We start from the raw sequence: 144179 nt of genomic DNA, 5'->3' as shown, positions 1-144179 counted from the left end.
CCCATTTCCATGCCGTCGAAATCGCGGCACCAATCAGAAACGTTGAGGCGGGCTTTATACACGATGATGATCGCTCTGATTGGTTTTAGGTCTAGCGGCGGTTTCTTCATTAGGGCGATTGGGCGACGCACCACCAAAGTGTGAAAGGGACTTCACAATCACAATCTCATTCAACAACAGAGTTACGCTAGCAGTCACTCACTGTTGTTCTGCCTCTGGATATAGTCCAATCAGCGCCAAGTCACGTTCTGTGGAGTACCGCCTCTTTTTGGGCGATGTCACTATGGCCGAAAATCGCCCAGACTGTTCCCATAGACTTACATTCAAAGATTTTTTTTTTCGAACTGTAGGCACTGCAATGCATTCTCTATGGGTTCCGGGAGGGCTCGCACTAACGTGCTTTCGTCATCACACGTAAACTTCACTTGTGCAGCGATTGGTTGAAACAAATTATACCTCTAATAATATTTAGCCATAAGCTGAAGTGACATCCAATAATTTCCTCAGTGCATAACTTACATTTCACGGACATATTCTCCATCTGTAAATGTTAGAAAGTCAATATTTCCAGCTTGTTGTCATGAGCTAAACTTCCGTGAACGAGCGCCGCCGCGTGCATGCGCGCCGAACAGACTAGCAATAGAATAGGAGCGCAATTATTCTGACTAAAATATACATTAGCACTAAATTATATTTAGCTAAAATATTTGTTGTTGAATATTTGTTGTTGTTGGTGAACATAAATGTGCTAGAAAATTTCAAACCTACATGTGTATTTTTATGATATTAGCTTTGATTTAATTTAATTTTTTTTTTTAAGTTTAGTAAATTGAACTACTTCTTTAAAAAGCATTATTTTGTTTTTAGATTGTAATGTTGCAATGTTAGAATGTAATGTGATTTGACCCCTTTTTTGGATAGACTGCAGATAGACAGCAAGGTTTCACTATGTTTGTTTTTATAACCTTCAATATGAACATTGTTTGTAGGACAATATTGATCAGGATATTAAATATAAAAAAAAAAAAAATTAAATACAGTTTTTTTTTTATTTTTTATTCAAATAGAAAAATAATAATTAAATACTCAGATTATACCATACATCGCCATTTAGCCCAAAAATTCTGATTTATTTGGCAATTGGCTATTTCCCAACCCTACCGGCTGAAGTTTTAGCTAAACTTTAGGCTAATGATAGCTACATTATCACTGTTAAATTGCTATTTAACAATTAGCCTACATTCAGTCCTGAATTAATAATTCAGTTTGTTGCGCCCCCCACAAATTTTTTTAGCACCAGCCGCCACTGGGTCTATCCAATTGCGCCCAGAGGCATTTGAGCGACGTCCGTTGGTGAAGCACACCAACTTTTAAATGCATTATTATATTCAAATTGCAAACACATGAGGACAGTCTCCATGAAAGACCCACTGGCAGATGAACGCGCTACTACATTTCTCTCCGAAACGGTAGGAAATTAAATTAGATTTAATAGAGGATTTTAACTGTGACAAGATGATTGACGGGGCAGTTTAAGTGACAGGATGCACGCGACAGATCCGTCCTATAAAGATGATGAAGTAGTATGTCCCAATACAAAGCTTGCCTACTTTTTTGCTACACATTCAAAAGTAAATACATTTTCTGCACAAAAAGAGTACATACTTTTATGGCGTAGTGTAACTTAAAGGGGACATATCATGCTAAATGCACTTTTTTAGCCCTTAAAAGCATTTTGTTGTATATTTGGAGTGTTTAGAAGTACAGAAAAGATGAAATTATTCTCTTCAGGTGCTTCGTTGATATCTTTATATTCTGTTTTGGTCATATTTTTCAACCGGTTCAGATTTTTCTGTTATCTATGACGTTTTGTGAACTAATACATCACAGTATTTGCAGTGGAACTGCCAAATAAGGACATTGACTTCCGGTGTGGTATAGTATCCAGTAACCGTATAGTATTCGGTAACCCTGAGGACCCAATTAGTATGCCAGTAGTATGCCTGATCTAAATCTGTTCTCGCGATAACTTGTAGCTAACGTGAGCTGTTTTAGTGTTATTATGTGGTAGCTTTATGTAGAATGCTAAATCCCGCTGCTATATGCAAGGTAAGATTAAATTAAATTGTATATTGTATATGTAAACTGTGTATATTCTATAGCTAATATTTAAAATCTCAAGTTGCGTCAATAGCAGGAGAAAGACCGCGAAATTTAAAAATACTACTGTTAATGTGTCACGAAATGTAGTTTTAAGAGTTTTTCAGTCGATAATGTAGTTGTTTCAATCTCAAATATGTTGTTTGTTTATACAGATAGCGCCTATTTAAAAATTTGATCTGACGTTTTCGGAGATGTGAGATCGAAGGGATCACCGGGTGCTCAGCGCTCATGTATCCCGCTTGGAACAACCATACCTCGGCTGATGAGATGCTGAAGTCTGCCGCTGGTCTTGTGTATCGATCGTGTACGATCTTTGATATCATTAATCTATAATTTGTTCCCTGGCAAATCGTTTTGGCTGAGGGCAAAGTTTTAGTTTCATAATTTTATATAACGTTAAATTATTTAGGCTATTTATCTTTACCGTTGTAGCCTGCTGACTTATGTTTGACTGAATCGTTTTACTTAATTAATTTCTTGACTTGTATAGCTTCTTATACCTTTTAGGCTGCTTTTATAATGGCTATTATTGATCAATAAAACTGAAATTATAGGCTGCAACTAATGCAACCACACATACACACAAGTTCACACATAACTATGAAAACAATCTACAACATAGCGACACTTTATAGTTAACTTAATGAATTACTAACGTAATGATAGCAGTAGCACCAAAACATACTTTGCAAGATTAAGCGCTGTTTTATATGGATTAACCCTTTCATGCATAGTGGTCACTACAGTGGACAGCTATTAAAAAAACATTTGCTTACATTTGCACGGGTTTTGATGGCATAGTTGCACATCAGCCTCTTTATTGGACCCGGGTGCATCATCCTATACATTGCAACCAAGTGGCAAGCCGTTGTGTTTCGATTTTTTTCCCCTCCAAACCAAGATGGTCAATGGTCAGTCAGAAATGCCAAGTTGCTCCGGAATATTCAACCATTCCTTCTTTCCTAGGAGACTCTTGTAGTTAAAAAATTTTTTGCAGCATCAAACAATATCTAATGAGTCATATCACAGTTAAAATTTTCAAGTTTTGATTTTAGATTGGGAGAAAAATCTGATCAATTATCTGTCCACTGTCGTGGACCTCATACATCAATGGCTATATTTCAGCTACAATTCATACTTATACTGTGAATAGTGTTTTTGAAAATACTTAATCTGCAGTGACATTCATGTAAATAAATGTATTTGTATTATTAGAATGTAACGTGCTTACATAATGTATGTGATTTTATTGCATTTATTTACTCATAACATCAAAAAGTGATCTGATTATGTAATGCATGTTACTTGTAATGTATTACTTTGCTTGTAAATGAGTTATAAATGAGAAGAGTTGTAAATGAGAGAAAACTTCTTAATGAGTTTGTCTTAAAAGCCCTTAAAGTGATGAAAAAAAAAGAATGCAATAAATATTGTTTGCATTAAAGAAGAATATGATTTACAAAACAAAAACACAACCAGCCCCTTTAACCTTTCAATCTTTTTTGTTTAATACTATGATAATTATTTTTCTTGTTTTATTTGTATTTCTTTTATGCACCTGTTCTGTATATTCTAATGCAAAAAGTAATGATATTGCCATTCCGGTTGTACATGACAGAAAAAAAGAAAAAAAAAACGTATTAGAGATAACGTTTTTCACCAATACAATATTTTTGCACACATCGAAAGGGCAATTTATAATATATATATATGTTACACAGGTTTAAAAAAACAAAACAATGTAACGCAATTCATCAATAAAATATTGTCATTTTTAAAGACACTTGAAAATGACCAATGAGAATGTCTCATCACTTTTTTTTTTTTAAATGCGGGACTATATATACGATTGCCATGTTTCACAGGTCCCTTTCGTCAGAAATTCTACAAAGTATCTCTGCGAAAATTTCATCTTTGGACATCTGTGCATCTCTCTGGACAGTTTCATCTCTGTGACCAAATATCTCTGGACAATTTCATCTCTGCGACCAATACATTTACCTTACTTAATTCAAAAATATAATTTAATTATCAATTTAACTTTACATTAATTATTGTGTTTTTTTTTCTCATCATCCAACATTTCAGTAAGTATATCCATCACCCGGTGTATTTTAATAATGTTTAATTGTAGTTATATTTTAATAAAAACGAAATTATCGGCCTGTAATAATTTTTACCGTTATAGATACTTAAGACACAGTTCAACATTATTGCATGAGCATGCTTTTCTTTCGAAAAAAAAAAAATATTTGCAATGTTATAGGCCTAATACAATTTGGACGAAAGTCTTTTTTGCCGAATGAACAATTAAAAATTAAAGGCCTCAGCTCGTGCAGGCACTTGCATAAATACATCAAAGCGAGTTTGAGCACCTTGGCACAGTAACATTGAATATATTAATAACTCGTGCTATCAAAGTTAACGCATGCGATTATTTTAGTCCAGTTTAACGCGATAAAAATAACGCAGCATTCGTTTTTTTTTTCTGTCATTCTTTAGCTAGCTTTACATTTAACATGCACTTAAAGCAAATGGTTTAAAAACATTCGAGCGCGAAAAGACACACACATGTCCTGACAGTCACTGGTGCGCACTGCGCAGCAGTAATTGGCAGTCGGCAACTGCAGGTCTTAAAGGGACAGCACCCAATATAGTTGTCTCACACGAGGTCAATCAAATAACAATGGGAACAGAGAAAATTACTCACTGCTCCTAACTAAAGAACTTTTGTAGCTTTAATAAGGATTCATTTATATCTAATTTATAAATTATGCAGTGCAGAGTGTTTTACGTTTTATTCAATTTCTTTTTATTTCCCATATTTATCAAGACATCAGTAGCTGTATAATATCAGTGATACTGGCCTTCATTTATATATATATAAGTTATTAAACAAGTATTTAAAATATAATGTCTTTATTTAGTTATTTTATGTTTTTCTACATTAATCTGAAGATTAAATGTGAAATGATTAAATTATAAAATATAGTAAAAACGTATAGAGACTTGGGTAACACTTCATAATAACGTTCAGTTGTAGGTCATTAATAAGTGCTTAGTTAATGATGAACTAATCATTTACAAAACATGCATAAATGATTAGCATGTGATATACTAACATTTTATGTATGCTTTGTAATTTTTTTTTTTTGAGTGATTAGTAAATGAGTAACTAATTATTTATGAAACATGACTATGCGTTCATAAATGATTAATAAGTAATATACTAACATTTTATGTATGTTTTGTACATTTCGTTACAAGTAATTTACAAATGATTAGTTAATGATTAACTAATCATTTATAAAATATGACTATGCGTTTCATAAATGTTCATTATGTAAAATTTTTCTGTATGTTTTGCTCACATCAGGTGCACAGTGGTTAAAGACTCCATGTGTTTCAGAGAAGACAGCTGTCTATACCCTCACCAGTCAGCACTTACACTGCAGTGCACACTACACTACACACGACACTACACACTACAGTGTTCAACACCTGTTATAGATGTGTAAACGCATGAATAAATCATTTACAACACTTTTTGCATCCCCTAATCTAAAGTGTAAAATATTCATTACTTGTAAATGTGTTACACTTACCTGTTACAAATGATACTTACCTGTTACACATGATCTGTATGTGTATTCAAGCCATTTACAACACTTTCTGAACCCTCTAATTACTACATACATACAGAAAAAATAACATTATTTATTAAACATGTATGAAACGCATATTCATGTTTAGTAAATGATTAGTTAATCATTTACTAATCATTTGTAAATGACTTGTAACGGAATTTACAAAACATACATAAAATGTTAGTATATCACTTGCTAATAATTTATGAATGTTCTGTAAATGATTAGTTCATCATTAACTAACCACTTACAAATGAGTTACATCTGAACGTTATTATACAGTGTTACTGAAACTTGAGTGTTTACACAGCAAAAACTCCAGTGTTAAATTAACACTCCTGGGAGTGTATATGAGTCCACACTCAAAAGTGTAAAGTGTTAAAATATGAGTGTTAAATTAACACTCAAGAGTGTTAAAGTTAATGAGATAGGTAAGTGATTAATTTAGTGATGATTGAACATTATTGAAGACACCTGATGTTAACAAGCAGAATCACTAAAGGAGGAAATCACTAATTGTAAGTTACCATTAAGGTGATGGGTGTTTGCTTTAGTTGGGCTCTTGACCCTTATATGTTTACTTTAAGTTTTACTTGTCTGCTGTTATTGATTTATAACAGTCAGATGAACAAAGAAACAATGTGATCTGATGGTGTTGGTTATGTTTTGACATAATCATGTTGTGATCCGTAAAACAAAACTTATTGAGATGGCTTAACTTGTTAGTTACAGCAGCTCTGTGATTCTACAGCACATGATTTTCAGTATTTTTCATATAGTCCAAAAATATTTCATAATCATTGTTCTGATCAAAAGACTTTTAAATGAATTTATTTAGAAACACAGACATCAATAATCAGCCTGTGAATCTCAACAATGGTGACAATAATAAAGCATGTTGCAGTGTCTGCCACCAATCACAACTCATTAATGGCTCCCATCATGCATTGCGGTATGAATAAATTATGATCTGAATTGTCTATGTAATTTACTTTTCCTAATTGAATATTCTGCTCGTCACCATTGTTGAGATGCATAGACTGAATCTTGACATCTGTGTGTGCCTAAAAGAAAGGTTTTTTTTTTCAAAACAACTTTTAAGAAATCCTTTGTATTATATCTAAAATTCTGGATATTTATGCAGATTCACAGTTATGCTGTAATCAACAACATAAATCTAAGTCAGAAATAAGGATCTTAATGAGTTCAGTGATCATTTTCAAATGATGATTGTCATAATATAACCAACATCATCAGATCACTTTTTTTCTTTGTTCATCTGGCAGTTATAAGATACAACAGCCAAACAAAATTTAAAGTAAATGTATAAGGGTCAAGAGCCCGACTAAAGCAAACACTGATCACCATAATGGTAACTTACAATTTGTGATTTTCTCCTTCAGTGATTCTGCTAGTTAACATCAGGTGTCTTCAATAATGATCAATCATCACTAAACTAATCACTTAATTAGCTCATTAACTTTAACACTCTTGAGTGTTAATTTAACACTCATATTTTAACACTTTACACTCTTGAGTGTGGACTCATATACACTCCCAGGAGTGTTAATTTAACACTGGAGTTTTTGCTGTGTATGATTGTGATCAATCACGCTTAATCAGAAAAAAAGTGTATTTAATCGAGTTAATTTTTTGGATCGATTGACTGCACAATTAATACGTTTAATCAACCTAATATCATTACTTTTGCTTTGCATTAAAGTTATGTTACAGTTTGCGTTGCATGCTGAGGTGAAGGAGTACCTGGAGCGTGGAATTTACCAAGGGAACGCCGACGCCGGACGGAAGGGAATTGTCAGGCGTTCTACTAAGAAGTTCATTGTGCAGGGGAAGTAGAAAAAATATAATTGCCTTTTAATGTGTTATGTCTATTATGTAATTTACAGTATCCGCTACGTTTGCTTATGATAAAACAACAAATTTTACGTAATATTTTCTTCAATAAATAACATGATTTACTGTGTCAAGTCAAGTCAAGTCAAGTATATTTGTATAGCGCTTTTCACAATACAGATTGTATCAAAGCAGCTTCACAGTATTAAATTAAAATAATACAACAAGGTTTGTTTCGGAATTTATTGATAAAATCAAATTAGATATCCCCAGAATATCCCCAACTGAGCAAGCCAAAGGCAACAGTGGCAAGGAACCGAAAAACTCCATCAAGTGACCTAATAGTGTCCTAAAACTCCATCAGGTGACCCAATGGAGAAAAAAAAACCTTGGGAGAACCCAGGCTCAGTCGGGGGCCAGTTCTCCTCTGGCGTTTATTAACTAGAGGCCGGATTGTAATTTGAACTGTAAGATTAAAAATATTATATGAATGCCTGGCTGAAGAGATGCGACTTTAATCTAGTTTTAAACTGGGAGAGCGAGTCTGAGCAACGAACAGTATCAGGAAGACTATTCCAGAGTTTTGGGGCTAAATGTGAAAATGCTCTCCCTCCTTTGGTGGTTCTGGATATCCTAGGTATGACCAAAAGCCTTGAATTTAGTGATCTTAAAGAGCGCGATGGATTATAGGGCGATAGAAGATCCGTTAAATAGACTGGAGCTAAGCCGTTTAGGGCTTTATAAGTCAGTAGCAATACCTTGTAATTAATACGGAACTTTATAGGTAACCAATGCAGTGATGATAAAATCGGTGTTATATGATCATATTTTCTTGATCTAGTAAGAACTCTAGCGGCGGCATTTTGGACTAACTGTAGCTTGTTAATTGAGGATGCAGGACAACCGGCTAATAAAGCATTACAGTAATCTAGTCTCGAGGTCATGAATGCATGAACTAACTTTTCTGCATCAGAAACTGATAGCATATTACGTAGCTTAGCAATGTTTCTAAGGTGGCAAAAGGCGGTTTTCTGTAACATATGAAATATGATTTTTGAAAGACAGGTTGCAATCGAGTATAACACCCAGGTCTTTTACTGTAGAGGATAAAGTAACAGGACATCCTACTATATTAAAGTTGTATTGCGAGAGGTTTTGTGGGCGGTTTTTTGAACCGATAAGTAGTACCTCTGTTTTGTCTGGATTTAATAAAAGAAAATTACGCGTCATCCAATCTTTTATATCTTTAACACACTCTGTCAATTTGGATAATTTAGCGTTTTCATCTGGCCGTGATGAAATATATATTTGAGTGTCATCAGCATAACAATGGAAACTAATTCCATGTTTCCTTATAATATTTCCAAGTGGCATCATATATACTGAGAATAATAGAGGGCCTAACACAGATCCCTGCGGCACTCCATAGTTTACTGGAGTTATGATCGATTTTTCTCCATTTAAATAGACAAAATGGTAGCGGTCAGATAAGTATGATCTAAACCAGCTTAATGCTTGTCCTTGAACACCAGTATAATTTTGTAGTCGATCTAAGAGTATTGTGTGATCTATAGTATCGAACGCAGCACTAAGATCAAGTAAAACTAGTATTGAGATACAGCCTTGGTCAGAAGCTAAAAGTAAATCATTTGTGATTTTAACGAGCGCAGTTTCAGTGCTATGGTGCGGCCTGAAACCAGACTGAAACTTCTCATAGATATCATTTTCTTGCAAGAAAGAACACAATTGAGCGGACACCACTTTTTCTAATATTTTAGACATAAATGGAAGATTTGAAATGGGTCTATAATTTGCTAGGTTATTATGATCTAATTGTGGTTTCTTAATGAGAGGTTTTATAACTGCCAGTTTAAATGTTCTTGGAACATGACCTAAAGATAAAGACGAGTTAATAATATTAAGGAGAGGCTCTTCCACTACAGGTAACACTTCTTTCAGTAGTTTAGTTGGTATCGGATCTAATAAACATGTTGTTGTTTTAGAGGAAGTGATAAGTTTATTTAACTCTATTTGTTCTATAGTTGTAAAGCACTGTAATTGTTCTTGCGGGGTGATAATTAAGGCTGAATTATAAGGCGCAACTGAAGATTGAACGTTTACAATTGTGGTTCTGATGCTTTCTATTTTCTCAGTGAAGAACTTCATAAAATCATTACTACTAAACTGTAACGGGATATTTTGTTCGGGTGATGTCTGTTTATTTGTTAGTCTAGCCACGGTGTTAAATAAAAACCTTGGATTATTTTGGTTATTTTCTATTAGTTTGCGGAGGTGCTCAGCCCTGGCTGCTTTTAGGGCCTTTTTATAACGTGACATACTGTCTTTCCACGCGATTCTAAAGACCTCTAAATTAGTTTGTTTCCATTTACGCTCTAAAATACGGGTTTCTCTCTTTAGAACATGCGTAGTATTGTTGTACCACGGTGCTTTAATTTTCTCTCTGACCTTTTTTAATTTAATAGGTGCAACAACATCCAATGTTCTAGAGAGAATAGTGCTCATAGTGCTAGTTAGTTCTTCTAGTTCATCTGTTTGTTTGGGTTCAGGCAGCAGCTGAGACAGATCAGATAAGCAATTTGAGAAATTATCTATGGTGGATGGAAGGATTGTTCTGCCTGGTTGATAACGCGGCGCCGCATGACATATTACAGCAGTACGTAATATGCAAGTTACCATGTAATGGTCAGTGACTTCATCACTTTGCGGTATAATATCTATATCGGTTGGATCGGTTCCATGTGATATAATTAAATCGAGTGTATGATTAAGACGATGAGTTGGTCCGGTGACGTTTTGCTTGACCCCAAATGAATTTAATAAATCTGTAAACGCAGCCCCTAACGCATCATTTGGATTATCTACGTGTATGTTAAAATCTCCAACAATTAATGCTTTATCGACATTGACTAATAGGTCTGAGAGAAAATCTGCAAACTCTTTTAGGAAATCAGCGTAAGGCCCAGGCGGTCTATATACGGTAGCCAAGGCTAGAGATAATACACAGCAAAAACTCCAGTGTTAAATTAACACTCCTGGGAGTGTATATGAGTCCACACTCAAGAGTGTAAAGTGTTAAAATATGAGTGTTAAATTAACACTCAAGAGTGTTAAAGTTAATGAGCTAATTAAGTGATTAGTTTAGTGATGATTGATCATTATTGAAGACACCTGATGTTAACTAGCAGAATCACTGAAGGAGAAAATCACAAATTGTAAGTTACCATTATGGTGATCAGTGTTTGCTTTAGTCGGGCTCTTGACCCTTACACATTTACTTTAAATTTTGTTTGGCTGTTGTATCTTATAACTGCCAGATGAACAAAGAAAAAAAGTGATCTGATGATGTTGGTTATATTATGACAATCATCATTTGAAAATGATCACTGAACTCATTAAGATCCTTATTTCTGACTTAGATTTATGTTGTTGATTACAGCATAACTGTGAATCTGCATAAATATCCAGAATTTCAGATACAATACAAAGGATTTCTTTTGGATTTCTCAAAGTTGTTTTGAAAAAAAAAAAAACTTTCTTTTAGGCACACACAGATGTCAAGATTCAGTCTATGCATCTCAACAATGGTGACGAGCAGAATATTCAATTAGGAAAAGTAAATTACATAGACAATTCAGATGATAATTTATTCATACCGCAATGCATGATGGGAGCCATTAATGAGTTGTGATTGGTGGCAGACACTGCAACATGCTTTATTATTGTCACCATTGTTGAGATTCACAGGCTGATTATTGATGTCTGTGTTTCTAAATAAATTCATTTGAAAGTCTTTTGATCAGAACAATGATTATGAAATATTTTTGGACTATATGAAAAATACTGAAAATCATGTGCTGTAGAATCACAGAGCTGCTGTAACTAACAAGTTAAGCCATCTCAATAAGTTTTGTTTTACGGATCACAACATGATTATGTCAAAACATAACCAACACCATCAGATCACATTGTTTCTTTGTTCATCTGACTGTTATAAATCAATAACAGCAGACAAGTAAAACTTAAAGTAAACATATAAGGGTCAAGAGCCCAACTAAAGCAAACACCCATCACCTTAATGGTAACTTACAATTAGTGATTTCCTCCTTTAATGATTCTGCTTGTTAACATCAGGTGTCTTCAATAATGTTCAATCATCACTAAATTAATCACTTACCTATCTCATTAACTTTAACACTCTTGAGTGTTAATTTAACACTCATATTTTAACACTTTACACTTTTGAGTGTGGACTCATATACACTCCCAGGAGTGTTAATTTAACACTGGAGTTTTTGCTGTGTAGGGATGTTTTTCTAACATCTAAGAGCGTAACATTTAGTACAAGTACTTCAAACGAAATAAACTTATAACCCGCTTTCTGAGTAACATTGAGAATATCTCTATAAATTGTCGCAACACCACCGCCACGACCAATCAGACGGGGCTCATGCTTATAGGAGTATCCAGGAGGAGCAGACTCATTTAGACCGAAATAATCATTTGGTTTAAGCCAGGTTTCAGTTAGGCAAAGTACATCGAAGCTATTATCTGTGACTATTTCATTTACAATAACTGCCTTAGGTGTGAGCGATCTAATGTTTAGAAGACCTAGCTTTAGAAATTGTTTTTGTTTACTAATAGCAACATTTTCTGTTTTAATAACAATTAGATTTTTCCTAGATCCTGCAGTAGATTTGTTATTTGATCTCACTAAACGAGGAATAGACACGGTTTCTATGCAATATTCTACACTAGTATTTATATCAGTTAAATTGGTGCAGCAGAGACTATGATTTGGACTTTTGGTTACTAGTCAAAAGGTATTTAACATTTTGGAGATGTTATCCGACAGAAGATCTGCTCCGAATCTGCTTGGGTGTAAGCCATCGGCACGGAAAAGCCTAGGACGCTCCCAAAACAGATTCCAATTATTTACAAAGAGCAGTTTCTGCTCATTGCACCATGACATTAACCATTCATTTAGCGCAAATAATCTGCTAAACTTTTCATGTCCTAGTCGGTACGTGGGAAGCGGTCCTGACACTATGATCGTTGTTTCAGGCGATGTGCTGCGTACCGTATCGATCAGATTCCTGAAGTCTTTCTTCAGAATCTCTGTCTGGCGCATCCTGATGTCGTTCACTCCCGCGTGCAGGACAACAGTTCCGACGCGCTCGTCACCGTTCAGAATCTCGGGAACGTGAGTAGCGATTTCAGAAACACGAGCACCAGGAAAGCAGTGACTGTGCACCTTACTTTTACCTAACGTTGCGCGTACGTGCCGAATGATGGAATCGCCGATGATCACAGCATCGCGTTCTGTTTCGCGAAGAGGGGAGAAGCGGTTTTGTGTGGATAACTCGAAAACCGGGAGGGTCGGAGAGAGTCTTGGTCTAGACCTGACTCGCGTCTTCCGCTGCGGACCTATGTTGAGAAACGCACGGAGTAGACGAAGTCGAAGTCAGCGGGTTAGTAACGTTAATCTCTGATTTGTGTGCATCGGCGCGTGATGTTTCAAGAGCTAACCGCCGGTCTATCAGCTCGGCTTGTCTCAATAAAAGGTCGTGGATCTGTTTCTCAACAGCTTCCAGCTCAGACTGCAGTGCGTGCAGCTCAAATGTGTCCTCACCTGCACCAAAAGGTAGACTACTTTCATCTGATATATTCGCCATTTTAACAGATGGACAGTAAGTTAGCAACGAAGCTACCAGTGATGCTATCAATATTTATACTAATTTATGACTGAAGTTTTAGATATAATCCATCTTTTTAGTGGTACGGGTGTAGAGTAGACGCACGATAGGCGAAAAATGTTTGTAAGTGAGTGTTGAGAAGACGCGTTCAGCCGTGATCCACGGGAGTAACCTATAGGAGTATCAGGGTTCGAATTACAAAGTGGCTTTCGGGGGAGCCTTATTTTCCGATCCTCCCTGACTGACTTTAACGCTTTTGGTGCATGTTCGGGTATTTAAAACAATAGGTTTACAGTAAACAGTACAGAACGTACTTGGTTACTTACGTAACCTCGGTTACCTTAGACTAGAGATAAGGGAACGAGTACTGCGTTGCCTTTCCGTGCTATTTCTCTCACGTCAGGTGTTTTCGCTTCAGTCGATTAGATCTGATATGGCGAGTTTTCTCTGTATTTATACTCTTCTATTTGGCGCGCAGAGTCTGGCAGGGTGTCAAGCGCTCCTATTGGATCGCGCGCTTCTGCTTTCTCGCCATTGGTTTGTGCAGTTGCCTCAGCACAGCCTATCAGCGCGCTCGCGCGAGCTCTGATGCTCTCGCTTGTGCTGCTGCAATGCGTTTTAAAATAAAGGCTTCAATATTCTCGAGAAAAGGAGTTTTCCCTTGTACAGAAAATCAAAATCTATATGCGACACAAAAAATGGACAGTGTTTTAGAGCTCCCCCTAAATGTCTCAAAGTAGGCTTTCAGGGGAGCCCAGGTCCTTTTCAGGGGAGCCGAGCTCCCCTTAGCTCCCCCGTAATTCGAACCCTGAGGAGTATCCAGCGTTGGATCACTAATAGGCTTGAGACGCGTCTGCTCAACAGTCCGCGTTGTAACTATGAGGGTTGAGCAGTAGTGCTTCTCAGTGAGGTAAAGTAGAAAATGTTTGTTGTAAGTTTAAAGAATAAAATCAAGATTTATAAATCAAATCGATGGAGCTCCAAAGACAACAACGCGTTCAGACGCGACGCATGCGCATTCGAAAACAGGAAGAGTCAGGAACATGGCGTGTGTTGCGTTCCCTCACATTACCTCTTTATGTCTCTAACACAGGTGGACATCTTTATTACAAGACTGCAGACGGATCAAACCGTCTAGTTGTCATGGATGAGCAACAGAAGGAACGAGTCCTTCGGGACTGCCATGACAGCCCAGCTACAGGTGGGCATCAGGGGATAACAAGGACATTTAATAAGATTGCAAGCGCATACTACTGGCAAGGCATCTTTCCGGACGTCACGAAGTGGGTAAGATAATTGTAGACTCAAATTCTTGACCCACGAGATGGTTTCATACAGCCCCTCAAGTGTAAATAATTAACTCATTGGTACGTTATGTAGAGGCCACGACATATTATATTGAGGCCACAAGATCATATTCTATTAAATACTTAATGGTGTTAAGTCGTGTCCTCAAAATCCTATGTTGAGTTTGAGACCCCTGATGTAGTTGTACAAAGTAATGTGTTTCTGTTGTTTGTAATGGTACAAACACCTAACATTTTTTTTTTAGATTGCCCAATGTCCACAGTGTCAGCGTAATGATACTATTAAAACAGTGGCTCCAGTGTTGCACCCTATCAAGGTCACTAAAGCCTGGAATGTAATAGGAATGGATTTGATGGGACCATTTCCAACCAGTCCTCAGGGGAACATTTATGTCCTCACAATGACTGACCTCTTCACCAAATGGGTTTTCGCCAAATCCCTGAAGTGTAAGACCGCAGTTGAGGTGGTTACAGGGGTCTTACAAGCATTTAATGCATATGGACTGGTTGAAAGAATAATCACAGACCAGGGGAGGAAGTTTGTGAACCAGGTTATTATTATTTAGTTAAGAAGATTTTATTATACAATTTTTGGGCTATATGTTATAATAATCTACCATGTCTTTGATACCTTTTTGATAACAGCTAAATGCGAACATATTTAAGGAATTGGGTGTGAAGCAGTGTGTCACGTCAGCTTACCACCCTCAGTCAAATGGACAGGATGAGAGGACAAATCAGACTATAAAGAGGTCATTGTCAAAGTACTGCAATGACATGCAGAATGACTGGGACGAAAAACTGGAGGATGTGGTGCATGCCATCAACACCTCAAAGCAGGTGATTGGAACTGCTTTAACCCCCTGAGGTCGGCGGTATCGCCGGCGATACCAGCTCGCTTTTTTTTATCAGTGTAAAAGAAACTCAGAAATACTCTGTTGACTTTGATTTTCCATAGGAGTTTCATACATCAATCGATTCTGTTAAATGTGTATTATTTTTGTGTATACTCACAATAAAAACAAAGTGTGGTGCTTTTTGCCAAATAAAGAAAAATAAACACGAAGCTAGGTTCTGCCTTCTCTCTGTCCGTGTAGTCCATTCTGAAACGCGTCCGAAAATGAATCATAACTCAGCGAATACTTCTCACACAGGCATGTGAGTTATGTCTTTATGAAGCTTGAAATCTCTTCTTTTAAATGAAGTAATTTATATAAAACACAAATGTTTTCAACTCATGTAATCCGCTTGAAAGCAAGGAGAGGTACCGTTTTTCCTTCTCCCTTCATTATCTCTAAATGAGCTGCGGCCGCCCCGCCCCCGGCGCGATTCACATGTAAATAGTTTAGGTGATCTAGTATGCATCGCATACGCCCCCCGATCAATGCCATAAAAACACCGTTTCTTCATCAGACTCACTGATAGTTCATCGCGTTTTGAGTATGGCACGCTTCTCCGGTAATAAAGACGCCCTTCAGATGATTCTGGACAGCGCCGGGTTGTTTCCTCAGAGGAAGATTGTAACAGACGACGAACGGCAGCATATTGAAGAGCGAATTCCGCCGAGGACACAATTTCGGAGTAAGTTTTACTTTAAAGTCTTTTGTCTTTTATTTTTCGTGTTCGCATTTATGAGGAAAAAAACAATATTACGTGACAGTTCTCCATTATGGACGCGAGCGCTCTAAGCACTAAAAGACTTTCAAACATTCACAGAGACCTCAAAACAGAAAGTACAAATCCTTTCTTTAAAACGAATTTCGTTTTGTATCAATTGTATCTTAATTTTAATAATTTTTTCATTAACAAATTTACTGGATTTAAAGTAAATATAGGCTAGCAATCACAACAACACACACAAAAAAAAAAAAACTATGTAGCCTAATAAATGTGCATTTCTCCGGTGCGTTCACTAGCCTACTGCGAAGATCGCGAGTCAATCATCAACTTCATCTTTGCCAGAGGTTAAATTTAAATCGCGTGTGTGAATGAATTATGTTGTTTTAGCAAACTGTATTGCTATACTGAGATGAGTAAAAATCAACTGAAATATGTTTAAATAAAATGTAGGCTATTTGTATAAGCAACATATTAAACGGAAAATTAACAATATGCACTAATATTTCATGAAAACAACGTTACAGTCAGGCGAAATATGAAAGACAACATTTTGTTTAGATTTGGGTACAGTTTTTACTGTAGAATATACTGCCACATCAAATAAGCTTTTGTTTAGCAATTTCTATATATAAAATAGCCTACTATTTTTGTCAAAAATAAAGTCATCAACTAAGATGTTAGCTGTTCCAATGTTGGCTATATTCAAAGTAATGAATACATAGATAAAATGTAGGCCTATAATCTTTTTTTTTTTACAAAGAAAGAGTACACTTGAAATATTGTTGAAATTGTAATTATTGTTGTTGTAACCTTTTTAACTTTGAAATATGTATGATAAAATGTATACTTTAGTTTTTACAAAGAAAGATTACACTTGAATTGTTGTTGTAATTGTAACCTTTTTAATAAAAAAATATATTTACAAGGTAGATGTAAACAAACTATTAAAAGGTAAATATAAGCCTTTTCTTTAAATAATTTTTATTGTGTTTTATTAGTGACAAATTTGGGGAGAGGATAAATATTCCAAAACTGAAAATACAGTATGAGAATTAACTGCACAATTACTAGACATGTTTTCCTTGGCTATTATAGGCCAAATTGCAAGCACAATATGTGGAAAAATAAAAAAGAATTGAGATGCTTCCAACTGTTGCTCTTGCATTCTTGTGGCTCAGTGACTCACCTGAATGAATGGCTAATTAAGTATGCGGGCCCCATTGTCTCCTGAGGTGTGAACCACTGCATATGCATTATCTGTGACGCCCACTCCGCATATGGCCTTTCCAAACAGAAAGTGCTTTGCAAAATTCAAATCAATGTATTGTGTTATGTGAATGATTAGGCAGGGTGATTTTCACATCATTTTGAAGAAAAAACACTAGGCAATGACATCTATTAGACAAAAGTCTTATTGGCACATATTTAGTGTGTGTTTTATGGCCTTATTTCAGAAACTTTAGTTTTTAGTTTTTTCAATAACCACGCATAAACATTATTCTCTCAAAAATGCAGACATGTACATTCTTGTTGCTCACATATTATGGTAGCCCTGTTTGTGCTAAATAGTGTGTAATTTTTTTTTGCCATTAATATGTTTATAAGCAACTGAAAAAAGCACAAATGTCAGGGCATGTCAGAACATCTCAAGGACCCCAAAAACACCTCAGACCCCAGAGGGTTAAACCCCATCAGAACATTAAACACTACCAGATCTCTCAGGATCTCAGCATCTTCACTTATTACAATCCAGACTTTAACATACTAACATTCTTATTGAGAATTAACAGAGATTTAGAAGTTGAAGCTTTATGTTTTGTAAAGATTATAAAGACTCACTCAGACATCAAGAATCAACATATGAATCACAACAATGGTGACAATGAAAAATAAATCTGAACTACTATAAAGTCACAAAAAGGCTTTGTTGGTTGTCACCATTGTTGAGATTCATATGTTGATTCTTGATGTCTCTATATTCCAAAAAAAGAAAAAAATAACCAGCTCAAAACTTTTTCTGTATAATATATATTTTTTTTTAAATTACAGATTGTTATAATACTGATGCCACAATATTTCAAGGGCCATGTGAAAATTTTTGACATTAATTAAAGACTTTGTATAAAGCTAAAATCCATCTACATATTGTGTAATCTAAGCTATTATATTCAGAGATTTGACGGACATATCAGTGAATCTGATCATCAATGAATGACTAGGATCATCTGACATTTTCTCCTGCTTTTATTGCTATAATAAATGAGTATCAAATGCACAGTTAAAGCAGCCAGAGAAAAACAAACCTCAAAAACTCAAGGGTCATGAGCCCAACTAAAGCAGACACTGATCTCAATCATGGTGACAACAAATTTATTTTAAAGTTTTCTACACTTTATTTAAATTAGCATATTTTACTTTAATTTTATGGTTTTTGTTTGGCAGCCGCAGCTGCCAGTCATTTGACCCTTTTTTTACGATTTTTTACAATGAAGGTATTTGATCATAATAATGCAGGAAATACCTGTGAAATAACTGTGCTTTTCAGTTTATTTAAATTAGAATATTTTACTTTAATTTTATGGTTTTTGTTTGGCAGCCGCAGCTGACAGTCATTTGACCATTTTATCATTTAACTGTTCTGTTACTGTTTAATTACAGATTATATATGTAATTTTACATACATTTCTATGTTATTTAAGAAAACAGAAAAAATACTGTAAGAAAAATACAATACATTTTCTCTATAAAAAATGTGAATTACTGGAATTTGTCATTAATGTCACAATACCTAAAATAACAGCTGAATTTTTATTTTACAGATATTATTTGTAATTTTACTGTGTTTTGAGTACAATTTAAAATGAAAGAAAATGATCGTCAAAAAATCACAGTTATTTTCTGTAAAATTAGGATTTTGTTTTTACAGTGTGGTCTAATAACATAAGAAAAAACATTTCAATATATTTCAAAAAAAATTCAGAAGCAATATTTCAGCATTTCTGTGACTTTGGCTACTTATTGTTTGTAAAAACAAACAAAAAAACAAACAAACAGATTAACTAGTCATAAGACAACACTTTTTAATTTCATTCAATCATTAGAAATACATGAAGTGCTACAAATATTTTCTAAACTTAAAGCCCATGTTGCAGGTTTTTTTTTATTTTTTTTTATTAATATAACCTTGTATGAAAATACCATATGAAAAGTAAATGCAGGATTAAAAATTGTTTTGCAAGACATAAGGGCACAAATTTAATAGAAAACGTGACCGTTTCCTTGACCGTGTTGAAAAAGCGCTTTTTTTCACCAACGCGTCATATGACGTCACATGAGGTAGTCGTTTGGCTCTGCGTTCGCTCAGTGCAGAGATAGGTTGGTATTCAGTTGGAGCGGTCATGATTCAGTGTGTTTTCTGTGCTTATTGTATTTCAATTAATCATCGTCGTGGTAAATGATTGTGAATTATGGCCTGTCAAGACATCGAGTCCACAGGTTTCCGAATAAGAAAAAGGACGGTGCAATCTTCCGTGCCAGTGTGCGTTTTGTGCCGGGTAAGAGACGGGACTTCACTTCTGCTTCTGCTTTGAAAAACGCGGTAGTGTGTAGCGTTCACTATAGACCGAATGATTATAACTTAATCCCGGCGATATGTGCACACTGTCCCAGCTCCTTCATCGGGTCGCCCGGTGACGGTCCGCCGTCAGCATGTGGTTCGGCCGCCAGCGGGAAACATGACGCTCACGGATCCGTCAGAGATCACTTATTGTACATCTGTTTTACAAAATGTGCCTTGTCTTAATTTAATTCATTAACATATCCTACATAAACTTGTAATGTAATGCATTTACGTGTTTGTTATTAGTCTGCAGCCGACACTATTATTATTATTATTAATATAAATATAATATATTATGTTCTATAATTCATTTTCAATCTGTACAAACCGACTTTAATGTTTGTGTTGGCTGTTTCTACATATAAAGTTTTTATACAGTAAGACAGTTGTGATTGTGATCATTTTTTTATTCATCGTCACCAAATGGGTCAATTCAAAGCCTTTATAAAGTCCCTCTTCCTCTGGAAACTGTCTCCTAATGGCTGACACACACAACACATGCAGGTAAGGGTCTAAGTACTAGCTTTGCTATTGCCTGATACATGATGATAATAATCTGTACAGTATTGTGATCTGAGCATAGTGTTATACATATCGTCGGCTAACGTGAATACATCTATAAGCTAACACTGTTCTCTCGCCCTGTTCTCCTCACACCACAACTCACCGTTGTTCTGTCTAACCCTGGCCTGTCCTGCTCACTTGGCTTCATATCAGGCTCATAATTATATGATATCATCATATAATATATATCAATTATATATGAATTATATATATATCATACGAGTAAACATTTAGGCTACAATTCCCCCAGCTTTCCGAGCTGTCATTGCGATCCATTGCTTTCCTATTCGCTAGTCGATTTTCTTTGACCGCTCTACCTCATGTTACGTCACTTCAGGTTCGGCGGTTTAAGCGATTTTCAAATGCGGAAGTAAAAATGTCTCACAAAAACGACTCCAGAGGTGCGTTCCATTCGACAGGGTCCATACGCAGTGTTCACTGCTCCCCTACTCCCTGAGCACGGTATATCAGTTGAAGTGGACTTCACGGACAATAACCGCTCATTTGAAACGCCCTGCAAATGTTGCACCCTTAAAACAGACTCCGTCTTCTCTTTTGCAACTTTATTTTGCCAGTTCTGTTGGAATTATTCTTTTACACAAAGCAACACAAAATCTTCATGCATCAGTGATATTTTAGACGATCACTTCACTCGTCTCTGTTTCTCCCCCTTCTGCGCGTGCGCTGGCTGATGACATCATCGTAACTGAACTTTCACCTCTCAGTAACATATACCCGAATAATATCCAGAATATTTATCAAATGAAATTACAATGAAATTATAATGCTTTCCCTTACAGAATTCTAAACATATACCCATTATGAAATTATAAAATTATAAAACAATACGTCTATACTTCTAGGTCGCAACACCCTCCCCCACTAACAAAAAAAAATGTCTCCAAACATTTTCTTTCCTATCTTCACATTATTAATCAACAATGTCTCTATAACAGAACACATAGTGGAAGGTAAGTAAACAGTTAAGTATTTCTGCACGCATCATACATTACAGGCTGATCAACATATTATCTCTCAGTAATTTTTTTTTTTTTTCTCAAGTCTCTCATGGCAGCAATACTAGACTAAGTATCCATAGTCCATTAGTATGAAAGGGTGAATAATCCATTGAAGTATTGGTGGGCCCCCCAATCTTCACAAAAGGGACAAGGAAAATACCATGTACACCCAGACTTATGTGTCTACATATTCAAAAGCCATGCATTTAGTAATCTATACCGTAAGTGTACACACAACTACTGTTCCTGTAACTACTGTTCGTATATTACACTACTGTCTTAATTCCAATATACTAGGATAATAACTCATTTCTGTACTTATTACTTAAATAACTATCCAGATTTCCTGTTCTGTATTACGTGTTAGCTATTACCATGAACTGTAACTTGTGATTGATAAACATTAACTATAAACTAACATACTAAGATTATCTCTGAGTGTTTTATATCTTTGCATGATAGAAAGGATACACAAATGATGATCTGGCAGAGGAGTCACAGGCAGTTCCTGCAGATGTCTTCACACCAACATGGTAAGTCTTCCAAGATCCAAGATGGCGGCGCGAGTACATCGCGAGGCTCGCGGTCTCTCCAGATTCTGTAATTTAGCAGTATTTTTCTTGCTCATTTCGGGTCTGTTCGTCCAGAACAGTTGTGCCTTAACATCGTACACCCAAGGTGAGCTTTTGGATATTGGTTTGCGAATTTCCGACAGTTTTATGGACAACCTTCGACTCCTTCCTGAGATCGCCAGATCACCCGAGGCTATGCACTCTGCCCGGCCGGGCGGAAGTGCTCGCAGGCGCCGGCGAGATCGTAAACAAAGGCGGGGGAAGCGCGGAGGACTAAGAGCTAAGCTAAAGCTAACACCACACCGGCTCTCTTTACCCAGCATTTTCCTTGCCAATGTACGGTCGCTGTTGAACAAAATGGAGGAGATTCGACTCAACATCACATACAGCAAGAGACTTTTGAACTGTAATGTTCTAATTTTCACGGAAACATGGTTAAACAGCGGAATACCGGACAACGCTATTGAGCTAGCGGGACGCCATACATTCCGGGCGGATAGAACATTACATGGCTCCGGTAAGACCAGAGGTGGTGGATTGTGCATTTACATTAACAAAGCTTGGTGCACAAACTCTGCTATTGTTGGGAGACATTGTTCAGCTAACCTTGAGTTTCTCATGGTTAAATGTAGACCGTTTTATCTACCGCGGGAGTTCACTTCCACTATTATAACTGCAGCCTATATTCCCCCGGATGCTGATGCCAAGTTTGCTATGAAAGAACTTCACGCAGCCATCAGTAAACAACAGACCGTTCACCCGGAAGCTGCGTTTATTGTTGCGGGTGATTTTAATCATTCAAACTTAAAGTCAGTGCTACCGAAATTTCACCAGCATGTTTCCTGTCACACCAGAGGAAACAAAACCTTAGACCATGTTTACACAAACATGGCTGAAGCTTACGTCGCGACACCCCTCCCCCACTTGGGACAGTCAGATCACCTTTCTTTGTTCCTCACCCCCAAATATGCACCTCTGATCAATCGCGTGAAGCCATCAGTGAAGACCATCAAGGTGTGGCCTGCGGGGGCAGATTTCTCACTCCAGGAAAGGTTTCTACACACAGACTGGAGTATGTTTGCTTCTCAAGCCACCAGTGGCTCTCACACGGACATTGACTGCTACACCTCCTCTGTACTGGATTATATTAATACCACCATTGACAGTGTTACAACCCAGAAGCAGATCACCACATACCCAAATCAGAAGCCATGGATGAACAGGGAAGTGCGACTCCTATTGAAGACACGCAATACTGCCTTCAGATCAGGAGATGCACAAGCCTATAGCACATCCAGAGCAAATCTGAAAAGGGGCATCAAAGAGGCCAAGCACTGCTACAAGCTTAAGATAGAGGGACACTTTTCCAACGCTGACCCTCGGCGCATGTGGCAGGGCATTCAGGCCATCAGTGACTACAAACCCTCTCACTCCACCCCCGCAGCCACTGATGTCAACTTCCTGAACGAGCTAAATGACTTTTATGCTCGCTTTGAAAGAGACAACAGAGAAACTGCCACCAAGCTCAAATCCTCAGCTGACCACCCACCGATCACACTCTCCTCCACAGATGTCTGCAATGCACTGAGCAGGATCAGCGCGCACAAGGCTGCTGGACCAGACAACATCCCTGGACGCGTACTCAGGGCATGTGCGGAGCAGCTCGCTGGGGTTTTTACAGACATTTTCAACCTGTCTCTTGCCCAAGCAACTGTACCAACATGCTTTAAATGCACTTCCATTGTGCCAGTGCCAAAACACTCCAGCCCGAAGTGCCTTAATGACTACCGCCCTGTAGCACTCACACCCATCGTAATGAAGTGCTTTGAGCGGCTGGTCCTGGCACACCTAAAAGACTCTCTACCATCCACATTGGACTCACACCAGTTTGCCTACCGTAGCAATAGGAGCACAGAGGATGCAGTCTCCATGGCACTGCACTCTGTGCTCACACATCTGGACAATAAGAACACTTATGCACGCATGCTGTTTGTTGACTTCAGCTCAGCATTCAACACTGTCATCCCAACTAAGTTAATAGCCAAACTTGGAGACCTGGGCTTCAACACCTCCATGTGCAACTGGATTTTGGACTTCTTGACCAACAGACCCCAGAATGTTCGATCAGGCTCCAACTGCTCCACATCCATCACACTCAACACTGGTGTACCACAGGGCTGTGTGCTAAGCCCGTTCCTCTACTCCCTCTTCACCTCCGACTGCAAGCCTGTGTACGGATCTAATTCCATCGTCAAGTTTGCGGACGACACTACAGTGATTGGTCTCATCAGCAACAACGATGAGACTGCCTATAGGGAGGAGATCAAGCACCTGGCCTCATGGTGCACCGAAAATAACCAGCTCCTCAACACCACCAAAACGAAGGAGCTCATCGTGGACTTCAGGAAAGTGTCAAGAGGCACACACGACACCATCCACATCAATGGAATGGCTGTTGAGCGTGTCTCCAGTTTCAAGTTCCTGGGGACCCACATCTCGGCGGACATGACCTGGACAACCAACACCTCCAGCCTGGTCAAGAAGGCTCACCAGCGCCTCTTCTTCCTGAGGACACTGAGGAAGAATCAGCTTTCCTCCACTATCCTGGTGAACTTCTATCGCTGTGCAATAGAAAGCATCCTGACCAACTGTGCTACAGTGTGGTATGGGAGCTGTTCTGTTGCAGAGCGCAAGGCACTGCAGCGGGTGGTGAAAACCGCCCAGCGCATCACTGGGACTCCACTACCTGCCATCGAGCACATCCAGAGGAAACGCTGTCTGCATCGAGCTCGCAGCATCCTTAAGGACTCCTCTCACCCAGCCCACAGACTGTTTTCTCTCCTGCCCTCCGGCAGGCGTTTCAGGTGCCTCCGGACCAGGACCAGCAGACTAAAGAACAGTTTTTTCCCCAGAGCTGTCTCTTTATTAAACTCTAACCCTCATTGATCCCACTCCCCTTATATACTGATTGACTCTCCTCTCCCTCCTCACACCTGCCTCCATTTTGTTATTTGCAATACTATAATGTTCATTTGCACTGCTGACTGTTATTACAGTAACAACTGTTTACATATGCATCTTGCACTACTACCTTGACTGGAATATGCTCATTTGCACTGCCGACTGTTTATTTACAGTACCGACTGTTACATATACATTGCAATATCGTACCTTAACTGTAATATGCAATTACTTTCCACTGCACTCACTCGGATAGCTTCTGTCCAAACTTTATTTGCACTACTTTAAATCCATTGTTATACTGCTCATTAGCCTAACTTATACATATATCTATTTGTAAAATTCTGTTTATAGTAATATCCATCTGTATATTATGCTCACATTCTGTTTATAGTAACAGCCATCTGTATATATATCCATAGTACATATCTATCTGTAAAATTATGTTTATAGTAACAGCCATCTGTATATTATATTCAGTACATATCTATCTGTAAACATTCTGTTTATAGTAATAGCCATCTGTATATTATTATATTCAGTACATATCTAGCTGTAAATTCTGTTCACAGTAATAGTTATCTGTATATTATATTCATAGGACAATCTATCTGTAAATTTTTGTTTATAATAGTATTCAACTCTATATTTATTCAGTACATATCCATGTTCTGCACTTATGAACCACTGTATATCCTGCACTTGCTGCTATTGCACTTCTGGTTAGACCTAAACTGCATTTCGTTGCCTTGTACCTGTACTTGTGTAATGACAATAAAGTTGAATCTAATCTAATCTAATCTAATTCAGCTGTTGAAAGGTTGGCTGGCCTAGCTGGTCATAGGTGTAGATACGCCTGGGCTGCCTAGCTCTCCTTGGCCTGTTCCTCCACATCTCAGTATCACTTTGCTCATCCTCTGATTCAACAGCTGGCACATCAATCTCTCTCTCAGAGCTATGTCTCTCCTCAATAGGCTCTTTTTCAGGCTGTAACTCTGGTACAAGCACCCTCTCAGGCCTGTCTCTGAGTATCTCTGTTCCTGGACAGAACTCTTCTGCTTCAGCATTCAGAGGTGTCTTAGCATGTCTCTCTGCTGTCCAGAGACAATACTCCTCCTCACTGGAACTGTCGGTGTCTGTTCGGTAAGTATCATGTCTGGCTGTATGATCCTTTCTTGTTGTCTGTTTTGCTTTTCTTCTTTTGCTTTTCTCTCCAAGGTCGGGTTCATGACTTTCTGGCTCGTCAACCAGATAAGGGCATGGTAGAAGTAAGTTACGATGTAACACTCGTCTTCTCCCTGTTCCTTGGGATGGTTCAATCACGTATACTGGACTATCAGGGCCTTTTCTTCCCTTGACAACATGAATCATATCTTCCCAGTGGCTACGTAGCTTTCCAGTACCGCCTCTGGGTGTGAGATTTCTCACCAGAACATGATCACCTGGCTCCAGAACAGAACTCCATGTGCGCTGATTGTAATGTTTCTGTCCTCTCCTTGCACTTTTCTTCATGTTTTGCCTCGCAATAGCATAGGCTTCATGCATGACCTCTCTCCACTTCTCTGCATAGTCAGTCTGTGACTGGTTCCTTTCTCCTCCTTTCTTGGGGAACATTAGATCGACTGGTAAAGTTGGCTCACGACCAAAGAGAAGGAAGAATGGAGAGAATCCCGTCGCTTCATGAACAGTTGAGTTATAAGCATGGACCACTTTGTTTAGGTGTTCTTTCCACCTTGACTTCTGAGACTCTTCAAGCGTGCGCAACATACCCAGCAACGTTCTGTTGAAGCGCTCTGCAGGATTAGCTTGAGGGTGATATGGTGAAGTGCGTGAATGGCGGATACCAGAGTAGTCTTGTAGCTTACGAAAGAGAGTATTTTCAAACTCTTTTCCCTGATCATGATGTATCTTGGATGGGAAACCAAAACGCATAATAAAATCATCAAAGAGTTTTCTGGCTGCGGTCTTCCCAGACTTGTCCTTTGTTGCGTAGGCCTGTGCGTATTTGGTAAAATGATCCACAACTACAAGTATATACTCCTCACCCCCTTTACACTTGTCCAAGTGTACGTAGTCAATGGATATCATTTCAAACGGTGCAGAAGTCTCAATGCTTTGGATAGGTGTCCTGATTATTCTGTTTGGTTTTTTCCTTTTTATGCAGCGACACATCTGGGTAACATAGTGTTCCATTGCCTGTCTCATTTTTGGCCAGAAGAACCGTTCTCTTGCGAGTGCCATCATTCGATCAGCACCCAAGTGTCCCATTTCCACGTGGAGATGTTTGTACACAATAGGCTTCAGGGACTCAGGAACAACTAACTGCTTTCTTGCCGCAGTCTCTCTTTTGAGGATGCCATCTCCATCAATCCTTAGACGGGGCCACTCTCTGAGAAGTTGTCTCACTGCGTCACTTTCTGCCAGCTTGTCTTTATGTTTCAAGGATGCATGTGTTTTTTTCAAAGCCAGAACTCTGCTAATGGCTAAGTCTGCATTTTGAGCAACTCTGATGTCTTCCACTGCAAGGGGCTGGATTGGCTCTAAGATGTTACACCCATCTGGCAGTGCATCAATGTTACATGTGACAGCAGAGATCCAATCAACATCCTCGGTTTTATCTTTTTCTACAGCGTTTCCGATGCATTTGATAGCTTCCTGAGGGCATTCCTCTGTGCACTCTCGCATGATCTCTTCAATGGGCTTTTGTCTTCGTGACAGGAAATCTGCATCCCTGTTTGCTGTTCCGGGTCTGTACTTTAATGTGAATCTATAATCCGCCAGCTCTGCCACCCAGCGATGTCCTGCTGCGTTGAGTTTAGCTGACCTTGTGACATAAGTCAAGGGATTATTGTCACTATATACAACAAAGTCAGGTGCATGGAACAGATAGTCACGAAAACGTTCCGTGATGGCCCATTTTAGTGCCAAGAATTCTAATTTGCCAGAATGTAGCTTGTAATTCTTTTCTGCCGGTGACAGTGTCTGTGAGCCATAGGCAATGACCCTAAGAACACCCTCTTGACGCTGGTACAAAACTGCACCTAAGCCCTCTTCTGAGGCATCCACGTGAAGAACAAAGGGTTTCTCCAGGTCTGGATATGCCATCACTGGTGGATTTGTCAGCTGGTCCACCATTCTGTTCAGTATGTCTTGGTGAATTATTGTCCACTGGACAGGATAGGACGGTGGCAACTGAGCAGACTTACGGCTTACATTCCTTCTCTTTTGGCTTTGCGTCTGTTCAGACTTGGGCTTTGCTAACAGTTCGTAAAGAGGCTTGGCTATCCTGGAGAAGTCTGGTATATAGGATCTATAGTAACTGAGGAAACCCATCAGCTTTCTCACCTCTCGCACAGTGGTTGGTGTCTCATGTTTCAGTGCTTGAACTGCTTCCCCCTCTTTGGGATTCATCTTGTATCCCTCTGCAGAGATTACTCGACCCACATAACAGACCTCACTTTTGAAAAAGTCACATTTCTTTGGCCTCAGTTTTATACCACTCTCTCTTTGCCGCTGAAGTACCTGTCTCACGTTTTGGATGTGTTGTTCAAAGCTGGAGCTAAACACTAACACATCATCTAAATAAGGGACACACACCTCATCTCTCAGATCTCCCAGGCATCCCTCCATGTAGCGCTGAAAAGCTGCAGGCGCATTAGTGAGTCCAAACGGGATCCTCACCCATTCATACAGTCCCCATGGTGTTATGAATGCGGTGCAGGGTCTGCTTTTCTCACTCATGAAGCCCTGGTGGTAAGCCTTGCCCTGGTCCAACACTGTGAACCAGGAGTTGCCCCCCAGGTTTTCCAGGATCTCCTGTATTCTCGGGATTGGATGACGATCCGGCTGTGTTTTCCCATTCAGCAGTCTGTAGTCTATGCACAGGCGTAGACCTCCGTCTTTCTTCCTGACACATACCACTGGTGAAGAATATGACGAACAAGACTTCTGGATCCAGCCTCGACTGAGTAAGTCCTGTATGTGAGTTTTCACTTCTTGGTAGAGGTGTCTAGGAATTGCATTGTATGTTCTCTGCACAGGCACATTATCTTTTAATTGTATGTCCATTTGCAAATCTTTGACACACCCTGTGTCCCAATCATCCTTTGCAAAAACATCACATTCCTCTCTGAGCATTTGTTGTACCTGTTGCCGTCGGTCATCTGACAGATGGCTCAGGTCTACAGGTGGATCCCAGGGCTCAGCTTGTGGTATCTGGCTGGGTTGCTGTGCAAATGAGGTGACACTACTGCTATCTCGTGCCTCAGGTCTCTGATCAATCGTAGACATCGTCTGTGACGGGTAAATGGCACCAACACTGTGCAGCCATCCAAGTGTTGTGCGACTACTCAGTATAATGTCATTGTCAGTCAGGTTTTCAACAGTAACATCTATTTTACTGTTATCTTCTGAAGGGAGCTGGATTAACTGCTCTCTAATGACTAAACCTGTTGGCCATGGTGTCTCATGGTTCGGCTCCAACACTACATGTGACGAACTAAACACTCTCTTATTTAGCCGGCCACATGGCACTGCTACCACTTTGTTTTTTGGGATTGTCACTGGTTGTCGGCCTACTCTGGCTATGTGGGGTTGGTTCTCAAGCTTTTGTTTTTTTAAAACAGACAAGACAGCTCTCGCCGTTTTGCGCCCTACCTCCAGAGCTGAGCACAGCTTTTCCACCATGTGACCAGAAGGAGTACAGTCTCCACAGGTGTCGTTTGTCAATGCTAGTTCTTCAATCACATTAAAGCCAATGATGGGGCGTTCAATGTCACTGCTGGCAACCAGGATTGGGACTACAACAGGTTTGTCACTCATCCCGGCCACAGCATTCTTAGACAAGGTGAATTCAACTTCCATCCATCCATCATAAGGAATGTCCGTTCCGTTCGCAGCTGAAAGCTCCAATGCTCCCTCCTCAAGCAGCTCCTCCACTGGTCTCACCTTGACATCTGGTAGGTATTTTCTTTTCCAGTTAGTTCCCACTATTGATACTTGTGAACCAGTGTCCCACAGTATTGAAGTGTCAACTCCCCCTAGGGAGGCTCGAACCAGGCATCTTTTCCCTACTAGTTTGGCTGTTTGTCGTTGTTTGCCAGTGAGTGGTGCTCTTAAGCTGAACAGCTCCACGTTTTCAGCGTTTTCGGCAGGATGAGAGTGAATTTCAATTTTGCTTGTATTGACTGAGGTATCTCTCATTCTACAACCTGATGCCCAGTGTTCTGCGCTGCCACACTTATAACAGTGATTACATCTTCCATCCGGATTTGACAATTGACACTGCTGGCACTGTTTCCTGTTTACAGTCTTTGGTTGTGGTCGATATTTTCGGTTTGGTTGTTCACTCACTCTCATTGGTTGGGGCTTAGAGGCCTGGTGAAGACTAGCAATTTGAGTGGTGAGGTCCTGAATAGCTTCACATATAGCTTTATTACCTTGGTCAACCTTTTCCATCAGTGTATCACGTTTGTTTGTCTCACAGTGTTTATTCTTATTGTTTGGTTTGTGAATGTAGCTTTCCTTTCCACATTCCTCGCTTTCCTCACCAACCGCTGCTATTTTTATTGTCTTTGTTTTTGATGTAGTTGACAACTTATTCTTTCTTTCCATTTCCAGAGTGTATGCAGCTGTCATTTTCTCCAAAAGAACTTCATCTTTAACTTTTGAATCCTGTAAGTATGGCTTTATGTCTGCACGGATGGCATCATCATGGAGGCCAGTGAGTACTGTTTGGAGAAACTGATTTTGGATTAGCTCTGTACTGTACTTCAAACCAGATTTAGCTCTTTCTGAAGCAAAGACAATTTGTTGTCTCAGATCCATTGCTCGCACTAGAAACTGAATGGGTGTTTCTTTTGAATCTTGAACAGCACGCGTGAGAGAGTGGTACAAGTCTGTAGCATCCCTCTCAATGTAATGAGTCCGTAATATCTGTCTGAGCGCTTGCAATGACAGATCAACTCTACTTTCAAGATAACTTTTCAGTTTTGTTCCTGGAGCTATAGCTTGAATGACAGCTTCTACGACTTCTCCCTCATCATATCCTTTTTTTAGTGCTCTTTGGATTTGTCTTTCTAAACTAGTGTATGCTAATTTATCCTTTTGATTTGGTTCTCCAATTTGTCCAATTATTTTTAATTCTCTTCTGTACAGTGGATGGACAAAGGAAACATTTTGAGAAGCTGCTCCTGTTGCATTTGGGCCAGAAACATTTTCTCCTTGTTCATTTGGACTGTCGGGTGCAATAACATTTTCGACCACCGGGCGGCGCTCTTCCGCGATTTGTTGCGGCTGGAATACTGTATTAGCGTCACTTTTCCCTTTGATTTCCTCGATTTTGTCATTTACTTGCAGCAATAGAGACATTCCTTCATCCTCTTGTGAAATAACATCTTCGCCTTCCAAATACTGGAGGATATTTCTCCGTAGCTTACGAGGTAGGTCTTTTTCACTTGTTTCCACTGTTAGACTGAGTGCCCAGCATATATCGATCAAATTTGATGCTGTCAGTGTCAGTAACTTTTCTTCTATCTCAGCTACAAGCGTTTCCCACTCAGACGACATCTGTTGCACTTTTGACATGATAGAAAACTTTTACCTTCACTGTTTCGTCTGGAGCACTGCAGTTTTTGACGATGTTGAATCACTCGTGGCTCATCTTGCTTGCTTCGTGATTAACTCCAACCGAGCAGAAACACCAAATTCATGTTGCACCCTTAAAACAGACTCCGTCTTCTCTTTTGCAACTTTATTTTGCCAGTTCTGTTGGAATTATTCTTTTACACAAAGCAACACAAAATCTTCATGCATCAGTGATATTTTAGACGATCACTTCACTCGTCTCTGTTTCTCCCCCTTCTGCGCGTGCGCTGGCTGATGACATCATCGTAACTGAACTTTCACCTCTCAGTAACATATACCCGAATAATATCCAGAATATTTATCAAATGAAATTACAATGAAATTATAATGCTTTCCCTTACAGAATTCTAAACATATACCCATTATGAAATTATAAAATTATAAAACAATACGTCTATACTTCTAGGTCGCAACACCAACGTCATCAAAGAAAGTCAACGACGGGGTCGCGCAGATTATGATATAACATAAATATATATAGGACTATATTCATATTTTAATTTTTATTATTATATTATATATTTACAATTATATTGCACTATTTTACAACTACCTAAAATAAAATAACTTTACTTCACAAACTAGCTAAGCTGGCTGCATTCACTGAGGTAAATTATAATCATCAAAAATAGTATATGTAGCCTAATATTCACAACAATAACCGTTAAAAATACTGTCATTTGTATAACAATGGCGAAATGTATGAACTTACACACATAGGTAAACTCCTCCATCGTTAGTTATGACCGTTCTGACTGGTGATGACGTGCGCGAAATGACAGTTGGGCGTTCATCGCTCTCCACTTCCTGTGAAGTGATGTATCGATGTTCCCTTATTCCCTATGCCGTGCGCAGTGCCCTTCGAACTGAACATGTTCGCTCCCTTCGGATTGGAATCTCACTTAAGATGGCGGAATACCCTGTGAAGTCCACTTCGCAGTCCACTTACGGTCAAATGGAACGCACCTCAAAAGCCTAAATAGCGTTTTATAAGTATATGTTTATATTTAAATCTAGTTCCTACATTATTTTTCTATACATTGGCTTACTGGGTACTCTAACCTGCAACATGGGCTTTAAGGAATACAAATTGTGAAAATATTTTTTTACATAACACTCAAAAAAAAATTGTGTCTAAACATAAGATTTATGTATTTGAATTACATACCAAATTTCCATGCATTTGTATTACATAGTTTTAACATAAACCAATCAATAATCTGAATGTGATTCATATTTTTAAGTCATATATAAATGAAACAGATACGATTTATGTAATTGTATTAATAAACTGAATGTGATTTATATTTGTCAGTCATATGTAAATGAAACGGTAAGATTTATGTAATAGTACACAGAAAAACGCCCATGTTAAATTAACACTGCTCAGTGTTCTTATGTGTGCACACTAGGGCTGGGCGATTTAAATCGCGATATTGTTATGCGCATCTCGTCAGTAAAGCCGGTTCCTTGATTAGTAGTAAATCGCCATCACCTGCTTTCAGATGAAGCGGCATTTAGGGCTGAGGAAATAATTAAGTGATTAATTTAGTGATGATTGAGCATTATTGAAGACACCTGATGTTAACAAGCAGAATCACTGAAGGAGCAAATCACAAATTGTAAGTTACCATTAAGGTGATGGGTGTTTGCTTTAGTTGGGCTCTAGACCAATATATGATTAGTTTTATATTTACTGTTGTTCGTCTGCTGTTATTGATTTATAACAGTTAACTGAACAAAGTAAAATGTTATTTTATAGTGTTGGCTACGTTTTGACAATCATGCTGTGATCTGAAAAAGGAAACATATTGAGATAGTTTGGCTTAACTTGTTAGCAGCAGTTTTGTGATTCTTCAGCCTATGATTATCAGTACTTTACTTATAATTTAAATTTAATAAACATTGTTCTGATCGAAAAGACATTCAGATAAAGTGATTTAAAACACAGACATCAATAATCAGCCTGTGAATCTCAACAATGGTGACAATAATAAAGCATGTTGCAGTGGCTGCCACCAATCACAACTCATTAATGGCTCCCATCATGCATTGCGGTATGAATAAATTATGATCTGAATTGTCTATGTAATTTACTTTTCCTCATTGAATATTCTGCTCCTCACCATTGTTGAGATGCATAGACTGAATCTTGACATCTGTGTGTGCCTAAAAAATAATTTTCTTTTTTAAACATCTTTTAAGAAATCCTTTAAATTACATAAAAAAAATTCTGACCATTTATCCACATTCACAATTATGCTGAAACCAACAACATAAATTGAAGTCAGAAAGAAGGAATTTAAAGAGTACAGTGATCAAGTTCAAATGATGATTGTCATAATATAACCAACACCATCAGATCACATTTTATTCATTGTTCAAATGGCAATTTTAACTCAGTTGCAACAGCTAAACCAATTCTAAAGAACACATAAAAGGGTCAGAGCCCAACTAAAGCAACTACCCATCACAATAATGGTAACTTACAATTTGCGATTTTCTCCTTCAGCGATTCTACTTGTTAACATCAGGTGTCTTCAATAATGCTCAATCATCACTAAATTAATCACTTAGTTATCTCATTAACTTAAACACTCTTGAGTGTGGACTCATATACACTCCCATGAGTGTTAATTTAACACTGGATGTTTCGCTGTGTACAAAGAGCCGTAGTTAACCCATTTGTGCCCAAATTTTTCTGAATGGTTTCATGCATATAATCCTGTTAATAGTGTCCTATGTGAACATGTTCTGCATTTATTTTCCCCAGGTTTTTTTTTTTCTTTCTTGAAAATCATATTTGAATGTGCGGCAACTATAGTTGCCGGTGGGCAAATATGTTGTATGCACCCCTTCAATGTAAAATATGAATAGGAGGAGAACATTTGGCATTTATCTCAAAATAACTGCTTTCAACAGATCAATCTTTATTCATAAACAAATTTATTATGTATAAAAGTCGAAAAACATTTGATGCAGACCCCAAAAAAAACTGCATCTATAATCTCTTGAATATGAAAACACAACAAACAACAAATCCATTTGCCTTAACCATTGTGCGCTGTTCAGGGTCTTTTTGACCCACATTTCTGACTTTCATTCATGGGGATAACATGGATAATTTGACATGGTTAAGTGTTTTTAAAAGATTTTTGCCCATCTTTTGGAAAATGCAGTTCTAAAAGTAACAAATTATCACTTTAACCAGTAGATGGCTGCAGAGCACCACTATTTGCTATTTGCTTTTTGACTAACTGAAAGACATCTTTTCACAAGTTTTTCCAGTTGTACTCATATCTACATATAATGAAATCACAATTATAATAATAAAAGTTACTTTTTGTACTGAAAAAAAATCAGTTTTTCAGTAATGTTATATATTATGATTAGAATCAAATGAATTTGATCAATGGACAAAATTCATCCTCAAAATCAGAAACAACACAGAACACACAGACAGAAATGAAGTGGCACACTTTAAATTTGTAGAATTATATGAAAAACAGATGTTTGAAATAAATGATAAACTCTAAAAACTCCAACTTTTCTCTTTGTAACATCCTGATCAGGTTTGATTCTAATCATAATGGAACATTATAGAAAAACTGATTTTTTTTTTTCAGTACAAAAACTGCCAAACTTTGACAAAAAGTAAATTTCATTGTTATAATTGTGATTTCATTATATGTAGATATGAATCTAACTGGAAAAACTTGTGAAAAGATGTCTTTTAGTTTGAAACTTTTAGTACTTTTAGAGCTCTGCAGCCATCTACTGGTTAAAGTGATTTTTTTTTTTTTTTTACTTTTAAAACTGCATTTTCCAAGATTTGGCCAAAAATCTTACACTAAACCATGTCAAATTATCCATGTTATCCCCATGAATGAAAGTTAGAAATGTGGGTATTTTATAAGGCGAATTTTTCTTTTCTTTTTTTGAACATTTTGTGGAGTAAAAATGTCCAAATGTAGAGTAAAAACAATAATAAACTGAGTAAAATTACATTTGTTTAAAATATATATGTTGTTACAAAATAACATTTTGTTGCCTGGGGTCTCTCAGACCCCAAACAGCCTGACTGTAAACCGCAAACGAACAGTGCACAAGGGTTAAAGTTGTGGAACATAGTGCAGAACAAAGTGCAGCCATAACAGGGCATTGTGTATCAAAAAGTTAAATGAAAATAAATAAATACAAATAAATAGAATGAAGAAAAAAATATATCTATATAGAGATGTCATTTAAAGGGTTAAGTTATGTTTATGCACTAAACAAGACCAATAAACTTGATTTATTAACCTATTAACACAGTATACCCCATTTTCCCATTATATATGTACTTACAAGGCATTTGCCCACCGGCAACTATAGTTGCCGCTTGGACTTTTGACTAAGTATACAAAAAACTATAGATCTCTTGTAAGATTTGTTTTGTTTGGCTGATTCTAGAGACCTTCATGATTATGTAGATATATATATGTCAACAAAAAATACTTATTAGTAACATGAAAATGACCTTTCTTTGGGAGGGTTTGCCTTCGTCCTGCTTCCTGGAAATAGGGGTAGGAAGTTGACAGCCTCATGTGACAGGGAGGAAGTGAATACCTTTTTTTTTTCTTGAAATCCTTTATTTGGTTGTTTGCTTGCATTCCATTGAGAAATAAAACATGGACAACATCTAGAAAAATATTTACAAAAGGAAAATGACAACTATGTACTGCGGCAACTATAGTTGCCGGTGGGCTTAAATGGGTTAACTGACAAGCTGAGCCATATCGCATTAAATATCGCTGGCGATACGTCCGCGATATTGATGTGATTTGGCTCAGCTTGTCAGTTAACTACGGCTCTTTGTAGTAAATGCCGCTCCATCTGAAAGCAGGTGATGGCGATTTACTACTAATCAAGGAACCGGCTTTACTTGCTGTCCTGGAACACTAATCAGTTTATCAACTAAACACCTACTACTTTTTTCAAGCTTTCTGGTTTGCAAATAATTCATGTTAGTAAAATAAAAGCATTAATGAGATCTGCTTTATTCATGGCAAATTAATGTTTTGAGACTTAAAAATCATTACGTAGAGGAAGTCTAAGCTGAAAACTTGATCCTACAGTATATACATGTGTACATCACTGTCAAATCCAGTATAACTCTGATTAAAAAAAATAATTATACTCACGTGTCTTATGGTTCATAATCAACTGTTTATATTTGGAAAAAGTGATCTGTATACATCTCAGTTGTGTATTATAATGAAAGCATCTGCATCTACATATTTATTTACTTGTTTATCTACATGTGTTATTTGCTCTTAGGGTGTGAGAGTCTCAAGTGCTTCAGTTAAATACTCACTGTAAAACATTTTCCTGTAAATGAATGGTAAAATACTGGCAACACTGTCACCATTGTTGGGATTCATTTGCTGATTGTTGGTGTCTGTGTAACCTATGTCTAAGTGATGCATGAATTCAAAATGTGTTGTGCACTTCAAAATAACTGATCACTGAAACACTGATGGAAGAATGCTGTAGAATCACAGAGCTACTGTAATAAATAAAATTAAAAGCTGCTAGAGGACTTATGGTGATGATGGTGATGATCCATGTGAACTGGAATCCTTTTGACAACGTTTTATCTGTAGAGGGGTAAAGGGAAGGAGGCCTTCACAGGGGAGAGACTAGTTGACACTTCAGGACTGCGCTGTCGTCGCATCCAGGTGCAGGTCCTTCATCAGATCCGGATACGGCCTGGATCCGGCGGACTGCAGTAAACCTCGGGATAAACAGAGAGACTAATATTAGCGTAGACGCCATCCTTCTTATGATGTAACAAGTACATCAGGATTTATGGGAAGTGTTCCCGGTTCCATCTGACCTAATCTATACAGCCTAACCTTGAATTATAAAAGTCTATAATGTGTTATGTGTATATGCTAGGTCAAAGAGATGTATTTTTAGTCTAGCTTTGAACTGACAGAGTGTGTCTGCTTCCCGGACAATGTTAGGAAGACTGTTGCAAAGTTTTGGTGCTAAATAGGAAAAGGATCTACCGCCAGCAGTCGATTTTGATATTCTAGTTATTATGAACTGGCCGGTATTTTGAGATCGCAATAGACGTGACGGACTATATTGTGTTAAGAGCTCGCTCAAGTACTGTATACCCAGGGGGCAAAACACCTGTTTTTTAGGAAATCAGACATGGGCTGCTGTAACAGTTTGCACCGCTGCACTTTGATGAAAAATATACCCATTGACTGTCATTATAAAGCTTGGAAGAGCCAGGACACTTTTTAATATAACTCTGATTGTATTCTTCTGAAAGAAGAAAGTAATATACACCTAGGATGACGTCAGGGTAAGTAAATCATGGGCTAATTTTCCTTTTTGGGTGAACTATCCCTAGGACCATAGACATAAAATACAAATAGGACTACCAAATTGCCTATCACAGTTTTTGGCAAGTAAATCACGTGATGTGACACATCCTATTGACCCTGTTCACATTTCTGGGTTTCTCAGAAGTGTAAGGCATCATAGTTGGGTTAAATTCTATAGCAGTGAATGAAAGACTACATTAAATATATATTTTTGTGTTCCAATTTGCTCAAATAGCAAAAGAAAAACGCCACAACAGTGTTTTCACAACTTTCAAAAAGAGTAAAAAAAATAGATAATGGCAGTCGGAAGAAAGAAAGCTGTCAACTTTGTCACAGCCGCGCTATTAGAAACACGCTCACAGCAGCGTTAACTAGTTTTTGTGTAAATAATACAAATATAGTGTTATATGCGTAATTATCTTTTATTATGACAGTATGTGGCAACATGTACGTTAAAAGCGCATCTTCTGCACTAAACAATAATATTGCAATATGCTAGACTCTTACACGTACCTAACGCCACACTTACACTACAGAAAACTGTAAAAAATATATTTTTGTATTTTCAAATTACAAATTACTTGTATTTTAATTAAATACTTTTTGATGTATTTGTGCCCATCTCTGGTTAAAGGTTGTCAGAAGAACTGCTCCATGCTACATAGGATGCCGTTGCTAGGGGTTGGCAACCAAATGTAGCCGGACACAGCATGCTGAAACACTAGAGCAGCGACAGCAGCGGTGATTCCGAAACAGCTAAACAAATTGTATAAACATTATTACAGAAATAAGTTATCACCCTGAATTGTAATCTGTTTGTGTGTTTCGTTTTTTTTTTTTTTTTTTTTTTGGTACAAATTGCTACTTAATGTAACAGTTTTAATCAGTAAATACTTTTAAAGCTACTCCACACATGACTCCTGTGTGTTTTAGTCTTTCAGCATTTAGTTGTCAGTACCTTTGTCTCACACTCCAAACACCAGGATTGAACACTAACCAGCCTAACCCAAAATCCTCAAATCCCTTTTTTTATTTCAATAGAATAAATAAAGCTATCCCACTTGTGAAAGAATATTAGAAATAGACATTGCAATACAAATAATTGATATTGCATAAATATGCAAACGATATACTGTACATACAGAAACAGAGCACTATACAATTAACACCAGTTAATGGTTAACTTCTTTCTTGGATCTTGTTTGAATTGACAGGCTATATAGGCTTGACATTGAATTCCCTCTAAATGTGTTATGGGCCATGAGGACTGTCTGGTTAGTAAAAAAAAAATCAAAATATGATTTCATCCAGTAAAAGTTAACTTTACATGGTAATTTGTTTATTTTAACAACAACAAAGGGAAAAGAATGCTACCGATTACAAATGGAATGTTCAATATTTTTTTCTTTTTTTTTGCCTACCTATGAATTAAGAGGCATTGTTAACTCTTACATTCTAATTACATGTACAATCAAGGCATCAGATGAAAGCTTATCTTCCACTCTTTCTAAAGGTGTGCTCAGTTTGTTTCTAGCATAAAGTATCAGGAAGATATGGCTCACGATTCATGAATATAATTAAACCGTTTTAGCATGTTTGGGTGATTCTGGGAGTTAAAGCCGAATTTGAGGTAACATTGTTTTGACCCTAATTACAAGTTTCCAGCAGCTTGTTGACCGGGTTGGCCACCCAGGTTGTGATCCTCAGACATCATAGATTTCATTTTTATATGACAACCTTTTACAGCAGCCCATGTCTGCTAAACCCCCTTTGCCCCCTGGGTAGTAGAGCTAAACCATTTAGTGCTTTGTAAGTAATCAGCAATATTTTTAAATTTATACAATGTTTAATAGGGAGCCAATGCAGTGTTGACAGAACTGAGCTAATATGGTCATACTTCCTGGTTCTGGTAAGAACTCGAAACTTGAAGTTGCAAGAACCGGAAGTTGAAGTTGCAGTTGAAGTTGCAAGAACCGGAAGTTGCAAACGACTTTTCTGCAGTGTTGTGACGTATTTCCAAGTAAAACGGAATATTGAACAGAGGGCAGGGTTTTACTCTAGCGCTCCTCTTCTCCATCTCTCGCTCATAGCAGACTAACGGTTTGAGGGGAGTGGTTAAGCGTTTTCAAACCAAGCCGTCAAACCTACGTCATCAGAAAAAGACACCATTCCAAACCGGAAGTAACTTTTCAGATTTTGATTAAAGATTACCATGGTAAATATATATATTTTTTTTATATTTACTTGCACGGATTAATTGTTCACCACAAGACTAGTAATATGCGCAGGGCCGGATTAGTACCCCCAGGGGCCCCTGGGCACTGAAGCTCATGGGCCCCCCTCCCCTACCTGACAACCACACTCTCCAAAGGAACACACACACACAAACACAATACTAAGGCCCACCAGGTATGGGATTTGACATGCCAATCACTATTGGTCAAAAGCTGAATGACAAGTTCACAATGATACCATTTTTTTTTTTTTTTTTTTTGAAAAGTAGGGCTGCACGATTTGGGGAAAATGTCATATTGCTATTATTGAGGTCAATATTGCGATCGCAATATACAATTACGATAAAATATACAAATGGTTTCAGGAGTCAACTTGCTTGGTTCTCAAGTAAAATGCACACATACAGTAGATTAGTGATAATGCTGAAATGTGTATTTCTCAACTCAGACTAGAAACAACAACTAAATGCACTATTTTCAAATTAACAAAACTATTTTTTACAAAATTAAATATCGACATCTTTGCAAACTTGTTATATGTCTCAATAATACAATAGTAAAAAATAAATGTCATATTTACCAGTGCCCTTACTGTCTAACAGGTAGGCCTAGGACATATACCGATATTGAATAAAGTTATCAAACAGTCTGCACTGCATAAATTATAAATTAAATATAGAGTAATCCTTATTAAAGCTAAAAAAGTTCTTTAGTTAAGAGCAGTGAGTAATTTTCTCTGTTCTTTTTGTTCTGATTAACTTTACTGACAGAAAGCTTTATTGGCTGCTGTCTCTTTAAGACCGCAGAGACGCCGGCAGAGACGTTGATCTCACACGCGCCTCATTCTCTCAAAACTCTTTACGTTCATCATAAGACTGCTCTTATGTTATGAAGACACTCAACAAAAAATTGTGTGTGTTGTCAATGTAAGTTCAAGCTCGAAAGAGAACTGTATTCTGGCGTGCTGTCTGTGCGCACGATACTGGCGCATCTTTCTCTGTGTGTGTGTGTCACAGTCACACTTTTGTCTTGTCGCAAATTAATTGTTTAAAAGCATTTGCATTAATAAGAGCGGGATCATATGATGTAATATACACTTTCTTTTTTTATTCTGATTGGATAATTATCAAGATCGAGGCCAAGCCATGTGTATACTATTTTTATGTAGCGCACAAAAAAAAAAAAAAAAAAACTCCGATCACTGAGCTTTTCATCCTCTCTGCGCAAGGGCCCCTGGGCACGTGCCCAGATTGCCCGTATGGTAGATCCGGCCCTGAATATGCGCTAACAAAGTAAATAGGGTCAATTTTGATTTCATGGGGACTTTAAATGGTTCTCATTTTTGGAGTAACCTCATAGGATCACCTTTGTACCTTCTCTACAATATCCCATAAAGGATATTAGTACCATAATTGTACTACAGTTCTGGGCACCCAAAAGCATAAGCTTAAGCCTATAGCAGAGGCTAGTGAGGGGAGTGGTTCCCATTCAGTCAGTCACGTTCGACGTTACATCGATACTGACGGATTGGCGTCTCGCCTGGGAGCCCAATTACCCTCAAATGGTAACAAAACGAGGGAGATTTGCATGCTGGGCCATTCATACTTTGCTTCGGAGCCGAGCCATTGTGACAGCGCTCGCTCATTTCTTACATCCTTCGACTGAAGTGGATTCCGGTTGCAGAAAACAGCTAATTGTTGATGTTAATTGCTTAAAAGAGTTTATTGCAGAGGAGATCTCTCCTGCCAGTGTGAGGCGGTGATTCGCCTCCTGAGAGAGCTGTCCGAGGAGAAGAGCAGCGTTTCATCCCTCAGCGCTTCGGTGGTCAGAGCAGATTTCCTAAAAGAGCAAGCATAGGCAGTCAGTGTCTTTTTAAAGATGTCTTTCCATCCGTGTGTTTCTGGATGCGGTCGCTTCCCGGCTTCATCTGACGACCACGATCGCTGTCTCACATGTCTGGGCAAAGAGCGTGCTGAGAGAGCATTCATGGATGGTGCGAGAGCATGTCCATGTTCACATTGCTGTCTCCTTCTTCACAGAGGCACGAATCCCCTCTACTGTTTCCCAACCCGCTGCTGCTTCTCATCTGGTTAAAACACCTTAGGAGACCTGAGGGTTTCAGTGGGAGCTCTTCCGCCAGTCCAGCCTATCAGACCTCCCACTCCTCTAGCATGCCATGTGCGGTTGAGCTGCAGAGTGACTTTTGTCTCATTCAGCACCGGATAAGCACCAGATGTCAATCACTGCATCGGAGAACGGGCTATTGTCTTCTGGAGAGCATGGTCGCTCAAGCTGAATGGGATTTAGAGTCGACAGCCATGCTTTTCTGGGCCGCCTCCACTGAACCCTCCACCTTGAGCACCCCGAACGCTCAGGATTGGAGGATTGGTTCCTGGCTGCGCCCCAGTGCCTTTCTTCCTAAAAGTGCATGAAGAGGTTTGATTGCCCGAAGCCGCTCTGTTGCCACTCTCACTAACCTTGATGGCAGGGCAGAACAAGGCCTGTAAGAAGCCCCGGCTGCCTAGGCTGTCAGTGCCTCTGGACAGGCCGCCTCCACTCTGCATGCCATGGCCATCCTGCAGGTGTACATGGCGTGAACTTGTTTTGACTTTTTACTTTCTGTCTTTGTATTATTTTTCAAAATTATTATTATAAAAAAATATTGTCTGTATTAATTGTCGTATTCTCTAGTTTATTGCATGAGTAGCACACAAACACCCGTGGACTCTTAATCTAGCCTTGCATTTATTCCACATCCCAACAACGCCCCCTCATGGGCAGAAACAGTGTTCAGGGTTCAAACCTTGTAAAACATTGTTATAGTTTCACTACATAATAATCCCACAGTGTCAAACATTTGCGCGCTTCAGTGATTACCTCGTGCCATAATCGTCTGCTATAGTAACAACTAAGAAATGTAATAGGTTGTAAATTGCGATGTTTTATAATTATTGAACATCACCCACAATTTAGTACTTATATTAAGTCAATTGATACAATGGTGAAACAATTGCATTGCTAGACATGTCCATGACTCCATGTTTGCAGTAAAGATAAAGGTAAGATTAAAAAGTAGACTTTAATTGCATTTAAAATGGGTTTCAATAACTGTTATAGCCTATAATATCTAATCACTTTTATTTCAGGGTGTGTTTTCAATCTTTTAGATGCCAAATATGATCACAATCCTATTATAAAATGCAAAGTATTAGCCTATTTTTGTTACATCAGTAAATTTTTCTACTCACTATTGTATTAGATGTATTGTGTTTTATTTTAATCTTTTAAAAATTGTATTCATTCATTTAAATATTTTGTATTTGTTTAAATTAGCATTGGTATATCATTATTCATTATTCTAATCAAATTGTGTTAGATTGGTTAGGTTTTTATCTTAACAAATTTGTTAATGTATTAAATGTCCAAGCAATCTTTCAAAAATGTATGAATAATAATGATCCTTATTCAGAATCAGAATATATCTATTGCTGTCCCCTGTAACTGTTATCATTAATATTGTATGATATATTTAATGGACAATAAAACTGAAATAAGTGAAAGACGCTGCTGTTACCGCTAAAATAAACACCAGGGCCCGTATTCATAAAGAATCTTAATGCAAAGAGTAGCTCCTAGTGACAAAATTCTAAGAAAATTCTTAGAAATGTGGGCGTTTACTCTTAAAATTAACGCAAAAATCCCAGTAAAGAAAAAAGTACTTCAGAAAGCATCTTAACCCTTAAAAGAGGTCTTAAGGTCAAAATTGTTAGGAGCACGGACGAGGACTTTTAAGAGGCTTAAGAGTTTCTTTAGCAGAGGAGAACATGGCAGAAAGACGAAGAAGGAGAAGAAATGTGTTGCAGACGATGGATGACAGTGAGTTAATAAGACGCTATAGATTAGATCGTGCAGGGATCATGTTTGTGACTGATCTTTTTAGAGACACGCTAATATCTCTGACACAGCGCAGAAATGCCATAGCGCCTGAAATGAAAGTAATCACTACATTACGATATTTGGCAACTGGGAAAATTCCATGTTTGATACATTAAAACCAACATTCAAACCACCGCTTAAATAGACATGCCAGCAATCAGTGTAATTGGAAAGAGTGGAACAATTTTTATCATTCTAAGCAATCAAATAATACCTTATAGGAAATCAACAGCATGGTAAATAAAAAAAAGGATTTATATACACATATATAATGTGTGTGTGTGTGTGTGTGTGTGTGTGTGTGTGTGTGTGTGAGAGAGAACGATCAAATAGGAAAAATTACGCATGTAATTTCAAAGTGAAGGCTTAGAATAGACCCTATACTTAAAATCACTTTTTCAAAATTTTTCCTTCTTGGACAACCAACCAATCACAGTCTTCAAAAGATTGTGTCATACATAGCAACGGGGTCAGCTCCGCCTCCTCACTAAGATGAAAGTGTGTAGGTGTGTTCGACATCGCCTGCGGCTGGATGCATATGGGGTGAGATTTCGGTCACAATTCTGCGCGCGCAAGATCACATTTTGAGCGTGGAAAAGGGCATTTCGCACGCGCGTGAACTGAGTTTTGCGGAGAAATGTTCGTCACGCAGATAAGAAAATATTGCGAGCGAACGAAAATCAATTTTGCATTTAAAATAAGTATTTGGATGTGCGCGGACGTTCTCTTTCGCGTGTGCAAAGTTTCACTTTCTTGCTCCTTTCATACCAGCCGTGAGCGCTCTCTAAGCGCAGACGGCTCGCTTGCTCAACACAACCCAGCGTTACAATATGCCATAATTCCAGCCAATCAGAGATGAGACTGCTAAATTCTGATTGGCTGGCTTGAAAACCAATCACAAGACTCCCTGCATCACCTACTGCGGATTCAGAGAACTAGTGCAGTTGAGAGTAAAGTTGGCAGTAAATTCACAGATTCGAACTTCCCGGGTCAATAACTCGTGAGCTAAACGTTGTTACTGCACAAATGACACCTCTTTTTATAACAACACTTATTTTGTATAAATATCGTTTTGCATATATTCTTTATGATTATTATTTATGAAAAATATTCAATAATTTCACTGTAATTCACTGTATTGTTGGCAAATTCAGTTCACATCACTGCTGTCCTGATGGTTATACAACAACACTTATTTTGGTAAAATATATAGGCCTATTTTAAATTGTATATACAATTGTACTGTAAATGTATAATTTTTATGAAAATATTCAATAACTTCACTGTAATTCACTGTATTGTTGCCTAATTTAGTTCACACATCACTGCTGTCCTGAAGGTTATACTACAACACTTATTTTGGGAAAATATATATTTTAAATTTTATACAATTGTAAATGTATAATTTTTATGATTTTTATGAAACATATCTTTACTGTAATTCACTGTATTGTTGCTAAATTCAGTTCACACATCACTGCTGTCCTGATGGTTATACAACAATCGAATCTGTGAATTTACTGCCAACTTTACTCAACTGCACTAGTTCTCTTCCGACAAACATTACTTTTCTGGTCCCTTTTGTACAAACACAATTTTTTTTTTTTTCTCCCAGTAGGTGTTTTATATGGAACAATAGTAATATCATTCATAATAAAAAATCTTTGTACATGGAGAATTGGGTCCAACACAACATTTTAATTGTTAGCCAACTAATTGACAAAAATGGGCAATTTTACACCTACCCTAATTTTATTTCAAAATATGGTTTATTTGTAAATGAAAAATAATTTAACAAAGTAATTAAGGCTATTCCTAATGGCATACTAATATTAAACAAATTTTCAGATGTAGATATCAATAATACATCTTTACAAAATCCTCAACTCTTTGTAAATGGTCTCTCTTTATTTGATAAAGGTTTTAATAACAACTTTATAAGAAACTCCTTTAATGTTGGATCCAGTCCTCCATGTAAATCAAAGTGGCTTAAACCTTATTGTATATCTTGGCGCAACATTTGGACTATGCCCTATAAGTTTATTATTTCTAATAAAGTCAAAGAAGTAATGTACAAAATGATTCATAGATGCTATCCTGTAAATGCAACCATTAGTAGATATATTCACGCTGTTTGTGATAAGTGCACTTTTTGTAACACATCACTTGAAGACAGAAAAAGGGCAATATAAAAATAAATGTTCAATTTCTTTTTGGACTGACTTTAAAATAGATATGACAAAAAAATTGAACAGATGTCTTGATTTAGACCCTCATGACATTTTACTTTGTTTCAAAAACCCTTTTTTTCTGAAAAACAAAATTATATAATTAATCTTTTTATCATTTTGGCGAAATTTTATATTCATAAGACAAGAATAACTCAAAAGAAAACCTCCTACAGTATATTGCCTTCTATAACACTGATCTAACAATATATTTTGAAACTCTTTCAAACATGAGATCACAAAATAAAAAGCTTATAAAAACAATACAAATATTAAAGCTTTTCAAATACATATAAATGCCCTGATATTTTATACTTATATTTTTGTATTTGTTCTTATGTTTATGTTTATTTTATAATAATAATAATTATTATTATTATTATTATTATTTTGGTAAAATATTTTGAGCTGTATTGTCAATACTTTGTAACCATTTTGGGTTTTTTTTTTTGCATTGTACTGAAATGTTTTTGTATTTGAACTGACTAAATAAAAATAAAATAAAAAATAAAAAAACTAGTTCTCTTCCGCAGTAGGTTATGCAGGGAGTCTTGTGATTGGTTTTCAAGCCAGCCAATCAGAATTTAGCAGTCTCATCTCTGATTGGCTGGAATTATGGCATAGAGAGCGCTCACGGCTGGTATGAAAGGAGCAAGAAAGTGAAACTTTGCACATGCGAAGAGAACGTCCGCGCACATCCAAATACTTATTTTAAATGCAAAATTGATTTTCGTTCGCTCGCAATATTTTCTTATCTGCGAGACGAACATTTCTCCGCAAAACTCAGTTCACGCGCGTGCGAAATGCCCTTTTCCACGCTCAAAATGTGATCTTGCGCGCGCAGAATTGTGACCGAAATCTCACCCCATAGATGCAACCGATCGGCGAGAGTAGCCGCGTGCAGGCGGGGAGGAGCTGCAAACGGAGACGTGAAGTCGGACACTTTCTGGTTCCCGTAGTGACCGCTCACGTGGTGTTTGCATACTTTACCACAGCTGAAGTGAAATAAATGCAATTTTTGCCAAATAATGTTTCAGAGACATTTTCATTCAATACTTTATGTAGGCCTACAGCTTCATGCAACGTCTGTTTGAACAAGAATAAAGTTCAACATAAGTTACTATCAATGAAGTGGAGTCTACGTTTTTTAATCAGTTTTAATTTAATAAACATGACACAATATAACATCGCAACTACATGAAAAGAGTGTTTACTGTTATAAAAAAAATGATTTGTGAGCGTTAGAGGAACTAAAGGTGTTCGGATAAACACGAAACACACGTGATCGTTGTCATGCAGTGAATCCGGCCAATCGTGGAACAGCTGTGTCGTCATCAGCCCTCGTGCAGCCGCTCTTGAGAAGCTGCGCTGGCTGAGTTCTCCGGCTACTCTCGAATCGCTCTCGCGGTACTTTGATGGCATACGTCACAGTCACGTGGTGTCGGCGCTGTATCAAGTCGGACAAAATTTCTAACCGGCATGCACTGCTTTAAGTCAGCCGCCGATCGGTCTGCGCAGAGCTGCATGAAGTCGAACAAGCCTTTTGTCTTTTCCTTACTCAGAGTTGCTCTCAGATCGGTCCCGAATCGCTCTTAAGATAAGACTCCTACGTAAAAGTTTTTAAGATAAATTAAGAGTTTTCTGAGAGGATTAATTTTAAGGCTAAAAGTAGCTCCTAACTGGCGAATTTAGGAGCAACTCCTAAAAATAATGGGCGTGTCACTCGTAACTTTAGGACTCCTATTTTTTTTGACTAAGAATAATTCACAAAGCATTTTAGCCCTAAAAGTAGCACCTAAGCCTGGGACAGCTTAAAAGAAGTCGAGAGGACTCCTAACTCACTAAGACCTATTTACAAACCGCTTTTTGTGGCATTTCACGTTGTGATGTTTTGAAATGCTTATGCGGCGGCTACAGGAGCTTCCAATCGCGAGGGAACAATTTTGCATTGTAGGCATAACTAGGGATGCAATAACGCCACCAACAACAACCAAAACTAGGCTACTCATTCATTGCATGTAAACTAATTGTAACGTTTGATTGTGAATCAAATTAAAATGTTCTTCTCTTTGCAAACGTAGGCAGAGGCATATAGTGACAGATTAATTCAATAATGTTGCAAAGATATTGCATCAATCCATATGTTTCATTAGGCTACTAGGCTATTTGTTTTTCCTTACTCTTTATTCATTTAGGCTATTTATTCAGTTATTCATCATCTTCCGTCCTTCGCACTACTTGTGAAGCGCACGCTTTCTGAGACCTGTCACCTGTCACTCATCATCGTAGGGGAGGGGTTTGGAATCATTCCCGCGTTACAATCATCAGCCAATCAAGGTGGTCACTTCAGTCAAGCTCGTGCATGAGTAATGACGTCATCGATAGCAACAAAGACTCACTCTTAGTTTAGGAGTTGTCATTTTTCTTTACTAAGAGTAGGTCTGAAAGGCGTTGTGAATAACTTTTAAGAGAAAACTCCTAGCTAAAATCTTTTAGTGCGATTTAGGAGTACTCCTAGTGGTAAGATAAAATGCTTTGTGAATACGGCCCCTGAAGAAGAAAAGGCGCTGCAGTTCCTCTTCCGGCCTGCGGGGGGCGACGGTGCGTCACTCACACGAGCGAACACTGACCGCAGATGAAATGCATCATGGCGGAGCGACTCTAAAATAAAACAAAACTGTGCGGAAAAACATCGGGATTAAACCCCGAAATCCTGCCGATTCATCCCACAATCCGCCCGATCAGTGATTATAATCACATACGGACTCGCGACTCGATAAATCGCGCTCTTTGCGTTTGTCGTTAAGGGTGTTTTTGCTTATCAGTAGACGCCGCGATACTTTATTATCACAATATAAGACAAACGCTTATTATTATAATTATTACTATTATTTAACTTTCGTCTTTATTGCGTTTGCTACGTTTAAATTACGATTCATTCTTTATTAAGTCTTCGCTTTAGTGCGGACATCAAAACAGCCCTGTAAAATCACAGGCGTTAAAGTAAAAGGTTGTTTATTATTTTACTAAACGTCAAAACGATGGAGAAAAAGCAGCATAAATCAGACAAACATCATCGCCGACATCTTCATCACCATCATCATCATCAGTCCTCCAGCAGCAGCAGCGGGGAGTCCGGCGGCAGCAGCCCGGCCCACGGGGCGCCCAAAGCGGCCAACGCCTTCGCCAACGACGGCAGCTTCATGGAGATGTTCAAGAAGAAGATGGAGGAAGAGGAGAAGAGGAAGAGAGAGACTGAGGAGGAGGAGAAGACGAAGAGTCCTGCTCCGCCAGGGCAAGCGGCTCAGGACAAGCCTTGTAGCGTGAGCAGCATTGTAAGAGAGGCAGTGGAAGCGCTTTACATTAGTGTAACACACACACACACACACACACACACACTCATACAGCTGTAGATTCTGGCTCTGTTCGGGTCCTGGTCGCTTCCTAAAGCCCGTGTAACGCTCTGAGTCTGTTCCCTTATTAACTCAGGTGGGCAAGCGGAGGGGAGGCGCGCGTTTGGCCCTGAAGACAGGGATGGTGGCCAAGAAACAGAAACTGGACTCCGAGGTGAGAAGAGACTATATATCCTATAAAATCATTGTTGTTTAGTACAACATTTTTCGTTATGTAGCTATTTTATGAGGTTCATTCAGTATCTATCATAAGGTGCGTTCACGCCATGTCATATTACTAGATTACGACTTGTAAATAGCGTTCTTTGTAGAACTCGTAAATTGCAATTTGTAAACTGGGAATTTGCTGGGAATTGTACCACGTGACTGCTGCAGATTGTTGTTTATAGTGTTGCCATGGAACGTCATGTGCTGTCGGCATCTCGTATATATAACTTATATATATAACTTATATAACTTAAAATAACTTTCCCAGCTGTGTCCGGAATCGAAATCTTTCCTACTATATAGTGTGTGAAAAATAGTACGCCAACTGAGTAGTGTGTCTGAATACATAATACTCGAAAAGTCCCCGGATGATCTAATGTTACTACTTCCGGCGAGATTCTGAAGTGTGAAAGTTTTTCACTGGTTTGTGGAAGTTGTGGATAGAATTTCTTACACATAAAAAAAAATGCTTTAGTTAACTTCATTATGACATACTAAGTTATAATTGTGATTAAAAGGTCAAATGTATGACTTTGTGACATTGACATTAAGGTCAAGTTCCAAACGGCATTTCTGCTCCCTTCGGGAAGGGGACGCCATCGTAGAAGTGTTTCGAAACGAAAGTGTCGGACTGATCTCTTCACGGAGGGCCCTTTCGCAAGGCCGTTAGCGAAGGGAATATGCAATGGTCACTTCAAGGAAGTAATTTTATGATTATGGTCATGTGACCCAGCGAATACTCGTGTTTTTTTTTCTTTTCTTGACAGTAAACAAGCCAGAATAAGAACATGAAAATCTAAATGAAATCAACTCAAAGCAGCTTTACAGTGATAACATGAAAAAAATACAACAAAGTTTGTTTCTAGAAGCTTGAAATGTGTGCCGAGTTCACCCGAGCTGTGGATATTTCCAACATTATAATGTCCTGAAGTTGAATAAACCACTAGAATGTATCTAGGGTATGTGGTGGGAGCCAGTGTTGAGCTATCAGCTTTGTTGCAGACGTTAAACCGGCCAGCCAGACACATGTTTGCAGTTTAGAGAAATCAAACTCAATGATATTCAATGATTTTCGATAAGATAGCACATACCACAATCCAAAATGTTTTAACCTTTTCACATTCCCACATAATATGGAAAAAGGACTTGGTCGGGACATTTATCACAGAAGAGACTAGAGGAGGAGTCAATACAGTGTCTTTAAATGGGGTCCAATAAGTTCTGTGACAGAAGTCATAATGAATCAGTTGGTGATCAGGATTCCCAGATGAAGTAAAAATGTTCTGCCATACTCTTCCCCAGTCCGTGACACCCTCCTCTTGTCCACAGTCTTTGTCCCATGTGTGCTGTATAGCTAGGCGATTTGCTGTAGCCTCTAAGGCCTTCCCATACATCCATAAAGTGACTAGAAGAGGACGACTCGAACTAAAAAAATCTCTGATTCTGCGTCTTTTGTACATTAGTGGCAAAGGCTATAGAGGAATCTTTGATAAAACCTTTTGTAGCTTCCCAGACAAATATAAGGTCTTCAACCGAACCAATATTAGATGAAATTCAGACAGCCCGGCTATGAAGTCCTCATCGAACTGGTTGTCCTGTAAAAGAGAGATATTAAAACACCACCGCGGAGATCTTTCAACAAATGGAGGACATCTGAATTGTGTTCTGCAAGAATAGCTGGTAGTATCATTGGCTGTTCAGAAGAGTTCCTTCAAAAGTTCCTTAGAGAGCAGAAGATAGTGTATTCTTGAATGAGAGAGATGCCGTGTCGAAAAAAAGGTGTAGTTTCTACTCAAGGGGTTCCCAGATCCTCAAACATCGACCAAATTCAGCGCTTTTACCGAGGAACTAAGCTGAACTTGACTTCAGGAGCAAGATCTATCCAACACAGGGTCTATCACCGCATTCATATCCCCTCCGATAATCAGAGTCTATCGTCTATCAATGAGAGCAAGTGGTTAGTTACATGTGGGAGAAAAGCTAGCCTCAGATTTTGTAGGGGCACAGATTGATACAAATGCTATTTTCTTCCCCTTAATGTTTGTACACAAATATGCAAGCCTGCCAGATACTTTAGATGTGATTCCTGAATTAGAGCGATATCAGTCGCTTTCCTGCGCAAGTAGATCATGAATTTGGCTCTCTTATTCGGACTGTTAAGTCCTCTGGTATTAAGCGACATAATTCTTAATTTATCCATAATATAATGAAAAAGTGGTGCGAATATTAATACGTTTTGCAAAACCAAAATATTTCTGCTTGACCTGTGACAAAAGTAAAACATTGTATAGATAGATAGAAATAACATGAACAAATACCCCCCTCCCCCCCTCACATCAGAGACTGCAAAATCCCCCAACGTTATAAGGGCCCGTGACAACATCCACCGTCGTTCACCAGAACGCCTACCACCCTCTTCCATTGAACATGAAGTATGTAGTAGAACAACAGTATACATAGTATGAACCGTTGTGACAACCAGATATTATATGTGACCCTGGACCACAAAACCAGTCACAAGTCGCACGGGTATTTTTGTGGCAATAGCCAACAATACTAGCCTGGCTAACGTCAGACCTCTTCTCATTGAGACGTGGTCTGGGAACCACATGTTCATTTTCTCGTATTTGAGGCGTGGTTTACGAATGCCCAGAGCCGTTTATTGGGCGCTACGAATGTCTATCAAATGTGCCTGTACGTAGCTCATAGCCAATCGCTTTAATTATACCAGAAGACGTATGTAGAGCGACAGAAATTCCACGAGGAAGAAGACGAAATAAACTTGCGTTCTAAACTACTTAGAACACTATCTAAGGCTGCATCGAAAGGTAACTTAGCGTCTGATGCCATGTTGGATCCATAGATATAAACAAACTGCTTCGGTGTGTCGCATAGACGTCGTCATCGTCTTGCTGCTCACTCCCCGTTCTGTGATTGGTTCCCTTTTTGAGGGGAAAATCTGGTCCATGGTGTCCAGGCTGCCTAGCAGCGTGAATAAAATCGCGCTGCGCTCAAGGCAGCATGGGGAAACCCAGGCTACAACAATTCAAAATTATCGTTCGGATATTAAGTAAAGATCATGTTCCATGAAGATATTGTAAATTTCCTACCGAAAATATATAAAATATTTATTTTTGTGAGTGAATGCAGCAAAATCTCGAACATAAATGTAGAACTTTAAAGGCGATTTTCTCAATGTTACGATTTTTTTTTTTTTTGCACTCTCAGATTCCAGATTTTCAATAGTTGTATCTCGGCCAGATATTGCCCTATCCTAACAAACCATACATCAATGGAAAGCTTATTTGTTCAACTTTAAGATTATATATAAAGCTCAATTTAAAAAAAATTGACCCATGTGACTGGTTTTGTCGTCCAGGGTCACATATGTATAAAATCAATAAACAAAATATAGGTGTTTGACTCATTTAGCCCGAAAGAAAGAGAGAGAGAGAAAAAAAAGAAGAAAAAATAGGTTGTAAAAAGACAGGACTCTTTACAGGACTCCTCTGAAACAGATCGTTACATTGCTTGCACACATTATCAGAGTACTCACTCCTAAGCATTCATGGACGACTCTTGTTGCTCACCCATAGACTCTGGAGGCGGCGCTGGCCCATAAAAGCACAGGTTACGTCTGGCACCCGATGCGGGGGGTATTACTCGCTTTCACTAGAATTGAGATTTATTTTAAAGCTATAGATGGCGGGAGAGTTCGAGTTAACTTACAAACAGATTAATTCAAGTTGTTTTGTTTTGTCCTTGATATATTTCACACATGTTTGACATTTTATGCCTAAACAAGTTTCATAGGTAAGAAATGTGTTAGGTGTAATGCAGGGTCCAAAGATGAGATGGCAAGTTTTTAAGTTGAGAGCAGAGAAATGCACACACACACAGATCTAAAACCCATATTTTAAAAACTGACATTTTTTTTGTAGAAAATGCATATTTATTTGCAACGGTTATGTTACCAGCTATTCAGCTGACGGACACTGTGCTGCGTTGTCATGGGAACATCCCAGGTGAAGATGATGAGGAAATTACGTTGTCTTTCATTGTTCTGTTCGCCAAGTGCGTTTTCAAAGAGCAACATAAGGGCCCACTAGTGCCCTGCTCACTCCTGAGACATGACTCTTTCTGCCATCATTTAGACTGGCATCCATAGACTTGACTTTTTTTTTAATCATAATTTAGACTTTTTGTCATAATATTTGACTTATGCAATTTAGCCTGTCATAATTTTAACTTTTGTCTCATGATTTGGATTGTCATAATTGTGATTGATATCATAATGTTCGACTTTTTATGTTATAAATTTGCCTCATAATTTTGACTTTTTGTCCTCATTTAGCCTGTCATAATTTTAACCATCATAATTGACTTTTTGTCATAATTTTACTGTCATAATTTTGACTTTTTTATCGTCATTGTGACTTTTTATATCATAATTTTAACTTTTAGTTATAATTTAGCCTGTCATAATTTTTACTATCATAATTAGCTTTTTGTCATCATTTTACTTTTTATCATTGGAATTTGTCATTTTAACGTCATAATTTAGACTTTCGATTTTGACTTTGTCAATTTTTATGTAAATGTAGACACAGTTATTTCCCAATGATGTTTCCCATTTTGATGTCATCATTTTTACTGTCAATTTTTATTTGAGTCTTAAATTAAGTAAATGACGTGTCAATTTAGACTATGTAGACTTTTTTTTTTTATAATCGAGTTTTAATGTCATAATGTAGACTCATTTTTTACTGTCAATTTTGACTTGTATGAAATGAAATGTAGTATGTCATAATTTAGTTTTTTAATGTCATAATTAGATTTTTTTGGAGGGTTATATTTTGGACTCTTTATGCCAAAATGGTTTTTATATCATAATTATGACTTTAATGTCAATTTAGACATTTTTGTCATAATTGTACCTTTTTTTTTGTCAATTTAGATTGTCGTAATTTTGATTGTCAAAATTATTATTATTTTGTCATAATTTCGATTTAGTACGTCATAATTTTGACTTTTTCATCTTGACAATTCATGTCGTAATTTTAGCTTTTAAATATTATAATTTAGACTTTTCTGTCTAGACTTTTTTTTTTTTTTCATAATTCTCATCTCATAGACCTGGTATGCATCATGCATGCATTGAAAAATAACTTTTCTCTCGTGTATCACTTTTTCAGTTTGTACATTTATATGATTGAAATATTTATAAAGCATGTGATTTAATTCCTACATGTTTATCTAGCAACAGTCGTGTCAATAACACAATAACAATAGTTTTAATAACTTTCTCTCTCTGTGGCTGCGTTCCCCGTACAATGACCTATAACTATCATAGTCGATTTATCAACTCGCGACTGTTTCCTGAAATCGTATTGTCGCAAATGTGTCGTTCAGCCACGCTGGTTATTGATTTAATAACTTAATGAATCCATTTGAGATGGAAATAATGCTAGATTGTTTGCTATAGATTACGGACATGGCATCTGAGGACTAAATATGATTTTTCTCAGTTATTTGTCTTTCTTTCCATACCCAAATGTTTAAGTGGTAGTGTATAAATGGTGTGTGTGTTGAAGTTTATGTGTTCACTCATTTGTGTGTGTGTGTTAAACACAGGCGGAGGCTGGAAAAGGAGACGCCTGGACTAAATACATGGCAGAAGTGAAAAAGTATAAAGCGCATCAGTGTGGAGACGATGATAAAACCAGACCGCTGGTCAAATAGACTGGAGCTCTTCCTGTGGGTCACACTGCCACATCATCATCCTCACACACACACACACACTTACTCACGCTCTCTTCCTTGAAGTCTTTGTTTTCAGAATGAGTTTTACCTTGTGCGCTGCCGTATTTGCCCGTCTGTTGGATCCTGGTTATTTTTATGATGTTATTTGCAGTGTATCTTCAGTCCACGGCATTAGAAAGCTCTCGTTCACCTTGTTGATATTTTGTACTCCACATGTTTGGTACTTGAATGTCAATTGATGAAGATTGATGATGAAATTAAAGTCACAGTACCGCAGAATCGCCCGTCTTCTGGCTCTGAATGACGTTAACAAACACCTGATCTCATTGTTCATGTCATTAATTCATGCGTTTTACACACTTCACCACAGTTAGGATACCATGCTTCGTCTTTAACAAAAATAATTACAAATTATTCTGGAATTAATCTCCACCTTTATATGACGTTTGCTTTTTTCTGTTGCTAATCGGCCAGAATTGAACAGTTTTCTATGTTTTGGATGAAATTACTTGCCATGTGTAATATAAACAGCGGCGTCAAAAAGTACTTATTTTACTTTAAGCAGTTTCTGCATCAGAAAATCCAGATTTAAATAAAGGTTAAATGGTCACAGTCAATAGTACTTGACTTTAAAACGCGTATTAGTCCAAATTACCACTAATAACGCGTTCTGAATTCACAAGGGTAATTTGTTTACACAGAACCTTAAATATTATTGAATTAGATATTTAAAGTGATCTCAATCCTGTGTAAGTAAAAGTAAACATGCCTCAGTGTTTTATGCTTTTTGCTTAAAATGAAAAACACTTTTTTTTAGTTTTTACTTCATGCATGAAAAAGGCTAGAAAAAGAGTCTGACAGTAACGGTGAGATTTTATGATTGCACACCTTATTTTGTTTAAAACATTAAATAACCTAGAATGAATCATTTTAAGGCATGGAGTAATACAGCAGAAATAAAACAATTATGGACGTGACATTTGCAGTTTAAGTTTGCAAATTAAAGAACTCATATTTCTATATATCCCTCTTAACTAGAATCAGTTTAAATTGATAAACTATTTGTTGAACCTACTTTGTATTGCATTAAGTTCAAGTATGTATAAAACAATACAATTCAAAAGTTACATTTCAGACCAAAATCATTTGCAAAGTGCACTTAAAACATGCAAATCAAAAATCCTGGGAACTTCTGGAGCAGTTTTAAGGATTTAAACCTGGTAAAATGTGTTTGAGCTGACAAATAAATAACTAAAATCAAGTCACACACAGAAACACACACACACTGTTTTTACTAAGGCTTCTGCATTTTTATTTCGCACGTGTCCTGAAACGCAAGTAAACAAATCCTGAAAGTTCAAGTATATTACAATCGCCCGCCACCGTCATTTGGTTTTCAGTTTGTTTTGACTTTAAAGGGGCGTTTCGTTCATGAACAGCACCAGAGACACTGACCTACACGAGAGAGGGAGGAACACATTCACTCGCTCATCAATATTCAAACACTCGACACGTTAAAAAACTGCCCGCTACTGTACATGCAAACACACACACACATACGTGTTTCCCTCCCCGTCCACAGTGATTAGGTCTGTCTGTGTAAACATTGATACATATGTACAACTGACGCATCATTATTCAAACTAATTCATTATTCATGATATTCAAATGCGTATAAAAACAGTTCCGTCTCATTGGACAGCCAGCAGATCATGCATAAAAGTGGGCGGAGTCAGTCAGCACTGGATCAGCCAGCGGTCGGGAGCTCCGTGATGTCATAAGGACTTCCTCTGCAAGTCTCCGCCCTGCGTTTGATTGACATCTGCACAGACAGAGAGAGGGGTCAGTGAAGCGAACACGGGCGGCGTGTCCCGACAGAAGACAGAAGAAGACTCATGCAGCCAGCGGGAGGCGTCGTCAGCGTTTACCTGAGAAAGCCAGCTGCAAGTGTGGCGGCAGAGCAGCCTGAGCCCCTGACATGAGACCCTTTAACACATCTGAGGAGAGACGGGACACACACACACAGACACGCATGAGACGGGATGGACAGAGAGATGAAACCAATGGAGGAAATCAGATTCATGAGGACGAAGAGCAGAAGATGAGCCACAAAAACACACCAGCAGCAACAGAAACTACTAAACACACACACGACTGCAGTGCTGACATCAACTAAACAGTCTTAATTCATTCATTATGATGTTTTCCCAACGAACACTGAAGTCTATGCAATATCTGCTTCACGTAGTGCGCAAAGTGTGTGAAATGATCAACGTTAGAATGCAATGTGGTTTAAATGTGTCCAAAAGAACACACTTGACATATTTGAACGTTTAATGTGGTTTAAATGTCTTTCACATTCTATAAGAACACATCTGAAGTATTGTAAAGTTTAACAATGACATTGACTTGCTATTAGAAGCAGTTTTGAAAAAAATATTGGAATACTGACTATAACTGTAAGATGTCAATGAGATTTTTCACCCATAAAAAGGAGCTTTTTACTACTTAAGTCAAATTTGTTCAGTGATGTGACTAGTTCATTTAATTATTACAGATTTGATCAATTAGTTATTGCAGATATCACACACATATACACACATATATACAGTATGGTGTCCAGTAGAAAACCTAACAAATGATTGAAAGTCTGAATTCTGCAGATTTGACAGTATTTTAACTGCAGCAGTGTATATTAGACGTGACTGAAGCGCCAAGCTGAAGATTTGATTTTCTTCGCTTACATCTGACTCCACTGACTCATGAGCAGAAATACTAGTGACTCATTACTGGGTCCATAATGGGTTGTTTTCCAGTTACTGGCATTGGGAAATAACTGTGTCTGCTTGACAGATTAAAAAAACATGTTTATTCTACTTGAATCACTTCTGGAATATTTATCACTGCCAGAATATTACTGATACATGCTCACTTTAAATGATTTAGATTTTAATTTATTTTACAATATTTATTGTAATATTATGTTTAAATGTATTTTATGTGTTTATTATTTAACACCATATCAGCAGAAAAGACTATTTTAATGGCAAACTAGTCGTAACAATAAAAATTCAATACAATCAAGAACAGATCTTATACAATTTAACAATATTTTCTTACAAAAAATAGAGTAAAAATGTACTCTATTTCTGTAGAAATAAACAAACACGTAATTCCCTACATTTCAATTTTCTTATACGGTTATAATCAGTAATACATGCTCATTAAGCAAGAGTGTATCAGAAACTTTCCAGCAGTGATAAACATGCTAGGGAATTTTAAAAAAGCAAACAGTGTCAATTCTGTGAGATCTAATGAAGTATGTAAAATTCACCTCACTAAGAATTTTTAAATAATAATAATAATAATAATAATACAGTATTAAATATATTTACGTGTAAAGAGCGACTCACTCTGGGGAAGGTTGAACCCTGAGCTGCTGGGATTGGTCGAGACGCCGGAGGTCGCCGTGGAAACCACAGATGAAGGAAGATTCAGCAGGTTTGGAAACTGGAACGGGAGAGAGACGGGAACCAGTCCTCCCAACATCCCGAAACCCAGAGGCAGAGACGGGCCGGCCGAACTGAGCAGAGCGCTGGCGGACGACACCTGCACACGGGGAAACATCATTAATCTTCATTAGGCCTCTTCACTGTGATAATAGCAACGCATCCCAATGGAGTCCCACTTTCTGCAGCAAGCGGAGCGAAAATAAGTGAGAAAACCACTAGAAAACCAAGATCAGATCGCAAAGATGCCTAAAGTACATAAATAAAACAAATAAATAATTATTATTTATAACTAATAAATAAAACAATCGAAAAACAACAATTTAATTAAAAATATATATTTTTTATTTTATTTATTTAATTATTTAATTATTAAAATAATTTTATATATCATTAATTTACATTTATTGTAATTAATTAAAATAATAATAATAATAATAATAATAATAATAATTCTTCGGTCTAAATCAGATGCTAGTTATTTTTTTTCTAAGTAAAATTACCATCATGCTATTGAAAAAAACAAAAAAACAACAATATGCCTTGAGTTTGAAAGTAGCAAGTAAAAAAATATTTTTTAAATTAAATAAAAAACAATGAATCAATACATTAACATTTAATAAAAAAGTGAAATTATGACGGAGAGACCTGTGAGAGCTGAGTCGCTGCGGCCGTAGACACCGATGTGATTGTCTTCACCCCCTGATTAGCTCCGCCCACTTGTCTGTGTCGCTGGCTGTGATTGGCCGTCCCTGTCACTGGCGAGGCGCTGGTCACCGGCTGCTTAGCAACAGCTGCGGTTGTCGTGGCGAGGCTGGAGATGTTGTTGCCCTGAGAGGAATTCTTCTGCCCCACGGGGGAGCTGTAACCGCCGGCGATGAACCCCGCGTGGAAGCCTTGGTTCTTAGAGGCGTGCTGGTGCATGCTGGGTAACGTGGGCGGCCTGGAGACGGCCGGGCCGGTGGGAGTGAGCTTGATGATGTTTGAGCTGGGGTTGTGTGGCGATTTGGTGAGCGTGGCCTGCATGGGCGTGATGAAGCCCGGTTTGGGCGACTCGTGGGGCGCAAGTTTTTTAGTTTGCGGCGTCACGGTCACGTGGAAAGGCTGAACGGATTTAACGTTTATGAGCGACGGCGAGGAAGTGGTGAGAAGTGCGCGCGACTGCGGCGATGAGCTGTTATTGCTTGTTTTGATGAGACCCGTTGACATGGCGACCAATGATTTCGCTGGAATCTTTTGAGGAGCGTGAAGAGGCGATGATGTGGGAGGTGGGCGGGGCTTCGGCTGGGACACGCCCAGTTTAGTGGGCTGAGTCACTGTCGGTCGCTGAGCGGGAATAACCGAAGGCCTCTGAACCTGTGATAAAACACTCACTCCTTTAACGACCGGAGATGCAGACGAGGAGGAGAGGATGCTGGGAGAATGAGGCGGGAGGGTGTTGGCACTCTTTTTGGCCAGGTGTGGTGACGCCGTGTGCAGCGACTGGGCCGGTTTGGGAGTGTCGGTGGACGGCGGGCTGTCGGACTGGGCCAGGCCTTTAGCGGCGCTGCTGAGCATGGCTAGAGCGTGAGAGATGGAGTCCAGCGACGGGGCCGTCAGATCCTCGTCCAGAGAGTCCGACAGGCAGATGGGCTCCGGCGGGGACGGTCCGCGCGGGACGGTGGGGGTAGGGGTGGTGGGGTCCACGGAGAGGGCCGGGCGCTGGAGAACACCACTGTCCTGAGGCTTGGGTTTGGCTTTGGGGGTCGGTAACATCCGCTTCTTTACTCTGAAAAACAAAAACAAATCAATGCAGTTTTTACGGTCAGAAACTGTGATGACAAAACTGCTCCCATTTTACTTCAGTGTTAAATAAAATAAAGAAAAATACAAAGATAAAAAATACATTAATTATCAAAGTATACATCAAAGTTATATATGAATTTTGAACAATACCCGTTATTGTCTAAGGACAACTTTGATGAACTTTTTTGAACCACTTCAAATGTTGCCTATTGTATATATTTTTTAATTAAATAATATATTTTCAATATTTTTATGTTTAATTAATGAAAAATGTTAATAATTTTATAATTTTATATAATATTTTAATGCTTAAATGCAATAATTAAAATCATTTAATGTTGAATTAAAATACAAAATTAGCAATATTTTGTATGTTTTAAACTCCTGGAAAGTTTTCAGTCCACGGATTTTAAATATTTTTAATGTTTAATTAAAAATTGAATAAAATTTAAATAACAATAAAATATTTGTATGTTTAAATGCAAAAAAAAAATTTTTTTAATAAAAATACAAATAAAAATAATAAATTAGCAATATTTTTTATGTTTACTAAAAACTATAAAAAAATATATTTGTAAAGTTTAATTTAAATGTAATTTAAAAAAAACTTCTGTCAGTGACGCAAGTGAATTGTTCAATATTAAGCCAGTTATCCATTTTATTACCAAGGATTAGTATTTTTTCCTAAGTAAAATTACCATCGTGCTAAATGCTAATGAAAAAAACAAAAAAACAAAACATTGTTTATTATTGACAGTATAGCCCAGGGGTTTTCAAAGTGTGGAAAAACAACGTCAATGTTTCCACTCCTGTTTTCGATAAGATCTGTTGTTTTAAACTCCTGGAAAGTTTTCGGTCCGAGGATCCAGTAAGTGAATGCAGTCAAGCAGTCCTGATGCAGAGAAAACACAGCTGATATCATCAGAGATGGCAGAGAGAAGAGTGTATTTGGCGTCAAAGCACGATCTCTCTGCTACTCTGTGATTGTTTCGGAGCCGTTTCCCTGTGTGAAATACAGACTGAACGGCGGCTCGAAACACCCAACCGCTGCATGAGCATAATGATACACACACTACACCTCTCAGTTGGATAAAGCAAACCAGTGTCGCGCTAGTAATGTTTTGATGGATGACGATTGTAATCCAGGTAAAGACGAGTACAGTGACAAACAGGAGTCGAGCATTAGGCACGATACACAACGCTGATAGCTGTTCACACTATGGCCCATAGTTCAATACTGAAGATTAGTTTTACTCATTGTGCATCATGTATCCATGAACGTGCATGATAATTTAACAGTACAGTTCTTTGAAATGATGAAAATATTAATATATGATGTAATATGTATTAATGACTATGTGGTGAGATGTACTTTTTCCTCATTTTATTATTAAATTATATTTTTTCAACCCTAACCACGGGTGACCGTTTCAACTTCCTAACATGAACTAATGAATCACTTACAATAGATCTGTGAATGTGCACTAATATGAAGTATGGGGAAATGATTTAATGTGAACTGTTATGAATTAATCTAGATCCAGCTGTTAATGTTTAACAATAACCAGATGCCTTAGAGAACGGCTTTTTAAAGACATAAACGCTATGATAAATGTTATATTAACACACCAATTAATACTTTAAAAAAGTACATGGCATTAAAATTGAGCACATAACACATGTTTTTGGTCTCAATCTGGTTCAGTGATGCATGTTATTCCCCTAAAATGATTACATATCAGCCCTTAATTGTGTCCCAGTCATAAAGTGTTAGATTACGAAAGCAAAATAAGTTGTGAATGCCACAATCATTTACAGAGGACCTGTGAACGTGCACTAAGAGAAGTGGGTCAAATAAGGCTCCATGTTGTGAATGACAATCCTAATGAATAAATGTAGATTCAGCATCTAGTTAGTGTTTTAAAATAAACCAGAGTGGAGAAACTCACGTGTTTCCAGTGAGATGATTGTGAGCTATTCGGCTCTCTTTAAACAGCATCCTGAGAAGCAGAGAGAGAGAGAGATGAATCAGTCAGGATGTTTAGTGAATCAACATTGTTCACCAGGCACTGACACCAGCAGAGGTCCGAGAACTGGTGCTGTGGTGCCGAAACCCACCTGGCCTGCATCCATCCTTTGGGCCAAAGCGGTTTGACCTCCGTCTCCATGAAGACCTTCAGGTAATCCTCAGGTGAGAGTGAACTCTGAGCCTCCAGCGCGTAACAGCCCAGCTTCACCCGTACCAGATTACACAGCAGAGTCCTGCGCAAACACACACACACACAGATATCAAGCTAAAAATAATATATTTTCAATATTTTTGTGTTTAATAGAAAATAAAAAAATAAAATATTTGTAATGCTAAATGCAATCAAAATCATTTAATGTTGAATTAAAATACAAAATTAGCAATGTTTATGTTTTAAACTCCTGGAAAGTTTTCAGTCCAAGGATCCAGTAAGCGAATGTTAAATGTTTTTATGTTTAATTAAAAATGTAATAACATTAAAATAATAATAAAATATTTGAATGTTTAAATGCAAATAATATCATTTACTGTTTAATTAAAATACATAATTAAAACAATAAATTATCAATGTTTTTAGCATTGCAGGTCTGTCTCATGCCGATCGAGTTAGTGATCCTCTATGACTTCCACCTGAGTTTTTCGTCCCATACGAATTTCTTCCTGGGTCCCATCACTCTTCGTCCTGGCTTCTCATCGTCTTCCTCCTCTGAGCCGTTTCTGTCGCCGTCTTCGGTCTGCTGCCTGCACACACACACACACAACGGTAAACACACAGAAGTCTCTTCATTTATTAGGACCATATTAAAACCGTTTCTTTTTACGTTTTGATTTTTATAGATTTTTTTTTTTACTCCATTTGAATGGTTCAATTAAAATTTAGTAATCAAAAAGCACGTCTAATTAATTGAAATCATGAAACTTAATACTGAAAACTTAAAACTGAATAACAACAATTTATTTAAAGTTTAACAAAGATTATGCGTTTAGGGCCGTATGAAATACAATTTATTTTTATTTTCTCAAATTCCGTTTTATATTTACCAAATTCTGTGTTTTCTGTTTTAAGTTTTACATTTAAAACAGGATTACATTTTAAAGGTTTCACAAAAAGCATGTCTAATTAATTAAATTCATAAAAACAACAATTTATTCAATTTTGTAAAAAAAAAGATAAATAATTCTATGAAACTGCGGCCCTAATAGAGTCAAACAAACAAACGCGTTGTGCACCGAAGACCAATGGCCAAGGTCTTGAATTTCGCTAAATACATTCAATGTCCTATCGTACACCCCAGAACACTATATACGACAGGTGTCACATGGGATCATTTTGTGATCCTTGTGTCTTTTTTTTTAAATAACTTGATGCTGGTCGCCATTCACTGCCATTATATGGACGAGAGAGAGTGGGAAATGTTATTAAAAATTCTCCTTTTGTGGTCCATAAAGAAAGAAGAGCATACGGCTTAAGAACAACACGGTTGCATAAACTGCTAAGACTAGACTAGTCTTAAAAGTTAGTCATCACAATTTTTTCCTTTTAAAAAACTGTTCATAACTGGTTTAAGTCAGTTACATATTAATGTAGCTTGGTCTAATTTGATACTAAAAAGTAAGACTGGTCGCCCCTTGACTTACCATTAGTTAAAGGGATAGTTCACCCAAAAATGAAATTTAGCCCATGATTTACTCATCCTGAAGAACGTAATGACGACCAAGGTTGCCCAGTCCTGTTTGTTTGAACCGCGAGAGGCGTCAATTGCCGTCATTATGTTGTGCGTCAAGTTCAAGTGTTACTCTTTTGCTGTAAATCGATGCGTAACGCCGTCTGCCGGAAGCTAGTTACTTTAGTTGATAAAAGTTTTAAATATGGATATATTTCAGAAGGCCTTTATTAACCCCCAGATCCGTCTGGAGCACTTTAATCATGAATAGATAGGCTTTGATGGACTTCCAAAGACATACACCCATTGACTCCCATTATAAAGCTTGGAAGAGCCAGGACATTTTTTAATAAAACTCCGATTGTATTCGTCTGAAAGAAGAATGTCATATATAGGATGGCTTCAGCGTGAGTAAATCATGGGCTTATTTTCATTTTTGGGTAACTATCCCTTTAATACAGTAGTCAACATTTGAAGTGGATCAAAACCTTTCATCAGTTATACATGAATTTTTAACAATACCCGTTCTTGTCTTAGAACAACTTTGATGAACTTTTTTGATCCACTTCAAATGTTGACTGCTGTATATATATATATATAGCTTTTACTCCTTACTCAGTAGTAGTCCAGTTTCTTACTTGGCAACTTTGGCCATGCAGTCCATGTTGTATCGAGCGATCTGCTCCGGCATGACGCTGCACACGGCCAGCTTGAGTTTGAGCAGCGGCGCCCGCAGCCGGTCGTCCTGGATGTTCAGACTCAGCTTCTTCAGCCGCTTCAGCAGAGCCTCTTTATTACACGGCACGAACGCCTCCAGATGAGTGTAGACGGCGGCGCGCACAGACGCAGACTGTTCCTGCACCTGCAGCTCGATACTGCACACACACAGAGAGAGAGAGAGTGAGATGATCAAACCAACCAGAGATGCTGGGAATGAAAACAACGGCCAACTGAACTCACTCCAGCAGGATGTTGTTCATGTCCAGCGTGAAAAACTTCTTCCTGCCCTCCATATCAAACTGACGAGACGCCTGAGAGGAAAACAAGCAGTTAACGACAGCTCAAATGTAATGGCTATCTTCATGGCGACAAATACTTTAAACAGGATTCCCACACCTTGGTTAACTTCAAAATCAAGCACCTTTCAAGGACTTTCCAGGTCCAATACCCTCAAATTCAAGGACTTAATGTGGGGACACATTTCAAGTGAGAGCAAGGTTACATCGTGTTAACTTGTAAGATACATTGTTACAGTTTTCACAACTATGCAAAAAAGCTTCTTTATTTTTTTGCATTGATTTTTGGCCATATGACAGAGATCTGATATTGTATTTGTCGTATTTCTGGTTTACATAAAACTCGGTACATCCTACACTGTATTCTAAAAGTCTCTTGGATTAATTTTTGCATGAAACGTTGAGGTACCATCGTAGTAGTTTCGGGCGTGCGTGAACGTCATGACAACGTACAACACAAAGTACCTCACGCGGGAAACACTTAACGTAACTTAAGGTAAATGCGTGTAACGAACGTAAATCAAGCAGGCTAGTGTGCATAGGCCACAAAGTGTTGGCAAAATAACACATTAGTGGACCGGAGGGAATAATATGGAATTTTTTCCAGAAAACTTGCACAAAATAAATTCAAGCACTTTCAAGGACCTGTATCTATAGCCCCTTTCACACAGCGCATTGAACCCGGGAAATTGCCGGCAAATTGCCGGAACGCCTTCTGTGTGAACGCAAACACGACCAGGGATTGATGCCGGCATCGATGCCGGGTTGGGGACCTAGTAACATTGCCGTGTTCAGTCCCGGAACGCGCGCTGTGTGAACAAAAGCCGTATTAATGCCGTGTCGCAGTGATGACGCTGAAGCGCGGGATCGTTCGCCAGCTGTGAAACGGTACGTAATGCGCAAGTTTATGATCGAATCAGAGAAATAAATGCACAAGCGTGGTTTCCCGAGAGAGAAATCGCAGCTCATAAGCAAACTGAAGACACTGCTGAGACATTACAAGTCACATCGATGTCACGTGTCTTTCCGGGACATACACGGGTTGTGTGTGAACGCGCTCTCTGATTCCGGAAAATCACTGGCAGTGTGAATGAACCAAAATCAAACGAACCCGGGTCAAATCCCGGGTCACTTTATCCGTGTATTTTCCGGAATCTCTGTGTGAAAGGGGCTTATGTATGTTTATTTTCAGATATATATCTATTTTTCAGATTCACAAACTTTCGAGGATTTCAAGGAACCGTGTAGGACGCGGGAACCCTGTTTAAAAAAGTAGCAAAATATGCAAGGAAAAACAAAAGAAAATGTACTATTCATCTTACATAAAACTAAAGCTGCAGCTCATCTATCACTTCACAATCCAATCATCTGTAAAGTCAACATGAAAGTAAAATTGAGGCTGTTTACTTTGACACACGTTTCTGGTCTTGATGCGTTTTATAATTATGTGTTAACAAAAAATTATAAAACATCGCCATCCCATCAAATCCTTATGGATTAAATCAAGTCCAGTCCTACAAGTTTCACTTGGAAATGCATCACATTATGAGAGTAAAATAAGTTGCGAATGTCATACCATGTTCACTTCAAAAGATTGAAGACACCTCCCATTATAGACATCAGAACAAAACAGCATCTTCTGATTTACTGACACTATGATACCCTGTTTTCCACAGATCTCCATCTTTCTAACCTTCCGCTCTTCCTGTTCTCCCTGTATTCTGTCTATTTTCTCTCTATCATGTGGATCTTCTCTTCCTCCTACACCTCTCTCTACCTCGTCTCCTTCACTCTCTCTCTTTCCACTGGAATCTGCCTGGAAAGAAAAGATGGCACACACACAATCACACACACACACACACACACACACACACAGACTCAAACTCGAACACACACACAAATCACAATCACACACACATCCAAACAAACACAAACTTTTCAAACTGCTCCCGTTTCTAAAAGCGTCTCATGAGGATCATGAATCAGTGTTTATGCAACTAAACGCAGCGACTGAGGTGTGTGTGTACAGGTCAGCACTCACCGCCCGCAGGTCCTCTATGCGCTTGATAAGCGGAGCAGGGAGGCTGCTGGGAAGCGGCGGCGGCGGCACCAACCCCGTCTTCTGCACTCGACCCGCGACTCCGGGCTTCTGGGAGCCGTTCTCGCTCTGCCCGGGACTCGCCGGCTGAGGAGAGTCCAGCAGCCCGAAGTCCAGGTCGCCCATCAGCTCCTGCAGCATGTCGTTCTCCGTGGCTCCGCCCAGCAGCGACATCATCGCCGGGTCAGAGGTCAGGTCGGCCATGGAGAGGTCGTTGCTGGGGGCGACGGCGGCAGCGTTGGGTTGCGCGCGGACGAGCTTGACGACCGACGCCGGGTGCTTATTGCGGATCTCCTCTTTCTCGCGGCTGAAGCGACGGATCATGGCCGCCAGAGACAGAGAGTCCTTCATCAGCTTCTTCCTCTTCTTCTTCTCCGGCCGGTTCAGAGCCGACACGCTGTCAGAAAGAGAAGAACAAAACTGGTGTCATACACACTAGGGTTCAAAAGATTGGGAAGAGTACGGAAATGTATGCTTTTAGTTATTAAATTGATCAAAAACACACATTTATAAATGTTATAGAAGATTTCTATTTCAAATAAATGCTGGTTTCCACAGAAATATGAAGCAGCTCAACTGTTTTAAACACTGATAATAATCAGAAATGTTTCTTGAGTGCCAAATCATCATATCAGAATGATTTCTACATTCAGGTTTGGAACCACAATTGTAGGTTTATGACACAATACAGGTTTATGACATACTTACTACATATTTCTTTAAACATTCATGAACAAACTCTAATACTCTCAAAGACCCAAAACCGTTCCTTCAGCAGCAGCAAATGAACACACACAAAAGGGCCGTTCATTCAGAACGTTTTTGCGCTTTAAAAATGTGAGATGCAGAGCTGAAGAATGGAAAAGCCATCAGGGTCTCGAAAAAAGTAGTGAGACATGGCGCATCAGGGCTCGCAAAATTTCTAAATCGCTGGTAGCCCTTCGGCCAGGCACTCTTCAAATTTTGGTAGCCCGAAATGAATTTTTACTAGCCCATATAAAAAGACTACAATTTTTAATGTAGAATATTAGGAGTCAAAACAATGAATCAAAAACTTTTTCAAAACACAAATATCAACAAATATGCATCTGGTTCTAACTGAACTGACCAGTATAGAACATGAATCAGTCTGTGTCTGTGGCTCAGCCCCCAATGAGGGTATGATAAAAAAAAAAAAAAAAAAAAAAAATTAACTCTTTAGTTTAGGGTCTAATACTCACTATTAACTTGTTTCATTAACATGCAGATGGCAGGGGTTTTTCATCACTGAGGTCCCGAATGTGAGATATGCTAGTTAGGGGGGTTGGGGGGCACCCCAAGAAAATTTAGATTTCTCTGAATTACATATGTGCATTTTAAGATGTTTTGAAGGCCAAAAAAATTGGATAACAATAGCTTTAAAACCATGTAAGTGGGCAGCTGATTATTTTTCTCTCCTCATCAGCATCACACTCCTATTCTCTTTGTTTTTCTCTTGCTCTGTCTCTTCCCCTCCTAAAGCTGAGCCTTGACTGATATAGGCTTTTAATTTTTGTCTGTCAGTGAAGAAAGTAAACAAAGGGTCAACTGATAGGTTGATTTATGAATCACTTTCTCAGACGTGTTCATTTACTGAAAGCTACTAGGAAAGCTAGGTAGCCTAACTAAGTTTATTAAATTCATTCACAATATGTACACATTCATTATTGATCTTATTCCTAATACAGGGCCGTAGACAGGGCTTTATAATCAAAGAGGTCCTACATTTAAGGTTATTAGGGGGTTCAAATGTTTTATTTCTCTGATATGTCCATTTCAAGACGTTTGAAGGCCAAAAAAGGAAAAGAAATAGCTTTAAAACCATGTCAGCGGGCAGTAAATGATACCTGCTCTCACTTCTTATCCATCACTCTTTCTTTTTCTCTCTCCTAAAGCTGAACTTTTTTAATTTACTGAAGGCTACAAATTGTATATTAATTCTCAACATGTACACATTCATTATTAATCTTGTGCCTATGATGAAAACGGCTTTGTTAATGCTAATGTCACCTCACAATGTCAGTAAACTAATTATTAGTCACATTACGGCCTATTTTCAGTTCAAAATGGCGAAATTCGACAAAAGTATATTCATTTGCCTGATTATTTTTGTCATTCGTTTCACATTTATGACCTAAAAAAGCTGTCAAATATGAAATGTTTAGTTTAGCTACTTACATCTTATCTCGCACTTGACCGTAAACTGAAGCGTCGAGTCGCTCTGCTCAAATTCGCGCTCAGCAGCTTCTTGTGAACATAAAGCCCGCCTACTTTGATTTGATTGGTCATCTCAAATATTCTGACATTGACGAGCACCACAGACCACTGAGTGACAGACCAATGAGACTCAGAAGAACACACACACACCTCTGTTTCTGACGTGCGCTCTGCTTGGCGCCGCTGCGGATTGAAGATGAAGAACGTGCTGAATCTGATTATAACGAGACTGATGCAAACACTATTTCAGATAGCCCGTCGGGCAGGCCGGTTATGCATTTTGGTAGCCCGACTGGAAAACACAATAGCCCCGGGACGTCGGGCAGGCGATTTTGCGAGCCCTGCGCATCGGTCAAAGACGCGCATCTAGTGCTTGTTTAGCTCATAGCGTACTGAAACACACGGGCATTTAACTCACCCTGTCTTGGGTACTTTGAATTTCCTGGGTTTCTTCTCCTCCAGGCCGCCGTCCTGCTTCTTTTTCCTTCTCTTAATCACCCGCTCCTCTCCATCCTTCTGTGAATCAGAGTCGAGAACATCATCTCAGTCAATCACACCATCACAGACTCAGAAAGCTGATCAGATCTCTGATAGAAATCTCTCGGAATATAAAAGACTGACCATTAATAAGAACAGCATTACTTGGTAAAAAAAAAGTAATATTGTGATTATTTTGAACTGCTATAAGATAAAAATCCACCAAAAAATTATTTTCAAGTTATGGCTAATAATCAATAAATAGGCCTATATTACAATTATAAATTAATTTGTTAAAAAATAAAAAATAAACATAGTAAAAACTATTGTTATATGCACCCAGCAACTCACACTGAGATGCACTTGACCTTTTAAAGAATCAAAGCTTTGCCATAATCGATTGCATCCCTTTAAAGTAGTGCTAGATGATCATCTAAATCTTAAAATAGGTCGAAACAATGAAATATCCAATAATGGCATAAAAAGTAATAACATAAAAAGTGTCAATGAATGATTTTGTGCCATTAATGTGCAAAATAAATAAATACATAAATAAATTACATTATATATATAGTAATTTTTGTGGCTAAAAGTGTGATTAGAACGAAGTAATTAATATATTATATTGTTGCTACTTCGATATTAAAGCTAAAAAACAGAGAAACATGCTGAACAGAGTGTGCGAACAATACTGTATACGTTTCATCTGCAGCCTTCTGTGGTTTAATAATAATCAGGCTAGGACATGTTACAAATATGCAACACCACCACTCATATACTCATAAAACACATATAATTCTGGCTGTGCTAAACCTGACACTTCCTCCACAGCATGTGCCATGATGAAGATGAAGATGATGAAGATCACCTTGAAGTGATTGGAGTCTTTTCCTCCGCCCTCTCCCTCTGATTCAGACGCGGCCCTGAACTGAAGCGTGCCGGTGTTGATGTAGAAACCGCCGAGTTTAGTGGTCAGTGACGCAGGAACGAGTTCGTCGTACTGCAGAGACACAACAGACATCATATACGGTCGGCCTGCGGGTCATTAAAGCTGCAGAGTGAAATATAGAGGCTTTACATTCATTCACAAAAACTCTTTCATATTTATTTTGATAAGGATGAAGAGTCAGAATGGATTTCCAAGTAGTTTGAGATGCCGTGCATGTGGTCAAACACAAAGCTGTGTCTGAACTGACTCGGACACCCCATCATGTGCTGTTAATCATGTAACGAACGGTCACTGAGAGCATTTCGGGAGATAATCAGTGGTGGACTTCTGGGTGAAGCTCTCTCTGATACTCACAGCCTCGGAGTTGTCGATAAACGGATCGGTTTCATCATAGCCGTAACCGATATCGATGAGATCCTGCATCCGGTCTCGCCGCTTCTTCTTAACAACAGTGTTTCCCTGAGATGATAATACACTATATTCATTTGACGTGTCGTGATTAAGATTACATGTTTTCTGGGTAAACACACACGCACACGCACACACATGTTGGTTGCAGGTGGATGTGTGCATTCGTCAATAAAATAATACATACATATTTGCTCTCAAACTTCCTGGCGAGAGCCTCGACTTCTTGCCGTTCTTTGTCTTCGTCTGCAAACGGGTCGCTGGGATCCAGAGCAGGTTTGAGACCTTGAGGAACTTTCCTCACCTTGAGGAGCAAATTAAACCGGTCAGACACAACCAATCGACTCAATTACATGCAAACAGACACCAATCATACCAATAACCGATAATTCTTTATATTTGAAAGATGATAACCGTTATATTGGCCGATAAATCTAAATTTTTATATAATTTTTGAGAGCCTGATTACAAAATCAAAAGTCTCACCATTAAAGACCATGTCCCAAACACGCAATTATAATGTCATTATAATTTTATGCAGCCGATAAGACAGACTTGCGCTGCACATGTTGCACTTTACTTGATTTTCCTTTTCTTAAGTGATTCCCATCATATTTCAAGCAACTCAAAACCATCATGGCGAACGTAAGCGTAAGTGTCTCAGCTGAAGGAAATAATCCATTATTTATCAGCTTTAATATATTGGCAAAATGTTCTTATCTGGCCAATGATAACATTAAAACATAGCATGACCGATATCGATATGGTGGCATCGATATGTATACAATATACCATTCAATAAGTGGTGCGATATACCCATGTGCAGTATTTTTTCTAGATTTTACAGTGTACTACTTGCTGACATAAAAGGAAAAACAAAACCAGAGCTGTCAAGCTAATGTGAATAAACAAATATCACCAAAACTTCTTTACTACTCACTTCATAAAACTGAGGTTAAACCACTGGAGTCACATGGATGACTTTAATGATGTCTTTACTAGCTTTCTGGGGCTTGAAAGTGGTAGTTGCGTAGACTGTCAAAGGAGGGTCAAGAAAGCTCTCAGATTTCATTAAAAAGAAAACTAAACCACCCATCATTAATCTCAATCCGGCTACTGGTGTAGTTATACTGTTACACTGAATTAACGATCCCTATACATTTGACAGGTTGACAGAAACTTGGCTTGAACCTAAAACCTTTCAGTTTCCAGTTCAGGTATTTAATAACCACTAAACAACACACTAAGTTAGTCATTTATGTGCTGCTGTGGTTAAGTCAAAAAGTAACTCTGTAGTATCTAACGATGTATTTACTACAGGTTCGGTTCACCTGCTCTAGTCTGGGCTCGAACCCACACCCGTACCCCGCGGATCTCACCTGCAGGCTCGAGTGGACCAGCTCGCCGTAGTTAAACTCCGCTGACTTCTGCTCACTCGGTTCTGACAGGCTCAGGTTCAGGCGGACGGTGCGTTTGGGTTCTCCGGGTTCCGTTGCCGGTTTCCCGGCACCGAACACCCCCGGGGCGGTGACACCGGGACTCGGTTCATTCTCTTCGTCCTCCCGTCGGCGTTTCTTTGGCTCGGTTGCCGGCGGTGTGGTGCTGAACGAGGCGAGGGTGACGAACGGCACTTTTCTCGGGTCAGCCATTGGACTCTCCGGTTCTGCTCGAGCCCGAACACACACGCGCGTGCACGCGCGCGCTCCTGACTGTTAGCTTGAGCTAAAATTAGCGCTCACACTATTAAACAACAGTTAAATGCTGACACGAAACGAAATGAAGTCCGTTTTAAATTATATAATATTTCCTCGCAGCATTCGAGTCGAATCCGTTTCATTTAGTCGATTGTAAAAGTAGTTTTTGTTTCTCTCTGTGAAATCTCGGCAGCATATGTAGCGGCCATTTTCAGTAGCAGTAAATACAGGATGAGGCAGCGGCCAGCGGGGTCACTGATCATGCGCAATGCGCGCGACGCTGGAATAGGACCAATCAGAAGTCTCAGCGCACTCTAAGACCCGCCCACTTCCAAGACTCCAGCGGGAGAGGGTGGAGCCGCTTCCGTGCGCGCTGACCGCGGGAGATTCAGAACCGCACAAGTAAAGTGATTCATCCCAGAGAATCGAATCTTTTGCAGGACAGGTTCACAAAATGACTCGTTCAGAGTTCAGACTTTTTTTTGTATATTGTTTGTTATCATTACCTTATTTTCTTTGTCCCGTCACTGTCTTTCTTGTGTGTTGGTGGTTTGAAAAATATTCTATGTTAACAAAGTATTTTGTTATCGAATATGTAAAAATCCGGTAAGTTACACAATTATCTTACACCAGGTTGGCGAGGCGACAGTGACTTTTAAATATTATGAGTAAGCAGGGCCTGAAATTAACACCCGACCACACGCCAAATGCGGGTGAATTCTGCAATTGGCGGGCATCTTCCTGCCACATTGGCAGGCAGCCAATTGACAGGCGATTTGGCCAATCATAATCCGACTTTTTTTTTGTCCGACAAAGCAGTCAGGAGGAGAGTTCAACGTTGGAGGATTTGAACTTGAAAAAACGGAGTGTACTGATGAGTAGGCCTACTGACATCTTTCCGCAGTTAAAACTACATTCCTTCTTATGTTCATTCATGTTTATTTGATGCTATAAATTAACTAGAAGGAAGAGATGATCGGTTCACGAGCAGCTTTAACTTGAGGCACCACAGCGATCTGTCAAGATACATTACATTACAAGATACTACCGCCACAAAACGGTATTGTCTAAATTTCTTTAAAAATGACCAAATTTTAACGTTGAGACTTTGTTTAATATCAAAAGTAACCACTGTCTTGTCTGTCAGCGTGTTGTCAGTGTCCTCTCTGCTGCGCGATGTGTTTTTCATTGCGTGAGATCATGGTTTGGCGTGAGCGCGGTGTAGCTTAGCTTGTCGGGCATAGCAACAGTAACTAAAGGGGCGAAGGTTTTTTGTTGTTGTTGTTGTTGTTGTTGTTGTTGTGTGTGTTTTTTTTTTTTTTGCAACTGTTCTTTGACATTCAAACAAAGTTGTATGTTTCGTTGGATTTTAGCTTAAAATGTGGCGGCACATTACTGGAGTAAAGAATGTAATCTGTAAAAAATCTGTAAAAAGCAGCGCAGTTTGAGTGTTTCGGAACGTATGTGATCGGAGAGAAAGATGAGGCCCTTCTCTGACTACGTTTGAATGTGTGAGTTGTAGCAAATTATGCTATAACTATTGGTGAGATGAGATGAGATAATGCAACGCTGACATAGGCTACTACAGTACAATGACAGTTGCACAGATGTTGTGTCCTAATGTCCGGTAGCCTACCCGGTAACTTTACCAGTAATAACAATATTAATTTAGTTCCCTTTCAAGGCGGTCACTTCGACATTACGTCACTGACGTATATGGGAACTCCTTCCTTCTCCATTTTCACTGAAATCTTATAGGCTAACGCCAGCTGGAGACAGCTGGCCAATTGACGCGAACATGCAAATGCTGACCGGTCCGCGGGCAGTATAAATAGCATGGGCGCGACAATACCCCAGAATCTCTTTCTTCACGCTAGAAGTCTTATCTGAAGTCATCGTGGAAGTTGCAATAGAGGTTACTCACCATGTTTCCTCCCCGCATCCGATGGCTGCTAACCTATATGCCAGATATGTGCGGGTCCTATTGACTCGCTCTACCCTAACAAGGATCAACCGAGGCCGCACTCACGGACGACAAAGGCTGTGCCGGACAGTGTGCGTCCTCAGGGGAATAAACTCGGGCATCAGCGGGGATGAGGCCCACTGCCGCCAGCAGGCCGCTGGTGGGCCCTCTCCCGCCCTAGTTGACGCTGCCCGTCGCCACTCCGGTCCTCTTCGCGGGCTCGCTAGAAGGACTCGACGCGATAGGCTCTGTTGATAATACTTAGCCCGGTATATCAGCCAGGCTACTTCAAGAAAGACTCCGTCTTCCACGACGTCCTTGGTAACTCAGTCGTGCGCAAGACGCGCGTCTAGATAGACGAGGCAAAGGCCATGGCTCCGTGTCTAAAAGAGAAAGTGCGGATGCTATGAGTCTCTAGACGCCCCGCTCTGACAATGGAAAGTGCACAGCCGCAATCCGGTGAGTGTTTACCCCCCTTCTAGTCGGTTTTGACTACGGGGTTGCGCAGTCGTTACCGCTTATGCTGTTGACGCTGGGCCTACATAACATTACATATTGATGTGCTTACAGCTTATGTTGTCAGGCTGCCCTGTATCCTTCAGTGCAACTGGCCATGCTGATTTAACTAACTTACGTATTCACAGTTGTTGTCGCTACGCCACTGACGCTGTGTTTATGTACACACTGCACACTATTATGTGCTATGATTTGTGCCGTTATATATTGCCCTGTATCCTTCAGTGCAACTGGCCATTCTGATTAACTTCGTATTCACAGTTGTTGTCGCTACGCCACTGACGCTGTGTTTATGTACACACTGCACACTAATATGTGCTATGATTTGTGCCGTTATATATTGCCCTGTATCCTTCAGTGCAACTGGCCATTCAACTACGTATTCACAGTTGTTGTCGCTACGCCACTGACGCTGTGTTTATGTACACACTGAACACTGTGCTATGATTTGTGCCATTATATATTGCCCTGTATCCTTCAGTGCAACCGGCCATTCTGATTTAACCACAGTTGTTGTGCAACGCAAATGACGCTGTGTTTACGTACACACTGCACTCTGTTATGTGTTCGTGATTTATGCCGCTATAAATTGCCCTGTATCCTTCAGTGCAACTGGCTATTCTGATTCAACTATGTATTTACAGTTGTTGTGCGATGCCACTGACGCTGTGTTTATGTACACTGATATGTGTGTGTTATGCTTATGCCACGATATTGCCCTGTATCCTTCAGTGCGACTGGCTATTCTGATTACTACGTAGTCACAGTTGTTGTGTGATGCAACTGCGCTGTGTTACGTACACACTACACACTTATGTGTTAGGATTTATGCCACTATATATTGCCCTGTATTTTTCAGTGCAAATGGCTATTCTGATTACTACGCAGTACGTATTCACAGTTGTTGCGTGTTGCAACTGACGCTGTGTTACGTACACAATACACACTGATATGTGTTATGAATTTTGCCGTTGTATATTGCCCTGTATCCTTCAGTGCAAATGGCTATTCTGACTACTACGTATTCACAGTTGTTGCGCGATGCAACTGACGCTGTTACGTACACAATACACACTGATATGTGTTATGAATTTTGCCGTTGTATATTGCCCTGTATCCTTCAGTGCAAATGGCTATTCTGACTACTACGTATTCACAGTTGTTGCGCGATGCAACTGACGCTGTTACGTACACAATACACACTGATATGTGTTATGAATTTGCCGTTGTATATTGCCCTGTATCCTTCAGTGCAATGGCTATTCTGATTACTACGCAGTGCGTATTCGCAGTTGTTACGTGGTGCAACTGACGCTTTGTTTACGTACACACTGCACACTGATATGTGTTATGAATTTTGCCGTTGTATATTGCCCTGTATCCTTCAGTGCAAATGGCTATTCTGACTACTACGTATTCTACGCAGTGCGTATTCACAGTTGTCGTGCGATGCAACTGACGCTGTGTTTATGTACACACTACACACTGATATGTGTTATGATTTTTGCCGTTATATATTGCCCTGTATCCTTCAGTGCAAATGGCTATTCTGATTACTATGTATTCACAGTTGTTGTGCGATGCAACTGACGCTGTGTACACACTACGCACTGATATGTGTTACGATTACGCCGCTATATATTGCCCTGTTTCCTCAGTGCAACTGGCTACTCTGATTACTGTGTATTCACAGCTGTTGTGCGATGCCACTGACGCTGTGTTATGTACATTGATGTGTCTATGATTTATGCCGTTATATATTGCCCTGTATCCTCAGTGCAACCGGCTATTCTGATTAACTACGTATTCACAGTCGATGTCACTATGCCTCTGACGCTGTGTTTTGTACACATTAATGTAACTATGCTATCACATTGCCCTGTTTACTTCAGTGCAACTAGCTATCCTATCTAACTGTGCATAGTCACAGTCGTCGCTACGGCGACTTGCGCTACATCTGTGTACACACTAAAGCGTTATGCTGTTTTGTTGCCCTTCAACAACTGACTATTATGTTTGAACTGCGCATTTTCATGCAGTTTCGGTCGCTTCGACGACTTGCGCTGCATTATACACACATGTTTTAAATGTGCGCACTGATGTGTTATGCTGTTATGTTGCCCTCTATCCTTCAGTGCAACAACCAGCTGTCCTATCTAACTGTGCATATTCACAGTTCTGTCGCTATGGCGACTACACTGCACTTATGTACGTACAAGGACGTGTTTTTGCTATTTTGTTGCCCTGTTTCCTTCAGTGCAAAACTAGCTATCCTAATCTAACCGTGCATATTCACAGTTTCTGGATGTATGTACGTACACGGATGTGTTATGCTGTAATGCTGCCCCGTTTCCTTCAGTGCAGCTAGCCATCCTGATCTAACTGTGCATCTCAGTTTCTGTCTCTACACAGTTTCTGTCGCTATGGCGACTTACGCTGCATTTTATGTACATACATGGATGCGCTATTCTTACGCACTTGTGTTATGCTGTCATGTTGCCCTGTATATTAGTGCAACTAGCTATCCCAGTCGAACTGTGCATATTCACAGTGTCCGTCGATACGGCGACCTGCGCTGCTTTTATTTGCACATGGATGTGTTCATGCTGCGGTGTTGCCCCGTATCCTTCAGTGCCTATACTGAGCTACTGCGTATATTAAGTTGGCGCTACAGCGACCGATGCTGTTACGTACATGTGCTACGCTGTTATGTTGCCCCGTTTCCTTCAGTGCAACTGGCTATTCTGTACTAACTCGTATACTCATAGTTCTAGCTACGGCTACGACTGTGTTTGTGTACTTACTGAGGTGCTATGCTATTATGGGGCTATTATCTAACTGCGTATATTCACAGTTGTTGTCGCTACGGCCACTAGCACTGTGTTTATGTACATTCAGTTATGTGTTAATTTGCACTTCTGTACGTCGGCTACAGAACATCGGCTATGTTCTACAAGGGAGTGTCAGTTTCCTCGTGACCCCCTTACTGGCCTATCATCCCCGGTTCATGGACCTGAGAGAGTTATGGGGCCCCCCATGACAATCCCCCTCAGGAAGGTCCTGCTTCTACAGGCGATCGGCACGATTGGCACCCCAGCCCCAAGCTGTGGAACCTTCTTGTGTGTCCGCTGCTGGGTCCATAGTTGAGCAAGACACTTCACACTAATAAGTGCTGAGAGCTCTCCTTGAGATGGCCTTTCCAGTTTCCACCTGCTCTCGCCCCAGCGAAGCACTTGGAGACCTACGCTCATTCTAAGTGAAAGATTTTGCATTGTCTCGGACCTGGTGACTGCAGTGTCACTCTCAGTCCGATACCAAGCTGCGTTCCGAAGTCGCTTACACCGTTCAGAGCACAGATTGATCCCTGCCCGCCTTCTGCTGAGCCGTCAGCCTCACGTGATGCTGATGCTCAGAGTGCTGTTGGCCCTGTAAGGGCTTTGCAGATGTGCGTGGATCACAAGGCAGCAGTCTGACTAGCTGTTTGTGTGCTTGGTGGATGGTACTAGGGACGTGCTGTTTTATACTGAGACTTTCTCACTGAATTCGACGCTTGCAATGCTGGCTTAATGCCTACGGGATTTAGGTATGCTGGCTGTCTTCTCAGAACACGTTCGCCAGGGTTTCAAGTTTGATGCACTGCCTATAGCGTCTTGGGTTCGGTGAGTTTTATTCATGTACTCATGAACTGTTAATCACCAGCTGTGCAGTAGTCTGCATTATGCAGAGTTACCATTGCTGCTAACTCTGTGTTATGACTGTTACATAGCTGTTCCGCATTACGCAGTAGTTTTCAATGTCTGTTAACTCTGTGTATGGCTATAAGGTTATGCAGCTGTCACCGCTATTGCCGTCGACACTGTGTTAACTCGTGCTTGAGTGCTTATGGTATTGTGCTGCCCTGTCCAGTGCAGCCTTCGCTTCATTGCATTGGATATGCAACTTGGTAAGGTCGGAACAGACGTTTCTTGGTCTAGTTTTGCCTATCAGTTCGAGTGCTCCTAGCGGCGCTGCTGGCTTAGAACTGTTGTCTCGTGGGAGTGTAGCTTGACCCCGTTCAGGGCTTATCTTCACTGCGCTCACGGCGGGATTCTATACAGTTCCCATATACGTCAGTGACGTAATGTCGAAGTGACCGCCTTGAAAGGGAACGTCTCCGGTTACTATCGTAACCTCGGTTCCCTGAGAGGCGGGAACGAGACATTACGTCAGCCGCCGTGCTCGCCGTTTGATCAGCTGTGCTAGCGTTCAGTCTTGATTCTGACGTATTGTCGCGCCCATGCTATTTATACTGCCCGCGGACCGGTCAGCATTTGCATGTTCGCGTCAATTGGCCAGCTGTCTCCAGCTGGCGTTAGCCTATAAGATTTCAGTGAAAATGGAGAAGGAAGGAGTTCCCATATACGTCAGTGACGTAATGTCTCGTTCCCGCCTCTCAGGGAACCGAGGTTACGATAGTAACCGGAGACGTTCTGCTTAACGGTTCCTGAACGCTGTAACTAACAGCTGCCCAGCCATCAACACAGCCGCGTGTGATTTGTTTACATACGAGCTGCACTAGGTCTATATCTGTATTCTAAGAGTTATTATTACTTGTATGAATCTCGTTAATAACTTGACAGCACTTAAATGTGTATTCTTACAAGTTAAAGAACAAATGTTTGTGCAATTCCTTTTTTTTCCCACCTTTTATGATGCAAAAAAAAAAACTGGCTGGTAAAAAGTCACAGTGGCTGGTGGTCAAAAAAGTTAACTTCAGGCCCTGTGAGTAAGTCTTTTGAATAATATTGCACCTGATCCTACTGTCATAGTGTAATTATATATATATATATACATATATATATATATATTTTTTTTTTTTTTTTGCCATGTTGTTTGTATATAACTAGCCTATTATAATTATTTTAGAACTTTAAATGTATGCAATACTATAAATCCATTAAACTGCAACACCGTTTTGCCTAAAGTATCAAACCAACTGTAAATTACTCAGAATGTTATGCACAAGGCTTGTTTTTCAGATTATTAATCTGGTATTTTTATATACGATATTGAACCCATTTAAATAATTTAAACAACAACACCAAAAAAAACATTTATGTCATGTAAGATTTATGTATTTGAATTGCATATAAAATTTCCATCCAGTTGAATTACATAATTTGAACAGAAACAAATTAATAAACTGAATGTGATTCTATTTACCAGTCTTACATAAATGAAACAGGTAAGATTAATGAATAAATTGAACGTGTTTTAATAACCAGGTTTATATATTTATCATCATTAAATCCAGTTTATTTCAATCTCATACATTTGAACTAACTTAACATTGCTTGTTCCACAGCTATACTCAAAAAACATTTAAGTCTAAATTCAAAAATGTAATTGCATATAAAATTTCCATCCATTTGGATTACACAGCAGACACATAAACAAACTAATTCAAATTTGTTAGTCATACATAAATGAAACAAGTCAGAATGAGATTTATGTAATAGTACACAGCAGTATCCCCAGGGTTAAAATAACCCTACTTATGGCTCGTCTCCACCGAGCGGTACGGTACAGTACAGTACGGTACGCAATTATTTCCGTTTCTACTGTCAAAATTGTGAATGGTACCAAAATGCCGAACCGTACCGTACCACTTTTTCGGTACCCTTCCGTTGGGGTACCTAGCAAAGTGGTACGGTACCTAAAGGGTGGAGCTAGACTTCGTCACTTGCGCGAATGCGCGTGCTACAAGGGGAATGACAACATAAGCGCCATTTTTGACGTAGTTGTTTAAAGCTCAAATCTGTGGTTTATTTATAAAGATTAATGAAAATTTTTATCCAGGTTGTGAGATCCATTCCAGGTGATCACCGGGCGCTCGGCACTCATGTACCCCGCCGGATATGTAAATGAGGGGGCCTAGCCCCACCCAGGCCCCCTCGTGGCTACGCCACTGCCTAAAATATACAGAGATAACCGATGTAGCAGAGCGAGTTGAGTGACACTTTCAAGAACACGCTGTTCCATTTGCAGAATTACCGGACTCGCGTCCTCAGGAGTCATTGGCAAGTCCAAACTTTGTGTACTTGGTATTGAGAAACGTCTAATGTTGGCAGTTGTCTTCTTGTAACACACACGCTTTCTTCTTCGCGCGAAAATGACGTTGATGGCTTTCTTTCCGGCATAGGCTACACCACACCTATCAAGTAAGGGTACTCTTGGCGGTGGAAACGCAAGCCGGATCAGGGTTTACCATCCCGAATCGTACTGTACCGTACCGCTCAGTGGAAACCAGCCATTAGTGTTCATATGTGTGCACACAACAGAGTTAAAGTAGCCTACCGTTGAAGTTAATGAGATAATTCAGTGATGATTGAGCATTAGTGATGAACACATACTGTTAACAAGAAGAATCAGTGAAAGAAAGAGAAACAAGAACAGAAACTACAACTGACTTCCAGCCAAAGCTTTAGATGAAATCAACTGAAGATAAAAGAAGACATGAAGGCCCTGTTTACACCTGGTATTAAGATGAGTTTTGATCGATCGGTTCACAAGTGGACGACACTAAATACAGGTGTAAACAGGGTCTAAAACGTTTTGAGCTTGTCCACTTTCCACCACTTACAGAGGTAAATGAAAACACATTTGACCAGATTGCTTTCGTAGTGTAAACGCTCATGGGGTCGAATGCTCAAACAGCCACAAAAGACCGTCTACTCTCCTCCTACTGACCTAATAAGTAAACATTATGGTAAGTGCATAGACCCTCCCCTCAAAGAAATCAGAAGTGGACAAAAGAGATGGATTAAAACTCCAGAAATTCTGAAAAGTTTGTTTTCATGGGTGCTTTGTTGTGCATAAATAAAATTCATTAAATATACAGACTCCTTATTTGGTGTGTCCTTTTGGAGTCTCCAAGTGTACATTTTTTGGAAAGACACCTAAATTTACCATGAAAAAAAGCTTACAGAAAATACGTTTTTGAGTGGATCACCCTTCAATCTGATAGTTTACTTTGCTGGTAAATTTATATATATATTATAAAATGTGTTGGGTTTTATTTGACAATGTCAGATCATCAAAGACTAAATATTTAAGATATATTTAAGTAATACATTTATTAATTTATTCATTAGCAGAATCAGATAGAACAGTGGTTTTCTGTTTCTGATACAACCAGTTTAACTGATAAAATCCTTATACAGTTCATTTCATCAAGATTACAGAATAATGGATAGACTGTGTCAGTGAAGGTGGTTGTGAATGTGTGTAGATGTGTGTTAGATACAGGATCAGAGAATGACACTGTTCCTCTGTCATAGTCCAGGTCAACTCTCACACGATCAAGATGCTGTTCAACAGGAAAACCATACGCTTCAACCAGTCCGTACTTCACACTCCAGACATCAGTATTAAAGAAAACACATCCCTTCCTCTGGTTTGATGCTGTAGTTACTCCAAGACTCCAGTGTTGACTCTTTTTGACCTCCACATCCCAGCAGTGAGTTCCTGAGTTAAACCCCTCTGAACCCAGAACACAGTAATACCGGTCAAATCTCTCTGGATTATCAGGAAAAGGTTGTTCATCCCAGCTGCTTCTCACACTGGTCAGATCCTCAGACAGAATGAGATCTGGATTTGCAGTGTTTGGATCCAGAATCACAGGAGCTGATGAAACACAATCAACAGCTGCTTTTATTCTGATGCTCGTATAATGATCAAGAGTGAACCGTACACAGATTATTATGATTTATGAACACTATCGAACACATCAGAGATCTTTAAATCTGTCAATATTCCCCCATAAATCATTTCCAATGTTTGTGTGTGTAAACAAAACAGCAGAAGTTGTCCACACACTGGAAAAATTTATTCAGACCCAAAAATGGTTGAAACATCTGCTCTCTGGTCTGTTTTTAACTCTTTCTTAGCCAGTTTTTTTTTTAAAAAGTTGCCAGCCACTGCTTTTGATCATTTTTACACAAATTTCATGGCCCCCAGAATATTTTTGTATGATTATCTAAATATGCAATATATCAAAAGAAAGAACAGACCCTCTGCTTTTAAACAAACAAACAAAATTGTTTTATTCTAGCTTTGTGCAATCTTTTTTATCAACACTTGAATGTGGTTAAGCAACATTTTGAGCAAAAAGCTGAGAAAATCATGTTTTTGTCAAAGACTACGTCTGGATCGGATTCAGAACGATGATCAAAACACAGATGGAGTAGATCGAGTCCATCAACACCCCTAAAGCTTCACAGTCCCGCAGCTCATCCGGGGTCGCCATTTCATTCAGTAACATTAGGCAGTGTTGATTTATATTTAATGTTGATGATCACGTTATTTTACAAATGCATCTGCTTATATATGATATTTTTCTTGTTTCTGCTGCTTACTTAAAGATATATTTTTGATAGATCCTTTTTTGATTCAGATTTTTTTGTTTTTGTCTGAGCACACACAACGTAATTTGATTTTCCAGTGTGTGTGTGTAAGAGCACAGATCTTCTCCAGACTCACTGTATTGGACGATGTCCTGCATCTTCTTCCAGACTCTGAACGGCAGGTTGCCCAAGTATCGCGACACATGAATCAAAGCTCCAGAAGCCATCTGTGGATCCGGCTGTGAGATCTGGACTCTGGAAGAACATTCAGGAGTCAGAACTGCAGTGGCTTTGGATCAGAACCAGAGAGACCAGAGACACCAGCAGATCACTCACCTTTCCATTGAGACTGGAAACTCCTGCAGAACAAACACACCATTTATCATCAAGAACTCAATAAATCAATCAATCAATCAATCAATGATGTCAGACCTTCAGAAAGCAGACGTCATTGGCTTTCATCATGTCCTCCATGTCTTTGATTGTGTGTGAAAGATCTGAGATGTGTCTGTTAATCTCCTCCAGCTTCTCCTTCATCATCTGCTTCTTCTGCTCCTCTTCCTCCCTCAGTGCAGTGATTGTAGCTACTTCTTCATCTCTGAGAAACTGATGAAGCTTCCTAAAATGCCATTTAATCTTACGCTCCGTGTACAGAGCTTGAAACTGAAATCAAATCACATTCAATTCAATCATCTCAAAGGTGCAACTTATTCTGGAGCAGCATGAAGAATGAGTAGGGAAATGTGTAAACTTTCTGAAGTACTATAGTACTATACTACAGTGCTATAGTACTGTAGTAGATGTTCTGTGTCTCTTGGATAAAACGACACATTCTCAATCTTATCAGCCTCTCTTCACAAAACAACACAGTTTTCAACTGAAAGCGTAATAACTGAACTATGAACTTGTTTCTGTGTATAATGAGGGTTGAGATTAAACTCGCTAAAAGTTGATAAATGTAAATATATCATGCTTGTCTGTCAATGAGAGGAAGCCACATCATATTTTGGAGCTCCCACCCCATTTTGGAGATCTCAAGCCTGCAGCTATAACCTTCTCCAGAATTGAGGTATTCTCTTAAATTGTTGCGGCAGGTTTGTTTCTTCCCCCCGTGGGTTAAAGGTTTGACATATTAAAGGGGTCATATAATGCCATTTTTGTACAAGCTAATATGATTCTTTAGGGTCTAAATTAAAAGTTTGTAATATACTTTAATTAAAAATGATCATTAATATTGTAAGAAAACACTAATTTTACCTGGTAAAAACAGCTCTGTTTTCAGCACGCCGTGCATGCGTCTTTAAATGATAATGAGCTTTACTCACCCCGCCCCTCTGTTCTGTGCGTACACCCTAACACAATAACACAATAACCATAACACGTTGTTCATTATAAACGTGGGATTATGAATTATATTGAGAACGTCGTATATAGAAAACATGCCGTAATGTACCCTGAGTGTAAAAATAGCCACATTCATCGTGAAGCGTGCAGCAAGTGTAACGTCACATGTTTCCATCTCTTTTAAATCACAGTAGTTGTGGCGTGAACGCAGCATACGCTTGTTGTTTTGGTTCAGGAGGAACTGTAAAAGGCGGTTGCTGTTTCGGTTGTCGTTCGGTGATTGACGTCTGTCTACAACTCTGCATAGCATGAAACGCGCTGATGATTTAATTTGATCCTGTGGTCATGATCATAACAATATAGTGTTTTTTAATTTGCATAACAGTAGATCAGAACAGAACAGTTTCCGTAACCCTACAAATTGCACAAATTGAAAATATGCCCAATGGAAATACATCAATTCGCAAAAACTCCTATATATCACACATCTCCTTCGATTATACATAATGGCTAGTGCGGTGGTTGAGATATACGTAAACATAGCAACATACGTTGCCATGATTTTTGGAATGAATTATCGTGAGAGGAAAAAAATATGTTTTAGTCACATAACATTGGTTAATGGAAACGGCGTCATTTAGCAATAGTTTTTTTTTTTATAATTTGGAAAATATCCCAAAAGTTTTGAGCAAATCTGTAATGGAAATCCGGCTAGTGACTGTAAAGCATGTATAGCAGTGCCATATTTGGGCTAGTTTTGTTACTCAGACCTGGCAACACTGCAGCTGCAGAGGGTTTGTTGCGTAAACGATTATATTTTTCATCTCGCACTGCGATGAAACAAAGTATAGTTTTCTAATACAAATGAATTAATTTCTAAAAGTGAGTGCTCCTGTGAAGTAGTGATGTAAGAAACAAAGCTTTAGTTAAACAAAGATTCAGTCGGACCCTAGCGGCGAACCATTGACATTTTTAAAAGTTTCAAATTAGTTATCAAGTGACAAAGACTTATTTACTCAAATCACATGATTTTGGCAGATTGATACGCTCCGAATCACTGGTTCAAAACAAAGGATTGGCAAAGGTTTCACAAGTTCCATAAAGCGAATAACAAAAAAAAAAATGAAAAGTGAAATATTTTAGAGAATATTTGATAAGGCATTCGTATATTCAACAGTCATCAATATTTTTTTCCAGAATAGAAAGATTTTTTTACAGGCATTTTGTAATAGAAACCTCTTACATGCATATTTCTTCAGGATTATTTCATAAACGTTTACTTTGGACTATGGCTAATTTATGTAATTATGTAACTTAATTATTATATAGGCCAACTAAATAAATACCTGCATGACAATTTTTTATTTTTGAGTGTGTTTGAAAGAATCAGCCCTCACCTCAATGTGTTGAACCGTTTTCTCAAACTCTCCTTTAATGTTATTGTTGTGTTTAATTTTCTCTTGTAAGGACTTCAGTGCTGTATTGAGCTCCTCCTGGAATTAAAGTGAAACTCTATGAGACACCAGAAATATCTGTGATATGGTCATGTATGTAATGGTGAAAATGGTACAGAGAAATGTGTGTTTATGACCAGTTTTAATCCTCAGATATAAGCCTTACCTTATATGACGGAACAACTTCAATGATGGGTCTGAATGTGTGATTGACGTGTTTCTGTGAATCTCTACACACTAAACACACAGGCTGTTTGTCCTCCAGACAGAAGAGTTTGAGTTTCTCACTGTGTAAACTGCAGATCTCCTCAGATACTGATGAACGACTCCCAATTCTCTCCTTCAGGAACGACTCACACAAGTTTTTTAACACAAGATTAATTGAAGGCTCATGTTTTGACAATCTCCTGCAGACAGGACACTCCTGAGTTTCCTTGGTTCTCCAGAACTGTTGAAGACACTCTTTACAGAAACTGTGACTACATGACAGAAGAACAGGATCCTTGAAGATTTCACAACACACTGGACAAGAAAGTTCTTCTGCAGAGACATTTACCGAAGCCATTTTCCCTGTTCGAGCTCCAGCAATTGTTTCATAAGTCATTTCCTGGTATGTGTTGTAAGAGGGAGGAGTTTCTGATCACATGGGTGTGTTTATAACAAGTCAGATGGCACACTTTCAGGATTTCTTCAGGTGTGAAAAAAATGCATTCAAAACATACTTGAACTGAAACTCTCTCAAATATAATGCTATACAACTTTAGATCACACACAAAAGAACAAAGGGAGAACACGGATATTCATAATAAAAAGAATAAAGACACTTTATTTGTGAGTGTTTTATTTATACAATTTATATGTTGAGTGTGTTTGAAGCTCACAGAGTTTCTCCAGGGTCTGACATGAAGAAATCTTTGTCAAAATGATTTCTTCACATGCTGAAGATCCAGTAATACACACACGTCTGCTTATCGTGCTGTTTGTCAGTGTTTGGAGACGCGAGCAGCACTTCGTCAACATATCGTCAAACCAGTTTCTGTCTCTCCATCTGTTCTGCATCATCCTGTGTGTCAACAGAAATAAATGCAGAAATAAATCGAGCAACCTCCATCAGCACCTGAGTGAGTGGATCCAATGGCTCCACCTCCGGCCTCTAATCACCTTGCTCCATCTCTGCCCGCTGGCCTGTCGGCTCCACCTTGGCTCCTCCCTTCTTTGGCTCCACCAGACACCTTTGGCATTTCGACTCTACCTGGGTTCCCTCATCTCACCGGCTCCCCCTTGGTCAGTCGTCACACCACCTCTGCCACGGACTTGCGGATCTTTCGTTGCGCTCCGTTCCTCCACCCCTACAGCTGCAGCTGCTCCTCCTTCCCTGCGGGTATGCCTCGGTCCTCCATCACACCGGCATCGCCTCAGTCCTCGGGTAACCTGGCTCCACCTCAGAGGCTAGTCTCCATCGGTTCTCTGTCTACGCCCTGGGATCCAATGCCTAATATATATATATAGGGGCCTATCATTATAAATTAGCTTACACAAAAATTGTTGACTCACACACACAAGTACTATCCCCCTTTCCTTAGACATAAATTGTAAGAATATGACTGATGCTGATAAATAAACAGTAGGCCTAGGAGGAAAGCTATTTAATAGCAGTCCCAAACTATTTTTTGTTAATACAATGCTATGAGCCACCAGAGTCATTTAAAAATATACAAAATAACACAAAGTGAAAATAAAGTGGCATTTTGGGGTTATGGAAACAACATTTACCATGGTGAATACACAATACTAACAAGAACTGTTAATGAAACATGGAAACTGCTCCTGATGAATAATAACATCATACCTTCATGTAAAAACTAACACGTCATACCAGTAACATGATTTATCAGTATTTTACTTTCATTTCGTGACTTACTAATTTACAACGTAACAATGTTGCATGCTCGTAGTTTATTTTGCGCTTTATATTGTGAAGCGATATACAGCACGTGGAGGAGTGCACGCTACTAGCACAGTATAACGTCTGACGGGACATAGTCATGTGCCTCAACAAGTAAAGTCATAACATAATGATACATTTGCAAATCATTAGTTAATGATTAATTAAAGCAGACAACTGGAAGTTGAAGTACATTGCCTTGACCAACTGTGGTAATTAACACATTCATTTACACTTTTAGTTAATAAAATAAGTTAAGGAATTAATACATTATGACACATTTAATTAATAACAATTCATATATTACTTAATCTATTAATCATTTAGAATCTTTATTAGTTACTGATGCAGTAATCATTAATTGTTTAGTTCTTCATGAGTCATACATTAACACATGATTATCTGTGCATTAGTTAAGTATGAATTAATGCTTATTAGTGCACCCGTATTGTAAAGTGTTACCGTGTAATCTAATTAACTGCAACACTACTTCAGTGTTACTTACTTTTAACACTCTGTAGAGTGCAATTTTCTAGTGACTGGTCACATCTAAATTTTTCAATTAGTCTGACGTATTATTTCTCATTGAGCCAATGTTAACAGACTATTGCAACAAGAATTGCACTTGGGCCAATTTAAAAATTTAGATGTGACCAGTCACTAGAAAATTTTGACTTGGAGAGGTTAGAATTTTTTTACAGTGTATAGACACCGAGCAGTGTTAATTTAAAGGGATACTTCACCTCTGGAAAGATGAATGTGTATTTAAAATGGGTCATTTATGTAGAAGAAATGTTAAATTATTTTTGAATTTGGAGCTTTCTAGACTGAGAAAAGCCAGAAAATGTATTTTTGGCTTATGTGGATGAAAGACAACAACTCCCAGAATGCACTTGCTTCGCTGCCGTAAGAGGCCACTCCCAAGCCACGCCTACCGGTAAGCGAGCGCAGCAGTTAAACAACAAGGCTTCGCTACTGAGTCTCCGTGACGACTCGAGTCTGCCCGGGATTTCGAGATAGCCCAAAATGTCCGGGATTCGGCTTTTGCGTTCTACAGTCGCCATTCATTATGTTTACTGTGGCGAGCAGGACGAGACTGAGGGCCGTGGGAGACCGATGAGTGGCCGGTGGCGTGATTACCGATGAGCAGGATGCGCTGCAGTCAAAGACGCACCGTCTGTGAGACGCACCGGTCTCGCATCTCTCATGGAGGAGCGGGAATTTTCTTAGCAATGTTAAATGCAACCGATCAACCGATCACTTGTTTAGCGTTCATGTAAACACTACATTCAGATTCACCAATCGGAATGAATTCAGTTAGATTGAAACAAAAGGTGTGCATGTAAACAATGAATGGCGACTGCAGAAAGCAAAAGCTGAATCCCGGACATTTTGGACGATCTCGACGGCTGGACATGTCCGGGAAAAAGAGGATGATAACCCCTACTACTCAGCTTTCTCCTACTACTCAGCTTTCTCCACAGAGCAAGAGCCTGGTAGCTTAGCTTCCAAAGAAAGACAGCTGACACTATGTGTACAAACATGCGGGACAGCCCCTACTACTGGCTGTAGTCTTTAGCCTCTGGCCAAAAAATCCTCCGATGATGGATTTTTTCCAGACAAAAAATACATAAATCTCTCGTCTCAGGGGGATATGAGGGTAGAAAGCACGGTAATTCGAAAATACTACAGGTTTTCTACTAATACAAAGCTTAATGCTAAATCCTGAAGTATCCCTTTAACTCCTGGGATTTTGCTGTCCATCCTTCACTCATCTGAAGTTGGTGTATTAAAGGTGCAGTGTGTAATTTTTAGCAGCATCCAGTGGTGAGGTTGCGAATTGCAACCAACAGAAGTTACGTGGCCGACAAGAAGTGATGTCGTCGTCTGAGACAGCAGAGAGTAGCCAGTTAAGCAATGAGGTTTCTTTACAAAGATAAATTAAGAAATTACGTTTACTTAATTATTCAGTAAAACGATATGTTATTGTGAATATTATTACTTGTTCATCATTGTGTCAGTGTTTTATTCGCTGACTTTAGCTTTAGCTTCTTTGCATGAAGAACAACATGGTGACGAAAAATGTTCTTTAGTAGTTTGTCCGTTTAGGGCTAATGTAGAAACATAGTGGCGAAAAATGGTGACTTGACGTGTAAGGGGACCCGTGGTGTATGTAGACGGAAATGGTTAATTCTAAAGCAATAAAAACAGAACGGTTCATTATGTAAGGTCTTTATACACCACTGAAAACATAGTTTTGTATATGATATTGCATTTCTGTCAACAGATCCTCCTAAATAGTACACAATGCACCTTTAAGATAAACACTTAAATAAGACTATGTATGTAATCATGTTCCTGAATGATATTTGACCAACCTTAACATTATGACTCAATATCTTTATAACTGAATAAAAATAGGACTACCATATGTGGAACTGCATGGTAAAAAAATGTATTGTTGCAATTAGCTATCTCAACTCAATTGTGTTAGAATAACTTTCCTGGATTTAACTTTAGATAACTCAAATATCCATGTTGTCCCTTAACTGGTAAAATCCTTATACAGTTCATTTCATCAAGATTAAAGAAGAACGGATTAACTGTGTCAGTGAAGGTGGTTGTGAATGTGTGTAGAGGTGTGTTAGTTACAGGATCAGAGAATGACACTGTTCCTCTGTCATAGTCCAGATCAACTCTCACACGCTCAAGATACTGTTGAACATGAAAACCAAACTGCTCAACCAGTCCAATCTCATCGTACTGCACACTCCAGACATCAGTGTTAAAGAAAACACGATCTCCCTTCCTCTGGTTTGATGCTGTAGTTACTCCAAGACACCAGAATTGACTCTCTTTGACCTCCACATCCCAGCTGTGTGTTCCTGAGTTAAACCCCTCTGAACCCAGAACACAGTCATACCTGTCAAATCTCTCTGGATTATCAGGAAGAGGTTGTAAGATCTCGCTCCATCTCACACTGGTCAGATCATCAGACAGAACGAGAAGTGGATGAGCCGTATTTGGATCCAGAATCACAGGAGCTGATGAGACACAATCAACAGCTGCTTTTATTCTTATGTTCATATAATGATCAAGAGTGAACCATACACAGATTATTATGATTTATGAACAGTATTGATCAAAGACATCAGAGATCTTTAAATCTATCAATCTTCCCTCGTGCGTAATTCCGTGTGTAACCAAAACAGCAGAAGTTATCCACACACTGGAAACATGTATTCAGACCAAAATATGGCTGAAACATCTGCTCTCTGGTCTGTTTTTAACTCTTTCCTCACCAGTGTCATTTAAAAAAAGTTGCCAGCCACCGCCAGCGTTTTTGATAATTTTCACAAACATTTCATGGCCCTCAGAATATTTTGTTGTATGAATATCTGAGCATGCAATATCAAAAGAAAGAACAGACCCTCTGCTTTTAAACGAACAAGATGTTTTTTTTATTCTAGCTTCATGAATTCTTCTTTAATCAACACTTGAATGTGGGTAAGTTAAAAAAAAAAGCAACATTTTGAGCAAAAAAGCAGAGAAAATCCTGATTTTGTCAAATACGTCTGGATCCGAATCAGAACGATGATCAAAACACAGATGGAGTAGATCGAGTCCATCAACACCCCTAAAGCTTCACAGTCCTATATATTGTCTTGGGTCGACATTTCATTCAGTAACATTAGGCAGTTTCGATTTATATGCTGTTTAACGTTCATTCCGTCCTTCGGATGAGACGTTAAACCGAGGTCCTGACTCTCTGTGGTCATTAAAAATCCCAGGATGTCCTTCGAAAAAGAGTAGGGGTGTAACCCCGGCATCCTGGCCAAATTTGCCCCTTGGCCTCTGTCCATCATGGCCTCCTAATCATCCCCATACACTGATTGGCTTCATCACTGTCTCCTCTCCACCAGTAAGCTGGTGTGTGGTGGGCGTTCTGGCGCAATATGGCTGCCGTCGCATCATCCAAGTGGATGCTGCACATTGGTGGTGGCTGAGGAGATTCCCCCCTTTCATGTAAAAGCGCTTTGAGTACCTAGAAAAGCGCTATATAAATGTAATTAATTATTATTATTATTATTATTAACATTGATGATCACGTTATTTTTTTACATAGGCCTATGCATACATATGCTATCGCTTGTTTCTGCGTCGTCTTCTCCTGTGTTTTGATCAGGAGATACTCGTTCAGTAGATGTGTAATAGCGCCCCCTACCGTATAACAGTGAAAACATGGAAAACCGGAAAATTCTGTGTTTGGTGGGGAAGAGCTAATACACTTTGAACTTTTTCACACGCAAAAGTAAAAATTAAAGATATATTTTTGATAGACCCTTTTTTGGTTGTGAATTTTTTTTTTCAGGGAGCGGATGACTTCAGCTGTTTTGTTTAGGCTACAATAACTTCCACGCACCTGAGAATACGGTTTTGTTTTTTGAGCACATACAACGTCTTTTGAATTTCTAGTGTGTGTGTGTGTGTAACAGCACAGATCTTCTCCAGACTCACTGTTTTGGACGATGTCCTGCATCTTCTTCCAGACTCTGAACGGCAGGTTGCCCAAGTATCGCGACACATGAATCAAAACTCCAGAAGCCATCTGTGGATCCGGCTGTGAGATCTGGACTCTGGAAGAACATTCAGGAGTCAGAACTGCAGTGGCTTTGGATCAGAACCAGAGAAACCAGAGACACCAGCAGATCACTCACCTTTCCATTGAGACTGGAAACTCCTGCAGAACAAACACACCATTTATCATCAAGAACTCAATCAATCAATCAATCAATCAATCAATCAATCAATCAATCAATCAATGATGTCAGACCTTCAAAAAGCAGACGTCATTGGCTTTCATCATGTCCTCCATGTCTTTGATTGTGTGTGAAAGATCTGAGATGTGTGTGTCCATCTCCTCCAGCTTCTCCTTCATCATCTGCTTCTTCTGCTCCTCTTCCTCCCTCAGTGCAGTGATTGTAGCTTCTTCTTCATCTCTGAGGAACTCGATTCTCAAACTGCTGTTTAATCTGACGCTCTGTGCGCTCAGCTTGAGACTGAAATCAAATCACAAGTACTAGTAATGTAGAAGATGTTCTCTGTCTGTCGGATAAAACTATCATTATACTATTGTTGTCAATGTTGAAAACAGTTATTTACATTTATAGTTTAGGATTGTTTGATAAATGGAAAGTTCAAAAGAACAGCATTTATCTGAAATAGAAATCTGAAATAGAATTTTTTTGGGGAAATAAATAAAATAAATCAATACTTTTATTCATCAAGAATTAAATAAATTGATCAAAAGTTACAGTAAATATATTTATAATGTTACAAAAGATTCTATTTCAAATAAATGCTGTTATTTTGAACTTTCTATTCATCAAAGAATAGACTGGAGTAATGATGCTGAAAATTCAGCTTTGATCACAGGAATACCCGCACCCGCAATATTTGTGTCTGCTCCCGCCCCGTCCCCGCATTGTAAGGCCTACAGCTTGTAGAAATTGTGATTTTTTTTTTTTACAAATATTAGGGCTATAGGCCAACGCTAAACGTTCAGAACAGCAAATATAGAACATTGCGTTTAACTAAAAGTATTGCTAGCACCACACATGACAAACAAATTACTTATAGCCTACAATATTATCAACTGTTAAAACAACTAGGCTGATCCCAAAAACACATTTTACCCTAGTTTGTGCTTTGGGGTCAATATGACCCCAATCGACTTTTCTTTAGTTAAAAAAATGGTTTCCTTCATCTCAGTGGAATAAGATTATTGTGATTTTTTTCTAAATTATCTATCTATACACACACACAAAAAAACTTTTGGTTGTTCAGAAGGTAAAAAAAAAAAAAAACTCACACTAAGGACCTTTGGGGTCAATATGACCCCACATTGAAATGAATGGGAAAAGTAAAAAAAAAAAAAAAGAGTTTTTTATTTTTCATTTGTCCAAAAAAAAAACAAAAAAACCAATACAGAATAAATCTGAAAATTTCCATACAACAATAAAGGCCTGGTACTAGAGAACAAATGCAATGTGGAACGAACGTGATCACTTACACCAGTGATCTCAAACTCAATTCCTGGAGGGCCACAGCTCTGCACAGTTTTGCTCCAACCCTAATCAAACACACCTGATCCAGCTAATCAAGGTCTTCAGGATTACTAGAAACTTCCTTGCAGGTGTGAGTTGGAGCTGGTTGAAGCTAAACTGTGCAGAGCTTTGGCCCTCCAGGAATTGAGTTTGAGATCACTGACTTACACACACACACACACACACACACACACACACACACACACACACACACACACACACACACATATATATATATACAGTATATACACTACCGTTCAAATGTTTGGGGTCAGTAAGAGTTTTAATTTTATTTTTGGGGGAAAGAAATCAAATAAATCAATACTTTTATTCATCAAGGATGTGTTAAACTGATCAAAAGTTACAGTAAAGACATTTATAATGTTAGAAAATATTCTATTTTAAATAAATGCTGTTCTTTTGAACTTTCTATTCATCAAAGAATTTTGAAAAAAATGTGTACACAACTGTTTTCAACATTGATAATAATAATGAATGTTTCTTGAGCAGCAAATCAGCATATTAGAATGATTTCTTAAGGATCATGTGACACTGAAGACTGGAGTAATGATGCTGAAAATTCAGCTTTGATCACAGGAATAAATTACAGTTTAAAATATATTAAAATAGAAAACAGTCATTTTAAATTGTCATAATATTTCACAGTATTACTTTTTTTTTATCAAAAAAATGCAGCCTTGGTGAGCAGAAGATATTTCTTTTAAAAACATAAAAAAAATGTACTGACCCCAAACTTTTGAATGGTAGTGTATATATATATATATATATATATATATATATATATATATATATATATATATATATATATATATATATATAGGCCTATAGGCTATATATAGGCTATATATATATATATATATATATATATATATATATTACAAACAGACTTCCAGCATTTATTTTCTTTTATTCCATAGCTGGTGTGTGCAGTTTATTTAGCTTGCTTAAAAATAATTTGCTCTTGTTTATTAAAACATTTTTTGATGTAAGTCTTTTTCTGATTCCATTGTTTCCTTGGATTTGCTTCTCAGTTCCATGCAATTTTAAGCTTTTCTTGGTTCATTCCATGTTTTATAGGCAACCTCTATCATGCTAATTCAGATTAGCACAGTTGGTTTTAAATTAATCTGGTTTATTTTAGTTCAGGACTCCATAGTCCAGGTGTAACTAATCCGTACTTAATTTGTGTTACAGAAACATTGTACATACAAATACATTTTTTAAGACACGATTAACTATTCTAGATTAAGGCCTACTCCTGTCTTAACTTAAACCCTGTCCGGGAAACCGCCCCACATGTTTAGTCTTCACTCATGTTCCTATCTGCTTATTGCTGTTTTTTATTTGTTTACTTTTATTTACTAAAAATTTGTTTCTTATTCTAAAGTTAGTAATTTTTTTACATTTGGATTGTTGAAATAAATAACATGTAGCCTAATTGCAATCACGTATTTTCTTTCAGTGGCAACTTATGTGGCATTATTGCAATAACATGGCACTTAAAAAGACCTCAAATAACAACAAAAATTCTAAACTTTGACAAAAAATACTGATTTAATGTATTTTAAAATGTTTAAATATATATATTCATAACAAAAGCTATTATAAGAGCAGCTAGTTACCTCTAGAAAAACGAACTGATCTCTATGGGGCCTCTGCTGGAAGTATATGGTAATTACACTTTTTGGATACAACTAGTTGAAGCTAAGATCACTGTCTTACACACACACACACACACACACACACACACACACACACACACACACACACACACACACAACTAGGCTATATTATCTGCATAATTATCTGCAAAAAAAATAAATAAATAAATAAATAAAAATAATTCTAACCAGCAGATGGCAGAATTATGCATGTAACACCTCCTAGATCAATATCCAGAAACAACTCATATTTAATTTTGATCTTCATTTTGATTTTTTTTTTCATAAAAATGTAATAGGCTATTTAATATGCATGCTAATTGTGTAGCTGAGGAATTTTGCAGTAAATAGGTACAAAAGTACTTCAAATCTCCCATAACACAGCATTAATGTAGATGAGAAGTAAAAAAAAAAGAAAAAAAATGATATATTAATATATTATACATGCAAATAAGCACCTTGACGTCAATTTGACATCAACAAATAGTCAAGATTTTGACCATCATTCAAAATCAATTTGACCATCATTCATCATACATTGCATGTATGACATGCATGAATATGCATATTTTCATTATATTTTGTAATTATTTACTTGTGGTTGTAAAGACGCCTAACAAAGGTATCAATCTGACATGTTTTTTCTGGTCCCTACATCTCAGGTCAATATCATTGACATTAAATCGATGTTGATTTGATGTCAGGAAACAATACGTCAAATTGATGTGAAATTTATGTCAAAACAATAGCCGCGTTTCCACTGTCGGGCCAGGGCCAGGGCCGGGCCGTGCTAGTGCGTGCCAGGGCCAGTCGCGTTTCCACTGTCACTTCCGGGGCTGGATCGGGGCTTACTCGGGGCCAACGGCCAGGATTTCTGGCCCGTCGAATACCTTGGGCCAAAGCGGGCCAGCTCGGGCTTGAGGAGTGGTTACCAACAGAGGAGGAGTTTACAGTTGGGAGACGGCAGCGCCGGATGATTCTGTCAGCATTAAAGACTTAAAAATAAAATAATTTAACTCGCGTTCATGTTTGAATGCCTTCTGTTTGTGATGCAACCGTTGCGCACCGATGCGACCGATGCGCGCTAACCGTTACCATAGTAAACGCTTGAAGATACGCATAGTAAAAAAAAAACATAGCGAACGCTTGAAGAAATCAGACCAATCTTAAAGCCTATCAGTCATGTTTTTATTTTATAGCCTACGTCTCGTCTCTTTAAACCGGACTATCATAAAATAAAGTAACTTTTTTTTCGGGAGCTTCCTCTGTTTCTCTGACTGAAAATATCTGTATGGGAGTCGAGAGATTGCTAAAGCTCCTCAGGTCGTGGCATATATTCGTAGAAATTATCATTTTTTTCTAAATGTGATGTAAATATGATAAAGAAACAGACGCGACTGAAAAAGTAAGTGTGTCCTCTTTCTTTTGTGAAATAGACCTAACGGTAATTTATTTCTGAGTGACTAATGTGCAATTTTGACATCAATTAATTCATTATGATCAATGTATCACTTTTTATTGTAAATCTGTGGTAAAACATGCTTGGGTTTTAAATTCAAGTAAACAAACAAAAAAAATGCTAGCAAACGGCCGCTTTTATCGTGTTTGTTTTCAACGCTGTTTCCAGTGATTTCTGAATAGTTTTCTGATAAAACTTCCATTTGTTGGTGAAATGATGGGTTAGTGTGACGTTGTCCCAGAGAGGCGTGTTACGGGCGTGTTTTAGTGAAGCGCTGTGGAGCTTCTGGCTCGACAGTGGAAACGCAGGCCCGGTGCTATTGGCCCGAGGCTATTAGCCCGGCACGGCCCGTTTAAAGCCCTGGCCCGGCCCTGGCCCGACAGTGGAAACGCGGCTAATGTCTGAAATGTCTGAAAAAAGTATATTTATTTACTCCTTTTACTCATTGTAAATCAATGCGACTCATTTTCAACATCTGAAAGACCTAGCCTAAATGATCTTGAAAGTTGTAGGCCTAGGTCTATGTATTTTGCATGTGTGTTTTTATTTATTTAAATCCTAGCATATTTACATTTAGTTCACGTTTAAAATGACAGCAGACACTATAACTGCAAATCCTCCTCTGACCTCTGCTGAGATCTTCACAGATTTAATGTCTTCTTTTCTCTTCAGTTGATTTCATCTGAGGCTGTGGCTGAAATTACTCCATATTTAATATACACAGATTTTTTGGCTACGATAAGGTCCAGTTCTGGTTTATTTCTTTGCTCTTGGCTGACATGTGGCATTGCTATGCAGAGGTGTAAAGTCCAGGTTCAGAAAGTAAAAGTCCTCCTGAGTATTTTGTTCCAATCACCTGGATTTGCTAATTCAGACAGGAGAGAGAACTAATTAGTGAAATCAGCTGACTGAGTTTATGGGTGGAATAAACATATGGCAGGACTTTAACTCTTTGGCCCCTGGATTTCCCACCTCTGTTGTTTACTCCTGCTCTGCTGAGATCTTCACAGATTTAATGTGCTGCCATGCATGTCACATTTTTTTGCTGTGCTTATTCCAACCAAAATTCAACATCTGTCTGACGTTGGAGCTTGACGCCAAACAAACGTGTTTAGACATCAACCTTTCATTTTCAACCAAAATAACGATGTCTGACTGATGTTGGATTAGTTGGAATCCAACGTCTTCCTGACGTCACATTGACGTACTGTGTTTGCTGGGTGTAGAATTGACATCAAATGCTAACAAAGCATGACATCAAAATGACATCAGCAGAGGTCAAAATCTTGACATCAAATTGACATCGACACTTTGACGTCAATATGACTTTCATTTTTGACCTATTTCGTGATGTAATTTTGACATCAATGTTGATGTCATATTGATGTTAAATTGACATCAAATGCCCTCTGGGAAGAGTGAGTGTTGCACCTTTTACCAATTTACCATGACATGTCCTCACGTGTTTCTGCTAAATGAAGAAAATGGAACCCAGGATGATTTGATGATCAAAGACTAAAGACAATCTGATTTACAGCAAACAGTTCAGCAACATGATGATGGATGGAATTAATGAAAAGACACACAAAGCAGGTCTGTAATTGTTAAGGCTTATAAAGTATTCTATTATGGGAACAAATTAATGTTTATAAAAAGTGATAAAAGTACATAAAAGTGTTAAGTATAATGTGACTGGTTCCATATTATAAATTGTTAATTAGTGAACAGAATGTGACTGAAAGTTCTCTAAACAAAGATTTTCCTCCGTCTGTATTGATGTTGAAAGTCTTTATGATCAGCTGCTGTTTTTTTCACATTGTCTCATTTTCACAGAATATTTAACTGAACTTTTAGCACCAGTTGTCAGACAAGAAAGGCAACAACAGGTTTTTATCTTTTCATCGAAGTGACTGACACGTCCCGCACACCTTTGCATGCATTCTTGTTGGCAAAAAGAAAGCACAAGCATGATGAAGCCTCCACATACAGATATCTTTTTTCATTTTAAATATCCTATTTATGTTTGTTATAGAAAATGTACCGTAAACGTGAGATGATAAGTTTACACTAAATGCTGAGTTTAGTTAATATGAGCTGCAGTAACCTTGCACTTTCTTTAATCCAAAGTGACTTCATGAGAATGAGAAGCTAAATGCTAAACCTGTAACCCACTGCAGGTTTGCAGGTAAAGCTCTACTCTTTACTAATTTAAATACTCAGTTCAATGCAGTTAACAGAAATCTGTTTAACAAAAACATGCACAAAAATAGAGAACATGGATGGTGTTTTTCATATTTTGGTCAAATGGACAGAGACTGAAATATTTAACTGGAAGATAAACCCAGTCGGAGTCGGAGATGATCAAATGAAAAGAGATCACGTCTGAAAGAAAGAGACAGAGAACAGAGCAGAATATCAACATGTCCAGCAGAGACGGCATAGGTGAGAATCACACCAAAAAAAACTGTTTTAAATGTAGTTGACCACACTGTAAAAAGAGTAAATTCCTTAATTTTTAAGTACAATCAACTTAAATGTTTAAGTCATTTCAACTTAACTTACTGATTATTTTTTTTATATATTGTAGGCCTATAACTTGTTCAAAATAGCTTAGATCTTTTTTTTGTCTGTGCAGGCAGCTAAAAAGATTAGATAACATCTGAGGAAAATTTAATACAGATTATCCACTGCATATTCACTTAGCAAAGTTATTTTTATTTCCTTAAGACAAGCACTGACTAATTGATTTCCCAGAATCTCACACTTTCATATTTCTGATAAAAATCCCTCAAAATGTTGTTTTCTGTTAGTATGTGCTGCTGTGATTAAAGTCCAATTTAATGGAAGACTTTTGTTTCATCCAGTGACTGCTGCCAACAAACTTGCTCTAAGAAGAAAATCGAATAAAGAGGGAACACATCCTAAATGTAAGTCTGTATACAGATCAGCCCCATCTGGATTTTGCGGGATTTTTTCTTCTTCTGATTTTCACATCTTTACATTTAAAATTTGCTGTGATGATATTTTAGTGCATAATTACTTCAATTGTGGTTCTAGGCCCCCATGTGCAAGACAGTGGTGTAAAAAATAAGTAAAATTAATAATAATAATAAAAAAAAAATAAACAAATAAAGGAAAGTGGGGGACGAGGTGGTATTGAGTCAGATCACTGATTCAGAGGCATCAGAGTGGGAAATTTTGCACATTGATTCAGAGGCATCAGAGTGGGATAGCTGGGAATTTGTTCCGTTTTGAGTGGAATATTTTACACACATTGACGCATAATATTTCCATGAGTGAGTGGCTCAACAGTGAGAGTTTACTCACTGGGCATCATCCTCTCACCCATTCTGGGGAGAATTGATTTTCTGTCCGGTTTCCTTCAAAACCTTTCCCAAGCCCTGAAGGGGGAATCAGCTTATTTGGGAGTGAATCCGGTTCTGTGTGTGTTCGAAACACCCAAACTGTTCATTCATTCATACAAAGCCCCAGTGGTGTAATCAGATCAGTATCCCATATGTCCCCCTCCATGGCTGTGCAATTATAATAGTAGCAATAGAATATATAATAGTAAAACATACAGTGGAAACATCAGTGTTCAGTGATCTTTCTATCACACCATCTGAATTTATTACATTTTTATTCATTAATGCTTCAACTTGACAACTATTTAAACCAGTCATGAAACTACAGAAAAAGCAGTTATTTAAATCACTTTAATAGTCATTTGACTGTCATTAAACAGACATGTTGATCTTTTTCATCTTTCTCTTTCTTGAGCAATGCACAAATGTTGTCTCAAAAACAAAAGGCAAGAGTCAAGAGTCAAGAGCCCAACTAAAGCAAATACTAATCACCATAATGGTGATCGAACAAAACTTATTTTCAACTAAACATAAACATCTGAATCTCTGTTGATCTCAATAATACCTTTTGTACATGTCTGAAAAAAAAATAAACAAAGACAAACTGGACTGTGAGTGCAGATGTAGTGCTGAGTTTTTTAGTCCTCAGCTGAGATGTTGAGATATTTAGGGCCAGATTTACCAACAACTTGCTTTTACTAAAGACACGCAGTGAAAAATTTCCGCTGAGTCTGTTTCTTCATTTGTGTGTCATCAGTAGATCATGCGCAGAACTTTTTACTCCCATTGGAGCTTTGGAATTGCACTCTCACGCTAATTTTCCCTTTTTAGTAAATCTGTCCCTTGATGTCTTGTTTTATTTGCAGTTGATTTCTAAGGCTGTGGCTGGAAGTCAGTTTCTGTCATGATGGTGGGACCATGTCGTCATCACCTGGTGTTGTAAAGTTGTTCTTTCTTCAAAGCAGACCAGGAGATGTTGGAGAATTTTCCTTGATTCATGTCTAAGTATGATGCAATGAAAATGACAAGCATGAAAAAATAGGTCTGAAAAGGATGAGAGAATGGAAAAGTACCCAGTATGCATAAGAAATGCAAAGTGTCAAAATACTGTATGAAACAAAGCACCATTATGTGAGGTTTGACCAATAGAGAAGACATGTCTAACTGTGCCAAGGTCACCAGGCGTGACAGAGGGGAAGAGATAGATTTGAGGGTGCCCATTGGGCACCTAGCGATAAGAAAAAGTATAAGACATGAACACTGGCCATTGTAACTTTAGATGTCCGGATGGCCAGCCGGCTTCTCACTTTGTTGCTTGTCAATGAAGTTAATTCTTCTGACCTGGAACCTCAACTCTGAGAAACTTCTTTGAGACCTGAACCCAAAAGAACTATGAATTTGCCACTACATAATTGGCGAGCCGAGCCAGGAGGGACAAGGGGTCGAGGAGTGACCACGGTGGGCGTGCTGGCAGAGGCCTCACAAAACAAAGGCGCCATAATAATAAGGTAAGCAAATTTTGCTTATATTTGTTTTGTGCTGCCCCTGGTAAGCTAACGCCCAGTTGGTGACTGCCTTAAACAAAAGACTCCACCAAAAAGAACCTAAAAGTGATAAAAGAAGGGAGGAAAAAGGAGGGTAGGTTCCAGGTTTTGAGAAAAAAAAAAAAAAAGTGCATGCAGTAATTGTTTGTCTGTCCATACGCAGGTACGTATTCCATTCGCATGAAGGTGCATTGTACACGTGTGCGTCACGGTATTTTATGCGAAAAGTGCGTTTGCAAAATTATATGTTTGTCTGTCCTAAACGCAGAAGTGCGTAATACGTGAGAAGCACGTATTTGTGTACGCAAGAAGCGCGTGCCCACGCGAGAAGCGCGTGTCCCCAGCGCAGAAGATGCGTTGAAGAACGTGAGAAGCACGTTACTGTTAGTCTTATTTGTTGTAAGTATGCGTGCAGCGCCCTACGTGAAAAGTGCGTTTGAAATGATAAGCACGTGATCTGTTTGTCTTATCTGTTGTAAGTATGCGTGCAACGCCCTATGTGAAAAGTGTGTTTGAAATGATAAGCACGTGATCTGTTTGACTTATCTGTTGTATGTGTGCAACGCCCTACGTGAAAAGTGTGTTTGAAATGATAAGCATTTGATCTGTTTGTCTTATCTGTTGTAAGTATGCGTGCAACGCCCTACGTGAAAAGTGTGTTTGAAATGATAAACACGTGATCTGTTAGTCTGATTTGTTTTTGTTTAGTTGTCTAAGTGATTTTTCATCTTAAGTAGAAGGAGAGAAATCGTTTTGGAGAAAATTAGCATTGATAATAATAATGATATATATAAAATATAATTTGTTTTTCTAAAAACCCAGAGTGCTAGAAATTAAAAGTTAGAAAATGATATAGCCGTGTTTGAGCAGAATTTATAGAAAGGACGGAGACGCAGAGAGAGTGCTTGTTAACTGAGTTCTGTGCTCTGCATAAAAGAAAGATGACAGTTGAGCCACTGTCCCGAAATTGTTACAATTGTATTCAAGTGACCTTGGCACAGCTCAGTGAGAAAATTAGGCTGAGAAAGCTGAGACAAAGGCACATAAAATAAAACTCTTACAAGAAATAATTTTTCAATCAGTATTATTAAAAGTTTAATGGATGATAAAACAAAAATTGATGACAGGAAAATAATTCGGATAGGGGGAAACAGCCCATATTGTCAAAATTTTGATTGATTGACTTTGTCTTTTCATTTGTTACAAGAAAAATAGGAAAATATTAAATAAGTGTGTGTGTGTGTGTGTGTGTGTGTGCAGCTCTGTCTCTGTGTGTGTGTGTGTGTGTGTGTGTGTGTGTGTGTGTGGCTTTGAAGTGGGTGTGAGAGCGGTTTTGCGTGTAAGAGCAGCTCTGTGTGTGTGTGTGACGCTGAGTGTGTGTGTTTCAGAGCGACACTGCGTGTGTGTGAGTGGCTCTGTGCGTGGCTGTATGTATGAGTGTAGGCCTACATTATAGCAGACTGAAAGCGTTTGTATTGAGATAAAGAAATAAGGAGAGAGAAAAGTGACAGTTTTTTCACCTTTTGACACCTGAAGAAAAGTACACATGTGGTCTAGAGTGAGAGATAATTATGAGGCTAGATTGCGGAAAGAAGAATGATTTTCAAGAGGCATTAAAACTAACCAAAGGTATTAAGAATCACTTCTGGTTAGAATAGATAATGAAGGGCAGAGACAGGAGTTAACAGACCAAGGGAAGGATGAGCTTTTGAAAAAATTGACAAGAATAACAAACTTGAACCAGGTTGAACGAGAGTGGCTCTTAGGGGATTGACGTGATGTGATAAAAAAACAGATAACTCTTGAAGCTCAGAGACCACACTTGAACAGATTTGACCTTCCCAGAACTACCCTTTTGGATTCCTTGCTGACAAAATCAGAAATAAAGCTAAATCCATTGTACATCCCATACCTGAAAAGAAATGCCTGGTACACTTGGCCTCAGGGTTTGGGAGGAGCCATGATTTTGAGGAACATGTATATGGTAGTGAGCTCAAGGCCAGAAAAGTGGGAAAGTGACACAATTGTTAAAGTCAGACAGGGAGGAGAAACAGATAGATAATTGGACACTGGAAAAACTCGTGGTAGTGGTAGTTTTGAGGAGCAACACCGACCATACCAGTCATATGTTGGTAAAATTCATGAAAAAGACAGAAGTGCAGTCAGTTGTCAAAAAAAGAGCAGTCAGTAACAACTGAGAATGTTGCAACGATGGACAAATAGGAGGGGCAGGAGAGGAAACAGGGAGACAAAACTTAAACAAAAATAATAATAATAATTAATTAGAAATAATTCGGCTTTGCCTCTTCATTGTTACAAGAAAAAGTGTGTGCGTGCGCGCACGCGTAAAATGCACAGATTAGGACTGTTTGAAAAAGAACGATATTCATTCATAAAGAGAAACTAGAATTATGAAAGAACATATGTTTCTCTCACTCTCATATAGCAAAAGTAAATGGTGACTGTGATATGAGAAAGAGAGGCAGAAAGGAGGGGCTGCCTCTGACAGAGAGAGGAGGGGCTGCAAGAAGAAAGTGAGACTGCGTGTGTGTATGTGTGTGTGTGTGAGGAAGGAAAGGAAAGGAGGGAGACAGAGATAAAGAGTTCACCTTTCCTAGTTCTGTCTAGCTTATAAACCAGAGAGTGAGCAACCATTTCCAAAATACACTTTGAACAACATTTTGAGAGATTTTATTTTTAACTGTCATCCCCACCAGTGGACCTGTAATAGAGGAACTGCATTTTTAAAATGCCTGAGAAAGACTAATCAGATATCTTAATAAATGTCTGACGATCTTGCTGAAAACTAGTTAAGAATAGATGCAAGCTGGGGTTAGTAAGGTATACTAAAAAGGAGTGAAACACACTGATAATAATTAAGATTATAATGGCATCAACACCTGTAGAGATACCAAGATCAAAATATTAATTTTGCAGAGATACTATAGGACAACCCTCCAAAAATGGAGAAAGAAGCCTAAAAACAAAATGACCAGCTGAGGGAACATTAGATGTGGCTATGTGCAGAAACACTGAGGCTGCGTTCCAAATCGCATACTCAATGAGTAGGTACTTAATTTCAATAAGTACTTACTCAACGAGCGCTAAAAGAGTAGGTACTTTATAGCAAGATCTCGTTGAGTATGAATGCGAACCGGACATCTGCCATGTTGACGTTATCATGTGACCTACGACGCGTTATCACAAGCGCAACAACTTAAAAGATTTGAGCGACACGTTTAATTAATCTATCTGTAAATATCTTGATATTGATTAAACTTGCTCATTTTGTGGTCTTTTTGAAGAAACTGCTGCCCATTTATTTTGTGAATACATTTAGGGTTGATTTAAGTTCTTATATGTAACCCTACTAATGTGACCCACCGTTTTATCCTTAACGATATTATTTATTTTTATTACGAAATCCCAAAATTGTCATCTCTTGAATATGTTGTTAATTTGTTATCCAAACGTTTTCATCCACAAGCGAAAGTGGCTAACTGCTTTATTTTTTCCTCTTTTTCTTGTTGAATTTAACTGTCGTTTCATCCCTAGGCCTATAAATAACAAAAAATATATATATTTTTAAATGTATTATAATGAATTATTTAAGAAAATATATATTAAGATATTCAACCTTGTAGGTTCTTTTTTTCCTGTGTAAAAAATATCATATTATGTATGCAAACCCATAATATATATATATATATATTATGGGTTTGCATACATAATGAGATTTTTTACAGATCTCATAACATCAGTAACTCGACAGCCCTACCTAGAACGGATTTCCTCAGCGTTTGTAATGTCTGCACAAAGGGCAGCTGTGCGAAGATTCGCCTTTGGAGGAAAACTGTTGATTTTATACTCGAAAATATTACCTCAGAATGAATTGCATTGCTATCCCACCCCAAAACATACAATAACAACAACGATAAATGCTGACCAATACTTAATTATATGACTTTTTACTGAAAATTATATAATTCAATAAAACAAACAAATTGTAATGTATGTCATATGACAGAACTATGCATGATTGAATACACTCTAGATGTGTATATAATGAACATATCTACATCTTCTTTCAAACAATTAAATCAAACATTAATTAAATAATTATATTTTATTTACTGACAACAATGAGAAATATTAATAAATTAGTAAAAGAATGAATGAAAGTCACCATCACACAATAAACAAATGCATAAGTCAACACATGAAACAAGCTTTATTCAAACTACAATCATGTATGTATGTAGACTACAGGCACTGAACCCCACATCCTTCTGCCATCTCAACACAGCGGTTCCCATTCTGCGGCTTTATTCTGATGAATCAGCTGACCGCCAGAGGTGAGCCGTTCCCTCGTGCCGGAGGTTGTTGCGTGATGTGTTGTGCTTCACAATCTGAGGCAAGTGGAGTGATGGAGGGACCATCTCCAGGATTCAGCTCTGTGCTCTTCATCCTCAGTGCTCACACCAGCCCGCTGACATTTCAGATCCTACAAAATGCACAAACATAACACAAAAGCAGTAATTTTAACCACACAATGTCATTTGATTTCAGTATTATTTAGAAGACAAAAACGCTTTTTTTCCACAAATGCCGCCATCATCTTCCCTTGCAGGTCCTGCTCCACCACAAAAGCTGTGCAGCAAATGCACAGAAATCAAGAATCAGAAAAGTGCTGTAATAGCTCTGTTTGAAATTACAATAAAATAAACTACAACTTAAGATTTAAATAGTTGTTGTTATTCATTTCTGTAGTATACTCACTCAAAGCCTTCATGAGCAACTCTCCACCAGATAAACACACATCTGTTCATCTGACCCTGTAACATCCAGACAAGATTCACGTTACCTCTGTGATTTATGAACTCAACACTACATTTACATGTTGAGGTTGTTTTAACTTTTTATCCAACATAAATGTTCCTCAATTTATCAACTACTAATGGACAAATAAAATAGATAACTTATGTTTAACGTTAGTTACTTTATAGATTTGTTCTACATAATAGCACACATTTCACTCAGATGTCTATTTCATGTTGTGATATTTCAAGATTTTCCTGTCAGATGTAAATAGACATTTAAAATAAGCGTCTTTGATGTATGGTTTGTTTATGTAAATCCACTTTAGAGACGTAACTTACGTGTCTTTACTGGAGCTCCCCTGTTAGCTAACGTTGTATACAATAAAACGTGTTTTTACAGCAAAATCACAACTATACTACACTGTGTAACGTCTTTACACCTTCAACAATTCAACAGTTTACTCTACAGTAGTTCAACACATGCAATTTTAACAAAAGGAACTGTGTTTACTCACATTTGAAAGCACCCGCGTCGCCGATCTCTGCGCTGTTTGATAATGACGTATCCTCTCGCGTGGCCTCCTGGGATAGAAGAGTATCCATCGGATGAGCACTCGAAAATCTGGCCGGAAGAAGTAAGCCATCCGGGAACTTCTCGCCTACTCTTTTATGAATACTGATGTTTCGAACGTACTGCTTCCTTCACGTACTGTTTTCGCCTACTATAGGAAAGTAGGCATATTGGAACGCACTTAAGTCCGAATCTCGCGATAATTCGTACGTCACCCAGGTTATTCTCGCCTACTCTTTTGGATTCGTACATACTTTTTCGCTCGCCTACTCTTTTTCCCATACTAAATAGTAGGGAAGTATGCGGTTTGGAACGCAGCATGAATCATTCGTAAAAAATAAATAAATAAAAAGGTATTCAAAACAGTTTACTAAGAGATCAAGTAAGATTGGTGAAATCTGCTAATCCAGTCAAAATTAAAAGTAGACTAATTTAAAAAATACCAAGAAAACACCAATAAAAATAATTAATAAGAAATTACCCTGAAAGAAAATATAAAAATTGCTTAAATGTTAGTTGACCGGTCTATGGGGGAATTAAATTAATAAGCAGGCCTAACAGGGATTGATATGGAGGATTGCGCAAACTGGTGGCCGTCAAAAACACTGAGTTTTATCCTTAGTATAAGTGGTTTGTTTAGTTCCCAGAGGAAAATCAACTAAATGACAAAAAAGGTTTATAGAAATATCTGACATTTAGAGATAAAATATTTATATATCGAGAGACATGCTAGATGTGGGTATGACTGACCTGTTATATAAAGACGAAGCCTATGATGTTTGCATCTTGTTGTCCCTGGGAGACAGTTTTAAATTTGAGCCATTGCAGAAATTGAGATCTTTGGATTGCGTTACTTAAAATAACTTGTGCATTGTGTTGAATGAGCAGGATTGGGTGACCAAACGAAACAGACATTTTTAACAGCCATACTGTATTATACACATTTCACGAGTTCACACTTACATATAATTTGAAGAGGTAAGGTTTAATGCGTATTTGGCGTGCTGTCCGGAGGGAGGGCTCCGAGCTCGGAGTTCGGCCCGAACCCAGATTACTCCCCCCGTATGTAAGTGTTTAGTACTAGAAGTGTGGAGAAGGGGTGGTGGAGGGATGCTGCAAAACTGTCAATGGAATGAGGTGAGACTGCTGAGTATATATACACCTCTTACCATTGATTGCTAAGTGCTCTCCACTTGTGTTAATTATCTGAACGTGCTCATCCCGAACCTTGTTAATAAAACATCATTTCACAGTAATGAGACTCATTGATTTAATCCTAAAATGCTTGAGAGAGTAGGGATCGAAATAACGAGTGATAAAAATACTATGTGACTGAAAATAAGGCAACTCAGACAGACTGAAAGACTGCTATTTTCTGCATTCTGCAAAGAAGAAAAATGCTTGCTCTTTTCTGCAAAGAAGAACTTGCTTTATTAAAATCGCATGGGGAAACTGCTGTTATCAACCAGATGAGACTTCTGAAATTCAGGGACATTTGAAAGAGATGGTTGCAGAAGTTATAACGGATGAATTTGATTCATGCGGATCTCTGTGTTCAATTTCAAAATGACACCAGACAGCTTTTGGGACGGCTGCCTCAACATAAATAACAATAGCAACTGGACTGTGCAACAAGTGAGAGCGAGAAACATAAGGACACGGCTGCAGAGAAAAGAAGAGGCGTTTGGTTGGTGGGCCTTCATCCCCTCTGAAAGAGGAAGCTGAAACTTCTGAGGGGCTGGTATGGACAAAGACTGTGTTGTTGATGCAGAAATAACCAAGAAAAACATCCTGCCATCATGCAAAGTCGCCTCCTCCGTGGCTTGGCCAAAAGCCAGACTGAGGAGAGGCAGAGAGACAACAACATCCAGAGTCAAACCACTATGTCCCAACATGACACCAGACCCTTGAATGCCAACAAAGACTGACAGATCAAATGCATCGGATGAGGAGGGAAACACTCAGACAGCAGCTCAACCAGTTCAACTGATCGCTGGTCCAAGCTGAAAGACTTCATCCTTTGTTAAGTGTGCAGGTGATGCATTTTCAATGATCACTACAGAGACCGCTTCAAATTTCATTGATTGGCCATATTAATTGTATTTTGATTATTCACTGGTCCATTCTGTGAAGCTGACACTCTCTATTTGCTTTCTTTCAATAGACATTAGTCCAGCTGTAAGCATTAAAAAAATGGGAGGTGAAGTGTTTGCATGACTCAATAATTAACTACAACTGACGCTGGACTTAGCATAGTGAGGGACTACTGCATTAACCAACTAGGGGTAAATGCATAATTAGATAATTGATGATGTTGTCCATTGAACAGAGAGCTTTTTGCAACCCTGTATCACATGAAATACGTTCTGAGGAAACTATTTTGCAAATCGCAATTACGTTACATGCCAACATATAAGCAGTGCTATTACGTTGGTCCTTAACCTAATATAGCCAATCTATTGCAGTGCTATTACGTTTGTCCTGAACATAATACATCCAAAGCAGGTTTCTTTTCACACGTAGCAGCTCATTTTGTTTTAATTATTTACTCCCTTTTTTCTCATTGGGCTACAAAATATTATCTATGCCAGGGCGAGTCAAATGGCGGCACCCAGATAATTTTTATCTGGCCCTCCAACTGGTTTTTGATGTTTAAAACCCCTCGCAATCTGATATCAAAGTCCCCGCAAAGGTTTAGCGCGTTCAGCGGTGAGTTTAACAACGCACGTGATCATTCAGCGGTGAGTTTAACAACGCACGGCAGTTCGTGATATGGTCACGTAATTTAATCTATTGATTCGTGCCACGGACACGTTTATTTCGCTATTTTCGTAATACCAGCACGTTTTTTTAAACTATTGTATTTTCAATGGGAAGCGTCTTTCGTGATAACAGCACGATTCTTTCTGCCTGTCGGCTGCAGCAGAGAAGCTGTTTAATCAACATTTTTTTCACGAGATCTTATGTGTTTTTATGTATTTTTTTTAATGTTATTATTTCGGTCTTATTGCCAGGGAAGCTGGATTGCTTTGCTGTTTATTGATATTTTTTAAATTATATTTTATCAGTAGGAAATCGCGCTATTTCCGAACACATCGCGATATTTGGCATCAGTTCACGTGTGTCAGATGTTGGTAAGTAAATACCTAAATACGCTGTCCTAATAATGGTGCGTTCAAGTCATCTCGTATAGATCGTATTTACGAGTTGAATGCACATGAACGCCACCACAATGTCGTAAATACCAGTGGGGAGCTCGGGATTTTCTTTAAGCCCCGATCTGTACGAGTTGGGGGCGTGTCAGTGAGAAACATGGCGGAATCAATGAATGCAACGTCTGTAGTTGAGCAAAGTGATAGTAAAATATATCACTTACAGGTTTAGCAGTGACATTGTAAGGCTTTTTCATTTATAACAAAGTAAGCTATCTGCACAAAATATGACATAGCCTACTTGTAATATAACAAATATACTAATTATATAATAATTCAGTTAATTTACATTGGCCTCATAAGTTAATTAAAAACATAAAAAGAAAAACACACCCGATGCGCAATCTTTGTTCTTTATTTTCTATAAGCAGAGTTAACAAAACTTGCTATATTTTCGTGTTATTCATTAAAAGAAGGTACACCACCATCTTGCTCCGACGAAACTGACTTGAACGCACCTCACGTCGTCAACACGACTTCCCACCTCGTACGTACGAAATTCCCAGGAGGACTTGAACGCACCATAATGTGTGATATCATGTCTTTTCTGTTTGTCGATATTAATCTGCCATTATATCTGCCATCTCCACGGAGACTTTGCGTTTCATTGCTTTCTAATTCAAAACAGGGTGATTAACACTGCCTGTCACGTGACGTGCTATAGGCTTAGATATTCATATCAGATTAAAAATAGTACAATTAGTTCCAAAGTTGTATTTGTAGTAGAAGCACAGTAAAAACAACACTTACCATGCTTTTACCACAGTAACATTAGTTTTACTGTGATAAGTGTAGTAAAAAGACAGTAATCACAAAACTTACCATGCTTTTACCACACTATTTGTAGTTTTAATGTGGTACTTATTGTAAATGCACAGTAACCACAACACTTACCATGCTTTTACCACAGTAACCATAGTTTTACTGTGATAGGTGTGGTAAAAGGACAGTAATCACAAAACTTACCATGCTTTTACCACACTATTTGTAGTTTTAATGTGGTACTTATTGTAAATGCACAGTAACCACAACACTTACCATGCTTTTACCACAGTAACCATAGTTTTACTGTGATAGGTGTGGTAAAAGGACAGTAACCACAAAACTTACCATGCTTTAAACCTCAGTAACCTTAGTTTTACTGTGATTGGTTTAGTAAGGACAGTAATCACAAAACTTACCATGCTTTTACCTCAGTATTGATAGTTTTAAAGTGATATTTGTTGTAAATGCATATTAACCACAACACTTGCCCTGCTTGTAAGGCTTTATAATGTAACATCCAATATTTGTAAGGTAAATCAGTACTTTTCCCTTTAAAGTCCAACTGAAATCAAAATGGACCCTATTTACTTTGTTAGCGCATATTACTAGTCTTGTGGTGAACAATTAATCCGTGCAAGTTAAAACACGGAAAAAAATGTTTTGGCTTCGTAATCTTTAATCAAAATCTGAAAATGCCCCTCCTCTCTGCATTGGAGGACCTTCCCTGATGACGTATGCTTGACGGCTTGGGTTGAGAAACGCTTAACCACTCCCCTCAAATCGTTAGTCTGTAATGAGCGAGAGATGGAGAGGAGGAGCACTAGAGTAAAACCCTGCCCTCTGTTCAATATTCCTTTTCACTGGGAAATACGTCACAGCACTGGAGAAAAGTCGTTTGCAACTTCCGGTTCACGCGGACTTTAAATAATCCTATATATTATACATAATGATATTTTCTTTTCTCTTTTTTCAGCTGAAAAGACCAAAAGGGCCTTTCGGACTCAGTCGTTCCATTATTGTTGGAGGAGAAGTAAACGGAGGAGACGGACAGCTGCAAAGGCAAATATTCGCAATGGTATGTATGTGTTGGTTTTAACCCTAAATCAAACATTTTATCAAGCATTTGTTGTTTCTTAAAACTTTTCTCACAAAACCCATAGCCCAATCAGTACAAACATAGTCTGAAAGTCTTAATAATTCACAAGATTTAACAAGTTGTCAAATTCGTACGATACTCGTACATATTTGTATACTCGTACACAATCCTGCAGCTTTTACTCCTAGTGCTGTCATTGGCTACTGCCTCAATTCCTGTACATATTTATCGCGATATTTGTAAATCAGTTGCGCCACTTCTTGGAAAGTTGTCGGATGTCACACACACTGTCAGAAAGTTTATATTAATTGCAAATTGGACCCTGTGTGTTTATGTTCCAGTAATACATGATGTCTCTCCACACCTCATAACCTACCTCTGTTTGCAAGAGTGGAAAAGCTTATCTGACTTGTCACATGACATAAGATACTCGATTATTTTGTCATAATCAGAGCAGTTACACTGCTGATAACTGTCCCGTTTGCATGTAAATCTTTTTCATGATTATTGCTTGCTATTAAAGACATACTTTTATTCATAGAAATGCCCACATATCAGTGAACTTATTACATAAAAATGCTTTTAACAATTAATTATGCAACACTCTTTACAGAAAACATATCCTACAGTTATAAACTGACTATTTGCAAGTAATGTATTAAAATTACCTTCCTTTCTGTTTTGCAGGATTACTTAGTCCTTTTTTTTAAAGCTCTACCAATATCAAACTCAACAGCTCTTTTAAGAGCCAACCATTACAAGAGCTACTAGTGAGTCGCAGCGAATCTTGCCGTGATCAGCCCTTCACAGGTGAAGTTTCTAGAATATTGCAATCAGTTTTTACTCATCAAATGTTCTCTCCTGAATCATATGGTAAATTAACTTATTTATAACTGTCTTAATTTGTGTTTCAAGAACAATAGTAATTGCACATAGAGTAAGTCGAGACTATCTTGTTTTACAGCAGAGAAGGAAGACCAGTCCATCAACACAAGCTAATCGAATAAGTCCTTTGTTTCGGGTGAGGAAGGAACATCTGATGCCCAAAGAAGACAGAAAAGTGCGCGAGTCCATTGGTATGTCTTGTATTGAAACAATGCTGTAATATGTAGTACATAATTTGATGTTGACAATTTTACATTGTACAGGTTATCACTTGGCTTTTGACCAAGTGAAGCTCTTGAAACAATTGACAGAAGAGTATGTTGTCTGGAAAGAAATCAATCATCACTGGCAAAGGCTCAAAAGAGACCATGCCTTTCTTAAAAATCTTTTAAAATATGTTGCTGTTGATATGGGTAAAACTGTTTTTGTTCAGTACTTAGCTTATTTTGTGCTGCAATATTATATATATATATATATATATATATATATATATAATACTTCAATGTGTGTATATTATATAACGTACTGACTGCTGCTTTGTAAATTTATGTAAGGAACAGGCAACTCTGGCCCTTTGCATTCTACTTTTTGAGGTTAGTTAAGAGTTAACCTCCAACCTTAATCGAGCACATCTGAAAATTTTAACCAAAGTCTTCAGGTTTACTTCTAGACAATAGGCAGGAGGGTTTGAGGTCGGAGCTAAATGTGCAGGACAGTGGACGCTGAGGGCCAGAGTAAACCATCACTGCTTTAAATAACGCAGAACATAAGCTGACCCGACTGTCCATTAAACAACTTTATTTGAATGGTTTCTGTCTTTTGTTTTCCTTTCAGACCAGGACTGGAGAACGCCTGACAATGGGATGTTGAGACTTCTTCCTCTGGTTGAGAAAAAGCTACTCCACATCAGTGATCACATCTTCTGTTCTTCAACTGAACAAACTGTTAAGACGAGGAAGAAGAACACTAACACGATCGAGACGTACAGGGAAGAGCAAGAAACCAGTTTAGCTGTGATAATGAATCATTATTTTCCAACACAATATCAAATCTGTTTTCTGTATCATATGTGACTGAATATGATTATCTGGCACTCGTTTTGTGGCTTCAGCAGCTGTGAATGGATTCATATGATGTTAACGTGTTTTTGAAGACACATTTTTATTTATCTTGAATCTCATTTGTCTTTATGCTACTTTATCAACTTTATGCTTTGTTCTCCAATAAAGTGTTGTTTAATAAAGTATGGTGACTATTGTGTATTGAAAGTGGTGTTTGGTACAGTAAATAGAAATTTTCTTTTGAGAAATTTTAATTTCTTGTTTCTTTAAAAATAACTACATATAATTAATAACTTATAAATAACTAAATATAATTAATTACCATGATTCTTTTACTTGGGACATAAAAATTTAGATCTGGTTAATGATATTTGGGACAACAATGCAACAAAAGTTGCACATACTTGCATGTATGCCAGTTTCCAGTGAAATAAAAGGAAGCTATGTGAATAGCAAGAGGCTGCAGTGGGCTATCTTGCTATAAATACCTAAAGCTTAATTGAAGATGATCCATGTTGATCATTCTAGTATACTCTATATAGTATACTCTATATATCACTGATGTCAGGAATATAAGCAGCAATCAGAGGGGGTGAAAAGGAAATGTTGGCACTGTTTTTTTTGTTGTTTTACTGAATGGTGCATTATCCTTGTGTAATAGTAATAGTATGTGTAGATCTGTGTAGATTATACTGTCCTTCCACCCCCAGGGCCCAGCAATGGCCCCCAGAAGAGCAAACAAATGCACATTTCAAATGGCTGTAACTCAAAGTCTGGTTAGTGTATCAAAGAGAAAATTGGCTGGACAACTGCTTATACTATGTTTAATAAATAATGTTGGCCACAGGTTTCAGACATATATGGAAAGCTGGCATAAAGGTTATTTTTAAAGTGCTCACAGTAAAATATCAAATTTCAGCCTGTCCCTCATATATGTCATAAAGGTTTGCACAATGAACAAATTTAGATATCCAGTTGTCCATTAAATATATTATTTATTTAACATTTATTGTTTTATTACTAAACGTTTTAAACTACATTACCCACATATCTCTGTCATTCTATCAGTGGAGCAGCATTGTGCTGTAGTTCATTGAAATGTGCAGACATGCTTAGGGTTAGGGTTAGGATCTCGGTAAAGGAGTAATTTCTCACAACATAGAGACACTTTATAGTTAGCTTAATGTATAACTAACGTAATAATAACACCAAAACATACTTTGTAACATGAAGCGCCGTTTTATATGGGTTAAACGATTGTTTAATCACAGCGAGTTCTGCGATAAAGTCACAGCCAATAACAACCCAGCTGAACAGATGCGTTACACTTACATGCCCATTTATGGTAAACGATGACAGATCTCTTCTGGTTCTGGCTGCGGGGATAGATACCTTAAATATTTTATATTTAGGCTGTTAAACATGCATTCCTTCTAATTAAATTATAAAACTCATATTTAAAAACAAAAGACTCCTTTGTGTGGTTACCATCCAAAAACGAGGTCACATGATCAATGACACAAATTTGCTTATTTGATTAGACTGATGCATAAATACATTTGAAAGAGAAACTTTTTTCTAAGCAATGGCCTACAGCAGGGGTAGGTTTGCAGTATTTTAATTAAAGATAATTACATGTACTAAAGTGCTTCTAACATTTACAGTGTATGTATAGTATATTAAAGGTATATCAATAATATTCAAATAAATGTAACAAAAGCACAATGAATGGACACCATTTTGAAAGCTTATTCCAATATTTAATGTCAAACTGTTTAAAGACAAATGTACTGCCAAAACTACTGCACAACAGTATAAAAATCAGTTTATTAAAAATATCCAGATACAGGAGCAATCTATTATAGTGACACATACATTAACATTAAAAAATTGCTATGATGAAGTTATATATTTACAAACCAAGAGATGAGATTCAAGTTTGTTATGTGAACATACATTTGTTTCTTCGCTTTAAAGAACAAATAGGCAAAAACATAAGCACAACATTTTACATTCTCAACTTTCATTCTATATCCTTGTGATTATTGGTCACTTTTATTGTAACTATGCAATGAATATGTCCTTTAGCAAAACACCTGATGAACACTGACACTTTTTTGATAAAGGCATTAGGCAGAAATCAAGTACAGTTTATGAAGCTGAAAAGAGAAAACAAAATGCTTTAAAAATATGGAAAAAGATAAATCACTATTTTCAATATTGGTTCTGCATATATCAAAGAGATCCTGAGGAGGAATGGGACTTCACATGAGGACTCTCAGAAACTGAGACAGAGCAAAGGGTGCACCTCGCTGGACACATCCTACGCATGCCCAAACAACAACACCCAAACACAGTGATGAAGTGGACACCGCCAGGAGGATGCAGGAGACAGGGAAGACCAAGGAAGACATGGAGACAGATGTTTCACGAAGACCTGAAGAATGTCAGTGTCCCATGGGAAGATGTGAAGAACCTGGCCACGGATCGAATACGTTGGAGGACAGTTGTTGCCCAATGTGCCCAGCACAGGACTTGATGATGACGTTGTGAGTTTATAACTGTAGGATATGTTTTCTGTAAAGAGTGTTGCATAATTAAATGTTAAAAGCATTTTTATGTAATAAGTTCACTGATATGTGGGCATTTCTATGAATAAAAGTATGTCTTTAATAGCAAGCAATAATCATGAAAAAGATTTACATGCAAACGGGACAGTTATCAGCAGTGTAACTGCTCTGATTATGACAAAATAATCGAGTATCTTATGTCATGTGACAAGTCAGATAAGCTTTTCCACTCTTGCAAACAGAGGTAGGTTATGAGGTGTGGAGAGACATCATGTATTACTGGAACATAAACACACAGGGTCCAATTTGCAATTAATATAAACTTTCTGACAGTGTGTGTGACATCCGACAACTTTCCAAGAAGTGGCGCAACTGATTTACAAATATCGCGATAAATATGTACAGGAATTGAGGCAGTAGCCAATGACAGCACTAGGAGTAAAAGCTGCAGGATTGTGTACGAGTATACAAATATGTACGAGTATCGTACGAATTTGACAACTTGTTAAATCTTGTGAATTATTAAGACTTTCAGACTATGTTTGTACTGATTGGGCTATGGGTTTTGTTAGAAAAGTTTTAAGAAACAACAAATGCTTGATAAAATGTTTGATTTAGGGTTAAAACCAACACATACATACCATTGCGAATATTTGCCTTTGCAGCTGTCCGTCTCCTCCGTTTACTTCTCCTCAAACAATAATGGAACGACTGAGTCCGAAAGGCCCTTTTGGTCTTTTCAGCTGAAAAAAGAGAAAAGAAAATATCATTATGTATAATATATAGGATTATTTAAAGGGAAAAGTACTGATTTACCTTACAAATATTGGATGTTACATTATAAAGCCTTACAAGCAGGGCAAGTGTTGTGGTTAATATGCATTTACAACAAATATCACTTTAAAACTATCAATACTGAGGTAAAAGCATGGTAAGTTTTGTGATTACTGTCCTTACTAAACCAATCACAGTAAAACTAAGGTTACTGAGGTTTAAAGCATGGTAAGTTTTGTGGTTACTGTCCTTTTACCACACCTATCACAGTAAAACTATGGTTACTGTGGTAAAAGCATGGTAAGTGTTGTGATTACTGTGCATTTACAATAAGTACCACATTAAAACTACAAATAGTGTGGTAAAAGCATGGTAAGTTTTGTGATAACTGTCTTTTTACTACACTTATCACAGTAAAACTAATGTTACTGTGGTAAAAGCATGGTAAGTGTTGTTTTTACTGTGCTTCTACTACAAATACAACTTTGGAACTAATTGTACTATTTTTAATCTGATATGAATATCTAAGCCTATAGCACGTCACGTGACAGGCAGTGTTAATCACCCTGTTTTGAATTAGAAAGCAATGAAACGCAAAGTCTCCGTGGAGATGGCAGATATAATGGCAGATTAATATCGACAAACAGAAAAGACATGATATCACACATTATTAGGACAGCGTATTTAGGTAATTACTTACCAACATCTGACACACGTGAACTGATGCCAAATATCGCGATGTGTTCGGAACGAGACTTCTTCAGCGCGATTTCCTATTGATAAAATATAATTTTAAAAATATCAATAAACAGCAAAGCAATCCAGCTTCCCTGGCAATAAGACCGAAATAATAACATAAAAAAATACATAAAAATACATAAGATCTCGTGAATAAATGTTGATTAAACAGCTTCTCTGCTGCAGCCGACAGGCAGAAAGAATCGTGCTGTTATCACGAAAGACGCTTCCCATTGAAAATACAATAGTTTAAAAAACGTGCTGGTATTACGAAAATAACGAAATAAACGTGTCCGTGGCACGAATCAATAGATTAAATTACGTGACCATATCACGAACTGCCGTGCGTTGTTAAACTCACCGCTGAATGATCACGTGCGTTGTTAAACTCACCGCTGAACGCGCTAAACCTTTGCGGGGACTTTGATATCAGATTGCGAGGGGTTTTAAACATCAAAAACCAGTTGGAGGGCCAGATAAAAATTATCTGGGTGCCGCCATTTGACTCGCCCTGGCATAGATAATATTTTGTAGCCCAATGAGAAAAAAGGGAGTAAATAATTAAAACAAAATGAGCTGCTATACGTGTGAAAAGAAACCTGCTTTGGATGTATTATGTTCAGGACAAACGTAATAGCACTGCAATAGATTGGCTATATTAGGTTAAGGACCAACGTAATAGCACTGCTTATATTAGGTTAAGGACCAACGTAATAGCACTGCTTATATGTTGGCATGTAACGTAATTGCGATTTGCAAAATAGTTTCCTCAGAACGTATTTCATGTGATACAGGGTTGGCTTTTTGGGCTCTGCTTTCAAGACAGAGCTGATATAAACTTGAGTGATACTGAGCTCTCTATCAGGAAAAAAAGAGGACATAATATGTTCAACAACAAAAAATATGGATGATAAAGCTATGGTGGTGGTCACTCCATCTTGGTCAATAGTTAATTTTTTTTTAGGTTTAGAAATAAAAATAGTTACACAAATTACAAACACGTGATATCACAAATGCTGTCATTACCAGGGATTGCACGATGTTAATATTGTTGGTCATGAATTCGAGATTATGCTAAAATCTCCAGTCATTTAAAAGAGCATCTCATAAGCAAAAGAAGAAAATATTTTGAAGAGAAATTAAATTAACAGATGAATGACAAATCAGATAAGAGAAATTGATAATGGTTATTTCAAACGACAGCATGTCCAGACCTACTAGAAATTTGTATCTATTAGATATTGAAAAATTTGGGGTTTATAACAGCAGTGTTTAACACAATCAAATGGCAACTGATATCGACCAACTGTGTTATTAAAAACATTTAGACACTGTCACATAGGGAATGCCACATTGCCTACATTCAGTAGCTTTTGTCATCAGAGTTGTGTTACCAATTTACAATGCGCACCTTGAAATTTAGAATAGATAATTGAATATAAAATTAAGTCTATATCATTAGTCAAGAAGGCATAAGCAAAACCCTCAACTTCAGACTATTGGACAAATGAGGTATTAAAAGACAAATAATTACACTAGCAACCCTTTTTACTATTTTAATTCTTAGATGTGCATGGTTTTGACCATTGCGCAAGGGGGGAGATTATTAGAAAAATAAAATTAGAAAAATAAAAAAGACAAAGATTCACAAAATAATGTCAGAAAAGGAACAGCAACTCCAAAAGGCTCTATCCCAGTTCCAGAAGGACCCTTCAAACATCTAGTGATGGATTATGTGGACATGATAAAATCAGTAAGAGGAAAAAGATACAGACACAGTTTTCATAGATTTAGCATATGGGTCGAAGCAGAACCCTCATCAGACCAAGGAGCAGAAACTGATAAAAATTTTAACCAAAGAAGTCATCCCAAGATTTGGCATACCATCTCAGATTAGCTCTGACAATCAACAGAACAATTAAGACTAAGATCAAGCAATGGATGCCTTAGGCCATCAGCTAAAATACACCAGCAAAATGACATGGCAAAACAGACAAGCTCTGAATTGGCTACTGGCAGAAAAAGGAGGGGTATGTGTGATGTTTGGAATTGACTGTTGCACCTTTATTCCAAATAATACAGCCTCTGATTGAGCTTTTACTAGGGCCATGAAGAAGCTGAAGGATCTGAGACAAGAAGTTGCTGAAAATGCGAGGAGAGACAGACACGTTGGATACTGGTTTGACTCTATATTTGGGTCTTGGAAAGAATGGTTCATTAAGGTGGGAATAATAATATCTGTGGATGTTGTCATTTTTCTTTTGTGTGTTGTGTTTTCTTTTCTGCTGTGTTGTGCCTTTTCTAAGATCCATGCTAGCCAACGTGGCCGCCAAACAGATGATTAATGTGTCAGTCAAACCATCTGGAGTTGACATCGGGTGCACAAACACAAGAGTGCACCAAATTGGGCCAGGACTGGACGAGCTAGATGACTTCCTGTAAGGAGTTCTGGTGAAGGAGTAAGGAATGGGGTACCTTGTTACTTTTGATTTCTAACAGTTTGATTCTGTTTTTGATAGAGAGGGAGGTAGCCACACTGTGTATTTTATTTTTGGGGTAAAATTAGACAGATCATTAGAACATGAGTAGAGAAGGGAGTTAGTTAGAGGGGTTTTAATTGTTTCTCTGATTTTTATGAAGGACCCCTTCCTGAGTGTTTTTTCTTTCTTTTTACACTTATAATCATACTGAGAATATTTGTACATATAATCACATTAACGGTCACAAATATGAATATGTGAATGAGAGGGGACGATACAAGGTTTGAAGCAGGTCATTGCCCGTGGTACGAGGTAATGCAACCAGATATAAAGGGAAAAGATAAGAATGTTTTTACTATTTTTTATCACTTACTAATCATTTTACTCTTATAACAGAGTTCTTTTAATATTTTAAAGTTTTTTATGAATCAAAAGTGAAGTACATGCATTAGACTACTGGTAGATGTTTCCACGGGGTAAAAAGAGAAATTAATTACAAGCGCGGTCACCAATTGCAAACAGCAAGGGCAGACTCAACTGGTGGTTTAAAAACCCGCTGTCTGCTCCAACACCAGATAGTGCCTAGGGCACCTCTGGCAACGATGGAGCAACCCAGATAGCACTCCAGGCCACCGGAAGCGCCTGTGCAGTTCCTCTGGCACCGTGGGATAATCCTAACTTCAAGAAGTTTGTACACTGAGATATGTTGATTATGCTGAAAAACAATCTTAATTTTTAAGTCTATACACTGAAATATGTTGATTATGCTGAAAACAATCTTAATTTTAAGTCTATACACTGAAATATGTTGATTATGCTGAAAACAATCTTAATTTTAAGTCTATACACTGAAATATGTTGATTATGCTGAAAAATCAAATGTTTGAAGTGATCTATCCCTTCAAGACTGATAATAGAAAAGGAAGGTGGGATCTTTTACTCCACTCTAGTCAAGTGGGGGCGGAGATGTTTGGTCTCACTATTCCTCCAGGGTGCACCTTCGTGAGTGGGCTTATTGATAAGAGAGATGGATGGTCTATACTGGCCATGATTGATAGATAACAGAGAGAGGCTTCTTCATGTAGATACATTCTGGGACAGAAATGAAGGTGGGACTAGGATTAGTCCCAAAGGGGGGATATGTTGGATAATTTTCCTTGATTCATGTCTAAGTATGATGCAATGAAAAGGACAAGCATGAAAAAATAGGTCTGAAAAGGATGAGAGAATGGAAAAGTACCCAGTATGCATAAGAAATGCATAAGTGTCAAAATACTGTATGAAACAAAGCACCATTATGTGAGGTTTGACCAATAGAGAAGACATGTCTAACTGTGCCAAGGTCACCAGGCGTGACAGAGGGGAAGAGACAGATTTGAGGGTGCCCATTGGGCACCTAGCGACAATAAAAAGTATAAGACATGAACACTGGCCATTGTAACTTTAGATGTCCGGATGGCCAGCCGGCTTCTCACTTTGTTGCTTGTCAATAAAGTTAATTCTTCTGACCTGGAACCTCAACTCTGAGAAACTTCTTTGAGACCTGAACCCAAAAGAACTATGAATTTGCCACAACAGAGACGTTGGGGATCACGTTCAAACAAAAGTATTCTTTATTGAGCGCAGCTGCGGTTTCGTCCAACAAAATCTAAAGTATATAAATGTACATGGTGTCTTATAGGCATTTTAGGAGGAGGGACTTTTGAAGGTGGAGACAAATTCAAACAAAGCATGTAAATGAGTATACAGGTTAAGGAACCCGCCCCAGACCGGCAGTCTCAATTTAATCAGCATACATATTCAAATGCTGATACTGGCCAGGAACTCCGGTTCCAAGGGCCATCCCAGTGCCATTAAAGACAAAGGTGAAAGTCTCCCCTACAGCTAATCCAATCAACCTAATGATTCAATGTCTGGGCTCCGAAAGGTGAGAATCTCAGTGATCTGACTCATTTAAAACACAATAGAGATTGCAACTTTGCTGAGATCTTATCTGTAAAGCTAAAATCAGTATTCTTCACTGTGATGTTATGTAAGGAAGCATATCTGAAATAGATTCTTAAATTTGTAACCCTTCAGTCCCCTCTTTGAGAGTTCTTAAAAACTCTCACAAAATACAAATTAAGACACTTAAAAGTTCATTCTTGTAACTTGAAAAAGTTACAGGCACAAGCATGATCTGTGTTGTTCATCTGTAATTGCATGCTGACACAGAAACAAAACATGCAATTAGGGTCCGTGAAGTCTCTGCGTAGTGTATTTATTATTATTTATTTTTTTGGGATAGTTCGTTCATCAGTGGGTCTAGTTGTCTTCTTGAGGTTGTGGCTTCATATGCAGGTGAGACGGTCGTTGCATATGGATCTCGGAACAGCCATCAAGTGGTATCTGTACAGAGGAAGAAAGAAAACAGAAAACAGAGCAGTATTTCTTCAAACACTAGGGTTGTATGGTTTTTTAGAGTCTGCTGTTGTTGTTTCATTCTTTCCCTATTTCTTAATTGTTTTGACACCTATGGACCAGTGAGGTGGGGATAAGCTACTGAGGGGGAAACCTATGAGGAAATCTTCACCACATGGCTGATCCCCGATGCCTGTTGCACTTCGGTTCTTCCATGGGCTCCGCACTGGTCTGTGTGTCCTATTCTGTCCCTGTTGTGTGCACACTGTACAGTGTGAGAGAAAATTGGCACATTTCCATTCTCCAGTGAAACATCAGTCTTAATATACATCATAATACTAGAGCATGGGGGTCTGACTGGAATATTTCTGTGGTATAACATTTAAGGCTGTGAGTATACTGAATGTCCCCCAAACAAAGGCTGTGACAGTCAATAAGTCTTTCATCTTTGTTGTAAGTTACTGGGGATATTAAGCAATCACAGCCCAAATGGTTAACGCCTCAAAAAGCTTACCCACGAGTCCAATGACGAGGGGAGGGGTTGCTTCAAAGTAGCAAACAAATGTAGTAAAAGCTGCATAACATTGTTAACTTGTCTTAAGTTATTTTTGTTTTTTTCTACATTCTTTTCCAAAATGTCCGTGCTTGCCACAGTAAGAACAACTGGCTTCTCTAGGACATTTGCGTTTCTTTTGCTTCTCTGAGTTGACCATGAAAGAAACTGCTGCAACTCTTACTCTCTCTTTGACATCAGAGTCTCTTTCCCAAGTAGCTAAACTGTCCAAGTTGTCTTGCAGGGTTCTTGTACGCCATGTGATGTTTAAGTAAGGCAACGCCTTTCTGTGTTCTGGCAAAAGACAATGAAACCATGTGCGAACCAAAGGGCCATTATCACCTAACACCTTCTCTGGAGTGTCTGCAATTCCACTGTACTCTGAAGCGGTCTGGCAAAATCTTTCTGTGTTCTCACAAACAGTTTCACCCTTCTTCTGTACCAAACTAGTGATCTTTGACCAGTCCACGTTCGGTCCAACAATGTTCGTTTACACTCTCAAAACTCCATCTCTCAATTCATCTTTTCTGGCATTTTGAAACTCAGAATTGTTTACAGCACTTTCAAAATCATTGAATTCTGACTCAGTCAAGATCTGTGATATTAGCTGAGTGACTTCAGCTAGAGACATATCGTAGAGCCGCATCTTTTTGGACAACTCTCTCCTAAACTCAGAAAAATTTCTTTGCACTGATGGCAAACTTTCAGCAATTCTCTCAATATCTTTAGGACCTAAAGATGTTTTGACTGCTTGTGGCTGCAATATGGGGGTTGCAAATGAAACTGTATCAACACCTTTTCCCTGAGGCTTTTGTCTAGCTCCGCACACTTCAACTGCATTTACATCTGCATTGACATTGTCCTCTATGCCTAAGGGAACTCGTTCCGTTCATCGTAGTTCCTATTCGTCACCCGGTGACATTTTCCTATTCATTATTCCTGACGCTCCACTTACAGATGAAGACAAAGCAGAAATGGAGGAGATCCAGAGGATTTTCAGCTCAAGAATCAAGAAACACATCATGGTTCTTATAATGCAGAATTCAGATCAAACGACAACAGAACTAAATGAAGAAACAAAGTCTGTCATTGAGAGTTTTGGAGGACGACATCATTTTTTTGGTCCCACCACACGTGTCCACATTGATGGAGAATGTTGAGCATATGGTAGAAGAAAACATTGGCGGGTTTATCTCCACAGAGACATTTTTTGGAGGCAGATAAAATAAAAAAAGCTGAAATTTGAAGAAATGAAGAAGAAAATTCATTCACTAGAGACACATTTTCTGCCACAAGGTAATGACCTTATAATCAGTTTTGGTCTTAAACTTTGGATCTAGAAAAATTACAAAAAGTTTTGAATTCTAACATTTTAAAAATGTGTGTTTTTTTGTATGTTGATAGTTTTATACAGTAGAGGTGAAATTCCGAACTCCAACATTATAAAATTCAAACTACAAAACAAGATCAAGCTCCTGCGTTCCACAGGAAAAGCAGATTATTAGAATTGTTAATTTATAACTGATCATTTTGGCCATTACAGATAAATATATCGTCTCATGTTACGTATGTAACCCTGGTTCACTGAGAGGGAACGAGACGCTGTGGGAACGCCCTGCGTGATTGCGTCGTGAAGCACGTGTATAATCAGTCCAATGGAAAGTCGAGACGTCATAGGCGGGTGACGTCATCGACCAGGAAACTATAAAGCACCCCTGAAACCAGACCGCACTAGCCTGAAGCAAGTTGATCAGGGCATGCAGGAAGTATGGCAGGCGAATGCAGCGTCTTGTTCCCTCTCAGGGAACCAGGGTTACATACGTAACATGAGACGTTCCCTTTCAAGGGAAGTTCGAGCTGCGTTTGAGACACTGTGGGAACCCCATACCCACTACGCCATAATGACAAATGCCCATTCTGTGTGAAGTCCTTGCGCACACTAAGAAGCAAGCAACCTAGCCCCAGGAGTGGAGAGGTCGAAGTCATAAAATCTGACAAATGTATGTGGTGAGGACCAGCCTGCCGCATCACAAATGTCCTGAAGGGAAACTCCCGAAATTAAAGCCATAGAGGCAGCCATACTTCTCGTAGAATGGGCCCGAACAGCCAAAGGTGAAGGCTGTCCAGCCGCTTCATAAGAAAGTGAGATAGCCTCAACTACCCACTAGCTCATTACCTGTTTAGATGCAGGGCAACCTTTCTTAGGTGACCCGAAGCAGACAAATAATTACTCTGATTTACGCCACAGGGCAGCTCTGTGAACGTAGGCATCCAAAGCCCTAACGGGACATAACAGATTAAATTTTTCCTGATCTGTGGTATTAAACGGTGGAGGACAAAAGGCCTGCAGCACTATTGGGCCCGCAACATTAGTAGGGACCTTAGGAATGTAACCCGGCCTAGGGTGAAGAAATGCCTTCACCATCCCAGGTGCAAATTCCAGGCATGAAGGAGCAACCGACAGGGCTTGCAAATCTCCAATTCTCTTAAGAGAAGACATAGCAAGAAGAAATAAAGTTTTTAGAGTAAGGAACTATTCTGAAACCTCTTCAATGGGCTCGAAGGGAGCCAAAGCCAGACCCTCAAGTACAATGGCCAAATCCCAAGCCGTTGCTCTAGAGTGCAGTGCAGGTCTCAACCTCAATGTACCACGGAGAAAACAAGTAATAAGAGGATCTCTCCCAAGAGAAGTACCCCCCAGAGGGGTGTGGTAAGCCGATATAGCCGCCATGTATACCTTTAATGTGGAAGGAGATAATCCAGCAGAGAAACGGTCTTGCAAAAAATCAAGAACTTTACCAACCGGGCAGTTAACAGGATTTAAATGACGTTCTCCACAGCAGGCAGAGAATAATTTCCATTTCAATGCATATAGTTTTCTCGTTGAAGGAGCTCTGGATCAGAGAATGGTCTCAACGACCTCAGTCAAGAGACCGGATTCTATGATCTGGGCCCCCTCAGAGGCCAAGCCCACAGTTTCCACAACTCCAGGTGAGGGTGAAATATACTGGTCCCCTGCTTGGGACAGTAGGTCCCTCCTGACCGGAATCTCTATGGGAGAGCCGTCTAGAAGGGACACTAGGTCCGAGAACCACACTCGGGCCGGCCAGTACGGGTCTACTAACAATAGATGAGCCCCTTCCTGGCGAACCCTCTCCAGAACTCCCGGGAGCATCGATATCGGGGGAATGCGTACAGGTGTAGCCTCGGCCAAACCTGAACCATCGCATCCAGTCCGAGAGGAGCTGGATGAGTGAGGGAGAACCATAAAGGGCAATGCGTTGAATCTGATGATGCGAAAAGGTCAACTTGAGCAAGACCGTAGTTCTCCCATTGGAGCTCCACCACCTCGGGGTGAAGTCTCCATTCCCCGGGCCTCAACTCCTGCCTCGACAGGATATCAGCCCCCACATTCAGATGCCCTGGAATATATACTGCCCTGAGTGACAGTAATTTCCCTTGGGCTCATAGGAGAATCTGATGAGCCAGTTTGCATAGTATCCATGACTTTAGACCCCCCTGATGGTTGATATAAGAGACCACCGATGTGTTGTCTGTGCGGACAAGCACATGGCGACCTCTGATGGTCCTGCCAAAGACCTTTCGCCGAGCAACCACTCATGACCGCCCCCCATCCTGTGAATCATCCATCGATAGCGTTACGCGTCGACAGGAAGCCCCCAACGCTGGGCCTTGGGCGAGGAACCAAGGTTTCTTCCACATGACAAAGGCACGTAGGCATCGCCGCGTGACCTTGATCGTGCGAAACGGATTTCCCCTCGGAGAAAACCCCTCGGTCCTTAGCCACCACTGCAGGGGTCTCATGTACAGAAGGCCAAAAGTGACTACATTGGACGCAGCTGCCATGAGACCCAACAGTCTCTGAAACTGTTTCAAAGTGAGTGACTGGCCTAGTTTTACCCCATTTACGGCTGTGAGAATCGCAGAAATACGTGCTGGAGACAATCGTGCCTGCATTGTTGTCGAATCCCAAATTACACCTAGAAAAGTGGTCCTCTGAGCTGGGAGGAGCACACTCTTCTTGGCATTGAGCCGCAACCCCAACATTTTTATATGAGACAGAATGACATCTCAATGCCGAAGTGCCATCTGCTCGGATTGAGCTAAGATCAACCAATCGTCGATATAATTTAATACGCGAATGCCCTGGAGTCTCAGAGGAGCCAGAGCTGCATTCACGCATTTTGTAAAGGTGTGGGGTGATAATCCTAGGCCGAAGGGAAGAACCCGAAACTGGTATGCTTCGCCCCCGAAAGCAAACCTCAGGAACTTCCTGTGACTAGGATGGATAGATACATGGAAGTAAGCGTCCTTCAAGTCTATTGTGACAAACCAGTCTTCGGACTGAATCTGTGACACAATCTGTTTAAGCGTAAGCATCCTGAACTTGAGTTTCTGAACTCTGAACAGATCTAGAATAGGACGCAACCCCCCATCCTTTTTCAGAACAATGAAGTAACGGCTGTAAAACCCTGACTCTCTGCTGGGAGGAGAATATGCTGGATAGCCGCAGCATTAGTGCCTCAACCCGGGGAGGAGAAACCGCAGAGTGTGCTCCTTCCTGGGCAAAGGCACTGGATCCAGCAGGTGGGGGCTGAGATAGGGTGGGGTCAGAGAGCGCTTGCTGAAGGCACAGAAGCTAACGCGGTCTGGTTTCATGGGTGCTTTATAGTTTCCTGGTCGATGACGTCACCCGCCCATGACGTCTCATCTTTCCATTGGACTGATTATACACGTGCTTCACGACACAATTACGCTGGGCGTTCCCACAGCATCTCAAACGCAGCAGTGGTGTAAAAAGAACAAAGAACTACATCGACCTCGAGCACATGAGACAGAAATGGACATCAGCCAAAAACCTGCCAACCTAAAGCGATTACGTGAGCAGCAGCATGCATTTAACATAAGTACTTTTATACAGTTCTTTATTAAAGAAATGCACTTGCATGCTGAGAGTAAGATCTATTTCCTTAAATGGCTTGAAATCATTCTGGATGAATATATCTCACCAGATATTTCTGCTCTTCATCACAAGTATGATGAAAAGACTTGATTTTAAAACTTAAATACAACAATGAAAAACCTGAACAATTCAAAGCTGAACAGACAGAACTTGAGAGAATATCTGACGATCTTCAAGCTGCAACCTTTGGTTTGGAGCACATCATGAGGGAGATCGGACAGATCTATGAATCATGTTCATCTGTGAAGAAGAACAAGAAAGACCTGAAGTTTAACTTCTCATCTCTCCCAAGTCTTGCAGCAGAGATGATGATCTCTGGATTTCCATTGGAGCTGATGGATGGAGATGGAGATGCTGCTCATGTTCCTCTGGCCTGGATCTCTGCTGTTATAGATGCACTCATTCAGAAACTGGGAGACCAGAGATTCTTTGTGCTGTCAGTTTTAGGGATTCAGAGCTCTGGGAAATCCACCATGCTGAATGTCATGTTTGGACTCCAGTTTGCCGTCAGTGCTGGCAGGTGCACCAGAGGAGCTTTAATGCAGCTGGTCAAAGTCTCAGACGAGATAAAACCAGAGCTGAACTTTGGCTATATTCTGGTTGTTGATACTGAGGATCTTCGTCCTCTAGAACTGGCTGGAAGATCAACAAGACATCATGACAATAAATTGGCCACATTTGTTGTTGGTCTTGGTAATCTGACCTTGATCAATATATTTGGAAAAAACCCAGCTGACATGCAGTCAATTCTTCAAATTGTTGTTCGGGCCTTTCTGAGGATGAAAATGGTTAGACTGAATCCCAGCTGTGTGTTTGTGAATCAGAACGTTTCAGATGTCACAGGCGGACTTAAAAACATGAAAGGAGACGACTGCAGGAGAAACTGGATGAGATGACAAAACTAGCTGCTAAAGAGGAAGACTATGACGCAGAATGTTTCAGTGATGTCATTAGATTTGATATAGAGAATGATGTGAAGTATTTTGCTTAGCTCTGGGAGGGCAGCCCACCCATGGCACCACCAAACCCAAACTACTGCGAAGAACATTCACGAGCTAAAATAATCTATTCAAACGTATGCATCAAAGTCACATGGAATGATGCTGACACACTTAAAGGGATACTCCACTTTTTTTTGGAAATAGGCTCATTTTACAACTCCCCCAGAGTTAACCAGTTGAGTTTTTCGAATCCATTCAGCCGATCTCCGGGTCTGGCGGTACCTCTTTTAGCATAGCTTAGCATAGATCATTGAATCGGACAAGACCATTAGCATCTCTCTCAAAAATGGAATGGAATCCAAAGCTGAATGGATTCGAAAACGGTAAAACTCAACTGTTTAACTCTGGGGGAGTTGTAAAATGAGCCTATTTCCAAAAAAAGTGGAGTATCCCTTTAACCCTCTGGGGTCTGAGGGGTTTTCTGGGCCCTGGAGGTGTTCTGACATGCTCTGACATTTGTGCTTTTTTCAGTTATTTATAAACATGTTAATGGCAAAGGTGTAAATTCACTCTATATAGCACAAACAGGGCTACCATAATATGTGATCAACATGCATGTATATGTTTGTATTTTTGAGAGAATAATGTTTATGCATGGTTATTGAAAAAACTAAAAACTAAAGTTTCTGAAATAAGGCCACAAAACACATACTAAATATGTGTCAATCAGACTTCTGACTAATGTATGTCGTCGCCTAGAGTTTTTTCTTCAAAATGATGTGAAAATCATCCTGCCTAATCGTTCACATAAAAACAATACATTGATTTAAACTTTGTAAGTCAGTTATTTTGTCAGAAGAGGTTTATGCGTGGGAGGGGTAATGTCCTATCAATATAAATGAGATTCAGACCAGGGGTGTGACAGACACTCCCCCTATGGCTAATGGGCCATCAAGTGAGGCAGCCTGAACAAAAGAACAAAAGAAGTAGAGGAGATTCAAAGGTTTTGTTTTTCAATCTGTTTTATTGTAATTCCTCTATGTGGAGGAACTAAATGTTCTATATTTGCTCTAAGCAAATCAAATGTGAGCAAAATAAAAAAATAATCAGTCTGCTATAAACAAAGCAATTGTGAGCGATAAACAAAAGTAAAGGCAGGTATCTCACAGTAAATGCCTATGCCCCGTTTATGCAGGCTCTAAGCAAATCAAATGTGAGCAAAATAAATAATCCTGAAAAAACTATCACAGGTTATAAAAATATATATATTAAGCAGCACAACAGTTTCCAACATTGATTTAAAAAAATAGTCATCATATCAGAATGATTTCTGAAGGCTGATGGTTAGTGGAAGGTGGTCAGCAGAGCACACACATCTAAACACAGTCACACATCTTTATGCCACTCCTGAAAACAGTTCCTGTTCAATTGAAGACATAAGTGAATATTGCATGCCTGGCATTTCCATGGTGTTAATTGTCTTTTACCACGCACTGCTGTGCAATGCACACAATTGCGGCGACCAACTGTGGCAGCATCCCTGTCATCTGATGTCAGCTCAGCTCCTGGAACCGGTACATGGTCACTATTGGTCCGTTTTGGTGCGGTTTTCTGTGACACACCACAGAGCTCTGTTATAAGCTGCTCCATAAACTCTTTATGGGACAAGTTACCATGTAGCTCTTTGTGCACAATGAAAGAATTGGTGGAAGCAATGTCCAAGAAGTGTAGAAAGATCTTTCTGTACCACTTCATGGTTTTGTGCTGTGTTGTGTAGTACTGTATCAGCTGATCAGACAGGTCAACACCACCCATGTGTTTGTTGTATGCAGTCACAGGTGCAGGACATGGAAATGTCTTTGTCCTCCATGTATCTTGTGTTTTCACCCTCCTCTGCGCAGTGTCTCCTGTATAAGCAGGATGGATGGTAGAACAGACAGATACCTCTCGTGTGTCCATCCACTTCACAAATACAAGAGGTCCATCCCGAATCCACCTGATGGATCCCCTGGCAGATGTTTTAGAGAGTGAATTAGCTGCATTCCGAGGGCAGTCCTTCCTGTTGTCCCTGTAAGTCCCACATGCACCAAACTTCATTGCAAACAAGTCTTTTAGGAGCTTTGGACTTGTATAAAAATTGTCCATGTACACATGGTACCCAGAACCCAAAAATGTGAGGTCTAAAAGAGATGTTACAGCATCATATGACAGGTCCATGCCCTGTGGGAAAGTTGTTCTTTCCTGTGTACACAGAAAAGTCCACAGTGTATCCATTCGATGAGTCTGCAAGAACAAACAACTTGAAACCCCATATGGTTGGCTTGGCTTTCATGTACTGCGTCATACCTGTGTGTGCTTTGCATGCCACCATTCTTTCATCCACAGCTAAGTTTCTTTTAGGATGATAGATGGCTTTACAAGCATGACGAATATTCTCCATGAGAGGTTTGACCCTAAAAAGACGTTCTGTTCACGTGTGCCCCTCTTTCTGTCATTATCCATATCTGCATCTGGGTGACTCATGTGCACATTCCATGAAATGGTGCGGTATCTGTCCCGGGACATAACTGTAGCTGGAAAGGGTACAGAGAAAACACTGCTTTGCCGCCAGTAGTCCCTGATGGAGCTCACCTTCACCATGGCCATGTAGAACAGCAACCCAATGTAGCAGTACATATCACTGATGCTGACATCTGTCCATTTATATTTGGAGCCCTTTGCAGTTGCCTTGGCAGCCTGAGCATTTGTGTTGTGGCACAGAGTTGAGACAGCACTTTCTGAAAAAAATTGTTTGAATAGACTCATGGGTGAATGTGAGTCAACAGAACTCAGTTGTGGTCCTGTTTCCCGTGCAGGACAGAATCGCACAGTCTGTGGAACCATGTCAACATCAGTCTCTGTTTTCCATGCCAGAGTGGACTGCCTGTTGCTTGCCTGCTGGTTAGCCTTGGCTCTCTTCAGGACAGGTGCTTGGACATGTTCATTGTCACATCTGTAAAAAAAAAACAAAAAAAAAAACATGTGAGCATGCTGATAACACAATTAAATAAACTGTATTATCATTATCAATCACTAATGTCATAGACTAACTAAATCAGTCTTAAAGAGTAATCACTAACTAAATAAAATCACTCACCATTAGAGATTATCAATCTCTAATGGCCACGGATAAAAAAAGACAAAGTTTTTTGTAATTTCACACAAGAAAAGGTAGGCTACTTTTATATTATTTAGGCTACATTTCATCTGTAAAATATTACGTATATGTACTTACTCAGTATGATTCTCGATCGCACTAAGAACTGAAGGACACCTGCGTGCCCCTCTGCGAGGTGCTGGAGAAGGAGAGCGTGAAGCAGACACATTCCTAAAATAACAACAACAACAAAATGTTAGCAACAACTATACATTATTCAAAGTAAACTGATGAGCAATTGATGGTTATGGACGCACAATGTCTGTTGATGGGCCATAGGATGGAGAAATATCTATTTATGAGCCATAGACCGCGTCACCGCGAGTACTGATGGGCCATAAAGACTGCACGCATTTAGTGAAGCACACAATGAACGGATTCGCGAACGACACATCACTAAAACATTTACACAGTCTGTATTCACAAACATCTGTGCATAAGGCAGCATGATAAATACTGTCATAGGCCAACCAAAACCAGAACATTTATATAAAAATATAATGTATTTAGACAGTATCACATATTTTACCGGAGGCTGAAATATATTTGCACTAAACCACATTATATAACCTATAAGCAGATATTCGCAAACAATTACGCATAAGGCAGTATTTTAGCATGAATCAATGTCATAAGCTAAGATATCGTAAGGCAATCGTTCCTGTAAGGTGTCAAAACTAGGGAAAATATAGTCTGAAAATTCAGAAATTAAAAATATATAAAGTTCTATATTATCAGAAAAGGAATTATATAACAGTAAACAACTTACTCCGAACTTGTATCCTCGGCGGGATCAATTCGCTCTTGAAAATGCTGCCGTTCGTCGTCGTCTGAGTTACAATCTTCCTCTGAGGAAAAGGTGAATTCTTCCTCGCTGTCCAGAATCATCTGAAGGGCGTCTTTACCGGAGAAACGAGCCATCCTCTCTAAACGCGATGAACTATCAGTGAATCTGATGAAGAAACTTTGTGTTTTTATGGCATTGATCGGGGGGCGGGTGCGAAGCATCTAGATCACCTAAACTATTTACCATGTGAATAGTGCCGGAGGCGGGGCGGCCTCAGCTCATTATAGAGATAATGAGGCAGAAAGAAAAAACGGCACCTCTCCTTGCTTTCAAACGGATTACATGAGTTGAAAACATTTGTTTTTTATATCAATTACTTCACTTAAAAGAAGAGAATTCAAGCTTCATAAAGACATATCTCATGTGTCTGTGTGAGAAGTATTCGCTGAGTTACAGTTTATTTTCGGACGCGTTTCAGAATGGACTTCACTGACAGAGAGGAGGCAGAACTCGCATCATGTTTATATTTCTTTATTTGGCGAAAAGCACAACACTTTTTTTTATTATGAGTATACACAAAAAAAAATACACACTTAACAGGATCGATTGATGTATAACACAAGCATATAAAATAAAAATTAATATTAGAATTTTGATTCTTTTTTGCACTGATAAGGAAAAAAACAAGCCTATCGCGCTGGCCCCAGGGGGTTAATGCCACACTGTAAAAAATAAAAAGTTGAGTAAACTTAAAAAAGTGAAGCAACCAGCTGCAAAGCATTTTTGAGTTTACTCAACTTCAGTGGTCGAAGTTCATCCAACTACCAGTCCAACTCAAAGAAACGAGTAAGCACAACTACAGAGGTCCTGAAGTTCAGTAAACTCAAAAAAGCTTTGCAGCTGGTTGCTTCACTTTTTTAAGTTGATTCAATTTTTAACTTTTTTAAGTTGATTCAACTTTTTTACTTTTTTAAGTTGATTCAACTTTTTCAAATATCTCACCCAGATACTTGTACAGCCTTCACATTAAGAATCCAAATGCAGGGAGTAAACCATACTGTAAATACAACACAATACAAAAGACATTGCTATCATTACAGAACTTATTTATTGACAAATATTCTGCAAAACAACACATTTTCTATTTGCATTAAGTACACATATTTTAAGGTGATGAAGTTCTATTCCACTCTTCAAGATTTATAAAAAAAATAAATAAAAAAAAACCACTATGCACAAAATTAGAGTACAAACTGGAATAAATAAATGCTCAACCTTACAATTATCCATATGGATTGCAGCTACTTGGACAATCTTTTGAAGGACTATGCAAAAAAAAAAAAAAAATCTGCCTTGCGGAGCACTTTAGGTCAAGATAAATAAACGTTTTTTTTTTTTTTTCTAAACAAACTAAACAATTTTTTTCTTAACCAGTTACTACTGGTGTATTTTAATGCTTTAGAATAGTTAACATTGGGGCCATAAATCAAGCCAAAGAGAAGAGTAACAACTGTGGCAAAGGTCTTGCACATTATCTGGCCCAAACTGCTCTTATAGTACTACAGAGAGGCACCTTATATTTGGGTTTGAGTGGACAGTGGCAACATCATCTTCAACGATAGTTAAGGTCCTCATCTTCTCCCCTTGTGAATGTCTTCTGGCTCTGTGTCCTGCAGTAGAAAATAAATCAGCATAAATTTAGGGTCATTTTTTTATTGTATTGAATTATGTTAGACCACAGAGTGTTCCTAAAGGTATGCTCATGTAACTTCACTTGAAAAGTAAAGGTGGTCATGTTTTTTAAGCATGTTCAAATTCAGCCATAGAGCTAAAACTGATAAACGGAAAACATTTTCCCAACTCCAAACAATGCCATATCAGCATTGATGTGATTGCCTGTGGCATTCGTCCACAGCAGAATCCACGGCCATTCTGATTTAATGCTTTTTTTTAGTTTTAGTTTAGTTATTTTAGGTCACCCAAAATCGTACATGTATTAAGGCACACATTCTGTTCATCACCCAAAACTGGTCATATTGCATCAGTGAAGATTGGTTTAAATCACTAGAGTCACATGGATTACTTTCATGCTGCCTTTTCTTGTTTATATCTCCTATATTCATATTCTTTCATATTATATTAATTTTATTTACTCTGCTATTGCTACATTACTGTTTAACCTTATGATTGTGCACTGTATTGTTTTAACAGGTTAGATATCAGAGGGAATGTCTCCGGACAGTGTTGTGAAGCAGTAATTTTCCACTGTCTTTGCTTTGGTAAAATAACAGCTTGTTGAATTTGTGCTATCAGATGAAGTCAAACTGATCACTGAGAAAGTTTCAACTACAATTATTTAATAAAGTAATTTTTACCATGACTTTGTCTGTTGATGATAAGTTTTGTATATCACACAAAACCTATCTCTTAACAGCATCTGGTAAATAGGTGAAATATATCAGGTGTGAGTGTATATGCTGATGATCTTCTTACCAGGCAAGTCTTCAGGATGTTTCCAGACTTTTCCCTCATAAACAAAGGCAGACCTTTAAGAGTTGTAGACTTTCTTTGAGGAAGCACATTGGAGTTTCTGTGTCTGAAAGACAGAAAAACAAATACGGAACAAGTTATATACAAAGTGAAGCATGGGAATTACCTTGAAAAAGAGATGGCACCATTCAGCCTTTAACCAGAGAGATATGATCACATGCAAAATAATTACTTGATGATCAAGTGAGGATCTTCATCTCCACCACTTGCTCTGTACAACTAGATGTGTATTCATTTAACTAAGAGAAAAAGGTGCTCTTCGGATCAGTTTGTGTGATACTGTAATACTCAGCAGAGACCCTAAAAAAAAAAAAAAAAAAAAAAAACCTTGTTGAAACAGTAAGTAAATTCAGTTCAACTCACCTGATCTTTTAAAAAATAAAGGCCACTGTTTTAGCACATCCAAGGATCTTGTCACTGTACTGATATCAGTTCTTTAGTCTAAAAAGGACAAATACAACAGAACAAAGATACATAATTTTATTAAACAAAACAACAACAAAAAAATCAGTTACAGTAGGTTAATTTAACATGTAGCAAAATAATACAGAAAATGAATAATCAAATGTGAAAAAGAATCAATGCATAGTTTTCACTGTATTTACAGCGATTTTGTCTTTTGTTAATTGATTAACATTAAGGATTTAGCCTAATATTTAAGGATAGCCTACACAACATTTTTATCCTATTCACTTTAAAACATACCGCACACATACTACCCATTCTATTATTTGATATGCAAAGCTAACATACATATTTTTAACATAACACATTAGTTTTGCATATTCTATTATTAAATTTTTCCTCTAAATTGTATTGTATTCAATTATATTGCACTACTGTAGAATGGCTGAGCCTCAACCTAAGCATGTACAAATTGTAACTGAAATTTGTATACGTGACAAATAAACTTGAAATTAAATTGAACGGACTGCGGTCACTTTAAGAGCTCATGGATCTAATACTGAAACATCTAGGTTTCACCAAATTGGTTATGTTCACTTAAGACATTGCCGACTGTGTTTACTTGAATAGTTTTTTTGTTTTGTTTTTTGTTATTGACATAATTGTATGTGTATGTCATTATTAAATCGCAATACGCCACGAAAGATAGCTGAATTCGCACTCAGATTCTGTCCGAGTCCGAGAGAAGCGGCTTTCTGTCTCTCAATCAGCGCAAGCACCGCATTTAAGTCTTTATTCACGACTTACTGAGCTTAACATTTTTAACATCCTTTAAACACCATGCACGTCCTTGTCCTTCTTTTTCAAGCATGTTTCCTCACTCTAACGTTAGTCTGGGTAACGTTAGCACGTTAAGTAGCAATGTGCTACGTGGATAATCTCTAACAATAGAAACTTATCGTCACCACGAAATATATCTTTTAACATAATACTATATTTTATCAACATATGTGTGCAATTTATAGCCTATTTTCATTCATAAAGCTTAAAGAAAACTTACCGCAATCAGATGAAATCCAGTCCCTTCGATAGTGTGGTTGGAGGAGGAAAGGAAACCCCAAGTAACGTACATCGAGACAGACTGCGCATGCGCGATGACGGGAAGTTAAACTTTCGAACTATGAAATCAAAATATTAAGTTTTCTCAACTTAATTGTTTGTGTTCATTGGACAAAATAGTAGTGCACTTGCAGTTAAATAGTTTTTATAAGTAAACTCAACATTGCAGTAAAAAATTTGCCCACTCAACTTAAAATTTTAAACTGAGTTAACAATTTGCAAGTTGGATTTTTTACAGTGCAATGTGTTAGTCGGATCTCTAAAACTTTAGTCAGTGTGCCCCTCTGCACCACGTAAGCTGAATTTTAGTCCGTTACTAACCTGAGCGTGGAATTGTGGTGTTATTAATGCTAATTTTGCAAGAGAGAGTTCAAATTTTAATTTCCAGAAACTTCCTTTGTTTTCTCTGGGACTAGTCGTTTCTCAGTCCACGCAGACAGCTCGGCATCTTCCATTTCTTCCAGTCTTTCACCCACCTATGTCAAGCCACGAATATTAAGATCACCTGTCAAGAGAAGAAAAACAAAGATATGTGAACAAACTATAAACTAATTTCTGTGCACACTGACGCAGTATTTCAATCACTATTTCAAAAACGAAAAAAAAAAAAAAAAAAAAAAAAAAACGAGGCTAAATGTATAAAACACTGAAATTAAGAGATCAAATTCAGTAAACACCTGATTGATGATGCATACTATATACATGCAAGCAGATCAGCCCAGAATATGAATGCAACACGCTGCACCAGAGTCCTGCACGGGTCCATTTTTGGAGACCCGCCCCCGCCCGTACCCGCAAAGTTCAGCACCAGATCCGACCCGTCACCCGTGATAATATCAAAATTAAATCCGCACCCGCCCGGACCCGTTAATATTTGGCCCGTTACCCGACCCGTGCCCGCGATAAATCACACACGCTAAATTCATTCCAATTAAAGTGCTTTATTTTTAATCACGCAGACTCGCACCTCTCAACATCGCAACAGCCTAATGAAACAGGCTAAACTAAAGTGCGCTTTGTTTTGCGCCATTCAAGTACACAATCGGCACTAAATAGGCTATGGAACCTAATAACATAGCCTGTAGCCTACGCAAAGATCTATTAATGAAAGAAAAAAAAAGAACCTGCTGAGCCTGACAATAACCTGTTAACCTCACAAACAATAGCCTATATAGGTCTATGCCTATGCATTTACTTTCCCTTAAGGTTACTGTGCAGGAAAAGGATATCGTCCACAGTCCCAGGTTTAAGTTGCGTTCTCCGTTCTTGAATTACAAATCCAGCTGTGGAAAAGTCTCTCTCACTCGCAGCGCTCGATGCTGGGATGGAGAGAACATTCCGCGCAATCATTGACAGGTTGGGAAATGTTTTCGCATGCTCCTTCCACCACAACAAAACATCGAAAGGATCCCCCTTGGGTGGCTTGAACTCGATGTATGCAGAGACCTCGTCCTCAGGCAGCACAGTGTCATCGCTGGAGTCCTCTACGTCTGACAAACAATCAACTGTTGAACGAACTCTCTTCGCAGCTGGGGCCGCCGACATTCTGCGGCCTGGTAGCAGATCTTCACGTTTCTCCTCGAGTTCTATTTAAAAGAAATAGAAACATGAATGATTAAAAAAAAAAAAAAAAAAATTAACAATAATTGTAAATTATTAAAGACAAGCCATGTTGGAAGTAGAAGTAGCCTACCACAATGAAATCCCTACTTAAGTAAAAAGTACCTGATTTTAAATACTTTAAGTATTATACTTGCATTACAATTTATTCTCTTAATGTCTATTCTAATAAATATAGGGCTGTAAAACACCCTATATTAAAAATATAAATCGCTACACACCCCTATTTGAAGTTAACATTAGCCTAAATAGAAATAGAAATCACAAAGCATTTCTTTAAAGTTCATTTCGTTTTGTATTAAATTGTATCTTAATTTTAATCAATATTTCATCAACCAATTGGTTTAATAAAAATAAGAATTAAATATAGCAGACAACAGATGATCACGACACGGATGCGAGAGCCGCGTAAACTGGACTGGAGCTCGTATCATGAACATGGAGATTTTTTTCAATTCCTGTTTTGGCAGGTGGAAAAACTGATCATAAATCTTTTTTTTTTCTTTTTTTTTTAAATAAGTATTTGTACTTTGTTACATTCCACCATTGAAATAATCAAGTAGCTTATTAGTTTGTCATTGAATAGCTTACCTTTCACAAGACGCCGTGCTTCGTTATGAACTCCCATAATGTCACCATGGTCTGCCAGCAGCTTCAGGCTTTTCAACTTTGGATGCAAGAACATTGCCAGCTTGTGCAAGAGATGCAGCTCAAATTTCTCAGTTAAAATCTTGAGGCATTTTTCTTTAAGCGATGACAATGTCAGACTGTCGGTAGAAGACGGCTGAAGGTGACGTTTGAGGCGCTCCAACCACACAGCTGTCAAGTGAATGGTCGGAGTTTTGGATGCTTCCAGGGCTTTGGTGGCTTCTTTGAAACGTGCCAAAAAATTCACAATGTCATGCAAAGTCTCCTTGCTTATGCAGTTTAAACGGTGTTCTTCGTCACGTTCCTCCAGAAGAGCACGGATGGCCTCGTACTGGCTGCTAATGGAGTCCAGCATCGTGTGAAGCGAGTTCCATCGCGTCTCCACGGATGCTTTCAGTGTTTTTTGCAGACGGTTCTGGAGATGTGACTGCTTAAAATAAGTCACAAGCGACTTAGCGGACTCAATGAGACCAGATACTTCTTCGCCAAACAAATCATCCTCAGCAGGTTTCCCAAATGTGGTATACAATACTGTGTTGAGGATATGTGCTGTGCAACTCAATCTCGTGGCTGTGCGGAGGGCCGCAACAATGTTTGCACCTCTGTCAGTTACGTACACTAGTTTGGGAAAGAACTCATCCAGTCCAAATTTGCGGAGTGCTTGGACAATGGCTGGCCTGAGGTTGTCAGCTGTTTTACGTAAATTGCTGTCCCATTCAGCTGTGCAGAGCACTCGCTCCTGCAGTTCCCAATTGCTTTTAATGTAATGTATTGTAACACATAGATATCCAATTTTTCGGAAATCATCCGTCCACAAATCCAGCGTCACCGCCCCGTTGCTCTCGGTCAATTGTTCCCTCAGCTCCGGAATTATGTCTTGTCTTTTATCCTCGGCATATTTTGTGATCCTACGGGAGACTGTAGTTGGATCGGGCAGAAGCTGACGCGCGTCCACAAGGCCAGCTCGTGCCCCAGTGTCAATTAAGCCCTGTGCCAGTTCCAAAAATCCTTCACCGCACACAGTCTCAAATGATCTAATGTCTCGGCACACAAATTGCACAGCCAATTGTGTTATCGCCTCCTTGTCTTCCCCTCTTGGAGGTTTGTAGCCTTTGGAAAAGTACCTGTCAATTGTCGCACTGGCAACCCCTGCTGTGCTCCTGCAAGTCTCGACATGCTTCCTAAGAGAAGACGTGCCCAGCTTCCGGCTATCAAATGCCAAAACTTTATGGCATGTTTTGCAAGCCGCAAAGCCACTTATGATGTTATTTTCCTGATCTCGTATTACACCACACTTTCTCCACACATCCGATTTTGCCTTTAAAGACTCGTTGTCAACAATTTTATATTCTCCTTTCGCCAACTTTACTTTTACTTCATCCATCCTGCAACGCTCGCTCAAACTAAGCTACGAGAAGCATAAACAAAAGTCGCACTGTCGCAGTGGTGGTGACGTGATGGGTCAAATGTCATATCGTTGTTGCGTATGTTTAATGGTAATTTAGACATACAAATACTGCACATATTTTTCATCTGCGCTACTACCCGCCCGCAAAGAGTTAATTACCCGCCCGCATCCCCGCCCGTGAATTTTAGGAATGTCACAATCCACCCGTTTTTGCCACTTTTGTGCGGGTACCCGCGGGTACCCGCGGGTACCCGACCCGTTGCAGGACTCTGCGCTGCACATCAAGCTTTATAGTTTTCAATGGGAAAACGATGATGTGAAACTTTGGGTTTGGAAATCATAGATATAGAATGCATCATCAATAAGCTGTATACTGAATTTAGTCTTTTATTATTTGCTGCCTTAGTACATTAGTACTTAGTACAATCCTGGTAAAAATCACTGGCGGGAAATGGAGGAAGACTTTGTTTTGCCCTCCAGGTGAACGTTTATAAGGGTGTCATCCATGTGAGTCCCTTTCAGGAAAAATCTGTTCACTCTGTGGCCATATTTGCAATGCCTCCGGGCAGCTATTTCGGGCATGCAAGACCAAGTCCTATCTTGAATGGGGAAATCCTGAAATCTGATAAACTGCTTTCCAGTCAATTAAATAACATATCAAATCAGCAACAAAATCTGACATGAACCGTCCCATAAATGTTTATTGTGCTCATATAGTGTTAACAGCAAGTATTATCACTAATGCTCAATCATTACTTTATTAATGACTTAATTATCGGTAACACTTTATTTTTGATGGTCCCTTTTGGACATTCTGTTGAGTACAAGTTACTACGTTAACTTATTCCAACCCTAATCAACTAATACTCGTCTAACACTCTAATGTGAGTAAGTAGTGTCAAAATAAAGTGAAATCTAATTAACTGTAACACTGCTTCAGTGTTACTTTAACAACTCTGTAGAGTGGACCCCTATATAGACACCGAGCAGTGTTAATTTAACACCGGGTATTTTGCTGTGCTTCCTTTACTCATCTGAAGTTGGTGTATTACGTATGAAGTTAGGATATAAGTAATTAATTTCTTGAGAACATCCATTTACAATGCACGAATGCATATGCGAA

The 144179-nt window shown here is 38.7% G+C and overlaps 4 protein-coding genes and 6 long non-coding RNA genes across 15 annotated transcripts; 4 read left to right on the top strand and 6 right to left on the bottom strand.

The window, feature by feature from the left end:
- The first annotated feature begins 49023 nt into the window (after nucleotides 1–49023).
- Nucleotides 49024–56125, top strand: trir (telomerase RNA component interacting RNase). Its single transcript, XM_084387876.1, has 3 exons — nucleotides 49024–49798; nucleotides 49953–50030; nucleotides 55718–56125. Exons 1-3 carry the CDS (start codon nucleotides 49505–49507, stop codon nucleotides 55823–55825), a joined length of 480 nt encoding a protein of 159 aa, XP_084244002.1. The 5' UTR covers nucleotides 49024–49504; the 3' UTR covers nucleotides 55826–56125.
- A 996-nt stretch (nucleotides 56126–57121) lies between these two features.
- On the bottom strand, nucleotides 57122–74086 carry ubn2b (ubinuclein 2b). Of its 3 annotated transcripts, none has more exons than XM_084387582.1 (15): nucleotides 73396–74086; nucleotides 72204–72320; nucleotides 71963–72067; nucleotides 71528–71659; nucleotides 70601–70698; nucleotides 67891–68344; nucleotides 65794–65864; nucleotides 65472–65708; nucleotides 63800–63910; nucleotides 63259–63402; nucleotides 63090–63140; nucleotides 60004–61123; nucleotides 59242–59455; nucleotides 57775–57843; nucleotides 57122–57668 (listed from the first exon to the last, which is right to left on the bottom strand). In XM_084387582.1, the coding sequence occupies exons 1-15, from the start codon at nucleotides 73663–73665 to the stop codon at nucleotides 57622–57624; spliced, it is 3240 nt and encodes a 1079-aa protein (XP_084243708.1). In that variant the 5' UTR covers nucleotides 73666–74086; the 3' UTR covers nucleotides 57122–57621. The 3 variants fall into 3 exon arrangements, with proteins under 3 accessions (XP_084243708.1, XP_084243709.1, XP_084243710.1); XM_084387583.1 differs by having other exon boundaries at nucleotides 59260–59455; nucleotides 73396–74084; XM_084387584.1 differs by lacking the exon at nucleotides 57775–57843 and having other exon boundaries at nucleotides 59260–59455; nucleotides 73396–74085.
- Nucleotides 74087–83085: 8999 nt separating this feature from the next.
- On the bottom strand, nucleotides 83086–88825 carry LOC311277374 (nuclear factor 7, ovary-like). The gene is made up of 6 exons (XM_084387654.1): nucleotides 87538–88825; nucleotides 87315–87410; nucleotides 85006–85236; nucleotides 84910–84932; nucleotides 84710–84828; nucleotides 83086–83854 (listed from the first exon to the last, which is right to left on the bottom strand). Exons 1-6 carry the CDS (start codon nucleotides 87973–87975, stop codon nucleotides 83328–83330), a joined length of 1434 nt encoding a protein of 477 aa, XP_084243780.1. The 5' UTR covers nucleotides 87976–88825; the 3' UTR covers nucleotides 83086–83327.
- A 1732-nt stretch (nucleotides 88826–90557) lies between these two features.
- LOC311298671 (E3 ubiquitin-protein ligase TRIM35-like) lies at nucleotides 90558–94802 on the bottom strand (the record flags this gene model as incomplete). The annotated part of the gene is made up of 5 exons (XM_084421793.1): nucleotides 90558–92360; nucleotides 93835–93953; nucleotides 94035–94057; nucleotides 94151–94376; nucleotides 94765–94802. The coding sequence occupies 5 exons, from the start codon at nucleotides 94800–94802 to the stop codon at nucleotides 91807–91809; spliced, it is 960 nt and encodes a 319-aa protein (XP_084277919.1). The 3' UTR covers nucleotides 90558–91806.
- A 5700-nt stretch (nucleotides 94803–100502) lies between these two features.
- LOC311286727 lies at nucleotides 100503–104158 on the top strand. Its single transcript, XR_014626628.1, has 4 exons — nucleotides 100503–100749; nucleotides 100877–101006; nucleotides 101429–101491; nucleotides 102796–104158. It is a non-coding gene; the product is annotated as an uncharacterized lncRNA (long non-coding RNA).
- A 3420-nt stretch (nucleotides 104159–107578) lies between these two features.
- Nucleotides 107579–109184, bottom strand: LOC311305545. The gene is made up of 3 exons (XR_014630022.1): nucleotides 108809–109184; nucleotides 108253–108308; nucleotides 107579–107977 (listed from the first exon to the last, which is right to left on the bottom strand). It is a non-coding gene; the product is annotated as an uncharacterized lncRNA (long non-coding RNA).
- Nucleotides 109185–111211: 2027 nt separating this feature from the next.
- LOC311290636 lies at nucleotides 111212–114922 on the top strand. 3 transcript variants are annotated; one of them, XR_014627423.1, is made up of 4 exons: nucleotides 111212–111998; nucleotides 113815–113916; nucleotides 114625–114747; nucleotides 114902–114922. It is a non-coding gene; the product is annotated as an uncharacterized lncRNA (long non-coding RNA). The 3 variants fall into 3 exon arrangements; XR_014627424.1 differs by lacking the exon at nucleotides 111212–111998 and having other exon boundaries at nucleotides 112604–113916; XR_014627425.1 differs by lacking the exon at nucleotides 111212–111998 and having other exon boundaries at nucleotides 112604–113916; nucleotides 114905–114921.
- Nucleotides 114923–114925: 3 nt separating this feature from the next.
- LOC311275885 lies at nucleotides 114926–116065 on the top strand. The gene is made up of 2 exons (XR_014625004.1): nucleotides 114926–115013; nucleotides 115657–116065. It is a non-coding gene; the product is annotated as an uncharacterized lncRNA (long non-coding RNA).
- A 2090-nt stretch (nucleotides 116066–118155) lies between these two features.
- LOC311275862 lies at nucleotides 118156–120038 on the bottom strand. The gene is made up of 3 exons (XR_014624998.1): nucleotides 119928–120038; nucleotides 119095–119196; nucleotides 118156–118460 (listed from the first exon to the last, which is right to left on the bottom strand). It is a non-coding gene; the product is annotated as an uncharacterized lncRNA (long non-coding RNA).
- Nucleotides 120039–136040: 16002 nt separating this feature from the next.
- On the bottom strand, nucleotides 136041–138283 carry LOC311276589. 2 transcript variants are annotated; one of them, XR_014625088.1, is made up of 5 exons: nucleotides 138220–138283; nucleotides 138029–138156; nucleotides 137800–137902; nucleotides 136880–136976; nucleotides 136041–136363 (listed from the first exon to the last, which is right to left on the bottom strand). It is a non-coding gene; the product is annotated as an uncharacterized lncRNA (long non-coding RNA). The 2 variants fall into 2 exon arrangements; XR_014625089.1 differs by lacking the exon at nucleotides 136041–136363 and having other exon boundaries at nucleotides 136681–136976.
- Between the last annotated feature and the right edge of the window lie 5896 nt (nucleotides 138284–144179).

Source organism: Rutilus rutilus (genome assembly GCF_951802725.1).
Source record: "Rutilus rutilus genome assembly, chromosome: 1".
NCBI classification, from domain to species: Eukaryota; Metazoa; Chordata; class Actinopteri; order Cypriniformes; family Leuciscidae; genus Rutilus; species Rutilus rutilus.
Note: the sequence above shows the minus strand (reverse complement) of the source record. Positions and strands in the feature narration are given on the sequence as shown.

Bases quoted from the DNA above. Each gene is read 5' to 3' on its own strand.
- trir (XM_084387876.1), top strand. From the start codon at position 49,505: ATGGAGAAAAAGCAGCATAAATCAGACAAACATCATCGCCGACATCTT. The intron at 49,799-49,952 runs GTAAGAGAGGCA...TTATTAACTCAG, and splicing joins CTTGTAGCGTGAGCAGCATT to GTGGGCAAGCGGAGGGGAGG. The intron at 50,031-55,717 runs GTGAGAAGAGAC...TGTTAAACACAG, and splicing joins AACAGAAACTGGACTCCGAG to GCGGAGGCTGGAAAAGGAGA.
- ubn2b (XM_084387582.1), bottom strand. From the start codon at position 73,665: ATGGCTGACCCGAGAAAAGTGCCGTTCGTCACCCTCGCCTCGTTCAGC. The intron at 70,699-71,527 runs GTGATCTTCATC...TCTGATTCACAG, and splicing joins AAGACTCCAATCACTTCAAG to AAGGATGGAGAGGAGCGGGT. The intron at 63,911-65,471 runs GTAAGAAACTGG...GTGTGTGTGCAG, and splicing joins TGCATGGCCAAAGTTGCCAA to GCAGCAGACCGAAGACGGCG.
- LOC311277374 (XM_084387654.1), bottom strand. From the start codon at position 87,975: ATGACTTATGAAACAATTGCTGGAGCTCGAACAGGGAAAATGGCTTCG. The intron at 87,411-87,537 runs GTAAGGCTTATA...CTTTAATTCCAG, and splicing joins AAGTTGTTCCGTCATATAAG to GAGGAGCTCAATACAGCACT. The intron at 84,829-84,909 runs GTGAGTGATCTG...ATGTTCTTCCAG, and splicing joins TTTCCAGTCTCAATGGAAAG to AGTCCAGATCTCACAGCCGG.